The 102,855-nt window shown below is 43.1% G+C and overlaps 8 protein-coding genes across 13 annotated transcripts; 3 read left to right on the forward strand and 5 right to left on the reverse strand.

Moving 5' to 3' along the window:
• The first annotated feature begins 948 nt into the window (after positions 1-948).
• LOC121597735 (cullin-associated NEDD8-dissociated protein 1) lies at positions 949-7,413 on the forward strand. Its single transcript, XM_041923752.1, has 9 exons — positions 949-1,197; positions 1,448-1,549; positions 2,094-2,263; positions 2,490-3,156; positions 3,230-3,488; positions 3,563-4,964; positions 5,059-5,948; positions 6,040-6,186; positions 6,307-7,413. Exons 2-9 carry the CDS (start codon positions 1,514-1,516, stop codon positions 6,450-6,452), a joined length of 3,717 nt encoding a protein of 1,238 aa, XP_041779686.1. The 5' UTR covers positions 949-1,197; positions 1,448-1,513; the 3' UTR covers positions 6,453-7,413.
• An 883-nt stretch (positions 7,414-8,296) lies between these two features.
• LOC121597737 lies at positions 8,297-10,068 on the reverse strand. The gene is made up of 3 exons (XM_041923754.1): positions 9,876-10,068; positions 9,379-9,449; positions 8,297-9,311 (listed from the first exon to the last, which is right to left on the reverse strand). Exon 3 carries the CDS (start codon positions 9,281-9,283, stop codon positions 8,498-8,500), a length of 786 nt encoding a protein of 261 aa, XP_041779688.1. The 5' UTR covers positions 9,284-9,311; positions 9,379-9,449; positions 9,876-10,068; the 3' UTR covers positions 8,297-8,497.
• Positions 10,069-10,376: 308 nt separating this feature from the next.
• LOC121597736 (translation factor GUF1 homolog, mitochondrial) lies at positions 10,377-13,017 on the forward strand. The gene is made up of 3 exons (XM_041923753.1): positions 10,377-10,590; positions 10,659-12,432; positions 12,503-13,017. The coding sequence occupies exons 1-3, from the start codon at positions 10,538-10,540 to the stop codon at positions 12,626-12,628; spliced, it is 1,953 nt and encodes a 650-aa protein (XP_041779687.1). The 5' UTR covers positions 10,377-10,537; the 3' UTR covers positions 12,629-13,017.
• A 293-nt stretch (positions 13,018-13,310) lies between these two features.
• On the reverse strand, positions 13,311-35,777 carry LOC121597734 (protein MON2 homolog). Its single transcript, XM_041923750.1, has 8 exons — positions 34,752-35,777; positions 18,321-21,185; positions 17,109-17,534; positions 16,262-17,019; positions 15,769-16,188; positions 15,102-15,593; positions 14,941-15,023; positions 13,311-14,872 (listed from the first exon to the last, which is right to left on the reverse strand). The coding sequence occupies exons 1-8, from the start codon at positions 34,869-34,871 to the stop codon at positions 14,625-14,627; spliced, it is 5,412 nt and encodes a 1,803-aa protein (XP_041779684.1). The 5' UTR covers positions 34,872-35,777; the 3' UTR covers positions 13,311-14,624.
• Positions 35,778-40,780: 5,003 nt separating this feature from the next.
• Positions 40,781-44,786, forward strand: LOC121596767 (ATP-dependent zinc metalloprotease YME1L). Of its 2 annotated transcripts, none has more exons than XM_041921981.1 (8): positions 40,781-41,059; positions 41,192-41,765; positions 41,849-42,158; positions 42,250-42,566; positions 42,666-43,056; positions 43,127-43,292; positions 43,492-43,675; positions 43,751-44,786. In XM_041921981.1, the coding sequence occupies exons 1-8, from the start codon at positions 41,033-41,035 to the stop codon at positions 44,077-44,079; spliced, it is 2,298 nt and encodes a 765-aa protein (XP_041777915.1). In that variant the 5' UTR covers positions 40,781-41,032; the 3' UTR covers positions 44,080-44,786. The 2 variants fall into 2 exon arrangements, with proteins under 2 accessions (XP_041777915.1, XP_041777916.1); XM_041921982.1 differs by having other exon boundaries at positions 42,253-42,566.
• An 86-nt stretch (positions 44,787-44,872) lies between these two features.
• LOC121595752 (30 kDa salivary gland allergen Aed a 3-like) lies at positions 44,873-46,770 on the reverse strand. The gene is made up of 5 exons (XM_041919952.1): positions 46,315-46,770; positions 45,798-46,263; positions 45,457-45,735; positions 45,216-45,388; positions 44,873-45,145 (listed from the first exon to the last, which is right to left on the reverse strand). The coding sequence occupies exons 2-5, from the start codon at positions 45,904-45,906 to the stop codon at positions 44,948-44,950; spliced, it is 759 nt and encodes a 252-aa protein (XP_041775886.1). The 5' UTR covers positions 45,907-46,263; positions 46,315-46,770; the 3' UTR covers positions 44,873-44,947.
• Positions 46,771-46,826: 56 nt separating this feature from the next.
• On the reverse strand, positions 46,827-65,023 carry LOC121595751 (tyrosine-protein phosphatase non-receptor type 21). Of its 2 annotated transcripts, none has more exons than XM_041919949.1 (7): positions 63,056-65,023; positions 48,935-52,404; positions 48,630-48,848; positions 48,360-48,536; positions 48,112-48,271; positions 47,876-48,039; positions 46,827-47,798 (listed from the first exon to the last, which is right to left on the reverse strand). In XM_041919949.1, exons 1-7 carry the CDS (start codon positions 63,138-63,140, stop codon positions 47,670-47,672), a joined length of 4,404 nt encoding a protein of 1,467 aa, XP_041775883.1. In that variant the 5' UTR covers positions 63,141-65,023; the 3' UTR covers positions 46,827-47,669. The 2 variants fall into 2 exon arrangements, with proteins under 2 accessions (XP_041775883.1, XP_041775884.1); XM_041919950.1 differs by lacking the exon at positions 63,056-65,023 and adding an exon at positions 57,137-58,125.
• A 6,078-nt stretch (positions 65,024-71,101) lies between these two features.
• Positions 71,102-93,801, reverse strand: LOC121596752 (dual oxidase maturation factor 1). Of its 4 annotated transcripts, none has more exons than XM_041921952.1 (10): positions 93,694-93,801; positions 91,691-92,452; positions 77,646-77,850; positions 74,403-74,460; positions 72,928-73,282; positions 72,642-72,853; positions 72,458-72,537; positions 72,267-72,388; positions 71,967-72,197; positions 71,102-71,873 (listed from the first exon to the last, which is right to left on the reverse strand). In XM_041921952.1, exons 3-10 carry the CDS (start codon positions 77,808-77,810, stop codon positions 71,831-71,833), a joined length of 1,266 nt encoding a protein of 421 aa, XP_041777886.1. In that variant the 5' UTR covers positions 77,811-77,850; positions 91,691-92,452; positions 93,694-93,801; the 3' UTR covers positions 71,102-71,830. The 4 variants fall into 4 exon arrangements, with proteins under 4 accessions (XP_041777886.1, XP_041777890.1, XP_041777887.1 ...); XM_041921956.1 differs by having other exon boundaries at positions 91,691-92,088; positions 93,694-93,797; XM_041921953.1 differs by having other exon boundaries at positions 91,691-92,449; positions 93,694-93,796.
• Between the last annotated feature and the right edge of the window lie 9,054 nt (positions 93,802-102,855).

The following is a 102,855-nucleotide window of genomic DNA, read 5'->3' on the forward strand; positions in this document are numbered from 1 at the left end:
AGTTACGACCCCCTCGACTTACGACGATTCGCAGATACGACGATTTTAATTTTGACGTTTAAAAGTTGTCATTGACAAGAAATTAATGTATTTTTTTGAATTTCTGCGTTGATAACCGTTATACACAGATTTCCAAAGATTCCACAACTACCCTATCTTGAATATCTGTATTGTGAACGGCTTTTAAAATATAATTCTTAGGCCGCAAATACACGACGCGCGTTTCCGCGGGCGCGTTCAAACGCGTATAACAGTTCCGCAGAGATATCCAGCATGAGCATCTCTGCGTTTCCGCGGTAGCGCGTTCGAATGACATTTCATTTATATGGCTGGATTGTTATACGCGTTTCCGCGGGCGCGTTCAAACGCGTATAACAGTTCCGCAGAGATATTCAGCTGAGCATCTCTGCGTTTCCGCGGTAGCGCGTTCGGATGACATTTAATTTCTATGGCTGGATTGTTATACGCCTTTCCGCGGGCGCGGAAACGCGCGTCGTGTATTTGCGGCCTTATACGCCTTTCCGCGGGCGCGGAAACGCGCGTCGTGTATTTGCGGCCTTACATTATCGAACATTAATTTAAATAAAATACACGATATCATAGATTCCAACTCTTCAACTTCGATTATAAATTTTATTTTTATAGATATTCCACATACGACTTTTTCAACTTACGCCTTGCTTTCGGACATTTTTTTGGTCCCAAATACAGTCGTATCTCGGCGGACACCTGTAGTTTTTTATTTTTAGTTAGTTTAAACTGTCGTCAACAGAATTGCTACCGTTCCGCATTGGGCGTTGGCAAAAAGGTTAATCTTTTGCTACTGTCAAATGAATCGTGATGCATCAACCTGTAAATAAACCAACTGTCATGATACATGAGTATGTGTGTGTATGTGTATAGTTTGTATGCCTACATATATACACATCTGTATGCGTGTTCTGTCATTTGAAACCGTACATGTGTGTGTGTTGTTGAGAGAATCAGCAAGATCAGCAAGTGTAGAAAAAAATCTTGAGCAAAACGCTGTCCTGTTTCTCAATTTCCATTGTCCATCAGAAGAAAATTTTGCAATCGCGAATAGACCTAACTTGCATTCGCAAACTGTACAATTTTGAGTTGCCGTCACAGGTCACGACTAGCCGAAGCAGCGAGTGCCGTGTGCTTCGTGCCGTTCTCCGCTGCTCCCGTTTCGGTGTATGTGCAAATGTCAAATTGATTTCGGGAATCAGCAGCAAAACTTTTCTTCGTGGTCCAACAAATCGACCTCTGCTCGTGGTGCAAATCACGCGTATTTGTCGCCAAAGAAAAGAATTAGCTGTAGCGTACCGATACATCATTGCGACGTCCTTAAGGACACGGCAACAAAATATCGCACCTTTTCGTACCAGTTTCTCATCAAAGTGTCATCGTGTTTTACGTTGCGTGTGTGTGTTTTTTTCGGCAGCCACAACAACAATTTCCTGTTGGATTATTAGAACCAGTGTAGCACTAGCGGCAGCAACTCATCAGAATGGCGTCGTATCAGATAGCGAATTTGCTGGAGAAGGTGAATATATTCATATTTTGAATAAGCTACTGACATTATTGCCCGAAGAGTCCCAAAACCCCGGAACATCCGGCCCCCGTTCTCCTTCCACCGTCTGCCGCATACAGAAAAAAACAATCAGCAGGCCTCAATTCGTGTCGTGTGTCTCCGTCAAGAATCGTTGGCTCGCAGTAGTAAAATGTGCGCGTATCAAGAAGTGTTCGATCTGTATCGACGAAAGCGGAAAGTCCTTCAGACGAGAAGAAACATTCGCAGCTATCCTTCCGCGTGTGTGTATGTGTGCGCTATTTTCTTTTGTTGGCAAAAGCATTGACAGCTTACAGAGCCGCAATGAGATTACAAAATCCTACTAGCAACCCCCTCCAAATCTATTGATCCCATGGAGATGATGCTTCATCATGTAGCAAACATCAACAAACATTGCTCTCCGAAATGCTAAAAATCATCCCAGCAGGCTATGTGCGATCTTTTTGGATTGTTTGCATCTTACTAATTATTTTTGACTATGATTTCCCCGCCCCCGTGCCGGCTCCTGCGCCACCAGATGACGTCCAATGATAAGGACTTTCGCTTTATGGCGACCAACGATCTGATGACGGAGCTACAAAAGGACAGCATCAAGCTCGACGATGAATCGGAGAAGAAAGTCGTCCGTATGGTGCTTCGCTTGTTGGAGGACAAGAACGGCGAGGTGCAGAATCTTGCGGTTAAATGGTACGTGTGCATTTATCGCGTCGTTTGCCAACTGTTGAGGTTATGTTGTTGCTTGCGACCCTGTATGTGTATTTGCAAATCATCAAAACAATCCCTTCCGCGATTGGCAAACATACCGACATTGGCAACGGGGAAACAGAATGAAATGCGAAACGCATTTCATAATTCCCTAATGCTTGCATGCTGCTAGGTCAAAATGAAAGATTATTTTTTATTATTGTTGCAGCCTGGGACCGTTGGTAAACAAAGTGAAGGAAAATCAGGTGGAAACGATTGTGGATCTGCTGTGCGCCAACATGGTGTCGAACAACGAACAGCTGCGTGACATCTCGAGCATCGGTCTGAAGACGGTCATATCGGAGCTGCCACAGTCGTCCAACTCGCTCGTGCCGAACGTTTGCCAGCGCATCACCGGCAAGCTGAGCGTGGCGATCGAGAAGGAGGACGTTTCTGTGCAGCTCGAAGCGTTGGACATACTGTCGGATCTGCTGTCGCGCTTCGGCGATCTGCTGGTACCGTTCCACGAGCTCATCCTGAAGGCGCTCGTGCCGCAGCTCGGTTCCGCCCGGCAGGCCGTCCGGAAGCGCACGATTGTTGCGCTGTCCCACCTGTTGACCACCTGTAACAACAACGCGTACAACAAGGTGATCGAACATTTGCTCGACGGGCTGGAGAAGCCGCAAAATCCCGGCACGATTCGGACCTACATCCAGTGTTTGGCTGCGATCTGCCGGCAGGCCGGCCATCGGCTGTGCAACCACATCGAGCGCGTCATGTTTCTGCTCAATCAGTACAGCTTGCGGGATGACGACGAGTTGCGCGAGTTCTGTCTGCAGGCGTGTGAAGCGTTTGTGCAGCGCTGTCCGGAAGCGATCATGCCGCATATTCCGACGGTAGGTGACCTCAAACGCGCTGCTTTAGCATAAGCAAACTGTGCTAATTTGTGCTCATTGTATACCCAAACAGATCGTTGATCTTTGCCTAAAGTACATCACGTACGATCCAAACTACAACTACGAGGCAGATGATGGCGAGGGTGGCAACTCAATGGAGATGGAAGACGACGATGAAATTGATAGCGAGGAGTACAGCGATGACGACGATATGAGCTGGAAGGTGCGTCGATCGGCCGCCAAATGCTTGGAGTCGGTCATCTCCACCCGTCACGAGCTGTTGGAGGAATTCTACAAAACCCTTTCGCCGGCACTTATCGCACGCTTCAAAGGTAACGTAAACTGAACTATCATCACCATTTTGTTTTCGATTTAACTTTTCGCTGCTGTTTTTTAAACTCTCCAGAGCGCGAAGAAAACGTCAAGTCCGACATATTCCACGCGTACATCGCGCTGCTTAAATCGACCCGCCCCATGGGCGATGATATCGGGCACGATCCCGACTCGATGGAGCAAATTCCTGGCCCGATCAGCATGCTGACCGATCAGGTACCGACGATCGTGAAAGCGGTTCAGCCGCTCATGCGCGAAAAGTCGGTGAAAACGCGCCAGGATTGCTTCCTGCTATTGCGCGAACTGTTGAACGCACTGCCCGGGGCACTTTCGAACCATATCGATCAGCTAATGAGTGGTATCCACTACTCGCTGAATGACAAAAACTCAACCTCCAACATGAAAATCGACGCCCTCGGGTTCGTTTACTGTATGCTGGTTGGGCACAATCCGCAGGTGTTCCATGCGCACATACAGCTGCTCGTTCCGCTCGTCGTGAATGCGGTTTTCGATCCGTTCTACAAGATCGCCACCGAAGCACTGCTCGTGCTGCAGCAGCTGGTGAAGGTGATCCGGCCTGTCGACGTGCAGACAACGTTTGATTTTACGCCGTACGTGAGTCAGCTGTACACCAGCACGCTGCAGAAACTTCGCTCGCCCGAGGTTGACCAGGAGGTGAAGGAACGGGCGATCGCCTGTATGGGCCAGATCATTGCCAATATGGGCGATGTGCTGCAGACGGAGCTGGTCACCTGTTTGCCACTGTTCATGGAGCGTTTGCGGAACGAGGTGACGCGATTAAGCTCGGTCAAAGCACTGACCATGATCGCGGCGTCACCGCTGCGCGTCAATCTAAGCCCGATCATCGGCGAGGTTATACCGGTGCTGGGGTCGTTCCTGCGCAAAAATCAACGTGCGCTGAAGCTCAACTCGCTCACCCTGCTGGATACGCTCGTGACGCACTACAGTCAATTCCTGGACCCGAAGCTGCTGCGCGGTGCCGTGGGAGAAGTGCCCCCGCTGCTGAGCGAATCGGACTTGCACGTGGCACAGCTTTCGCTCGTGCTGCTTACTTCCGTGGCCCGCCAGCAACCGGAGGCACTGGTTGGGGTGCACGAGCAGATTTTGCAGGAAGTGATGACGCTGGTGCGCTCACCGCTGCTGCAAGGTACGGCACTGAACTGTACGCTGAAGCTGTTCCAGGCGCTTGTGCAAGCGCAACTGCCGGGGCTGAGCTACCGCCATCTGCTAGGGATGCTGATGAATCCCGTATACAATCAGCAGCAGCACGGTGGCAGCCCACTGCACAAGCAGGCGTACCATTCGCTGGCAAAGTGCATTGCCGCACTGACTCTGCAGGTGCCAAACGAGGCACTGACGGTGGCAGGAGAGTTTTTGCGCGAAATCCAGAACCGTCGCAATGATTCGCACCTTATGTTCTACTTGCTGACGATTGGAGAAATTGGCCGTCACTTGTAAGTTGCGGGAAGCACTCGAACAGCACTTTAAATGTTTTTTTTTTTTTGTTATTGAGTAATTAATGAATTATTTTTCCACTCCCACTTCCAGCAATTTGCACACGATCGACACACTAGCACAAACGATCCTGAACTGTTTCTCGGCGTCGTCCGAGGACGTGAAGGGTGCCGCAAGCCATGCGCTCGGTGCAATCGCCGTCGGCAATCTCAATCACTATCTGCCCTTCATACTGAACGAGATCGAGGCACAGCCGAAACGTCAATATCTGCTCCTGCATTCATTGAAGGAGTTAATTTCGTCGCTGTCCACCAGTAAGGCCGGCCTGGAGCAGCTGCTCCCGTCCGTACCGTCGATCTGGACGCAGCTCTTCAAACACTGCGAATGCTCGGAAGAAGGCTCCCGCAACGTGGTTGCCGAATGTCTCGGTAAGCTGGTGCTGGTGAACCCCGAGGAGCTGCTCCCGCGGCTCCAAATGGCGCTGCAAAGCGAGAGCGCCCTGATGCGCACCGCCGTCGTATCGGCGATCAAGTTCACCATCTCCGATCAGCCACAGCCGATCGATCCGCTGCTGAGGCAATGTATTGGCCAGTTCCTGTTCGCGCTGCAGGATCCGGAACCGTCGGTGCGGCGTGTGGCACTTGTTGCGTTCAACTCGGCCGTGCACAACAAGCCCAGCTTGGTGCGCGATCTGCTGCCCGAGCTACTGCCCCAGCTGTACTCGGAGACGAAGGTGAAGAAGGAGCTGATCCGGGAGGTGGAAATGGGCCCGTTCAAACACACCGTGGACGATGGGCTCGACATCCGGAAAGCGGCGTTCGAGTGTATGTACACGCTGCTGGAGCAGGGTCTCGATCGCGTAGACATTATGCAGTTTCTCGAGCACGTGCAGGCGGGATTGCGCGATCACTACGATATTAAGATGCTCACTTATCTTATGACGGCTCGGCTGGCGGCACTCTGTCCGAATGCGGTCCTGCAAAGTACGTATTGTGGGGTGACGGATAAGCGTTCCCTCGTCGTCAAACAGCTGTATTTCAGGTGTAACGTATTTTCTTTTTTACTTTCTATCAGAACTCGATCAGTTCGTAGAGCCGCTGCGTGCTACCTGTACACTGAAGGTGAAGGCCAACTCGGTGAAGCAGGAGTACGAAAAGCAGGATGAATTGAAAAGATCTGCACTACGCGCCGTCGCCGCACTGCTGCAAATTCCCAAGGCTGGTGAGTAGTAGGACTTTCTGGTGCAACCACTTTGTCTGATCTTATTATTAATTATTAATCCTTCTTTATTCATCTCATTACACGTCTCTTCTTTACCCTTTCCGCACATCGCACGAGCAGATAAAAACATATACTTGGCGGAGTTTTTGATTCTGATCCGCAGTTCATCCGAGCTACAGCCGCTGCTCGAATCGGTACAGAAGGACTCATCCGGACAATCGAACAACAGTATCGATGGACGAGATACGTCTATGGATCAAAGCTAGGTGGAAAGGACAAAGAAGCGCAAGGTGGATGATGATGGTGGTGAACACAAGTAGTCAGAACGCAAGCATAACCCATCTCGCTGTTGATCGTTGAAACGTCGATCGATAACCGTTTCATGCCATGATTGCTGCCCCTGCATCCCTACTCGCCTACCATCTCCATCCTTCCCTTGTAGTGTGCAGTTGCATGCACAGTCGTCCCGCGTAGTATGTAGCCGGAGTGGAATTAGACGAAGATGCCGTGGACTCCCCCGGGATGATCCTCTATGTAATGTCCAACACAACGTACGAGCGATCTAACAAATGCAAACAAAAACATTGATGTAGGACGGTAAGAAACATACACACAGTAAGCAGAATTTCCACCAGCGAAGGAGTAAATAGGGATTCGGCAAGGAAAGCACACGACCAGGCTTCGGTAAAATGCGTTCTGTTTTTCATTTCCGGCGTTATACATTGTTTCAAAAGTGAGGCTTATAATGTGAACGATTGAAACTCCGAACGTATGTGGAGGGTTTGTAAGGATGAGAAGATACTAACAAATTCCAATGTGAGATCGATACCCCTTCCCGTTAATAGTTGGTTCTTGTTTTGTATCACTTTTTAAGTCTTTTTTTTATTTTTCTCCTGCGTTACACATTTTGTTTTTACGTAAACAACGGCAAACAATATACGTACGTCTGCACTTTGTCGGATGCGGATTTATATACTCATGGTCGGAACTGAGCAAATTCCGAAACGACATCCACAACAACATCATCTCCATCCGAAGTAGCGATCACCAATGGCGGCACGAGATCCCGTACGAACGGTACGAACAGAACCGATTCTGATTGACGGCTCGAGCACGAGTCCGACTATTTGAAAGGAGAATGAAATTGAGGAAAATTATGGAAGGAGAATGAGAATGAACATGATAATGTAAACACTATGAATAAATGAACAAATTTAATTGACAGCATATTTGTTTTAAATTGTTGTTCATTCTATTCCGAATAACAGGTTGTAGGTGAGTAACATTCAGCTAGAGAAAAGTTATTCGGGATGTAACATAAAGTGCATAAGATTTTGTCAGAGGAGAAGTAGATTCGTTTGGAAAGAGATAAATGATAGTGATTAGTGGTGGGTCATACGATTCACTTCACGACCCGACCCGGAGTCGGGTGCCAGCCAGTCGAAATCGATTCCGACCCGTGGGTGCAGCGGGTGCGTAAGGTCGGAGTCGGAATCAAATCCGACCCGGGGGTGCAACGAGTTGGGGCGACCCGAGTGATGAGTAGGTGCGAGAAACCATAAGCGACTCCGACCCGTTGGTGCAGCGAGTTTGGGTCGGGTCGGTCCAAGGTGGGTTCATTCCGAGTTCGGGCCGGGTGCAGTCGGATTAAACCTATCTTGACTCGACCCGACTCGAACTCTACACCAACGGGTCGGAGTCACTTATGCTTTCTCGCACCTACTCATCAGTCGGGTCGACCCGAACTTGCTGCACCCGCGGTTCGGAAGGAACCCACCATGTCCGACCCGACCGAAACTCGTTACAAAAAAGGGTCGGAGTCGCTTATGCTTTCTTGCACCTACCGGAGTGCTGCACCTCCAAAAAGAGGGAGCCATTATCCGGCACAGTGAGTGAATGAGTTGAAACTAAAAAATGTGACTAATTTAGAGATTCTAACATGGGAGGCCCTGTCCATGCAGAGCTTGTTTCCAAGATGAGCTATAAGAAAACCTAAAGCATTCAATTTACTGTTAGGTTGCTGTATTTAAAAACTCAAACAATATAAATGTGAAATCACATAGGGTAACTGTACCAGTTTTCGGCAGGATAACTTAAAACTCAAACCATACAAATGTGACTTCAGATATCATGTATTTCATTATATAATTCAGATAGTAGATCTTCAATTAATAACAAAAAACAACGGAAAAGTAAATATGTTTAACATTCTAATTCATATTCGTCAGATTCAAATTCAAATTCTCAGAAAAACCTCTATTATCAAACTTAATACAGTTAATTCTTAACAGATTTCGGTCCGGTCAGAAATTCACTCGATCATAGCAAGAAAACAACGATATTCATCATCAAACCAATCCTTCCCAAAATTGACATTATTCATTCGTTTCGGAAATCCTTCCGGCGAATGGTCTAATTTACTCTTAATTAGTATATCGACTACTGCCAGCATGTCACACTGCAGCACACCGATCAGGTCTAATGCGTTCAGGACGTCTTCCAGTCGTACTCTGATCTGCTTTATCTCCCTATCTAGAGAATGCATGATCGTTTTGGTAATCACTAGCAGTTTTATAGAAAACAAATCGTTGGGAGGTGAATCAGGTAAATAGGAATCGACGGTTTTCACATATTCTACAAACTTTGTATTAAGATACTTCATGCTTTTGCCCAAAGCCCGCAGGTCAACATTGTGACATACCAAATCGCAAGTAAAAAGCGCTAATCTAATGCTGTTCAAGTACGTCAATGTGAAAGGTTTGGCGGCATTACCTTGCATCAGCATAGCATCGTGCAAAAATGAAAGGTTAGCGAACGCCTCACCATATTTTGTCAATATCCAATCTAGCTTCCTGATAACGCAATGCAATGGTTCTTCAAGATCAGCTAACTTCTCAAACAACATGGCCAGGTTTTTGTGCAGCGGTACTAACGCCGGTTGCTGCGATTCCTCGCACGAATGTGCCGGTGGAAGCTGAGCGGATGGCTTTGCATTGATCTTAGTAACCAAGCTCGTTGATGCAACTGGGTCGTGCACGTCGCCGTACACCATGTCCACCTGGACACATTTATCGACAAACCTTACCGGTGATGCCATTGCACTGAGGCCAGACAAACAAGCAGCACTAAAAGACGGAAATGCGAAAAAAAAAGTTAGATCTGTGCCTGAGGAATATAACGATATGCCTTTACCTTGCAAACGAAATCGTAAAAGTTGAGTTTTAAAATTCACTAAAATCTGCAAAACTCATATAACACTAAAGCTGAAACAAAGAAAGAACATTGCATGTCATTACACAAAATAACGATGTCGTCAACGACGTTCTAACGATTGTTAAAAAGTTCCTTAAAACGACCGCTCCAAAAATCGACGATAGCGAGAAGAGTTCCTCACCTCGTGTAGGAAGGACACTAATACTAAGACATGCTCGCAAAGGACGGTCGAAAATGAATCGGTTCTGAGAAACTACAGTGGACTCAACATGATTTCAGCAAGAATTAAGATAATGGATCATCCACGTAACTCATCAATTCTGTTCTAAGAGCAAGGTGCGGATTTGACCATATTATTCTGTAATTATCATACTTGAATGATTTCTTAAGATCAACGATGAGTAGTTGTGCACTATGAAATCATTTCTAAAGGACAGAGCGACAGATACGTTGCGGTAAATTTGGGAAACACATACCTACAGTAGTTGATTGGCCTTTTCCAGGCATGGGGAACTTTAATGATCATACACCACACCACATTCACAGTAGTGTGAAGTTTATTCGAGTTCTCTGCTATTCTTTCTTGAATCTCCTTGTGTATGAACGCACGTAGTCCTGCGAACCGGCAATACAGAATGAGCGCACAGTTCCACAAATATTTTCACAATACCGGCGACTAACGATATTTACAGCTTCAAAAGAATCCTCCCAGGTCACACAATCATGTCTCAGCAGCCATATTGCACTGTCAGCTTGACAGTCGATGAACAAAATGGCACATGATTTGATAGTAAAATAAATGTGGCTAAACAATATAAATAAAATAAGTTACTTCAACGCCAACAAACAATCGGTTCATCAATTACACTTTTTAATTAAAGGTAACTCCTATTTCTTATTTGTTTCGAGGCAAAATGTGTTCTCTTCGTTTCCTGTCTAATGTTTGCTTTGCAACGTTCTGTCATCGTTTGTTGCTCCAACAAAGTTGTTGTTATTATTGCCATGTGATTTTGACACTACATTGCTTGAACAAAATCGTATTGTTGTCGCCGGTGGTTGTGTAATTTCGGGTTGTAAATATTGTATTTTTTGGTTCTTAGTTTTGCTCCTATTCCCATAAAGCTAGCATGTACAAACAATGGGTTTAACAAAGTTTCGCACACTCTACACGCTGTACAGTGCACATTATCGGTAAGGCTGCAGCCATGCACATTGCGCAAACAAGGTAAACAAGCCCGGATTTATTCATCTAACCGCAGGAGAAGGGTCTTGGACAGTGTTCAGCATAGCAGCTTCCACACCACACCCGCCCGACTGTCGGATGATATCGAATACGATGAGATACCGGTGTCGCGGATACGCAACTTCAGCATCATAGCCCACGTTGACCATGGGAAGAGTACGCTTGCCGACCGGTTGCTCGAAATGACCGGCACGATAGCGAAACATTCGGGCAATAAGCAAGTGCTGGACAGTTTGCAGGTTGAGAAGGAGCGCGGCATCACCGTAAAGGCACAGACGGCCTCACTGATCTATCAGCATGCGGGTCAGCCCTACCTTTTGAATCTGATCGACACACCGGGTCATGTGGATTTCTCGAACGAGGTGTCCCGATCGTTGGCCGCCTGTAATGGCGTTATATTGCTAGTGGATGCGAATCAAGGTGTGCAGGCACAAACCGTGGCCAACTACCATCTCGCCCGCTCGAAGCAGCTCGTCATCGTGCCAGTGCTGAACAAGATCGATCTGAAGAACGCCCGCCCTGAAGCGGTATGCAACGAGCTGCTGACGCTGTTCGACATCGATCCCGACGACGTGCTGAAAGTTTCGGCCAAGGTGGGCACGGGTTGCGATGAGGTACTGGCTAGCATCGTGAACCGACTGCCTGCTCCGGGAGCGAATCGGGACACGGACTTCCGGGGGCTAATATTTGACAGCTGGTTCGACAAGTATCGGGGTGCACTGAACCTTATCTACGTGAGTGATGGTGAAATCCGCACCGGCCAGGAGATCGCATCATGCCACACGGGTAAAGCGTACGAGGTGAAAAGTTTAGCACTGCTGCGACCGGACGAATGTAAAGTGGACCGGCTGGTGGCGGGGCAGGTGGGTCTGCTCGGGTGCAACATGCGAACCAGCAAAGAGTCACACATCGGGGATACGTTGTACCTGAGGAAAAACAAAACGTGTGTCCCGTTGCCAGGCTTCAAGCCCCAGCAGCCGATGGTATTTGCGGGCGTTTATCCACCGGACCAAACACAGCATCCTGTCCTGAAGAGTGCAATCGAAAAGCTGGTGCTGAATGATTCTGCCGTTACCGTTGCGCCGGACTCTAGCCCAGCGCTTGGGCAAGGCTGGCGGCTCGGTTTTCTGGGCCTATTGCATCTGGATGTGTTCAGTCAGCGGTTGCAACAGGAGTACGACGCCGAACCAGTACTGACGGCACCATCGGTGACGTACAAAATCAAGCTAAAAGGCACCAAAGCGGTCGCGGCGCACGGTGGCAACGAAACGGTGTACATCAGCAATCCGGCCCTGCTTCCCGATCGGACGATGGTGGAAGAGTACTACGAACCGTACGTGCTGGGGACAATTATTGCACCGACCGAGTGCGTCGGAGCCATTATCGGGCTGTGTGTCGAGCGTCGGGCAGTTCAGAAAACGTCGCTCAATATCGATAACGAGCGCATCATGACTACGTACCTGATGCCGCTAAACGAGATCGTGCTGGATTTTCACGATCAGCTAAAATCGGTCAGCTCCGGATACGCAAGCTTCGATTACGAAGATCACGGATACGTCGAGACAAGCATCGTCCGGATGGATGTACTGCTGAATGGGCAGCTGGTAGAGGAACTGTGCACCATCACGCACACCAGCAAGGCCCAAAACCATGCGAGGGACTTGGTGGTGAAGCTGAAGGAGCTGATCCCGCGACAGATGGTGCAGATCGCTATACAGGCGGTGGTGGGGGGAAAGGTTTTGGCGCGCGAGACTATAAAAGCCTATCGAAAGGATGTGACCGCTAAATTGGTAAGCCTTGCCCGAGGATTGACTGTTTTGACGATTAATAATTTGAGTTGTTATTTTATTCCATTGACAGTATGGAGGAGATGTTACCAGACGGATGAAACTACTCAAGCAGCAATCTGAAGGAAAGAAGAAAATGAGATCGATTGCTAACATCAATGTTCCACGCGATACATTCATAAATGTACTGAAACGATAAGTAATGATAATGAGTGTTGGGTCGAGTTGAAGAACATCCGAAACAAATAGATAGCAAATAGATCTTATTGTTAATTAGGTATTGAGGTAGAACACCTGCTACATTTGGTACATTTTAATCGTTTTCATTCATTGTTGGTACATTTTGATCGCTCATTATGGGTGTCCGTGGCTTGTAAAACCAAAACCTATGTCATCGTAAGAATGTTTTTAGAAGGAACCATTATCCCATTTGGTCGCTAATAAACCTTTATTTTGTATCCTGAATGCTTTTTCAATGTAAATTCGTTAAAACTCCTCAATGCAAGTTGCAGCGATTTTCAACTTCATACATTCCCGTTTTTCACTTTTTTGTTATTGTTGCTAAAACTGAGTACAGCATATGCCTGTATTGTATTGTTGTGCATGGTTTATTTGATCACTGATCAATCATCTTGCACCTGTATTCTGTTCGCTCTACAGAGTTCGCTTTAAAGCTTCGTGGAGGGTATTTAAAACACTACGAGAAGCTAATGCGGACGAGCACAAAGGGAGGAGGCCTTAGGGGTGATGTGCTGTGATCCTCAGAAAACAATGGTATCACCACCATTGCGCTGCATGACCGGTGAAGAACAATCATTTACTGTAGCTATGTTACGTTATGTTACTCGGGATGTACATTTTTGTTGTAGTCGTAGGGGAAATTCTATTTTAAACCTTTATTCACTTCATATAACACAACCATTTAAGATTTGTTTGCTTTATTTTTGTGTTTGTTTCGTTATGAACTACTTAAGTGCGGGTCAAATCATAGGAATTAGGTCAAGGCAAGGATTTCAGATTTTGCAACCCCCTACCGTATCCTTTTCTTTAGTTTCCCTCTTGAGTTTTGCACAGTTTGCGTAAGTTCGTACAATGTTTCTTATTAGTTAAATGTTGTGTTGAAAAAAATCTGATTAAAACAAAAAAATATATAGCAAACGAATTCAACTCACATTGTAATCCAATAGCAAACGTTGACCAACCATGCCGTGGGTAAGATGATGTTTTAATCTATTTCACTTTAACTCGTACTACGCAGCTGGAATAAACGTATAAATGCTGCTAACATGCTAATAGTGCTAACTGGAACACGGAACAAGGAACGTTGGAAAAATGCGATTGGAAATTGCATTTGCGAAAAAGGTTGTGGTTCATGCTATTTTTTATGACGTATTATGAATATTGTTTTCGTAGAAGAGAAACGTGCAACATGTGAGCGCTAACGGGCGAAGGAATTAATCAGAAACACTACGAGGAACCATTGCTACGCTACTTGAAGAAAAGTATATTCTGCATTGGTATTAAGGTAGGGAAAAATACTTGTATAGCAACTGCTGCCTGTAATGGGTAAAGGGATAGTGGTATCGTGAATCGAGTGACACTGTTGCCAAAGCTAAACCTTTTCTCCTAATTTCACGATAGAACGCTGGCGTAACGACTTTTCATGGGTTAATTCTAATACAATAACGAGCAACTTAGTACAATTTAAACCATGATGAAACGGGCAGAGTAAGGAACTTGCTTCAAATGCATTTCACGCATTAGCAGAGAAACCCTTTGTAGCAGCTCTTCACTATATAAACAAAATGTATGGAAATTTGCACATAAATTGTATGAACGGATTGCGCTAATGCTAACAAAGATAGATAACTGCTTTATAGGTGCATTCCTTTCCCACTATATCGTTCTGCTTCTTTGAAACATATTATACTTAATTTTTTGTGTGAACTTCTTTTTTTTTTGCTCTAAAGCTCTCGCTGCATCGTTTGACAAAGGTTTCACTCGCTTAGTAATTTTTGGCGATTCCACTTTTGATAATAAAGCAAATACCATCATTCATTTGCTAATTTCCTGTCTAGCGATAGTCAGTCGTTGTACGATGCAAAGAACATGTCGACCTAGACCAGTAACTTCATCAACAAACCAGAATCGTACCATACGAGGAAGAAGAAACTGGACGAGGTGTTGGACATCAGCTAACAGTGGCTGATACCGTTTGTGTTCACTATGTCATTATTATTAGTAGCAAGGGCATTGCCTTGTTGGCCTGCGCGGGGATGCCCGTTTGCATCGGCACCGGTTGCCGTGCACGGAGGTCGTAACAAATCACAGTACTGCAACAGTGCCTCACGCAGCGAACGAGATACCTCCGCCGAACTCGTGGTCGTGCAGTCCACCAGGTAGGGGTACAGGCTGATCAATTGCTCCCAGGCGGTAGTACCCACTAAAGAGTGGAATAAATAGGTTATAATTTTCTACAGAAATGTCACAGATATCAACCACAAGACGTACCTTTGGCGGGTGGTGCTTTCTTCATCGATATCACAAGAGTAGCGACGGCTTTTAGTACGAACGATATTTCCGACAAGCGATACCTTCGAGTAAAACAAGATTATGTATTATTTGATATCTATTTATACAACACACGCATTCCTGGCCCATTTGCTGCATACCTTGGTAAAGGAAACTTGCCACTCAATCGTTCGTCTTCGTTAAACTTTCTGAGCACCTCCTCGAACCGATGCAACAGGGCCGTTATTGCTAACTGTCCCGCAATACCACCCTCGGTCGCTTTACCGCCCTGGCCATCGCACAGTGTGGCGTTATTGTTTGCCAGATTGGTTTCCTTTTCGTCGACCGCACCGGCGGCTGCCGTGCCGACACGATCGTCCAGCAGCGAAAACTGAAGCAACGTTTCGAAGCACGTCTTTGCAAACTCTTCACGCAGCTTCAGTTCTGTCTCGCAGCCAGCGAACGGTGTGCTGCCGGTGGTTGCCGAATGGATGGATCCTTTATTCAGGATCACCACCGCGTCCAGGATGAATTGTTGCGGAATCTCTTGGCTGTATGGGAGAATTTCGTCACGTATCAGCTCGATCACCTGGCAGTCGATCGTTTCGTCCAGGATCAGCTCATCGAGACCGCGATCCTCAACGATGCAAATGCTGCAAATGAATAGGGATGAGTAACATTATTGACCAAAGGACCCAAATTACATACTTATATACTTCATATACTTTATATTATACATGAATTATACACGAATTATAACAAAATGGTATATAATTTGCAACAAGGAAAATTTCTTATTGGATTGGTTATTATGCAATGTTCACATACCTCTTTGTAAACAAAAACTGATCCAGTGTGTCGGCCAAATCTTTCCACATCGAGGCAAAATGCTTCGGGTGTTTACGCGCAACCGGCAGCCCTGTATGCAGCACGCTGATCAAGCTAGAGATAGCCAGCTTCCAAGTGCTCGACGACATGCACTTGTACTTTAGCGACAGTGGAAGATGCAGTGCTTTGATAATTTCGTGCAGTATCTGTCCCTCTATTACGGCCATATCGTTGGCCGTCTGTTGGTAAAGCTTCACCGCCACGGTGAGTGCTTTCTCGCCGAACGGAATGTAGTTCATGCTGACCCACTCCACACCGTTTGCGTTCGATGTGGACGAAACGGGGTGGATAAGCCCGCCGGAGCTATTGCTACCCGTGTTTGTGCCCGCACCGCTCCCACTTCGCGATGATTTCAGTGGTCTAAAAGGGGGGAGGAATGTTCAGGTTAGGGGAAGGTTGATTAGGTTGCCACAAAAAAACAGTTCAGTTTCACCTTGTTTCGATGCGGTCGAAGCTCGGGGGAGCACAGGCAAACTTGCTGAAACTTAACAATTGCTTAAAAATGGCCGATATCATATTTTTTATTCCGCTGCCCCCACTTCCGCTCCCAGCCTGGATCGCTTCCTTCTGCAGCAATTCCATACAGTCGAGCACGCCGTCGTGTAATGGCGTCAGCAGGGAATCCGATATAGTGGACATAATGTAAGGCGTCGAATCACTGTGCACTGGCACGGCGACAGCATTCATTAGCACCGCGCACAGTTGCGTCAGATCCTTGCTATTGAAACGTGCCCGTATGTGCTGGAACAGTGCGGGAAAGATGTGTACGAGCGCAGTCAAAAATGCCTGACTGGGGATGTACAGGTCCTCAGTGCCGGGCCCGGCGGTACTGGCACCGGCGTTACCCTTATCCGACAGGTCACCGAGCGTAGGGGGTTTCGTACTTTCGGCACCGATATTCAACCACACGCGCCATGCAACGTTCCAAATGTCGGCTTCGGCGGCGGCCGCAGGCGTTGTTCGCACCGCATTCGTTTCATCTGCACCGCCCGACGGGGCAGCTGGGCCCGTTGCAGAGGATGGAGCCGCTGTGGGACGGTTGTAGAGAATTTCCTGGAATGATTTCAAAGCCGCTAGCGACACTTCGTTGCTTTTGCTGAGGGCCGAATTTTCGATAAACTCCAGCAGAAGCGCCCAAGCGCGGGGAAAATCGCCCAACATCTGCAGCAGCGTCCGTTTGGTGTTAAAGACCTGCATGGGGGAGGACAAAAAGTATAAAAAAGTGATAAAAATCAAACCTATCCCATCCCTTCTCCGAATCACACTGCTCTGCGGCTTACCCTTGACACGCCGGACAGCGTGAGGACTTGAGTTTCGGCCCACTGCTTTTGAGCCGTGTTACGCGAATGGTGAATCAGAATGTTACCACTCGTGTCCACCTTCTCGTTGCTAGCACAGCTAGAGAGGGCCCGCACCTTATCCAGCAGCGGGAACAACACCTGCCACAGCACCGCCTGCCAGGTAGGCGGATTTAACAGAGCGCCGTGGGCGGAAATGGTGGAAAAAAGTGTTTGGCCAGCGGATTTTCTAACCGCCGGACGTGGATCCACACACAGATCTCCTAGCCGCGCGTACAAGCACATCCACAAACGGTCGAAGTGGGGCATGTTCAACGTTCCCGGAAAGTCTGGCAGCACCGACATATCGTCGCAAACGGTTTGTGATAGTTTTTCCTGATTCTGGTTGAAGTAATCTGAAATATTCCACTACACGAAAAGGCACGAAACATGCAAGGCGAAGAAAAGGAAAGGCGTGATGAAACAAAGCTCAACGATGTTGGCGTACGGAGATACGGGTACAAAGTAGTGATGGGAAAAATGAAGATTTCGTCGGAATCGATTCTGTCTAGCTCCGAAGTTTTCTGGAATCGATTCCGGATAGTAGGTCCGTAATCAGTTTCCGCAATTGGCTCCGGAATTGGTTCCAGAATCAGAATTGGTTACGGAATCGGAATCGGGTCCGGAATCTAAATCGTCTCCGGTATTAGAATTGGCTCCGAAATCAGAATCAGCTTCGAAATCGGAGTCAGTTTCGGCATCTCCATAATAATAGACGTTTGAGTCCAATGATGCTATATATTGAGAGCCACAAAGAATCCAAATTTACTCGTAAACGATCCATTCTCATGGAGATTCCCAGATTGATTTCGTTTCTGTAACTTCTTATTTTAATTCAAGAACTGATTCTTATTCCGGAGCTAATTCCAATTCTCGAGACAATTCTGATTACGTTTCTAGAGAAAATTACGATTCCCTGGTCGATTCCGATCCTGAAACCGATTCTGATTTTGGAGCCAATTCCGACTCCGGGACAGATTCCGGTTTCGAAGTCGACTCTGGAATCGGTTCCGGAATCGGAATTGGCATCGCAATCAGAATCGGCTCCAGTAACCAAATCGGCTCCGGAATTGATACCAAACGCAGAATCGGAATCGGATAGATCCGATTCCGAGGTCCCATCACTAGTACAAAGCACAACCGCCGTCTTCTTACCATCAACCCGACCGCAGTCAGCGAAATATTGAGTTCCTGCGTTTGTGAACCAAACTTGGCCGCTGTATTGACGCACAGCGGCAAGCAACGCCAGGGCATGACGGGGAGGAAATCGGTTACAACTAGCTGCAGGCACTGGAACGCGATCCGGATCAAAGACTCGCCGTGATGGTCGCTGACAGCGCCGATAATACCGAGCACAAGCGGCCAACCATGCGACAGCGTCTCGCCTGCCCCGTTCAGGACGAGCAGCACACAATCCAGTTGACGCTGCCGCACGTCACCGTGCGGCACCGAGGACAGCTCGGACAACGGCCCTAGCAGCAGAGTTTGTAGCTTTAAGTTTTCCTTCAACGGTCGCTCGTACTTGTATTGCAGGGCAGCCTTCACCAGATACGTTATCGCTTCGACGCCCCACTCGCGCATGCGAATGTGCGGGTGGTGGCAGATTTCCAGCAGGTGGTTGGTCAGCGGGCGCCACAGCACCTCAATACGTGACAAATTCACAAGCCCGGTTTCAAGCAGCTTCGCCACCGCGAACAGCGACGGTTCGCGATTGTTGTACGCCAGCTCCATTGCTTCGTGCGAAAGTTTGCACAGTGCGTCGATGAGATGGTGCAGTGCGACGTCGTCCAGGTACTGGCTCGACTCGAACAGCTGGCTCAGCATCGTCGACAGAACCGGCAGGTCCGTCATGACCTGGGTGATGGAGTTCGCGTCGGTCGGAGGCTTCTGGACGGCCTGCAGACTTCCGCCGGTGGATGGCTTCAGTCCCAGGATCCACGCTAGATGCTGCAGCGTGGTCAGCACGATGTGCCACGAGCTGCCGAGAATGCTACCGTGGCAGTGCGCCAGATGCAGCACGGACCGCATGCACTGCAGGTTTTTGGCGGTCAGCAGTACCGGCCCCTGGTGGGCACCGACGGGTAGTGAGGACGTTGGGAGCGGCGTGCCAACGGCCACCACTGGGTGCCGTTGCTGCTGCTGCTGATCGATGTCCGCGTACGTACCTCCTCCGTGAAAGGCCATGCCCGCTGCCGTCATGTCCTGGCTACCGAGACGCATGTGGGATTTGAACGCGTTGCCCTGATAGTTCACGTTCAGCACCGACAGCGCATAGTGCGGTGGTAGCGAGGCACGACACAGCGCCGTAATGAAGGCGTCCCGCGGCGTGTGCAGCTCCAGCAGCCCGCACAGTGCCGCATAGTTCTGGATCGCCTTCAGCACGCTCTCGGTCGAGGATTCGTCCGTCGCGGCATCAATCAGCGGACCCAGCGCCGTCAGTAATCCCAGCCAGCTCGAGTGTATCAGCTGAATGTGGAGTGCCTTGTCCGCCTCGCTGACGCGCTGCATATAGGGGGCCGGATTTTCCTCCCCAATCTGGGACGGTCCCTGTATGGACAGGGAAATCGAGCGCACAATGTCGAGCAGACAGGCGTACGCCACCGATATCCCGTACCCGTCCGGGATGGGCGGCGGTTCCATCTTGTCCAACATCTCCAGGAACGTGGACTTGGACTGTCCGCTCGGGAATGTCACTACCAGCGGTAGGAACACGCCACGAAAAATGAACCCCGGCTGCGGCGAGATCCCCGGGCCCACCGGCATTCCGCCCATCAGCTGCGACTGCTGTCCAGATGATCCTCCGACCCCGCTGCCACTTCCACCACCCCCACCACCAGCATTGCCACCTGCTCCGACACCGCCAGTTCCAATCGACGCGCTGAGCAGCTGCGGATTGATGAACAAACTCTGCACGTACGTTCCGAGCGAATTGATGATGTCCTGGAAGATGTTCGTTGCATGATCCTTCAGATCGTAGCACCGGCAGAACGAAATGAGCAGCTCCGGCTGGATGGTCATCTTGTGCAGTACTTCCAGCGCTAGCGATCGCTGCCAGGCCGGCTTGTCCGGGTCCAGGAACTTCACGATGAGCGACAGGAAGATTTCACACTCCGTCACCAGCAGACTGTGATACTTTTGGATCAGGATGGAAACGACCCGCAGCAGCCGCATGCTGATTGGGAAGTACGGCTTATCATGCGGGGCACCTCCGCCCGGTTGCACTCCCGCCCCGCCGACCCCGGCCTGCGGAGCGATCGTGCGATACTTGATGTTGGGTGAAAACAGTTTTATTACCAGCGCACAGACGCGCTCCTTCAGCAGAAAACTAAACTCCGGGTTTCGGTAAAACACCGACGTGTACTGCGTAAGCACGGACTCCAACAGCTCCAGCCCGAACGTTCGGGTCATCTCCGTCATGCCCAGCAACCAGTACGGTTGGTCCGCGTTGACGAGCTGCACCAAATCCTGGAACAGCAGAAACGCATCTGCCGCACACGGCAGCAACCCCTTCGGAGCGACGCCCGTTGCCAGCTTCAACTCTTCCAGGTTCACCTCCCGCCGCTCGTCTTGATTCGCATCCGCTTCCGCCTCCTCGGCGACCACACGCTCAAACACGAGCGAAACGAGCTGCCGTACGGTCGCCCCGGCCGTGTTGATCGTTGTCGAGTCCTTGGTGAAGTGAAGACGAAAACACAGGACCAGCGTTTTTGCGAGCGTCTCACCATGCACGACCGTGTTGGTGGTGAGTAGCAGTGTGACACTCTGCAGCACCTTCACCTCTTCGGTGCCGTTCTCCATCAGCATCCACAGCGTGTCGGTGATGTAGCGAGCCCCTTTCTGATCCACCACCTGTTGTGTGATGAGGCGCTGCATCATCCCGAGACAGAATTTGATTATCTTAAGATCCTTGGACTCGCAGCCCTGCACCAGTGGATAGAGTATCTGGTTCACCACATAGTACACCGGTGTTTGTGGATTCGCTCCGGCGGATTTCAGCTTCAGGATTGCTTCCTCGCATGACTACGGTCAAATGAGAATGGGGAGGAAAATAAAAAGAGAAAAAAAGAGAATGAAAAATGAGACATAGACCACGCACGTGGATGAATGGTGTCTATTAAATAAAAATCCATCACTGAGCGGAAGAAAAACAGCGCAATAACAACGAACAGCACAAACAAGTGATAAAAATCGCGCACACCCACACGGCGTCGACGGCAGTGGTATCAACAATAGCGAAGATTAACGCGAGCACAACCGGCGCATAATTAGCATACAACACGAATTTCCTGTCAGTGAAAAGCTGTACGAATAGATGAAGATTCAGCACAGCAAAACCAGAACAGCACAACAAAAGGTAAGCATACTACCGAAGTGTGAATTGCTGAATAACTAAGCTATTTGTGTGCAGCGGCAGCATAATGTGGCATCATCAAGCTGTCGCTGCCGCTTGTCTGTTTTATGGTGCTTTGTAGAAGAAATAGCTAAACAAAACATTAAAACAAGTCCCATTTTTCAAAACAAATATAAAAACAAGACTGAAACAGTACCGTTAACAGACAAACAAAGGTATTCTATCCGACGACAATCCGACGTGCTGCGATCGTTGCGTTTCATCCAATTCTGTGTATTGCGGAGGGGTTGGTTGGTTGCATTTACACGTTTAAACTGTGCTATGCTACTTTTCAAATAGGGGAGAAAAAAACTTTCAACATTGTGCCACTCGACGCAGTGATTTGAAATTTGTGAAGCTACTGTTAGCATAAGAACAAAGCCGAAGGGCTCAAAACGGCCTGCAATTTTCGTCGTTCACTTTAACCGTTATTGAAGTAAAGTGACAAAAGATTACTGAAACGGAAGATTTACCGTTAAAACAAAACAATACAACTCACTTTTTAATAGATACCACCGGATTATAAAATGTAAAACACGTTAGAATATTTGAGGAATGGTATGTTAGGCGGAGATTGCAAATAAACGAGACAACACCGGCCTTACTAGCACATCCAGACCAGCTAAGGGGTGATGTATGAATAGGTAAATGCACTTTCGAAGTCGTCCGAGATTTCAACTAGCTCGGGTCAAAGGTCAGCATCGACAACAGAATCCTCCTGGTGTAAGAACAATTCGCTTTCTTTATGCAGATAAATATAATATTATCTCGTTCACACGCTCCCGTTCATCTCTTATGTATTCGTACGCTCTTGATGGGGTCCAGGTAAACCTCGTCTCGTGTTTGGCTCGATAGTGGCCTCAACTTCAGATACCACTACGACTCTATAGTCAGCAGGGAGTGGAAAACAGCGGGTTTGGTCAAGCATATGGCCTGCAAATTCTTCAATCCACACTGTCTGAAGGCTCTTTTCTGTTCGCTGGTGCGTCCTGTGCTGGAGTACTGCTCAGTGATGTAGACAGCACACCCCTGTAGCACGTGTGCACATTTACCGTATCGAGCAGGTGCAGATGGCATTCACCAGATTTACTACCAGCAGATTACTTGGTGGGCATTATGCATCCTTGCCCGATTATGAGTCTAGGTGTTAATAATAATAATAATAATAATAATAATAATAATAATAATAATAACAGCAGCTGCAGAGTCGTGCAGCGTATCAAGCTTACAATACTCCAGTGGGCTGGATATGTAATACGCATGGTATCAGACGATCCAGCCCGTAAAGTCCTTTTAGGCCGTCCACAAGGCCATAGAGGCGTCCTCCATTAAGGCCAAGAAAACGAATTGACAAACAAGGCGCAAGACCGTGTTTTAGGATTTTGGACACTCCTGTAATAGGCCAACGCCGGAAAACAAATGTAGTGCCAGATGTGCAACTGGGTAAGTGTATTGGGTCAAGTCGCACATCCTAAGAACATCCTCTTCAGGGATGGTATTTCGATTTCATTTCTGCATAATTCGATCATCCTATGTTGTGAATATCCTACTACATAAATTATATTCAGTCATCAATATAGTAATATTGATCAGAGAAGAAACAGACTCGTCTAGACTCGACCAAAATTTATCGGACTCAAATCGGATTTCGTCCGGCTTTCACGACTCCGGGATTCACAACTCCACTCCGGATTATCCACAGCTAATGTCTACATCGATCGGAAGCTGCATCCTGGGATCCAGCGTGATGTCCTGAATTATTTATATCGCAACGCTAACGCTCAATCGTGAGATGGCCAACAAAAGACAGCGTGAGTGATAGAGAGATCGAAAGTGAATATATGAGAGTGAGAGATAAATAAAGAGAGAGGGGGAGAGAGGGAGAGAGAGGGAGAGAGAGAGAGATGAGATTTACAATAGTAGAACTTAAAATACTATAAAGAGAACTTTTAATGCATGTTCTTGAAAGTAATCCGGAATCCAGAGTAATCAGAATCGAAATTACTGTTGTCCAGACATGTCAAATAGTCCGCGAAGGCTTTAAATCCAGCTAGCGAAGAACTTTAGTAGTTTAGCGAAGAACAACACAAAACGAGTTTGAAATCACTGCTTTAACATATGAAACCTTCATTAAATTATTCATTTAGAAAATTTTACCTCATGCTAAATTATATACAAAGTAACAATACCATCTTTCAAGTTTCCTTTACTTCAAAAGTTTACCGACCTCTGGCCGTATTCCGTTTACTAATTCCATTAAAAGATTTCAAAGCTTCCCAGAATACTTACAATATTCCACTTATCCGATTTGAAACATTCCACTATGTGATCGAACTTCTAGAAATGTACATATGATTCGAACGCTTACATAAAGTTCCTAACAAATACAGCAAAACAAACCATACAAATGTTATATAAATATTCACAACTTTACTAAACCATTTGCTAATGTTCACAAATTATTAAAGAACCCTTTGCTTATCGCAGGAGATTGTCCCTCAAATGGCAGGGTTTAGTACCAATCCCAGAGCTGTAAGGATTATTTAGAGCGGAATGAATGTGGCCATACACATTGGGCGGTATATATGATTAATTCGCCGCTCGCTTAATGCACGATCACGTTCCACCATCTCAGCCAAGTTGACGTGACTCAAGACGGGCCCGTGTTGTCACCAATTTCAAATCAGTAATCTTAAGCACAACTCATTAGGCTCCTTTTCCGGATCATTTCCCTCCAAGCTCATGGTGTAGATGATAGCATTTAATTGCTGCAACCTTCGTACCTAGAGCGAGCTTCCATGTTGGTCTTTGGGGTTGGAATGCGCTCAAAAAGACACACAATACAACAAATGGCACATGTTTTCCGGTCGAAATTATCAAAACAAAGCATCACCAATTTTATTTCCCACCCAAACACTCACACACACACACACACACACACACACACACACACACACACACACACACACACACACACACGTTTACTATCACACTCACATGTAAAAGAACTCATTTACTCAATGTATTTTGTACCCTGTGCTCCTACCGTGTGGCATGTTGTAATCGATTGTCCCGGAACATAAGGTCCTTTTTGAACCGTTGAATGCCGAAGCATATGCTTAAAGCGTAGAACGGCAGCGATATGCGTGATGATTATGATTTTTCCTCAACCATTATCGTGCACCTGTGAATCGGTGATAAACAATGTGGTGTTTCAGGGCTCGCATTAGAATCACACCGTACGTACACAACCGTACGGGTTGAGCCATAGAGCCACCCTAATTTATTGCTTCCATTTGACGACAAGGAGAAAGGTTTGTGGCAGTAAAGCATTTAACAATCTTCGTACGATTTCATCATCTCGTTGCACTACGTACAATAATGTACGTCGTCGCCAGTACATAGTACAAATATCCACCAGGAACGAAAAATGAAGCTTGTTGTAATTAAGAGTGCCGGTATATATGTACGTTACTCTAATGGATGGTTCAGCAAAGCCCCTGTTCTGTGCTTTAATACACATTCTATCAAACCGTACACCAGAAACGTTTGTAAGCATACTCCCAAAACGATTTCAATGCTCGTTGTTTCAGCGCAACCAAATATAATTAAACATTCCTTAGGTACTTGATTTACGGATATGGATTTTCTAGCAAAAAAGAAAAGTACGGTTGGGATTCAAAATGATTTATTCCATTCGAAGCTTGGGATTGTAATGAATTAAATATTAAGAAGAAAGTTAGCCTGGATGGATGGAGGTTTAGGCGCCAACAAGGATGGTGGGATGGAGGGTTTCGTTAACACTAACTAACAACCTGATTATTTGCGCCTAAATGTATGCATTTCGCAATGTCAAACTGAACTAGAGCGCTTCCTGGGTGAACAAGTAAGATATATAATTAGGTTAAGGAAAAGCATTAAAGAACAATTTGTAAACATTGTAAAATTATAAGAGAAGTTAAGCTGTGTGGACGTATACCTAAATTAAGTGCTTGAAGCATCCAACAACTGCTGTAGGCCATTATAATATGTATGAGCAATTTTTATTATTGGATAGCGACGACCAATTCTACGGCCAATATAGTTTATCACATACATATACGCAGTGCGGCGGTCTGGTGGTTTATTCAATAGATGTTTCGGCTTCTACAATCTATTCTACAATAGATACAACCGGTTCCTAGATAGGGTCGGATAGAATCGATTCCCAACCAGAACATCCCCCTCCTTCTAGCAAGAACTGAATAACCGGATAGTACTAATGAGTTTCGAAAGCCTACCTAGCATAGGTCACGTAGGTTGTTACGCCAAAGGTAAAGGAAATTATACGTAATGCCTATAACATTTTTTACTACACGTCTCCATGTCTGAAATCAATGTTACAAAATTATGTCTCTTCTGGCTCACAAACAAGGATAAATCGCATCCGCTAAATACGGTTTTTGAATAGATGGTTTTAAAAACTTTTTCAATTCAATCCCAAAACTGCCATAATCCAGTTAAAACACAACTCCCTCCTATTGTTATCGCGTTTTGGGCCGTGTTTGTTTCAAAGCACATTAAACCCTCCGGAAGGATTTATTTCGACGCAAAGAGTTCCGGTGCCGAGGTGCTGTTGTGTGGTAAGGGGTAAGATATCATCGTCGTCGTCATGGCGAACAAAAGGCTATCATCATGATCTACGACTTACCACAACCACCTCACCCACTTGCCCAGACTCAACTATCATTAATGCTAAAGGATAACAACCGTCCAACCAATACTAACGTAAATTTTATGTGCTGAGGCAAAAAAAAACATATTACCACGCACCAACCAGCTCCTGTGGTTTTTGCGGTACCACTGGTTTGTATTTTCCCCGAAAACGGAAACACGAGGTGGCTGTGTTTGAATTAGCTTGAGCACATTATTGGTGCTATCTAATTAAATGCTCACACCTCAACGGGGCGGAAGCTATTACCTAAACAAGTAGCACAAACCCCGTACTAGTCCCCGTGGTGAATGGGTACAAACGTACAAGCTGTTTGAGTCATTGCATCCCATCGGCATTATGTGTGTGGTTTCGCGACCCTCCGCTACATGCGGAAAATGCACGAATAGATCGGAACATTGCATGGTGGAAATCTCGAAAGACCATGTAAGCTTATTTTATAACGATTGGAAACCCCTCCTCCCCAGTGTTTCGATCGATGTGCGCTAGGTACGGAAAATTTGCAGCTTTTCCTGAGCGTTCGCCAGTCCGGATGGCGGATGATGATGGTACAGGGAATACCGATAAACCCCCCGTTGAGACTTATACAAATGTCGAATGGGCGATAGGTTGGAATTATCGAGAGATGTAGCGATGGCCGCATACATGTGGTTATTTTGGCAATCGGGAACAATTAGCACATCAACATGATTCAACCACCGGTGTCGCTTTGAAGTAATTTAATCGACAGTTTAATTGGTGGACGGAGTCTAAAAAAATATGAAAATACTGTCGTAATTCATGCTAACTACTACGGAGCATTGTAATGCATGTAAGCGTACAATTTACACACAGACTCTGGAAAGTATACACTGGTTATGCGTTTTAAAAGAATCGCTTAACAATATATTTGAAAATTGTGCTACCTAACACCATTTATTGAAAGAATGATATTAGAACAACTTATATATATGATCTGATCTTTTATGAGCTCAGATCCCTCGGCAGCCTTACTAAGCGCCTGAAGGTACGCAATACGATAATACACATTTTTCAAAAAGAATTTTGGTAGAATTTAATTAAACATGAAATAATTGCCAGTGCCAGTTATTAGTTATCAAATTCGAAAAGTGCTAAATTACACAAGTAATCTTGTTACGGATTATTACGTTTAGCTTAGACCGGACATATGAACCATCCATCGTGAATGAAATATTCAACGAATAAGCACACGTGCTAATGGGTCGTTTATTATCTCGTTCGCACGATGCTCCCTTTCGTTGCAAATTTTAATCAACATTTGCATGATTTAACATTATCCGGTGGGATTGTCACACATAAAAAAGCCGCTCTAATTTATAGATTAATATACATTGGGTCCAACAGGGCTTACACATTCACCTCATATATCATGCAAAACTTTCCATGCGGTAGAATATTGTTGACACGAAGGAAGGAAAATTGTATTCCATTCATCCATTCAGCCAAAAAGCTAAAGCATGTAAATGAGCTCCACCGTAAACTCGTTTACATACAAAACGATATGGAAAAAATCATATCATATCATAGAGCGAAAGAATAAAAACTCCGAAACATGGATTTCTAAACAAACAGGACGACGATAAACCACCATTCGAAGACTGTTGCTAGGTCGGATGGGGGGAAGCGTTTGTAATCTTCATCAGCCAAAAGCTACCATCTTTTCGATCGAGATGGAATGGAGATGGAAACCATGCTCCGGCCGACCAACAACTACTGGCAGATATTTCATGACAAATCCTAACCAAACCAGAGTACACAGACGAAATGGTCTGCTTCAGCAGCTTCGTCGTTCACCCAAGAGGGGATTTGTGGACTACTCTATATGAGGCATAAAATCACGCCCTGTTCACCCGCCAACCCAAAACACCTCCCAAAAAACTGACCTGAAGCTCTGTAAGGGAGGCACGTCAAAACAGAGGGCATATTTTTCTAAATCTGCTTCTTCTTTACAAAACACAAAAAAAAAACAAACACAAGTTTGTCGTGAAAAGGGCATGGAAAGGATTTTCCGACTTTTGCTGCCACTCTCCAGAATAAAATGACCAAGGCGGACAGTGACGGCAAGGAGGAAAGAAGATAAGGGTAAGATTTGCAGCTGCAAAAGAAATAATCATACCGGCGGTGGCAGTGAGGCATAAGATCTGATTAAATAAAAGCCAATGCCGTTTCGTTTGCCCGACTTTTGTGGCTTTCCATCGATGTCCGTTGCGGGAGGGACGAATAAAATCTATTTATACTGCGGTTGGTAAACATTCGTCTCGGTCACTAACAGGCAGGCAGCAAAGTATATAAGTTGGGCACGTAGCACTTGCTGGGTTGTGTTGAAGTTTTTGGTAAAGCTTTTAAAAATTATAAGATTCAGGATCATTCAGCGGGAGGAAAACTGCGCAAGTTGTATAGCGCCTCAACGATTACAAGTGCAATTTCTCTCACTTCATGTGCTTTTCGCATCGACAGTCGCGGACCAAAAACAATCATAGCTATTGGATTGTTTTCATTAATTTTATTTACTAAATAGAATTACTTTACTAGAACAACATGTTAATTGTCAGTTAATAATAAGATTAATAATAAGAAACAAAATTAAGATGCCAAAAACAGCAAAACACAACTTAGAGTAATCTAATGAGCTCAGAATAGTGCTCTCTATCACTTTTAATTATTATTTGGTAAATGTTTATAAGAAACTGATGCATTTAAAATAAATATTGCAATTACAACAAAATCACTACAAACTACTGCAACACAGCATTTAACTGTTACCCTAAATGATAATCTAGCATGGAATTCGCTGTAGTCGAAGTATGTAAACATAGATGTAACACTCTTTTTGCAGCTCACTGTTTGTTGGTAAAATCGCCATTTTTATACGGCAATGTACATTGCAATGCAACCGCCAAAAAGACTACGATGCAAACCAACTATATACAACTAGCATTAAATGTGCATCCTGGGCTAATGGGAAGCTTTCTTGTGCATTTGGGAATAAGAACGTAAACTTTGAAGGCTTTTACAGAAACACCACTTAGAGGTGGCTGTTAGTTCCGCACATAGAGTTGAATGTTTTTCATTTATGGTTTTTTTGAAGCAAGGAGTAAATTCGTTTTGCTTTCTGTTTGGAACAACTTAAACCATGATATTAAAGTTAATTCATCTGTTTAAAAAGCGAATGTAGTAAAAATGGTTTAAACACCTTTTAATTTTGGCTGTAGCCAGGCTCTAACTTTCAAACTCTTGAAATAATTATAAGCAATTACAGCATACACCGTTAGGAAAAGCATATATTATTCCGTAGTGCATCGCTTCCCGCCAGTTATGTTGGCTTTCTAGCTAGACGTCCCTTTCCCACTGCTATGAAGTTTACACAGAAAACACTTAGCTTTCTGGCGTTGGACCATACACTGATCAATTAAGTGCTGATCTCGTTTGTCATGAACTTGGTTCCATGGCGTCTCGAAGGAATTTAACACTTGCAAAATGTGTTTCTACCAACGGGCCAGTACACATCTCGAACTAGGCTGACTGTTGAACGAACGAATTTTGAGTAGCCTACGGGTGTGTGCACCATCTTCCGCGTGCTGAAGCAAGCTTGTGCCAATTTAAAGTTTTCGGACCAACATTCCCAACCGCTGCAATCCTTTTACTGCTGTTGAGTGGATTTTTCAAGAACCAATTTGTGATGCTTCTGCAAATGTTTGCCCATACCGTCGTTATTGTACGGTGGAAGACAGCTTCGTCAACCCGCTGTGCGACGGATAAATATTGAATTAGATTACCTTGTTTGTAGTGGACACGGTCTAACTGTCTCGCAGGCCGGCTAGCATCCAACGACCGTCCCTGGTGCTATCTACACTATTGCTGGAGTGTCCGTTCCTTCGGTCGTTTTGAACACAGTAACACGTTTACCATCGAAGGAAACGACTGCATATTTCCTATTATCTGCAGCAAATGGCAACCGACAACCACGCTCTGTGGAAGGTGGACTAATTTGCTAAACTGTTTTAAAAAGGATGCTTTCGTTCGACAGTACGCTGGACGTAGCAAACGGATCCCGAGATGAGCGGGAGGTTGTTAACGCGTCAGGGAGAAGAGGAAAGGGGCGGCTCGTTTTAGGGCTAAATCTAATTTATAATGCCCAACAATGTTGCTATTATTTTGAAACCCCTTGTTGCTCGTCTCACACCACACCACGACCCGCATTACACCTCGGCAGACATCCGGAATGGAAGGTGGAATTTTGCTGACCGGCAGAAAAGACACACACGCACAAATTCACATACCAAATGGTTTCTCCTGCCCGGACATACACACAAAAAAGGACACCGCAATGGGCGCAATGCTAAATATTTTAACTGAAATAATCATTTTAATTAGCCGCACATGCCGTTTGCCACGAGTGAACTGTAACGGAAAAATGGATAAACTCTGTGGTCACTTCATTTATATATCTCATACCACCCACATCCCCGCTGCTAGATGAGTTTCCCGTCTTTTATCGCAACCCCTCTTCTGCATTGATTATTCTACGGAGTGTTGTTTTATAATTCGATTAAAGTTCATACCGTCGGCCACCGCAGCGCGTTTTACAGAGCGCGCTTACTGCGCCGTGGCGTTTGGTGGTAAAATTATCCGTTGAAAAATCGACAGTCGCATAGCGGAAGGCGAAAAATAAGGAAGTTTTAAGAAAATAAACCATCATCCAGAGCGATCGTCATCAGCAAAAACCACAATAAGAAAAATAGAGGAATCAAACAACGAGGCGAGAGAGATAGAGAGAGTTAGTGAAATCATCATATATCGAGGAGAAAGCAAATTTACACAAATCATTTGAGATACGCTGTGGACAAGACGCCTTTGCTCCAATTGCACATACATATGGTTGCGAAAGTAAATATAACACTAAATTCGAATGCAGCGATTTAGTTTTTACATTTCCCATATAAGCTAGGAAATTCCCTAATTTAAATTCTATAAAACGATACATTCGATTAACTGCAACTGAGATTCTTTTTTTTTTTTGGTTTTATCATAACAATTACATGTTTACCGAATATGATACTTAGTAAGATTTGTGCGAGGTATAATCCACATGTTTTAGAGATGCTTTTTACAAAATAAATATAACAAAATATTACTTTTCTATTTAATAATATTTTCTCACGAACTCAAAAGCTGTTCATCTGAAAGTATAATGTATGAAAAATTACACAAATATTAGTTTATCTAACTAAAAACCAATTATAATTACAGGATTTCCCACGATGTATTGGTTGGTTCTCAATTATTTTTTTTTTTTGAGCTTGTCTTACGATTTATACATCGGATCCCAAACATTTTTAGTTCGTTCCCACTATTTATTAGTTTCGACCAATTGGAAATCAATACAACCGAATCAACATATTCTGGTAAAAGACCAAAAAATCGACCAAAAAGTTTACTCCAAATTTTATCCAAAACATCTTACGTTACCAGGAATGATTAATATGCCTTCTTGTTCTGGGCGTAACGACCAACGCTCGATTGTGATGCTAAAATGGGTTATGCTTTTATACTTTACTATGTTTATTTGTACCACGACTAGAAAATAGAAAAATTCATTGCTAGGAGGAACCACGATGGGACGGTCTAGATGGGTATCAAACAACGGCCGACCTATACGTGAGCTGGCGCTTCTACTGTTGGGGCAAACAGATGCTTTTTTAATCAGAAGTATTTACTGAATTTATTGAAAAAAAAAATAGTAAACCCTCCCTCCCTGCTAATAAAGTTGAATAATATAACAAAAAGTGAGTTAACAAGAATACCAATTGGATTACAAATAATACTTTGTTTACTCAACTGACGTTTTCACAAGTACAGAAGTTTACAGAAGATGCAAGCTGCCTTTCCTAAATGCGTCATGGTATACGAAAAATAGATAAACCCATACCCCAATTAGTTTAGCTAAAAAAGTTTAAAACATTACAAACTTCATCTTAAATCCAAAGTAAAGCAATGCTCATGGTTGAATATAAAAAAGACCCTACTGCTTCTATCGAGGGTTTATTGTGATGGCCCATATTTTTAATTAAGAAAAAATATGGCATAATTGTACATTAAAGTGTAAAAGGTTAGCTGTAAACCTAAAGCTGAATGAAAGCTACTTGGCATTTAAAAATGTTCCAATGAGAAACAAATTTAGGGAAAGTCCACAAAACGAAAATGTTATCATAATTTACTTACAAATCAGCACTGACTAATGAAATGACTAATGACTGAAAAATCGCATGTTAATTGGATTCTAGAAACTATGGATATCGGGTAATGTTTCAATTATGATGTTAAGAGAACTTGCGTTAAAATATATAAGACTGAATTGAGGTATGTATACCTGTGATTATGCGGAAAGTTTTTTCCCATATATAATTTGTACGATAAGTAAATTAGTTGGTTCCAACGCGATGAACACTGCTAGAACAAAGTTAGAAAACATTTTTCGTTACCAATTAACCGTAATTAACCTTAACACTCCTATTAAATATTTTAACAAATCTTTCGTTCGTTAATGAGAATATACTCTAGTACTTTGAGTGCATTATGACATGTCTCGTACTAGCAGCAACTAAATATTAATCCATTCTCAATATAAAACTGTTGATTTTATGAGCGATTAACAAATAAAAATACAAAAAAAAAGGTTCCGTCAAAGATGCTATTTTTTGTATTTTCTCTTCAACGTATCAATATTGCAAAGGGAATATATTACGCAAATTAAGTTACTTGTTTTGCTAGAGGTTGTTCCTTAACCGGGCTTATAGTGATGCATTTAGACATTTAGACAGAGAGGGATCTACTGGGAAGATCTACTGTATGTTTTACCAAATTTTGAGATAAAACTCTAAAAATAAATCTAAATATGTATCTAAAAGAAGTTAGATCAGAACGAGATGATTCCAAAATATGCATGTTTAGAAAGGTAAGTGTATATCTGTTTAATACATTTCAGGGATGGTAAGCAACATATTAAAGAAAAACGGGGCAATATGGGTATGTGTTATCAATACTTCTTTGAATTCATGACTAAGAACATTCATTATTATATTATTTTTTTTTACCTATGACTTGAATCTAAACGTCTTGCAATATATACGTCTAAAACCACATTAATATAAAAAAGAATTACAAAAAGTAGATGTTTCGACACGAAACATGTAACGTCACAACATTGGGTCAATATGGGCCACAAAAACAGCGCTGTACACATAGTTTTTCAGAGGTTCTCATAATTTTGGGACACTTTACTGACCTCTTCTAAAGCCCTTTTTATACGATACAAGCATCCAAAACGGATGGTTTTGCGCTGTGCCCGTCTGTTATTTTTAGTGGACAAATACAACAACACCATAGCCTCATTAAGCGTCATTTGTCAAAACCTTCAAAATATCTTTCGGTAAGCACTGCAACCTTTTAAGGAACACGGAACACATAGCTTTAAAACACATTTGCCCAAATATATTGAGCGCATATATTTTGTAGAAATTGTTCTAAGCTTTTTCATCTTATATATTGAAATCTTATCCTAGATATGCCTGTTGCAAATTTAATCTAGATTGTGAGGCGAAACAATGCACAAAATTTATTGTAAATAGGTTTTTATTAAAAAAAACTTTGGCAGACCACGGTTACGTCTTTCAACTCCCCGGTACACAGGTTGGAGTTAAGACCACTTGTCCAAAGGAGCTGTAGCTGTCCTTTATTCGTATTCGTCTTTAATTTTCTTCAAGAATTGGTTGCACACGCCCCCTACCGTCCCCTACGCGGACACAAGCCGGCCTTCGAGAATTATTCAGTACCAGTCCAACTGGATAATCACAAGTCCTTGCTTCGGGGGGACGGTCCATTATAGATATGAACCCACGACGGGCATGTTTTTAGTCTTGCGTGTTGATGACTGTACCACGGGACCGCCTCGTAGTAATGGGTGATATAAAATAACCAGGTCTGATGGAATACTCCAATAAATTCGTTTCGAGCCTGGAAGTTTATCTCACCTGTGTGATAATATTTAAATAAAGGGTGCCCATTTTGCCCCGTATGTCCATCTTACTCCCTTCTGTTCTCTAACACCTACCAACACAATCGTCCGACAGCTGTACGCGCGTTATCATTTTATCTGGCCGCTCAAGTGTCGTGGTACGATGATTAATAATGGATAGAAAGAAAAATAACTGTCGATTTCGGGCCCAATCGCCAGGCCAGGCACGAAAGATAACCACAGCAATTTGAGTTTGTGTGGCGGCGCTATTCGTGGACTACAAAGCATGCCTAAAACCATTTGTACATCTCACCCACCCCAGGCACCATATTGCGCTGGGTGGCTGAATATTGCTTCTTGTTGCGGCACGTTTTCTTTTATTGCCATGCATATTGCCGGAACCGAACGCAGCATGCCATACGTGCGTACATAAAACAGCCCATAACCTACCTCTTTGATCTGGGGAAACTTCTTCTTCGTCTCCAGCGAAAGATTGCGAAAATCGTTCTGCAGCACCTCGAGAAACTTTTGTGCCGCCTCGGTGTCGGTCGTACCGCTGACGAACGACATTCTGAGGCGTGTGAACTGGGAGCCGCGCGGCCACGAATGAATCACCCCCTTCCGCGGCTAGTGCAGCTAATCCCTTCCCCGCGAACCGCGAACGTTGACGAAATGGGGCGATTCTCCAGCGGATGATACTATTGGTTGCTGCTATCCAATATTGCACTTTTTCCACTGCACTATTGACTTACTACACACCCTTACGTAAGGTAGGTTTCCCAACACTTCACTTTTGCTTGACTATAGTGCACTTACTCCACCCTCCTCTCTCTCTCTCTCTCTATCTCTACTTCGATTTCACTCTTGATTGGGGGAGGGGATCAAAATTTGTGATTATTATTGCGCTGGTTATTATTATCCAACCTTGGAACTGTGCGGGTTAACCTTCTTCACATGGCAGCATCTTTCAACTTCCACACAAACCCTCGATCACGCCACCACACGAAACACATGAAAGTTTTTCATTCATTCATTCTTTCCATGGGCCACGTCGGACGGCCGCTTACTTTCTTAGTAGGCTCCTTTTGCACCAAACGTAAAGCACATCCGGAAACACACTATTGCACAAGCAAATTGTTGTTCCAGCAATTTAACACCCTGGAGATCGACACTGTATCGGGCCTATTGTAGTATTACTTCCGACGAAGGACACGGATGTGGATGCACCGATACGTTTACGTTGCACACAGAGATGGTGATTCCCCGCAGTTTCACTGTGTTTAGCGTAGGTGCATGTAACCTGTAAACAGCGTTATTCAAATCAGCCACACAGGCACACAAACACGGAAATTCTGCTATCAACACGGCATCGGGTGCGGAGCTAGAATATTTTCACTGCGCGCAGCGCCGATGGTGAATCGTCTGTGTACACATCATTTTGGTTTGCAAAGTATTTTTTTCTTCTCAGTCTCCAATATTTTGCTGTGCTGTCACGTTTGATGTCATTCGCGGGCATCAACAGAGTGACCAGAAATACCGATTTATCTGTATTCCTACCGATTTTTTATATGCCTACCAATTCACAGATGACCGCCCTAAAACTACCGATTTTCCATTTATCCTACCGAAAATCAGAAATATTTGATTTTTCAGTCGTTTAAACTTAATCTGTGGCGCTTGGGATGCTGTTTTAAGGATCGCTATCCTCATTTGTTACTTATCGCGCTGATGCACGTTTGTTTGCCTGGCACTTGAAAAATGCTATATGCGTTTTGAATTCAAAATTTTATCCGTTAAAATTTAATGTTGATAATAAATAGAAAATGTCAGTTGTGGGGATTCCGAGAATTGCTCGTCAAAGAAAATCATTTAAATTTGAATTTGAATCTCGCTGTCGGCGTTTAAAGCTTACCCGACAGACAACCCAAATAGCCAGCTCGTACTTTAAAGCTGATTTAGGGCTGTTTAACGAAAAATCGTTCCGATGTCGTACTTTCCCAAGCGCCACAGATTAAGCTTAAACGACTGGAAAATTGAATATCCATAGGAAAAAAATGAAAGCTTCACAGCTTCATTGGTTTGATCAATAGATGGCGTATTACAACTCATCATTATATTGCTATCCTTTTCTTGCAATGTGTTTCGACAAGTTTCATCTTATAATGACCTATATAGCCTTCTAACTTTCTGAGCAAAAATCTATCCCTACCCGCAAATTTCCGTTAAATGCCTTCTAATCGCCTTGTAATCGCCGGCGAATTGAAGGCGATCAGCAGTGCATTTAGCAGTAATTAAATGCCTTTGAAATATGTCAATGAAAAATTTCGCTTTTAATTTGAAATTTGAAATTGCAACTGTCAAAAGAAATCCTTACAAGCGTCTTCAGCACTGCACTGTTGTAGTGTTCCCAGATATGAGCGTGAGATTCGATAGCATGATTTACGTGTTATGATCTCTTGCGTTAAGCTCTGAGCTATTTCACTTTATTAAAGATGGTCTACATTATTCGGTTGTTAAAGACCAACTCATTGAAAGGTGATAATATACCAAACTCATTTCGATAACTAAAATAAAAGGAAAAATGAGATACATATTTCTCCCATCCTGATAATGAACGGTGAACATAGTGTAATTCTTATGTTTTTTTAAAAAGGTATTATTTTAATTTCGCTTCACATAAATTTTGTTTAAAGTAATTATAGTAAGAAAAAAATAATTTAAAAAGAAATAAACGCAGAAAAAAGATCATAAAAATCTGGATTTGAACACACGCTTTCTCGGTTCGGAACCAAAAGCGTTGTCACTGCTCTATTTGGCAGTTACATTGGTACAGGTGCAAATTCAGTATATAAACAAGCTAAGATGGCGGTAAGCTATCTGTTCTCCTTGAATCAAAAAGTTGAAAGATTTCGAAGAGAACCCGTTACAGCCGTGAAAGTTTCGGTTGAAATCTTTATTCGCCTTCTAAGGCGACTAAGGCCTTAAATGCCTTCTGAATGCCTTCAAAGCCGTTTAATGCTGGTAGGGATACGAATGGTCGTGTGGTCAGATACGTGGGTATCAACACCAACGACCATTACTCAAATCTCACTTGCTTCAGTACTGGTGGTTTCCGTTGGAGTTTAGTATTTAAACAATCGTATCGCCGTTCTAGTTCTAGCGATGCATAACTTCAATGCGAAACCATACAACAGTACAGAGGAAATGAGAAAGCTCTCCTCCAAGCGAGGAAGCTCCACAGGTTGGGTATCCCACAAACAGATGGCGCCACCAGCTTTTTTGCTATTTTTAGAATGCATGAGTCGTTTGCCGTCTGCTAAACGAAGTCTTTCTATATTCCGTTTAGGTAGAGAATTTGAGGCGTTTAGAAGCCGTTTAGTGGTCGTTTAGTGGATTTGTGGCACTTGGGTTGTGGCTGATTAAGAGATAGACGGTACTTTGCGGAACTATGGAGCTTTTTAACAGGCACATGGTACTCTTTGAAACTTTGCGGCTGATTAGCACTATGTGTAGGATTCATGGTGGAACTTGAAGGCTTGTTAAGAAAGCGTACCGAACTTGGTGGAACTTTATAGCTTTTTAATGCATGACATCGGTTCAAGGTGGCTCTTGTCAAAGTGTCAAAGACGGACGCCGGCAATAATCTCATTGCTGCTGCACAAGTTAGATTCGTTAATTGAAGAATGAATATTGAGTGAAGTGATTGTGAATTATCAGTAAATTGTGTAATATTTTGTGTAATTCATCAATACAAAAGATTTAAAAATATACATATGTGTTTAAACGAAACAAATCTTGTTGTTTATTTCATCGATGATGCTTGCTTGAAAATAAAACACAAAGAAAAATAATCCCCGGCACCGTAGCATAAGGAAGCTGCTTAAGCGCTGTTTGAAAGACCCACCTAGAACTTTGGTGCTGTTTAACTACTGCAAAAGGCGAATTCGAGCAGCGATCTTTAGCGTGCCAAAATGAGCTGATTAAGCAATTCTGGATATTTGGGCGGTTTGCAGTACATGCGACGTCGGTTTTGACGTTTTGCGACGGTTTTGCGACGGTGGCCGCCAAAAAGATCGCCTTGACCTGTGGGCAAAGTGACCAAAAATACCGATGTATACCGATGTATCTGGGGTTTGAAGGAACAAATCTCAATTTTTTAAATCATTTTTTACTATAAAACTCAGCTAAACAATCAAATCAATCTAAATAATCCAGCGAAAATCAAATGAAAGCACGTACGTTAAAATCGTATCCAATGGAGTAATGCTGCGACCGTAGGTGGTCGCGTGGAGCCCCGAGAAAAAGAACTTGCCACCACTGAGAAAAAAATGTACATCTTAGTTCTTCTTTGGCTTACAATTCCTAGTGCAATTTTTAGATCGACACTTCAGAAAAACCTTCATTTGTGTAACCGCTGAACCAAATCTAATCCATATCCTAGATAAAGGATGCATATTCTCGTGAGATGGAACATTCATTTTGCGCATTAGCACCCCCCCCCCCCCCTTCCCGCTTAACACTTCTTTCGCTTTTACTTCTTCTAACTCTGTTAAGTTTCGAGTTTTAACCGTCATGTGTACAACCGCCTACCCGGGTAAGTCTTGCATCTTTATTCCAAAATTACTTTGAATTAAAAAATCGTATCGATTTCAAATTTTAAAAATGCCTCAGAAAAGATGTTTTCTACCCATGTGCAAAATATAAAAAATATCAAATATGTTCAAATATTTTTTTAAGTTATTTAAGTTTATATACCCTTCACATGTACAACCGCCTACCCGGGTAGGCCATACATTTTGTATGGAAGAATTATGTTTTTCATAGTTAAAAGCGTATATCTTTTGAATTACTTGTCAAATTTGAATAAAAATTGTCTCATAAGGTCACAATAATGTTTTATAACATATCGTTGTAAAATAAGAATTTTGAAAATCCTATCAATATTTGTTTCAATCAAAAATGTTACCTCTTTTCCAATGTAAATTGGGAGGTATATTCCGTGGTAGCGCCGCTACTGATTTCGTTAAGCGTTGTCGAGAAGGCAATCGTATTCGCCCAAAGCTTCACCCGGGAGAATCTTAACACCAAACAGAGAAACGCACTCATCAAATGCTGGTGTAAGACTGATTTATTATAATTATTTCCTCCTTTTATAATCTAAATTACAAGCTATCATAGCCTACTAAGAACAAAATATAAATTATTTAATTATAAATTCAAACAGCCACCTTCGATGTGGTCGCTGCGCAACACATTCATACTTTTGGCATAATGTTACTGCCGAATAGGGATGGGTGTTTTGAAGCGCACCACAGTTCCGGAGCTGGCTCCGTACAAACAGCCCCGGAGCCGGCGACGAATCAAAGGCTCCGGATCAACGGCTCTGGACTAACGTTCATTGTATGATAGCCTAAAAAACGAATCTATCTTCTCGCAAGTGTAGAAGCTAACACCCGATGTGATTGTGTGATTGTTGAACAATGTTCAACACTTATCAATTTTTTTATAGATTCCTTTCAACATTATTTACTCACCTATTTATGGATCTTCCCGATTGATACTTTATTCAAAATGATTTTTTTGGTGCAATCTGTAAAAACCGGCTTCAGAGCCATGAGTGCGGAGTCGTTGGTGCGGAGCCGGTTCCAAAGCAGCTGGAGTGGAGTCAGCTTCCGAGCCGTACGGTACGGAGCCGACTCCATTGGATTGGAGTGGAGGAGGTTCCGAAGTTGTCTGAAGCCGGTCGGAGCCGGTTTTTAATAAACATAATGAGCATATTTTAACTTTTGAACTGAACTTTTGAACTTTTTCTGAGAACTTTTGAAAGAAACGTAAGTAAAACTTAGAAAAGACTAATCATCCACATAAAACATGCGGCCTGGCCAGTATGGTGGTGGAGTTAGAACATATTTTTGATAGAAAAAAATTTCGATAGGATTTTCAAAATTCTAATTTTACTACGATGTGTTATAAAACATTATTATGAACCTTTAAGACAGTTTTCATTCAAATCTTACTAGAAATTCAAAAGATATACTCTTTTAACCACAAAAAACATCATTGTTTCATACAAAATGTATGGCCTACCCGGGTAGGCGGTTGTCCGATTACGTAAAGTTTTTTGGTCGTACACAAGACGGTTAATCTACCGAAAACTACCGATAAAATTTTGATGCGCCTACCGAAAACCGCCAAAATAATCTGGCCACACTGGGCATCAAGTTGGTCTGACAGCGCGCTGCCCAGGTAACAGTATGAAATGTGTTCGTTAACAGCAATTAAATTCGATCTTGTAATTTTTCTTTGTTTTACAAATGTTTGCAAAAATTTAGATGTACATCGGATTGATGTATTTTTCTGAAGCATTACAAAATTGCGAAGAATTTTGCCGACACTCTGTTCATGTCTTTGAAGTTGGTACAGGGATTGTGAAATACAGTCGGTGGCCGTTTCTGAAGGGCTCGCAGTCGTTGACGTTTATCGAATGTAGTAGAAACGTCAAATTATACAACAGCCAAAAAAGTTCAATCGGGAGCTGCAATCATTGCGTTTATTATTGCGTGAATAAAGTTATAAAATATCACCGTTCCATTGCAGCATCGCTCGCACGGATAGTGGCAAACGCTTTGCACCATTCCTGACCGTTGGCATCCAGTCGCTCGACATTTTGATTGTGAGAGCATCGATTTCAGCGGGCAGCATCCATCTTGATAACACAACCTTGCGCTAGCATGTTTACAGTAAACACACATCAGCACGTAAGTATGCGAGCTGGGCGGCCGGATGTTGGCTCTCCTCCTTCCCATTTGGGAATTACGCAAATCCGCGCAAGATGTACCAGTGACCAGTTTCGCATGCCAACTGATTGGGTGTTATGTTTCTCCCTGCAGCAAATACTGTTTCACCTGTCTCAGATTACGCCACGACATAGCAGCATTGCCTTCAAGAAGCACCATAGACACCATCAACACCATCAGCAGCAGCAGCAGCCTCAGCAGGGAAGGGAAGCAGTATCTCAGCTAGCGCAGCAGGATTTTGTGCCACGCTTGAAACAATCGCTCGTCACGTTTTACACCGATGCGTTCCGCAGCTCAGTCGAGCCGTCTCCGGCGGGAGCAGCGCCCGCGCAAGTGCCGTCGGAGGAGCTGTACCGGCTGAAGTTACCCCGCCGGTTGGAGCGTAATTTGCTAAAGCACTTCAGCCAGGTGGAGCTGCTGGGTAGCATCAAGGAAAGCACGCCCTGGAGTTTGAACGTTACGCCCAAGGTAAAGCATGGAAAGCGTGATGCAATCGCTGAGACTGTGTCGTTCAGTGGTGAATCGGTGCAGAAAATTGTCCGCAGTCTACTGGCGCAGCCCACCAGCTGGAACACTGTCCAGCAGCGTGGCTTTAAGACGGTTCGTTCGATAAGCGCCGAACTCAAGCGCAATCCGGCTCTGTACACACGCATGAAGGATGCATTGGGTAAGGGTGCACACACTTAAGTGAAGAAATCGGTCGTGAGAAAAATTGTCAGTTAAATGCATACCTTGTTTGTCCGTTTGCAGGTAATCCAGCACCGCCAATCTCGCACAAGTACGACCCGGTGGCGTACTCAGCACAAACCATTGCCCCGTCGGCACATGGCGAGCCACTGAATAAGCTTTTGGCCGACGATCCGATGCTGTCGGACGAGCAGCGACAGCGGTTGAAGATTGCTTTCGCCGAAGGCTACCTCACCGCATCCCATCCGGATCAGCAGAACCGCTCTGGCAAGGCGATGAAGTATTTGAAATTCTTCCAGCAGCTGCTAATCATCGTCGTGTTTATCGGCATCTTCATCAGCATGTTCGCATCGCCGAATGGATCCGTGTTCAGGTGAGTGTCGGTGTGAACTAGCTGAAACCGTCTATTCGGGTGTCGTCGTCGTCAGCTTGACTGACCAGCGTGTGACATTTGCTTTCTTTAGTAGAATACAAATCGGCAATCAGGTGGAAGTCGATCCCGAGGACATTACCGTGACGTTTGAGGATGTGAAGGGCTGCGACGAAGCAAAGCAGGAGCTGAAGGAGGTGGTTGAGTTCCTGAAAAACCCGGGCAAATTTAGCAATCTAGGTGGCAAGCTGCCCAAGGGTGTGCTGTTGGTAGGACCGCCCGGGACGGGAAAGACGCTGCTTGCCCGTGCCGTCGCCGGAGAGGCTGGTGTGCCATTCTTCCACGCTGCTGGGCCAGAGTTCGATGAGGTTCTAGTTGGACAGGGAGCACGCCGCGTTCGTGATCTTTTCAGTAAGCCTTGACGTGAATTTCCCCGTCCTGTTATACCGCCCATTCATTTGGCATTCATTCGTTTGTTTTTCCATCTTATTATTTGGGTGTGAATTTCAGAGGCCGCCAAGGAGCGTGCGCCATGCGTAATCTTTATCGATGAAATCGATTCCGTCGGTGCGAAGCGTACCAACTCGGTGTTACATCCGTACGCGAACCAAACGATCAATCAGCTGCTGTCGGAAATGGACGGCTTCCAACAGAACGAGGGCGTGATCGTGCTGGGTGCAACGAACCGACGCGATGATCTTGACCAAGCGCTGCTGCGACCGGGCCGTTTCGATGTGGAGGTGGTGGTGCCGACGCCCGACTTTACCGGACGGAAGGAAATTCTCAATTACTATTTGGGCAAAATTCTTAGCCGGGAGATCAACATCGATCAGCTTGCCCGAGGGACGACTGGATTCACGGGAGCGGACATTGAGAATATGGTCAATCAGGCGGCTTTGCGGTAAGAATAGATCACTGGCCAATAGTACAATCACAGCGATGCTAATGTTGGTTTGGTTCCGGTTCTTTAGCGCGGCAATCGACGGAGCTGAAACGGTGTCGATGAAACATTTGGAAAATGCACGCGACAAGGTACTTATGGGACCGGAGCGAAAGTCGCGTCTGCCGGACGAGGAAGCCAACAAAATTACTGCATACCACGAAGGTGGACATGCCATAGTTGCTTACTATACAAAGGTAAGTCATCGTCTGTATGATTAACATTGCTCTGTGTGTGTGTGTGTGTGTGTGTGTGTGTGTGTTGTGTGTGTGTGTGTGGTGTGTGTGTGTGTTGTGTGGTGTGTGTGTGTGTGTGTGTGTGTGTGTGTGTGTGTGTGTGTGTGTGTGTGTGAGTGTGTGTGTTAAACAGGTTTTACTTTCCATCTGCGTCTTGTAGGAATCCCATCCACTACATAAGGTTACAATAATGCCGCGTGGCCCATCGCTCGGCCATACCGCTTACATACCGGAGAAGGAACGCTATCATGTAACCAAGCAGCAGCTGCTCGCCATGATGGACACGATGATGGGCGGTCGTGCGGCGGAGGAATTGATTTTCGGAGCGGACAAGATTACATCCGGTAAAATTTGATTCAATCGTCAAAAGGTTGTTCACTCTGTGTTAACAGCGTTTGCTTGTTTCACTTCTGCCACAGGTGCCAGCAGTGACCTGAAACAAGCCACCTCGATTGCGGCCCACATGGTCAAGGAGTGGGGCATGTCCGAGAGGGTTGGCCTTCGCACGATCGAAGGTCCGAAAGGGTTCGGACAGAATGAGGTACTCTCACCATCGACGATCGAAAGCGTCGATAACGAGATCAAGAAGCTGCTGAACGAAAGCTACGAACGAGCAAAGGCGATCCTGAAGCAACACGCCAAGGAGCATAAGGCACTGGCGGAAGCGCTGCTAAAGTACGAAACACTGGACGCGGAGGATATAAAAGCGATCATGGGAGGTGAAAAGCTGGCAGCTGAAGAGAATTAGGGCAGCGGGCAGATCGCGCGAATCAATGCGAGATCGGAAGGTGCACAGGGTAGATGAAGGCCGTCGCACCAGGACGACATGCAAAAGGCAAATTTCTTACCGATTGGGATGAAGTGTGTGTGTGTGCGTGTGTGCTGGATATCAGCCCAATGCAAACGGGTTGCAGACAACATCCAAACTCACATATAAAACCCACATCCTTCTGCACGCTTCTAAACGATCTTGCAAAGTAAACTAAAGCGGTAAGCAGCCAGTCTTTAAGGCAAATAACAGTGCCCGCTTCTTCTTTTTTAACGCCTTTTAGTGAAGGTGTAGTGTTACAAAACCGCTTGATGATAGTGTAATGTCGATTGGATCGAGGACTAATATTGCTAGTAAGTGATTCAAATTGAAAATAAAAAAGGGAAATCTAAATCGACACCCAGCGTGAGAACACATGTTAGCGATCCAATGTGAAGTTATGAACTATTACATTAAAAAACAAAAACAAAATACAAAAAAACGATATATGCAAGCGTGTATATATACATATTATTTCTTAGGTGGCACGCTTCGTCAAAAATATTCAAAGGCCCACAAATGTCTGGTAGTACATGGAAGCCGAACGAACGTTACAATGAACATTCAGCGCTGTCCCGAACAAGAACGCGCTTTGCATTGCTTTAGGTATGAAAATAAAGTACTGTTATCAAGAATTGAGTTGGAAACACCTTTTGTGAACCTTTTGTGATGTTCTTGAACGTGTGATGGCTTCAGTGTGTAAAGGAAAACAGGCAACGGTAACAGATTTCATTTTATATGATGCATTTATTTGTTGCAAGATTCCAAGGGACAACGCCGCGCGTTTGTGTCGTTAACGGTGTGTTTCCTACTCTGCATCGCGCTTATCAACGATACAGTCGGACAGTTCCTGCTCCCGCTCGATGAGTCCATCGTCCAGCTCCCGGGTGCCTTCCGTGCCGCAGCTAGTGTTGGTCTTATCCTTGCTACACTCTTCGTACGACTTTTCGGACTCCTTTACCATGGCTGATACGTCCTTGTCCAGTGAGCTGAAGCACTCCTTAATCTAATCAAATTAAAAAAAAAGATTGTTCCTGTAACATCGTCCGATGTAGTAGAAGCGCTGCTGCACCTACCTTGGAATACTTTTCGATAGTGCTGACCAGATCGATGGTAGGGTTCATCAACCGTTCTTGCAGACGGCCCACAACGAACGACTTCAGGTACTTGTCCTTGGTGTCAACCTTCATGATCTTTTTCAGCAGCTTGTGCACCTGACGGTACGTGTTACGGGGGGACTCTTTTTCACCTGCAGCGGACGATCATTATTATTTTTAAAAAACTCCAAAGGCATTACGAAATTCTCTCCCAAATTACCTCCTTCACCACCACTCTCGCCATCGCCACCCTCTTCGCCACCTTCTTCGCTGCCCTCTTCTGTGTCATCCTTTGACTCGTCGGTTTCATCGTCGGCTCCACTCACTGCATCATCGCTACCTGCACCTTCTTCGCCTTCTTTCATAGCGGAGTCCATTTCACTATCATCACCCTCCGCCCCTGACTCTGTGTCCGTTGCTCCTTCTTCACCGTCAGCTGCACCGGCATCGGTTTCCGCATCCGACCCAGCATCCTCTGCACCCTCCTCTGCCCCAGCGTCTATATCGAACGTGTATTAATGAGCGCCTCAATGTTTACAACACTCAAAGAAAGTTCCTTACCTTCGCTTAGCTCAGTAGATGATTCTTGATCGGAAGTGTCGTCAGCCGGACGGGCGGATACGATTAGCGCAAGGCATAATACACTGGTCACAAGCAGTAGAAACTTCATCGTTTATGTTTGTGGTGTTATTTCACTGACTCCGTGGAGAATAAAACAAATGTAAGTGATGATCTTTATTGCTGTTCAGCGCCGTTTTTATACCACACAGAGATCGTGGAATCATACAATCGATCGGTATTGATACAGCTTGCAGCACGTGTTAAATACAATGCACAGGCGATCAGGCTTTACTGTGGGCAAATATCCGCTGCAAACAAGCGACGTGTTGCAATAGGACAGATTTTTATTTGCTTACCATACAGCGACATAATTGCATGCAAAGTTTACATTTAGTAATTTTATCCCGACGAGGAAAAGCGCACACCCGCGTGAGAGGAGGTTGAAGCTGGAAAATAATGAAAATCGCTAAACCGTCACAGTGAAGATCGATAGGAAAACTAACTAATATGCACTTACCTTTGCAGTAGAACTGTGCTACGGATCGTGTGAAACAGTGCTTGATCTGTGCTTTTAGTTCGAATGCTGGATCAGGTCAGGTAGATCGGGAGCTTACAAGGATGAGGAGTTGCAACCATAAATTGCGCTTGGAGATCTGTCTAGCCCTCCTCCTCCTAAAGAAGTATTGAAATTCAAATCCATTGAGATTACAGCGATGATCAGTGCGCCAAAGTTCGACATGGAAGACAGTGTAGCGCAACAATCCTGATCTAGAGCATGTATAAGAGTTTTGTATATAACATTAAGTCTCGAGCTAATCAGCATATCGTATGCGAGATTTGATCCTTGCTGGACTTGACCCGATAACAGACATCCTTCAGTAGACGTAAAAATAACGATCAATGGACTGCCAAAAAAGGTGTTATCTTGATTAAGTTCCGGAAAAGCACATAAACTGTCATCTTCTGTCGGATTTAGAGAAATGTAGCGAAAAAGAAAAATACTTAGTCTCTAAGCTAACAGATCGTACATTCAAATGTTTGTCCAATTTTATTACAATACATAGCGCGTCATTTACCTACAGATATAAAATACAGCCAACACTAGCGGGTCACATAAAGACGTACATAAATAATAGCCTATTACTACAGCGAAGGAAATACTTTTGCGTTATCCTGTTTTCTCCATTTGCACATTTAAAATAAAATTAATCTACGCACCTGCAAACATTCCACCATTAACGGGTAAACGAGTTAGTTAAAAAAAAAAACATTACTAATTTAGCACAATTCCATATCATTTGCCGAAAAGCAGCTCTTTATACTGGTGGTTGCACTTACAACTTAACTGTTTCGCCTCAACAACGCACGATGCAGCACGATGGCTGTGTTGAGCAGTGTGTTTAATTAATTCCATTTTGTAACCTCACACTGTAATTGTTGCATTAATAGGTTTTTGAATACTAGCTAGGCTAAAACGCATCATCATTCCACGTATTAACACGCAGGTCTTTCGTTATTAGCGTGTTACAAAGGGTAAAAGAAAAGATCAAATAATACATTATTTTCGTCTAAATTAATACTAAATCTCACGTTGATCGTATGGTTTTTTTTCATGTAAATCCGTTATTCCTTCTTGTACGATCAGGCACGTTCATTGGTAGTTAACCGATCATCAGTCGTTGCTTTAACGAACAATTTCACTGTATCACCAATTCTTGCTCTTGCTTACAAAGGCACGTTTTGTTTCTTGGATTTAGTGTCGCATGATGATCGTGACTCCTTCCATACAAAGATCATGCATGTGGCCAGAAGAAGTAAAAAATTCGCCTACAGCATTTAGCACCCAACAGTGTGTTCCGCGCCCGATTAGCCTTAAATCAGTCTGTTTTGTTTCAAGTAGTGTATGAGCAGTGCATGGATGAATTTGTACTGCGCTAATGATGGTATGATGTTGTCCCGCTGTTGACGAATCTGACCTATCAATCGTGGTATATCTATATCCTGTGGAAAGGAGACAACACGGAGGGCAAATTAGTGGGCATCTTAACAACATCCTAACAATAGTTTCATTACCGTACCTGATTATGATCCAGTGTGTAAAGTAGCAAATCTGCCACTAAGGTCACGCCCGTACGACCGCCCCCTTCGTTACAGTGTATGAGAACTGGTGGATTGGTATTGTGCGATGGTGGCACTTCCGCAATAGACGCCAGCCGTACTGAATTCAACTCTTCCAGGAATCCTGCAGGGAAAAGGTGCAAATGGAAAATTAAAAGCGACAATCCCCCCACAGCTGCATCATTATGGTGCTCACCCAAAAAATGTCCCACATCTCCCGGACAGTTCTGATCGGCCCACTCCGTGTAGGATATATGCCAAACTGAACGATATCGCCGGCTTTGCGTGTGGTATACGCGCAATTTGCTCGTTGTACACCGATCGGTTTCTTGCGAGAACTCGCGCCACACTTGGTACTGTAATCAAACAGCAACGGGGAGCAAAGAAAATATGAAATTAATAAAAGATTTAAAGAAGCAAGCAGCCCCTACATCGAACCCTTACCTGTCCATACTCCAAACACCGTTCGCTGGTTTGTGGGATGTAGTTAAGCTCTTTGGATAGTTGCACCAACAGATAGACGTCCGCTTCCCAGACACACTGCCAGAAAATGTTTGTCGTCAGCGTGTCGTTCGGGCTTTCGGCAACAATGTAAAATCTTTGCTTGTTGCCAACAGTGCTCTAAAATGAATTGCAAAATGATATTAATAAGTTTGCTGCCAACAAGCACTAAAACAAGCTTTTAGGTCTTCTCCAAATAGACAAAACACTTACAGTTATGTGGGACGCATTTACATATCCCATGCGATTGTCCCGTGTCGGTGTTAGCCGTACGCGATTATTATCGTATGGTAGAAACGTTGAATCAAAGTTCTTGTTTTTATTGTCTTCCGCTAAGGCACAGTTATAGCTGGCACTGTCGCTACGTTTCGGTATACGCTCAAACTCGCAGTACAGCTGAGGATCTGCCAGTTTGGACTCAAGCAAAGAGCACTAAAGAGAAAGTAGAAGAAGATTAACATTCGACAAAGATCGACAAAGATCGACAAAGATTCATGACGAGTTCCTCTACAACCTACCAACTTCTCCTTGCTGATATTCGCCGGCAGTGGCTGCAGTCGTGGCAAGCCCGTGGACCAACGGTGTCGCAGCTGTCCTGCGTTTGCGCCCTCGTTCATGGAAGAGTTGGCACTTCCACCGCTCCCGCCACCCTCCGTGCCGGGGTCGACCGAGCCCTTCTTTTTGCGATCCTTCTCCCGACCAAGCGTGGCACTTTTCTGCTTGTCGGCCGAGTTTTTCGACCGACCGCCAAGAATTTCCCATATGCGCTTTCGTTTTGTTTCCTTCACGGAAGAGGACGATGTGGACGTGTTGTTGTTATTGTTGTTGGTTGAGCTGCTGTTTTGGGTGGTATTGCGGCTAGTAGTGCTGCCCCCAATACCACCGAGATGTGTCGATCCCGTGATCGAGCTGATACCGGAATCATTGTGACCACCATTGCGCGCGCTACCACTCTGGACGGTTTCATTCAGCGTGTAGTTGGAGTATTGGGAAGCATCGAGGACATTGTTTGACGAATGTGATCGATTCATGGCCACCGGTGGTTCCTTGTTCGTGGCGATTGTTACAGTCGATGGCGCAGCTGTTATTGCGGTGGAGGAACTGTTCAGCTTCGGGTTTGCAGTTGCCGGATCGTTGGAGGTTTGGTGTTTTGGCACTTCAGCGTTGGATGGAGCAGGTGGACCCACTGCTGTGTTTGAACTACCCACTTCAGAAGCCCGTTGCTGTAACAGTGGTTGTCGTCCTGTCGACTGTTCCTGTTGCAGTTGGTGTTGCTGTTGCTGTTTGGTCTGGTTATGTTGTAGCTGTTGCTGCTGTTGTTGCGATGTCTGTGCTTGAAAATTAAACGATCCACCATCCAAAACGTTCACCGGAGCGCTAGTGCCGGTTGGCGTTTGGGGTTGCGGTGGCGTTGGAGGCATCGGTCGCATCGTAGGCTGATGCTGTACACTTGGTGCCGACTGCACGCTTGCTGTTCGGTTGCGTATCTCCCCAAGCGATTCATTGTCATCCTTCCACGGCAGTGGCACATTTTCGTAAATCGGTTCGATCGAACCGTTAATGTGTTGAGATGAGCGGTTCAGGTGAGCTTTGGCCGTTAAGCCGATGTGACCGTTGGCAGTAGCATGGTAGGACGGACTGTTGCTATCGCTAGCCGGTGTGTTGCCACCCGCAAGCAACAGATGCTCCATTCCACCCGGCACGTAGTAGTACACATTGCCCGGGGCGGCTTGATTCGCCGCCGATATTAGGCCAGCTTTCGTTGATGTTAGATTCTCCATGAAGTTCAGATTTTCGTACGTGCCGTGTGGCAGCATCGTCTGTGAATGGTGCAACTGTGCGTGAGGATTGCCGGCAGCTGTCAGCCCGGGATAGCAAACCTGTCCACCGCTTTGTGAAAGATGCGCAATCTGCAGCTGATGCTGTGGAAGATGCGCCGCATGATGGTGGTGGTTCATCAGCGGGCGGGTTGAGACCAGATCCGGACTAGAGCCAGACACCTGTGCACTTCGCAAACCGAGCAGTGCCCGATGGGACGCCAAATCGGGGGTCGATGTTGAGCTGAGTCGATTTGCAGGATAGGGGGGAGGTGGTTTCACTAGTCGCATCATTTTAAATCGATGTGTTAACCCGTAATCGGACGCATCGGAGTAATGCGGACCGATGATATGGGTCGTTGTGTGGTGCGTTACGTCCGGATAGGGTTGCTGATGCACCTGCTGGGCGGCAGATTGTTGTTGCTGCTGCTGCTGCTGCTGCTGCTGCTGCTGCTGCTGTTGCTGCAAATGCTGCCCATAGAAGGACACGTCTGGCTGGCTGCCCGTAATCCCGTACTCGAGATGATGTCCGGCCGATGCAACTTGCTGCTGATGTTGTTGCTCCTGTGCTAGAAGCATCTGGGAGGCGGACAGATGCAGCAGACTCCCATTGACAAGCCGCACATCGTTACTGCTCGAACGGTACTTTTGCTGGATGGCCGTCTCGTAGTCTGGCGCTGGTCGATAGGTTGGCAGAAGTGCTTTTAGCCGGTCCCGGTCTGGGGTCAAGTTGTTGTTGCTTAGATCCAAACAGGACGAACTTTGTGCCCGGTTGATGAGTGACGCATTCGAGCCGACAGGATTCAGACCCCAGCTGGAACCCATTTGGTTCGAATACTCCAATGGCACCGCGGTGGTGGAAGTCGAGTTTAGATTAATATCGAGCCCTGAGGAGCGGGACGATTGCATCATGTTTGCCGGGTTGAGGTTGTTGAGATTAGTAATGCTTCCGCCGGCACCAGTCGCAATCGCAATATTGCTGGAGGATAGATGCACACCAGGCCCGCTCGGTCCTCCTCCTCCACCTGGCTGTGTATCTACTATAGCATGATGTTGGTGTGCTCCACTGCTCCACATGTTCGACGAATGCGATGCAAGCTCGTGCGTGCTGGGCCAACTCGTCGTTCCCATCGGGCCCTGGTACGGAGGTTGTGATCCTCCCGGCGATGGACTAGGCTGATGCTGCTGTTGTTGTTGCTGCTGTTGTTGTTGCTGTTGCTGCTGCGCGTGTATATATTGCTGTTCGCTTAACAGATCGTCTCGACTGTCGTTTAAATTGTCGCCCATGTTTTGGAACAGATTCAAGTTCATTTGGCTCGCCTGCGTTAGGTTCTGCTCGTACGTAACATAGAACCGATGCTGCAACGCACAGAGCTTCCAGATGTACCGACCCGTTGCCACATCCGTCACCGTGAACCCAGCACTTTCTCGTGGCACCGTACACTCGATGTTGAACGCACGCTTGTGGTTGACCACGTTCGTAATGTCGCGCCAGGGGTAGAACTTGTTTGTGTCACTAGCCACAATGATGCCTGACACTGAGATTCCTAGCATTACCTCCAGTCCGGTGTCGTTCTTTGCCGTGAACGTTTCCTGCCCGTACCCATCGAGCTGCTGGCAGGCGGATATGTACAGACTTTCCGCCTCACCTTGCGTCACGTTGTGCAGCTCGTGGGCCTGCTGAATTACCTGCTCGGTGAGCGCCTCGAGCAGGTTGGCATGGACCATTTCCTGCGGGAAGGAGAGTAACGTCTTCAGGTACTCGACCGTATGGCGATCCTGATGATTGCCGTACTCGGCTTGCCGGCTATAGTTGGCCAGTATGACCGCTTGTCGCGGATCACAGCTGATGCGCCCTTCCACCACGTCGTGCTTCAGCTGCAGGAAGTAGTAGTTCCGTGTGCCCTCGTCCTGTATCAAACTGACGCCCGATAGTACGTAGTACATCACGCGCAGATGTAGCACCTTCGAGTTGGCGGAATATTTCTCCAGCTGGCGGCTGAGCGGACGCTCTAGGTCGACCCATCGCATCTCGTCGGTCGTACCTTTGACCACATAGCGAAGGCCAAAGAACTCTGGCTGCTGGATCGAGATTCTTTGGCACACATTATCCAAACACTCCTGGCCAGTGCTTTCCGAGCTGAGCGTACAATCGATTTTGGTTGACGAATCTAAAAAAAGAAAAGGACAACCAATTGATTAATCAACAAGTTTTTAAGTTCTAGGGAGGATTTTTAGCATTGGAAATGCAAGTATTTTTGTATACGTCAAACAAACTGCTCGATGATTACAGTAGATGATCGCTAACTGAGAAGTGAACAAGCTTCAGTTAACGAACAATGGGGTCCTTTCCGTTTTAAGTTGGTAGGCTGAAATTTCAGTCTGTCAGCTGTTTGAATTGTATAGCAGTTTTCGAGCAACTAGCTAAGTGGGTATAATATACAAGAGGGCTTATTCCAAGGGGTATGAATTTAGAAGGCTGATTTTTATCACTTCTGTTTCTGAATGAAGATTTTAAGAGTGTTTTGAGTATTCGTCAAGTCTCAAGAAAGCTTGTTTGAGCAAAAGTTTTCACCCATCCTGTCAAAAAGTGATATTCAAATTTGGTTTAAAAAAACATGCTATGAGACCACCTGGACTACATACACTATGATTATGGATTCCATCACCAGATCTCTTTAACCGTAGAGTTGGCAACCAGAATTACACACGTAAGTTGGCAACCGGCATACCCGGGTATTCCACACGTTTTGATGCAAAAAATTAACGATTTTCATAGATAAACAATGCTTTCTATATTTTAATCCTGTAAGCAAGTAATGCCGACCATAGATCCTCTTCTATTTCATTTATTCAATAAGTTTTTTTCATTTTATTATAAAAATAATGGTCAAATTGAAATTTGGAATCGCTTGAATTTAACTCGAACATAAGCATAATACGAAAAGAGGAAGAAGAGAAACGTCATTCTCCATAAAAAATGTATGGAATACCCGGGTATGCTGGTTGCCAACTTACGTGGTAAAGTCAAAGAGAAATCAAAATAAAATACATACAGGCTGTTTAAAATTACAATTTATGCACCAAAAAATCAGAAATTAAAAGTTGGGAGGCTACGGAAAATTTCAGGTGAATAAAAGCAATGAATCAAAAGTTATTGCAGTTCGAAGTTGAAAAAAATACCCGGGTATCCGGTTGCCAACTTAAAGGTTAATGCACCTTGGGATAAATGTTAACACCACCTTGTTTTGCCATTTTTCGAGCAAGTACTCGAATCTTATTCTAGCTTTGAGGCTAGAATAATCTAGACTGAAAATTGTAGGTTAGTTTTTTGCGTGGTTTTGTATGAAGTGTTTACATGATTTCAGCCTCCAACTGTCAAACTCCATACAAAAAACTGACTAGAATCGTGAAGGGCCCCAATGTTCGCTAACTGGAGTGACGATTCTATGGATTGATTGTTTTGATTGGCGTTGACTGGAATAAACACACCAAACTTTATTTTCATTTATGTTGATATAAAGTATGCACATTTGCGACAAATTTCTCTTCATGAGATTCCGGATGTTTCGTTTTTTGACGTTTAAGTGTTCGTTAACTGAGAATCACTCCAGTAAGCGAACCTCCAGTTGAAAAGCACTCCAGTTAAAACACATCCAGTTAGCGGTCACCTACTGTATTAGGTAAAATCTAATCTGAATCGACAGCTTTACTCCATGGAACTGTTTGCGTGTGTGATACGCATATTCGAATCGATATGTAATGGTCAATTATCAATAATCTCATTTTTAGAAAAAGAAGGAAAACATTGTTGGGCAAATACGAATAATTAGTACCATATCTCATAACTTTCCTCAATAAACAATGCTAACTTGGACACGCTAGAAAATGATTTTTGTTGAATTAAAAATGCTTTGATCATATTCGAAATATGTATACGTTTTAAGTGAACTATCTTAATAGGAAGATGTTATGGTCAAGTTTAAGGCATAAAGGATGAACATTAACTCTAATTAGCCCAGATACGTACAGGGAAACCTTAGATGGTCCTTCGCTTATGGCTCAAGCAAATCCCAGCTGGTACATGACTTAAGCTAAGCTATTTAATATAATGCTATAATCAACCAGTCACAATACTACAGTTAAGATACATTGAAGATCTTTTTGTAATGCGATTGAAGTGCTCGATATTGTGTAGCCACTATTTACAGGGTTTTCCAAGTCAGTTTCGAATGTTCGAAACATTGTTTTTCATTGATGTTTCATTTCCATCATCATAATTTTTTATTTCTTCAGTATGATTTTCAGCACTTTAACGGTCTGTTGCCCTCGTTTTTTGACCGGGATTTGAAGCCGGATCTCATCACCCGTACATCACCACTCATCACGATCGTTTAAGTGTTGAAAATCATGCTGAAGAAATTGAAAATTAGTATGATGAAAAGGATTTCATTTAAAATGATCTAAGCAATACGGCAAATCCGTTCCTCCTGAATATATATTAAAAAAAAGAAATATCAGAAAGATGGGCAATAATAATCCAATAGATCTGCTGCTTTGGATAAAACTGGAATATTTTTATTTACTTTTTATTTGAATAAACATTATTACAATTTCGGCCGTATTTTCAATACATCATGTATCGACAGATTTTGTTCTTACGACATTTGCTTTCTGTATATTTAGCCTCATCCCGGGTACACTCGGTTCAACGTAATAACGATAAGTTAAGGTTTGTTGTCCGGTTCTATGGATGTATGGTGCGTGGGAAAAACTTGACGAATTTATTAACAATTCGTTTGGTATAACTTCATGGAGGTAATCGAGTTACAATAACATTGTAAAACATCGTTTTACTGTAAAACTTGTTTAGTAAATAATTAGTATTTTACCTCAAACAAATCCAAATGTGGACGAGCTAACATTTTTGTTCCATAAAAGTTCCATCTAACTAGAATCGTAGAGACTCCCAATATTTGTATAACTAGCAAGAATCCGAAACTAAAAAAACAATTTTTAGGCACTTGTTCTATTCCAACAGATTACTCGTGACGAATTTTGAAGTTGAAGATGAAAGATTTTAAGTTCTCTTTCTTGCATAGTCAATGTATCTCGGATTGAATCATCTTAAGATGAAATTGATTAAAAGCAAGTGCTATAAACGCCAGTACACAAAGAGTCTCATTTCTAGTTCTAGCCATTTATTCCCCAAACATACAAACAATATCTCAGAACAAAAAGCACATAAAATATCGTATGAGCACAATTCAAGATGAAATACTAAGTACAAAACAGCACCATTGTGTGTTGATTTTCGTGCATCGGCGTAAGGTCGCACCGTCCGCAGTTGCTCACTAAACCAAACACATGTCACTAAAAGAAGACACAGCGATTCTTCATCTAGTATGTATCAACAAAGCATTAGCTCCGTTAAGCAATGACAATTTTGGTGACTCAACGCACAAAATAATAAAACCCCCGCTAGTAATCCCTTCATCTCATAGCCACCGGTCTCTACTAGTATGGTGGTTGCTTCCTTGTTCAAGGGCAACCTTGCCGCCAGACGCCCGACGATCGGTTGCGCCTGATGAGTCGCAATAACAACAATTAAGCGGACATGATGATGATTATTGTTTTTCCTGGGCCTCACTCAAGTACGTGCGTAGCGTCAGATTGATGGACATTGTTTTGTTTTTGTTTTACCTTTGTTTTGTTTTTCACGATTACGAGGGGCCTGGGCTTATCCAGCCATTCAGTTAGGCCGTCAGCAATTGTACCGTTGTCGTAAATGGAATGTGTGATCAAAACGGTGTTCCCTTATCGACGGAAGTATTCGGCATAGGCACGGGGCTGTACCACACCACTTCCTATTAGACACGAACGGGGGAAGGGTCTGTTTCTTGTTTGGCAACAACGTTTGTGTAGTTTCCGAACCCGATTACAGGCTCCGACACCGGAAAAGCTGTAGCCCTTGTGGTACATGTTTGGGGAGTTGACCACACCTGGCTACACCAACCGACACGTTGTAGTAGTTTTACAGACTGGTGGTGTTACCGTTGCTTTTTATTTACCGATGGCTTTAACCGGCACACAAATAGGCCGCTTTAACCGGTGAGGAAGAAAGAGCGAGAGAGAGAGAGAGAGAGAGAGAGAGAGAGAGAGAGAAAACACCAGCCAACGAGCATATAGGAAAACTCATTTTCCACCCCCAAAAACACCTATTTTTCACGCCGCATTTACTAAAATACCATCAGCCACGAAGAAACTGTGCTAGTGATGTTCGGGATTGGTTCGCTTTAAAGCCTTGATTATATTTTTTAGGGCGCACACAGGCGCTTACTCATGCGGCCGCTACAATCACTTATCGCGCATTTTACCAAAAGCTTCCCCGCGGGGAGCGCGACTCAGCGAGTGCTTATGGGAAATTAGCGGCTGTGGTGACCACATTTTCTTATCACTGCATTCCAGACCTAAGACACACACACACACATATAGACGCACATTGGTTTGTAAATTTGAATAATCTCCCACCGGCAAAGGTGTACACAGGGGTTCGGCCGCCTAGCCCCAAGACCCTTAGGTAGAAGACAGACGATATCTTATTTGTTTTCCACCCACTTGATATGGCGGTCGAGTCGAGTTGTAAATGAGCAATCTGTTGAAAGGTACATTAAATCTGTTCTTGTTTTTTTATGATTACGATGTGTACGGCTCGGTCCGCAGGATGAATGTTGAAAGGAATGCCACAAGCAAACAACTCCGGCCTCGGCCAGCACCGGGAGAGCTTAACGGAGCTTAACATCTCAAGGGCACCGGCGAGAGAGTAAGCAGCAACATGAAAAGATCACTTCACATAATTTGGGGGCTTAAGCTATGCATTGGGCGCAAAAAACAGGCACTTACTTAAGATAGTAACGACTAACTGGAGCATGGCTGAGAGGTGCGGGAATTTGTACGTCAACGTACGTAGAGGACAGTTGAAGTCGGGTGGTTAAAATTCAAACCCTTTCGAGAAGCACTGTTTCCTATGCGCGGATCCACCCACTCACTAAGCACTGCGCCGGCCACTAGCCGGATGACGTTGAACGATCTTATAGTATAGTACGCAAATTAAGCACTCGCGATCAAGTTTCGATCGCTCAATGTCGCGGCCCCGTCCGGGAGGTATAGAATATTAACGTTCCTTCGTTCGCAATGACATCATCGGTTGAATGTGTTTTTTTTTCTTTTCAAGTATAGCACACGAAGGCGATCATTAAAATCCTGCGCATATACGGTATGGACGATCCCGTCCAGTATAACCACAAGCGTTTGGCGCGGATTCCGGTCCGTCAGAGCACACACCACACGTCGTCGTTCCTCCACGTGCGAATTATTATTCACCACTTTGTAGGGGGAGGATGTGTAGCCGCACAACACTGCCAACTAACGACACGAAACGAGCACTGGGCACTGAAACTACACCTCGTCGTGTGCGTTGTTGTTGTCGGCCCGACTTGCCAATCGCTCACCAGGCTCGCCGAACAGAATCGCCGAAGAAGATACGTGCGCAATGCCTTAGGGATGGGTAGTAGTAGCAGCAAATCAAAAAAATCCGCCCACCCATCCACCCAGTTGGGCGTTGTAATGTAGCAGCGTTGCAGCTGTATTGGTGATGGTTGTGAGTGGTTAGATGGGGCTGCGCTGCGATGGAAAGAGGAAAGTTGAAAAAAACAGAGCGACCAACACTGCGCGGGAACCTGTAGTCGGCCGATCTTTCCAGCAGTGGGAACGGTCCAGCAGGTATATCACGCACATTCACGAAGCTTACGGTGCCGCGCGACACACTCAATCACGGCGACGACGATGGCGAACCGGTGAGCGTTAGACATTTGTTTTATTCGCCCTCTAATCGTGAACTGATAAGTGTTTGGATCGCGAAATAATGAATTGTCGATGAATTGTTCGATAAAATTAGTTCCGTGTGATGTGAGTGATTTTTGAAAAGATTAAATTGGCTTTAATGAAGAGTCATTCATTTTGCGAATGAATTTGAATTTATGAAGATTGCTGAACCATTCGAGACCCTTGTTTCGTTCTTGAATCTCAAAGTTATGAATCTTTATGAATTTCAAAATATTTTTTTGTTTAAAAAAATAATTTTAGAGCACGGTTTAGTTTGTGTGTTGTGTGATTCACATGGTCCATGTCCAAAAAAGCCAGCCATGTTGGAAGACATGTTGGATACCTACATTAAACATATTTTTGATTATTTTTGAGGTTTAGGGCCGGAATTACATAATTTACAAGTAGCTTTTGAATGCAAATATAATTATTCACCACCTCCATGATATTTTTCAACAGCTCTAAATGGTGTAATTGCTTCATAGTACAGGGTTTTTCGAGTCAATTTCCAATGCCAACAACCTTTTCCATTGCTTGCGAGATGTTTTCAACAGCTGTCAAATGTTGTATGTACATCACAATAATGTTTCAGTTCTTCCACATGATTTTCAACACATCTCAAGCTGAATTGAGTTTGAAAGTTCTCTGTGGTGTGTTGAAAATCATGTATAAGAACTGAAATTTTATTATGATGTAAATACACCATTAGACAGCTGTTGAAAAAGGAGGAAGGTGGAGGTGGTGAATAATGATGCGCATATTCGAAAGTAACTTAGAAAACCCTGTAAAATTTCAGTTTTTGCACATGATTTTCACACATCACAAATAACTTTTCAACTCAATCCAGCTTGAGACGTGTTGAAAATCATCCTGAAGAAATTAAAAGTCATGATGATGGAAATTAAATATTAGATTAATGTGAATTAACATCTTGCACTAAACCGATCACAACATAAACCAATCTGGACACAAAAAAGAGTCGTACGTCTCCGAGACTTCCCAAAAGGGAGTATAGGAGGATGTAGCCCATCAACCTAGAAGAAGAAGAAGAAGAAGTACGCCTCAGATTGTTTTTCTTCTTCTTTGTTTTGGCTCAACAACCGTTGTCGGTCAAGGCCTGCCTGTACCACTTGTGGGCTCTTGTGGCTTTCAGTGACTTATTGATTTCCCCGATAGCAGGATAGTCACAGTCCTACGTATGGCGGCACGGTCCATTGGGGATTTGAACCCATGACGGGCATGTTGCTAAGTCGTACGAGTTTACGACTGTACCACTAGACCGGCTCGCGTATAATCACGCCTCTGATTAGACCTCCCTAAAAGAGAATATAGGAGGATGTAACCCATCAACCTTATAGAGGAAGAAGAAGAACATCTTGCTCGCGGTGAATAACAACGTTTACATTAGAAACTGACCTGGAAACCCTGCAAAGCTCCTTGGTAGAAATGCGAGCGATTCCATGGAACAGTCGTCAACTCATACTACTTAATAACATGCCCGCCACGGGTTGAAGTCTCATATGGACAGGGATGTATAAAAATACTCCCAACTTTACATTTTCATTTATCTCACACAATTTCACACTGATGACAATTCTACAAACGTATCAATCATCTCCGCAAACGCACCCCTCTATTGCCTCGACAATTTGCAGGTGATTCCTTAACGCGCTTTCAATTTCGTATGAAATAGTAATGACTCAGATCCTCGCTATGGTCGCTTGAAGCTGCACATTTATCGATGACAGAGACCGTAAAACTACGGCACAACGCGATGATAGTGTACAATTCTGTTTGACGCATCAACGTTAATCTGCCCATTGAATGCATATTTGTCGTCACGCATTCCACAAACCATTCAACTGCGGTGGCGCGCGCAAAATATGCCACTGTGAATTTACAGCTTTCTTATCAACTCTACCTCACCATTTGATACAGTCACCCACCACCTGACAGAGACAAAACGCGTCGACAATATCGCAGTACCACGGAAAGACTTTGAAGCGTCTTAAGGTTTCTTCCGCCTGTATCGTGGAGGGTGTGTAACTATCTTTCGCATGCTCGGGGAGAGGAAGTTGTCGTTGCCTTATTTTTACCAAGTGTGGGTGTCAATGGCATTGGGCTATCATTTATTAAGGTGACGCAGGGGTAGAGCGGTACAGTGGGCCGTTGTATCGCCACTTGGCGGTTGGAAGTTGTCGTCAAGAAAGTTTGCCTTTTTCTATCTATTGAACTGGTGGCGATAAAATTGATTGAATAAGCCATGGACAGATTGATTGAAGGCTGCTGCAATATCTAACGAGTCACATGTGTGGCCTGGACAATCTTCAGTAATAAGAAAGCACAAAAGTTTAACTTACCTGTCAATTAATGCTTACTATTCAATGATCATTATTTTGGCATAGAAACAAATAGAGATTTCTGCAACACTTGCCACATTTTTAATTTGTTTAACAATCACATTTAAGATCAAGCTCGTAGGATCCGTTGTTCGCTAAATATTGTATCGCTCATCCCTATCTAACCGTAATTGTGACGCAGAGCCATTATTAAATGTGTGCAATCAAACATACGACAGACGGGGGGTTTCGAGGGCGGCAGCGAAGCAATATTTTTGATAAGAGAGCAACTGAATTCCACCGTAGAAGCAAGAAAGGTGGCCGAGTTTCTTATGATATCGGTCATTGTGAGTAAGTGTGTGTGTTTTTACGTCTTTGTGCCATATATGTGGATTTGTTGAGGGACACACTATGTTTCGCTCTGCATTCTTTGTCGCTTACCGCATGTGTCCCATAAAAAAGATTGTTTATCAGGTGAATCTTGATATCTTGGTGTGCATAGATAACTCGTTTAAATTATATGCCCGTTGTTTACGATCAGCGTTATAATTCTGTTCCTTTTTTGTTTCATTAAATGTAGCGAAATTAAGTACAAAAGTTATATTCAATTCATTCGTTTAACAGGCAAATGCTACAAATACAAAACCCTATTTGAACTTACAAAATAGTTTGTGTAGATATTAGTAATTATTTATAATAATATACTTTTCCATACTACTTATAAACACATTAATCAATTATTAGTTATCAATCCTTTAGTTTCCTTCCAACGCTTACGAATATTTGGTTGTAAATTCGTACAGGTCGATCATACGGTTGGTATTATCTTGTGTTGTGTGTTCGTATTGTATCGGTCTATTGTATCGACCCAAAATACAATCCTTTTCGATTCGTTGCCTTTTAGTTAAGAAATAATGTCTCTTTAACACCTTTTGCCACCACCTAGTAGGTATGATATGATTTCTTCAAAATGATCCTCCTCAAATTCAGAACGCGTATATGTAAGTGAAATTTATTTGCTTTTATCGATCAATTTTTAACCAACCTACCAACATTTTGATACCATTTGATAGATAATCTAGCAGAGCCTGTACAATTTATACATTTTTCAATTAACGAAATAGATCAAAAAGTGGTCAAAAGGTTAAACCAATTCGAGAAATTCGGAAACTGTTGATGGCATGCATTTTAACGAATGTAACCGTTTTGACATACTTATTGAACTATTATACTATTACTATTATAATGAATATCAACAAAAAAAACATATAAATTATACAAAAACATATAACTGAAAATTTATGTTGAAACCTATTCACTTTAACGAAACGTTACATGAATGACACGATATTTGACCTACAAATGGTCCACATCAGATTTAAGATACTTTTCTTTTATTGTATTGTCTTTAGACGTTGAAAGGACAAGGATGTTAGTAATTAAATAAACAATCGAGCATCTTCAAGCGCTATTCTAATGGAGCTATAACGCCAATTTGAGTTTTAGTTACTTTTTATTCAAATGTAAAGCTTATTTTTGTGAAGCATTTTTTTACTTTAATAAATCAATTTGTTGGGTTCAAAAGATCATTCCATAGACACCACTAAACAACATCTTCTTTTGACAACTTCGCAATAAGTAATTTGCCGTTTGTAGTTCTCTCGCTTTACGTAATGTAGAATTAAATTTGCCACAATTTATGGCTTTAGAATAAATTTAGGTGATAAATATCACTGCTTCACCGCACGCCTGTTCTTTCTACTAATTAATTCCCCGTTAATCATTTATAAGACCTAGACCGGAAAGCAAAATAGAGAAATTTATCTTCCGAGATGCATTATTTGTATACACTGTATACAGCAGGCATTGGCCAGGGTTATGGGCATTGCGACCGAAAATATGTATTATTGCTAGCAAACGCTAACGACCCTATCAGACAGAAAATTCCGGCAGGTTGATTTGCACACACCGGCCGCAGCACGGTTTACTTTGTCTGTGTTTGTTTTCGTCTGTCTCTTTCTCATTCTCTCTCTCTCTCTCTCTCTCTCTCTCTCTCTCTCTCTCTCTCTCTCATCCCCCCACGGTACAATGCGACCTTTTCTCCGTCAAAATCACTGAACGATGACGATGATTGCAAACATTACTAACGCAGGCAGCATAGCCGAAAGAATAGGTAATACGCGCCCGGCTCACCCGCGGCCAGGTCCACCAATATTATACACTGACGACTATTTGTTATTCAGCGTCGTGGAATGTCATCCCCTTTTTGCCGGGTGACCAAGCAGCTTTGGTCTCAATGCGTTTCCCCCCTTCCCACGGAAAGAGAAATGTGTGTGTGTTAGGCGTGCGCTGGACACACAATTCCCCTCACGATCGTACAGTGTAGTAAGCCGGACCACCGGATGTTTTAGCCGTTCGGCAATTGTGAATGAAAATATTATGAAACCGTTGGACTAATAACAAATTCTCTATTCCACCTGCGCTCGCAAGTAGCTTTATTGGTTTGAATTACCGTTTCTGTGTTCTTTCACTTTGAAAAGAAAATGAAAAATGAGCCCTGCTTGACCGTGAGGTAACAAAAAAACGCAGTTTTACTCACCTAGATGATCGACGGATATGACGAACAGGCTCTTGGACATGACATTGTAGTGGCGGGATTTTTTCAGCTTCAGTCCGAAAGGCATCTTGAATGGTCGATTGTCGCCCGGTTGCTATGTTACTGTACTTACTTTGCAGTAGATATTTTGTCACCACTTTGCGGCGTTTGTTTGTTAACCCTTGTGCTAAACACTGCGTGCACGATCACTGGATTGCTCACTCAGTCGCAGTCAGAACTTTGCTTCCCGTTCCTAGTCTGGCGGACTGGTTGAACGTAAGCTTCGGCCTGCTCCTGCACACCCACGGCGACAGTTGACGCAGAAAGTGATCGGACGGTCGGGCCGTAATAAAAACGATGACGATGATGGGACGGTTATGCGCGCACGCGCGTACTTTTACAACCTTCCACAACTAAATTCACTGCAAATGGCTGCGTGTTGGCGTTGCAGGCTTAGAATGCTTCTATTCCGTTGCAATAAGTTGCACCACTATCGTCGTAAATTTTGGCTTGACGAATCACCCTAAATTCGTAACTAATTAAAACTAATCGCACCTCTGCAGCGGGGACCGCTTGAACTAACGGATTGGTATTCTACTGGTGCAGCAACTCACACTAACACAAAACAGAATCCGCTGACCGATGTGCTGTGTGTGCATGTGCAGCGCGCGTAGGAAGTACGGAAATAAATGAACCACAGAGCATTGGTCGGTCGCTACCGCACGCACCACCTATGCGCTTTCTTTGAGCTGCCTATACCGGCGCGCAGGGTTGATGATGATGATGATGATGATGATGACGACGACAACGAAGCTATTTGGATGGGTTTGCCCACTTTTGACACGACAGCGATTGCAGCGGTATTGCATTTACACTTCATTTTTGCTTCACTTTCAACATCGACAGCATTTGAGCGCGACCGCTATGGCTCCCCGACTGCGACGACGACGACGACGACGACTACAGCACCAACGGACTATGTTGGCGATAGGAATAATTTCACAATGCCGAAAATGCCACAAACGCCACCTTCGATCGGAGTGACACGCAGACAGGCTCGAACTGGCTGGCTGGTTGCTGGCCGCCGATGTGGATGCACTGTGCTTCTTTTTTCTATTAAAGCTTTACGGCCGATTGCAAAAGGGACACACACTCGGACGTCAGAGAAAGAGGCACCACACTTTACACTTTAGCTTCTTTTTCCGCTTGAGTGCGAACTGTATTTTCGTTCCCTTCAAACTGCTTGATCATCAGAACTGCTGGACGCACACGGAAGCACTTTGGTGCGCCTGCCTCTCTGCTTTCGGCCACCTTTCGCTTGGGTCCACTTTAAGGACAAAAACTTACTGCCGGTGCCGCGATCGATTTCTCTAAATTTATCAAACAAACAGACACAGGCGGACAAAGTATCACGACGTAACTTTCTTCTCGATCGTGTAGTAAAGCGCACGATCACCATTCATCCGCGGCAGTGACGATGGCCGCGCTCCTCTGACAGCACAACACTGACCACCATCTCGATGGATTCAGCTTCACAAACCAAAACTCGGCTCGGACGGACGCACTCGAACTGGTCAAACGGGTGAAAAACACAACATTAAACGATGCGTGCTAGCCGATGAACACTTGATTCGGACGACCGAAGACGACGGCAGTGCGCTGCTCACACGCGCGTACGCAGTAATGTTATGCAAACGGGGACGGGAACAGCGACGCGGCACACGCAGGTCACTTACTGCAGATCAAAACCGACCGTCTTCTTCGTTGTCTTCTTCTGGCAGTATCACTGAAACAAAACCGTGCAACTGTCGAGCTTAGAAGACTCGTTCCAGTGCTAGAGAAGGCGGCTGCCGTAGATTAGGACTTGCACGACACATCATGGAGAAACGTTTCACAAAGTTTCACTGCATTCCGTTTCACCTGCGTACATTAATTGTGAGTTTCAAACTGTGCTGCTTTTTGTTTTGCTGCTGTAGTGCACTGTGGAAAGTGTGGTCGGTCAAACGCAATGACGCGTGCTTGTCCAGGTAACAATATGGAAAACACGTTTTAGATCAATTCCCAATTAACAATTTAGCTTTGAACGTTTTGAAAAAATCGTTGAATAGTTGAATTACTTTTTTAATGATTCTAAAACATATTTTTCAATGCTCATTGAGGTTAACAACATCATCAATCTTTTTTTTATTTTTTATCAAACAGTAAGATTCCCAAATGCTTGTCTTGTGCAGCAGCAATGAGATGATTGACGGCGTCAGTCTTATACACTTTGACAAGAGCCATCTTGTATCGAAAAACATCCCAGTTAGCGAATATTAGCTGTAGTTGGCAGATAATAGAAGCACCGACAAACCGACATGACACTGGCGTTACAAAAGTGTCCCACACGAAAGTACTGTCATTTACCAGTGAGGCGAACACTTCTGTCAAAGTAAGCTCTGTTCACTGCTGCTTCGATGTAAACAACTTTTCTAAACACAAATGGCGAAGGAAGTGTGAGGCAAGATTTTGTGAGAATTATTCGACAAAACACCCAGGAAAATCATTTTATAAGTTTCCAAATCAATGCAAAAGATGTGAGAAGTACATAAAACAATACTCATTGGAATTTGCGAAGAAAAACAAAAAGGGGGTTTAGCAGTTTCTTCTCTGTGTCAGTGTAGTAAGCGAATCATTATAGAGATGGCGCTAGTGTTTAACGTATTTTCATTTGAAATAAGGAGACAACTTTTGAAGCTCATTTTGTTCGAAGTGTCACGTCGGTTTGTCGGTGATAGAAGTTCAACCAGTGAGTTCAGACTGTATTTTCCTTATTAGGGCCAGCAATAACATCGCTATTTCGTCGTGTCAAAAAATGTGGCACACAACCCAAGTGCCACAAATCCACTAAACGACCACTAAACTGGTTCTAAACGACTCTAGCTCTCTATCTAAACGGAATGTAGCAAGACTTCGTTTAGTAGACGGTTAACGACTGATATATACTAAGACAAGAAAAAAATCTTGGGCGCCATCTGTTAGTGGGATACTAACCAGTGGAGCTTCTTCGCTTGGAGAGCTTTCTCATTCCCTCTGCACTGTTGTATGGTTTCACATTGAAGTTATGCATCGCTAGAACTAGAACAGCAAAACGATTGTTTTAATACTAAATCCCAATGTAAACCTGCAGCACTGAAGCATGTAGTGTAGATTTGAGTAATGGTCGTTGGTGTTGATATCCGTGTATCTGACCACACGACCATTCATATAGATTTTTGCTCGGAAAGTTAGAAGGCAATATATGTCATGATCAGATAAAGCTTGTCGAAACACACTGCAAGAAAAAGACAGCAATGAAATGATGAGTTATAATACGCCATCTATTGAACAAACCGGTGAAGTCATCGAGCTTTCATTTTTTTATATCGATATTTGATTTTCCAGTCGTGTAAGCATAATCTGTGGCGCTTGGGATCAAGCATCAATCAGGGAACATCGAGTCATTCTCTACGCTGAATTAAACACATCCACAAACGGTTGGACTCTAGAAAATACCAAAAAATATTGTCTAGACTGCGGATAGGCCACGCACTCTTCACACACAGCTATCTGATGGAAAAGAGCAGTCCCCTACTATGCTATTATTGCGGTATATTCATTACTATCAAACACCTTTTTGATTGAATGCCGTGGTTACGATCATAAACGCATAGAACACAACATCTCAAATAGCATTGATGATACTCTATCCTATAACAAACCCAATCAAAAAAACATCCTCAAATTTCTGAAAAATACGGACCTATACAACAAAATATAATCAAGTCAACACAACTTTAATCCACCAGTTTACCTGCAAAGAGATGAATGTACATAGTCGCAAGACTCAAAATCTCTACAAAACAAAACCTACTACTACTCAGACTGTCTTTTATTTGTGTTTTTTTTTCATTGCAGATTGTCTTTGTGTTACGACGGCGAACGGATCTGTGGGCCACGCGAAGGATGCGGCCTTGTAAATCAAACCCGCTCGGGTAACAGCGATCTTCTCAACCGTTCGACACCAATAATCAACCTTCCCGCTAGTTGCTCTCTCAAGTAATTTGAGGAGCCTATGCCGCAGAAGGGGGTGAAGAGGAATGAGAGATTTCTTTCTGATCCGAATATGCAAAATTAAAAAAGGCGAAGTTTCTTAGAGTTGCAAAATCCGAATGGTTTGTTTATTAAAAGTTCGGTCCCTTTTATACCCCCGGAAGCCCATACATTTTTAGGGTGTTAGTGTATCCTTTCCGAGGATAATTAGTACATAAGTGTACGTACGCGTGAGTGCCGTTTGTTAGTGTTTGTGACGCATATTTATTCTGCTTTTACACGTAGCGTACCCTGTTTCTAGTTTAAGGTGATTGCGCACCACGCGAATTTACAATTTGACACGTCCGTTACGAATTTAATAATCGCGAACGTAACACTTTGAGAAACGCTATCAAAGCGGTCTGATAAGACCGTATCTCGTATCTCGAATTTTCGTGTAAGACGATTCTCGTGATTTCCACCCAAATTTATCTATTTTTGGTTTATTTTACATGGAGAAGGTGGTTTTAGTCACTAAATTAATAATATTAATAATATAATATATGCCACAAATCCACAAAACGAACCCTAAACGGGATCTAAACGACTCAGGCCCTCAGCCTAAAAGGAATCTAAAAATACTTCATTTAGCAGACGGTAAACGACTGATGCATTTTAAAAATAGCAATAAGGCTGGTGGCGCCATCTGTTGGTGGGGTAGCTAGCTAGTGGAGATTACCCCGCTTTCAGAGCTTTCTCATACCCTCTGTATTTTATGTTTATGGGGCCCTTTCCGATGTAAGTTCGTAGGTTGAAATTTCAGCCTGTCAGATGTGTGCTTTGTATAGCAGTTTTCGAGCAGCTATCTAAGTGAGTATAATATACAGGTGGGCTTATCCCAAGGTGTATGAATTTAGAAGGCTGATTTTTATCGCTTCTGCTACTGAATGAAGATTTTAAGAGTGTTTTGAGTAATCGTCAAGCCTCCAGAAATCGTCAAGCCTGAGTAATCGTCAGCCAAAAATGTTTTGCCATTTTTCGAGCAGGTACTCGAATCTAATTCTAGCTTTGAGGCTAGAATAATCTAGACTGAAAATTGCAGGCTAGTTTTTTGTGTGGTTTTGTTTGGAGAATTTACATGATTTCAGCCTCCAACTGTCAAACTCCATACAAAAAACTGACTAGAATCGTGAAGGGCCCCTATGTTAGATTTGTTCGCCATATGGCTTAACAAAATTAAGTTCTTAAGTACTATTGCTACACCTCAAACCAAGATCTCAAGGAGAAGAGATGCCGAAGAGGGAGTATAACCGAGAACGGAAGGAGAAGGGGGTGAGGTGGAAGTCGAATAGGAGGGACGAGGAATTGAAAGTGCGTATTGCACGCAGCAGCGAATTATTACTAGAGGTGGGCATTTCGGGCTAGAACAAGAAAAGCAATACGATTGTTTTTTACAAGTAATCTTCAATGCGTTTTCTATCAACACCAAAGCAATTGAAAATTGAATGACGGTTGATGGTGCTGATACTCGTGAACCACATAACTATTCTTATTAATTTTTGGTCGGAATATTAGAAAGCTTTTAAAGTTATGTTCGCTTGAAAAGGATAGCAATATAACGATGAGTAAAAGGCGGCATCGATTAAGCAATTTTCAGTGAGAACCTTTTCAAGCCTTTGTTTTTTTGTATGTAAATTCTATTTTCCAGTCGTTTAAGCTTAATCTGTGATGCTTGAGTTCTGACTGAACGTAACAATTTTTTACTTTTTGAATGATTTTTACAATTCGATCGAAAAGGATATCATTTATTTGCATATGACAATTGATGAATCATTCAAACAAAAATAGTAAAATTTTGAAAACCTCGTATCTTTGAATCCGCGTGTAAGAGGAACCGCGTATCTCGGGTACTGCCTGAAATTCATTTTCAAAAATCTGTCGAAATAAGGTTTTTTTTAGTTTAGATTGTTTTAGTATAAACTATCGATTTTAAATGCGGACAGTGAGAATATTTTGAAAATTATTTAAAGCATTGCAAATAAAAAAATCTATGCTTACAATTTGTCTAAGTGTATTAAGTTTTCCAGGGAAGAACAATAATGTTGTCTCTATATTTTTCGAAACTAATATTTATGTACCCATACTATCTAACAGAGCAACCGAGACTTTAAGAAAAATTAAATCAAATGCAAACTCAGAACCGTCCCAAGTCGCCGGAGCCGTCCAGAACCATTCGGAACCGTTAGATTCGTCGGTTGTCGCACGGAGCTGCAAGTCTGTAGTCGGAACTAGCTCCGATCGGTTCCACCGATTTTGACGATCTCAACGTCTCCGACTGCGGAGTAGAGGCTTCAGCCAGCTCCGGACTGATCCGAACGACTCTGCACGACTCTGACTTTAGAATATTACATCTTTGATGCCGTTTGGAGTCACTGATGAGTTTGTCATAATCATACCACCATAAAAATCAATTAATATCCAATATGTAAGACTCATTGAAAGTGCTTGTAGCCAAGTTGAAATTATTTGAATCTCACATTCTACAAGAGATGAAAGAACGACATTTAAGATAAAAGGATTTTGATTACGGATTATAATAATCGAAATGTCAAAGCCCTGCAATGCATAGTTTCTTAATAGGCTAGCTCGCACAGCCTTATCTTATCACGAGGGGAATGCCCCTTCCACCAGAAACAACTGCCAAACAACGATTCGCCAATCTTTGTGAATTCACACACCACGAATCTTTGTCAAATACAAATATCGTAATTGAACCAAATTAATCAAAACATCACAAGTTTCAGATGTAAGAAATGCACAGTATACCACGATAAGACATCAATTTGTTGCATGTAATAAAATTTGCATGTAATCGAAAACTAATTTTCAAACAACACGAAAAAACGGCATTTCTCTCAGCCTGTAAAAAGATTGCAAATACGCGTACACAGCTTATTTCTTTTGTTGTCCAATCATTCCCCTTCTATCAGAAACAATTGCAAAAAAGAAAAAAAATTGCCATTATTTTTGCGCTCACGCACCACAAATCTTCGTCGGGTAAAATCGTTAACGAAAATGATCGTTATTTAACAAAATATTCCCTAAAGTACAGATTCTTGTTGTAAAAAATGCACAAAATATCACCAGAACACTTTAGACTTGGAAACCAGTAAAAAATAATATTTAAAAAGATTAAATGTGATTTTTCTCTTGATCTGTAGGAAGTAAATATGTGGCAAGCGATGGATAGCTTGGGTTTCTCGAAAAAGATTCGCCAAAGGTCGCTAGACTTCCACTACATGAGTGAAAAGTCGTGTTTGACGGATACTTTCTTGCAAAATAAGCGATGTGAAAACGAACGGCTTATGAAACATACCCTATTTTGATAATAAGTTTAGTAGAGATTATTTGATGCTTTGTAAGTACATTAATCATTGTCTGACAGGAAAAAAAGTACAAATAGAAAAATAACATCGCAAATTTGTAAATAACAAACGTTTAAGGATTTGTAGCATGGAGTGCAAAAAGTCATATTGTTTAAAAATGCAGAGCTCAAGGAGTATTTAATATAAATTTTGGGGTATATTTTTATTCTCTACTTCTCTGATCTCTGAAAATCAATACTTGCAGCTCACTGGTGAAATAAGTGTGATACAGCTGTACTATACTGTAGGACTGACTATATTGTATTATTCTCACTTTATTATTTTATTTTTATAATACGTAGACGGATACCCCAAACTAGCTTTTAAATTAATCCTTCAAAGATAGGACTTTTATTATTCAGATAATTTCTCAATTATTTCTATGCTTAAAATGATTGAAATTTACTTTCAAATGACTTCAAGCTTATAGTCAGTGGCTTATAACAATTTACGAAATTACTTTCTTTTGGTGTACATTTAACCTTCCGAAAAGCATAATAAACAAGGCAACCGAGAAAACAGTTGACATCACAAAAAATATCCATGTAAAAAACGCATACACACTTCAGAAACCTGCAGTTCAAATCTGACTTTTATTCCATTTCGTCCATTTGCGCTGATTTTTTTTGTCGCAGATTTATCGTCAAGAAATAGTTTACAATCTTCCTTACGTTACTAACAAACCATACGGTCTTACAATGCAATGATTAACATAGATCCGCGCTATAAGCGCATTCGTTTCGCTTTGTGCCACGCATTACTGAAACTGCTACATCGCTAACACTGGTAGAGGAACAATAAATAACTTAACATTGATCAGCCCTCGGTTCGGATTCGGAATATTTCTGCTTTGCGTTTTATCTGTGTCAATCACATCGCGAGTAGCAAAATCTAGATAACACGAGGTGTCCTTACAAATGAATGCATCAAGTCGAGTTTAGGCGGCTCCGTATCAACCGTCTCCTCTTCTACATTAAAACTTTCACGACTAAGAATAAAACTTATGTGTCAAACTCCATCCAGAATACGATCCCCGTTCACTAAGCATTTGTCAATTTTCTTAATTATTCACGTCACAGATGGACGGACGTTAGTAGGGCACAGAGTTACAGATGAAGGATGTGTTTGTTTGTTAAAAGTGCGTCGATAAAATACATCAGTGTCATCATTGACCATGTGGGAGGTTTGTGTACACTCTTATAAATATCACAAAAGATCATCACGCATAAAGACGGTACTCTGCTCTATCGTCTCTCTCTATGCGATCACTATCCAAGACACTAGATGGCGTACCTTCTGGGCTCTACCAGTTGGAAATTTCTCGTGTACGTTCTAGCGGAGGTTTCCTAGAAAGTGGTTAGAAACAAAACACGAGTGAAATAAACGATAAAGATCGTTTCAAATGCGGTTAATGTGTGTGTGTGTGTGTGTGTTCTTACGGTAGCATTCGCGAGAGGGCAACTTTGTGGAGCGATTGAGACATGGCAGCAGCAGATGCAATGCTGGATGTGGAGTCCTGCGAAATCGTACGCTGGATACCTTGAGGAGGCGTTTGCTGAGCCCGCCGGAACGGATAACGCCACGGAGACTTGGGAACATCGTGCTGGAATCCACGGTTTTCAATGCCCATCTTATCCGTGTGTTGATCACGAGTCTTTGAGGATAGACGTCTACATGCAAGGGAAATGAAATTTCCGTTTAGTTCATTTTTGAATAGCAAAATTTACTCGAACACTTACCTCAGGATGCGAGATCCCAGACCGGGAGGCTCTTCAAGGCCCTTGCTGTTGCGTTTACGATATCTAACGTCATGAGACTCCTCCAGAATCACGTGCCGATCGTATGGCGTGTCATAGTATACCTTAAAATGTACGCAAAGAGAGCTTAGTATGACTAACATTCATTAAAAGTAAACGACGTTTTGCCTTACCTCCAATATGGTGGAAAAGCGATGAGGCCACACAAGATCAATGATGGAAATGACTAATCCGATCGCGAAGCATAACACTCCTGGAAAATAAGAAAACGAAACACACACATACACATACATGAGTCTGATGAAACGGAGCTAGCCAGGGTCGGTCAAGCAGGCGTTGAAAAAGGGTAGAACTTACCAGCGGTGAGTACGAGATAGAAGCACCAGCCGAGATGGAAATCGATTCGTGCCCCTTCGATAACGATCGTCAGCGGACGCTTCGGAAGCATGGAGCTGTAGCCGATGCTGGCCCCTATCAGCAGTGCACCGGTCAGGGTCATCGTGTAGGCACCGTAGCGAGGTACCGCGACCAGCAGCAGATTCATCAGGAGCCACGCGGCAAACGATGCCCTAGAAAGTGGAAGCAGTACAAATTGAATGTCACACCGAATTGAATGTTTCGCACATCGCGCACACTACAGTACCATAGCAGAATGCTGGCATAGTAACCGGCGGCCCGGTACTGGCCGCCCCAGGCGAACCCTTCCTGGCCGAGGCTGAAGTACTCTGCCACCGTCAGTATCGGGTAGGGTAGTCCACGCTGCAGTGCATCGCGGTAGGAGTTGCCCATATCGTTCGCCTGATTCCAGCTGAATCGCTCGTTGAAATCAATGTCCGGCGGTGTCCAGTTGCCGAGCGGTAGCGCCGTCAGGGAGATGTTGATGTGCATCAGCCCGATGTGCGCACCGATGCGGGCGGGCAGCTTCTCCCGCGAGAATGCACGGTACGGTGCAACGATCGTCGATTGGGCCACATGCCAGCCGGAGCCAAGGCGACTTACTGCGCGGTTGGAGGTTGGAAGTCGTCGGGGTCACGAGGTGCACAGCAGTCGAAACGGCAACAAACAAACACACAAACGCACAAGGAAGGAGAGCCGAGAAGTTAAGATCTTGGTTAGTTTCGTTTAGTGTTTTAGTGCCCGGGGCCCGCGTGACCTTGGTGCGGAAATGGTCACATTCTGCGGTAGCGATTGTAAGCTGATTGTTCCGGTCCGGTCGAAACCTAACTCCTACTACTGCTGCTACGTGTGGAAGAAGCTATAGACTGTTTAAGCTGCTGATGAGCCGCTTTTGCGAAAAGTTTTTCTTCTTCTTGTGGGTTGTTTTTACGAATCCCATTCAACCGTTTCCTCTTCCACCCGCTCGATGTGTTTTTTTAGCTCATTAATAACGGCAACAACTTTTAGAGTGCTGGTTTTGGGGGAAAAAAGCAATACGCACAAAAACTGGCGACTCATTTAAGTCGACAAAAAATACTTCAAATCCCTACACAGCTTCAGAGCAAATAACACGGACCAGCGAAAAGGCGCACATCCGGGCATAGAATAAAGTTGCTGTGGAAATGAGATTTAAGCATTGTAAGCGATGGTATCTTTGATCGTTGTGGCAAATGTTGAGCACCGAGGGAAGCCCGCCTAGATCACCATGAAGGAAGAAGTGACGATCGTTTTATGCTTGATGCTTAACCATGACTAGAGCAAGACAAAGTTGCAACCCGAACATGATGGTTCATTGTGCTGTTCGCAACAACGGTTTCAATGAAATATTAATTAATGAGTGGAGTCTGCCTGCGTGAGAGTATTAGCAGCTGGGAGGGAAATGGTATGAAGGCTGTGCAGCACACAGGATATGGCTGATAAGCTTGAATCAGCTTGATAGCACTGCCATCCGCATTTTTGCGGTGAAAAATAGTTCTAAAATATTTAGACAGAATTGTTTAACCATCTCAAAATACTTATCTAGCAAAGCACTAATATCATTAGATATTTAAGATATTGCATGGAAGATGACAAAAGAGCGACTTTAGAGACTAAATATCAATATCATGTTTTTGTTTCCTAAAACAACTGCTCCTACATCATTAGTTTACATATACACTATTTATACTATTTTTTGCTTACCTAATATGACTAGTCCAACGAACAGACTTAAAGTAACGGTAGTGAAAGTTGTAAATTTCTGTAGAAAGAAAAAAAGAAACGTAAATAAAACACCACGAATTAAATACATTTGTTTCTAAGCCAAAATCACCCAAGGATATATCAATTAAAAGAGTATGCTTGCACCGATGTTATTAATTGAATGCGTTAGGTGCATTTGTGTAAGGTACAAATTATAAATCTCTTGCCCACACACGCCTCGATATAACCATACACAGTCGGTACAAATAAATCACTTAACCCGTATGTTTCTCGATTGCAGCTTCTAATCGTGCAATAAATCAACCAAAGCGATCAATTTAGCGCAACCCTAGTAAGCAGCATTTAACCTGCCTCTGCTACTGTTTGCGCCCATTTAAAATTCCGCCCAAACCGGGCGAAAACAGAGACAGCGAGAGAGAGACCGTAGACCAAAAAAAAAAAGGAAAGAAAATCTGTAAAACACAAACCCACGGAGGAATGCGTTTCAGCTTTCTATGTTAACAAATGTTTGCAAACATCAATTTATTGGCCATCAATCAAACACCGAATCGCGCTGGGTGCAAATCACTGACCGATGGAGACGAATTGAGCGACGTGATCGGCTCTGCTGGTCAGTGCGTGACCAATCGCGCTAGCGCTTGGGACCAAGCTGTGGGAGGTTTGATCATAACGTGCCGAAATTCACGCGCTTACCGCATGCCCTGGCTGGATGGTTGGTTTGCTGCAACCGGGACGAGATCGATCGGTTACCCCTTGTAATCCTAAATGAACTGGCAGGAACAGCCGTGAGCGCAACGTGCAACATGGCCAACACGGCGCACGGTAATAATAATTTCTCGACATGAATTTATGCCGCATCCATCTCATTAAACTCATTAAAATATCTTCCAAAAACGGGCGCCCTTTGCGGACCACCGTGAAGCGGTGTGGGTTATTTGGCTGGTACTAACAAACGTTGGTACAATAATATCGAGCATTGCGTTAGTTTGCACTTGCGGGACTGTACACTACCAGCGGAAAAGTAGCGTGCAAAAACCTGGCAAGGTTGAGGTGATCGTGCAATAGCTTGTAGTTGACGATCGAATTGTTTACCTTTGGCATGGGGCTTTTTACGACGCCAAATATTGATCCACGATAAAACACTCTGCTTGAAGTGGTTAAACGTACGGTGTAATCTAGTGTGTGCAGTTGTTTGAAGAGATCAGGAATCGGTTACCCACAAGAATATTTTACAATTTTTCATGTATGAGTGATTAAAAAAATGTGATATTATTTTATTTTATTTAACCTTTTAAAATTTGAACCTTAATGCAATGAATGTTGTATATGACAAATTAACAATATTGAGTGTTTGGTAATGAACTACACAGTTGTTTATTATCTAAATTCAAATTTAAAAGATTTTACAGTTGTCTACTGCACGAGCAATAGAAATTGAATAATAGAAACCCTTCTGGAAAAAAATTAAACGTCTTTCATCTCGCAAGCTAAAAATAAAGAACGCAGCAAATTACAGGCTGTTCCAAGTCAAATTCGAATGTAAACATTGTTACAGGGTTTTCCAAGTCACTTTGTAATCGGCACATAATTATTCACCGCATTGAAGATGCTTTTCAACAGCTGTCAAATGGTTTATTTACTTCAAAATGAAATTTCAGTTTTAAATCATGATTTTCAACACATGAAAAGGAACTTTCAAACTCAATCCAGCTTGAGTCTTGTTGAAAATCATGCTGAAGAAATTAAAAACTATAATTATTGAGATTGAAATGGAGCCGGTGGTGGTACAGTCGTTAACTCTTGCGACTTAACAACATGTCCGTCATGGATTCGAGTCCCGAGCAGATCGTGCCCCCTAACGTACGACTGACTATCCTACTATGATAACAATAAGTCACTGAAAGCCAAGCTCACTTCACTAGTGGATACTGGCAGGCTTTGATCGACAGCGGTTGTTATGCCAAAGAAGAAGATTATTGAAATGAAATATCAGATTAATGTAGATTAACATCTTGCACGCGGTGAATAACAATGTTTACATTCGGAAGACACTTGGAAAACCCTCAATTCACCGCCTATACGATGATTTTAAACAGCTGGCATACATTGTATTTGCATCACAATACAGGGTTTTCCTAGTCAGTTTGTAACGTAAACATTGTTATTCACCGTGTGCAAAATGTTATTTCACATTGATCTGTCATTTTATTTTCACCATGATAATTTTAAATTTCTTCATCAACAGCAACCCGTTGAAGTGTTTGAAATCATCCTAATGAAGATAAAAATTGTTATGATGAAAATTAAATGTCAGATCGATGTGGAATAACATTTTGCACTTGGTGAATACAGGGTTTTCCAAGACACTTTCGAATGTAAACACTGTTATTTACCGCGTGCAAGATGTTAATCCACATCAATCTGATATTTCATTTCCATCGTAATAATTTTTAATTTCTTCAGCATGATTTTCAACACGACTCAAGCTGGATTGAGTTTGACAGTTCTTTGTTATGTATTGATAATCATGTGTTAAAACTGAAATTTCATTTTGAAGTAAATAACCCATTTGACAGCTGTCGAAAACATCTGTAACAATGTTTACATTCGAAATTGACTTGGAAAACCCTGTAAAGCTTCAGTGCATAAACATGATTTTCGACATATCACATAGAACTGTCAAACTCGATCCCGCTCGAGACGTATTGAAAATCATGTAGAAGTACTGATAAATTATTGTGATGCAAAGACAACATCTGCAGCTGTTAAAAAACATCTCACAAGCAATGAAATTTTGTTAACATTCTAAATTGACTCGGAAACCCCTTTAAATGCATTTTGACCAAAGAAAGAGGTTTAAAAATTAGTAAGAAATGAAAGGATTATTTAGAAAAATACAGTCACTTCTGTGTAGTTAATCATGTACAACCAATCCTTGTTTGGGTTTATGTTTTTTTTTTCAAAAACGCTCAAGAGCACCCAATGTTTAACCCCAAGTATTCATAAAGAGTTATTAGTAGAGTAGATTGGCAATTCAGTAGATCTAGCATGATTCAAAGGATAATTTTCGCTCATAATATTTCTTATAAAATTTTCCTTGCATTTTAAGAATTTTACATGAAAAATTAAGTTTTTAAACTACTAGTTTTAAGTTTACAGTGTTTAGCAAACATTTCAACACATCGATTCAATATCTGCGTTACAGTATCTCCACCTACATACCTGCTTCCTTACACCCGGGAAAATGACCAGAAACGCCAAATACACGGTGGCGAACATCACACAAACCGCCACGATGGAGACATCGCCCGTGACGGGGGTACGATTAGAGAACGAGTAAAGCGTTGGCGCTCCGTCATCGCGGAACGCGTCAAACCAGCCCTTCATTGTTTAAAGGGTTCCTATTTTGAATAACGTCTGTGGAGACCTGCGGAACGAGAAGAGGGAAAAAGAGAGAATGTTACTGAAAAATATGCAAAAACGAAACATGGATGAAGGCATTTGAGAGGCAAAGGCAAAATTGCACCAAGAGTCGGTGTATTAGATAACGGGTTTAGGGTTTAGCGGTGGTACCATACATTATGACACCCATTGCGAAGAAACAATACCCCGGAAGAACACTAACATAGCTTGCGGAGCTCTTAGCGATTCGCACCTGTAGAAAACGGTGTAGATAAAAGTGTTCAACCCATGTTGGCAGCAGGTGAGGACAGTTAAACAGGTGGTAAATATAATTAGTCGTTTTAAATAATTGGACTTTTGGTTGAGTTTCCTTATTCGGGGACGACTTGACGTATCGTTAACGTGAACGTACTTTCTCGAGTTAAAACGGATTGCTAGTGCACAGTAATTGTACGTAATGGGAAGTAAGAAATAATTTCAAAAAAGTGTTACAATAAGAGTTTTCTTATTTACGAAGAGCAAAAAAAACTATTTCAAATTAAAAGCAACATCATCGAATCAACACAAAGAAGCAATAGAAGCCAAGAAGAAGCATGACATATAGTGATGACATGTATCTCATTTATCAGATGCTCACTTATCTCATCTAACGTCGCTCAGCACTTGCGGAGGTAAAACGGGCTGTGTCGTTTTTTTACACGGAATTTCAAAATATCATTACTCATGCCCACAATCTACTGCAACCACCCACGTAACTGTTAATAATGCGGGGAGTGCTGGTTTGTATGCGAGTGAAACATATATTAAACGATCACCGATCATGCATAATTTTAAGATGTGCTTAGAGCACAAGAAGGTACGTCGCAAAGTGAAATATTCGATTTTTTTTATGATATTCTTTTTTAAACATTTATTAAAAGCACTGCTAAGTTATTTACAACTTTACACCTCCTTCTTCTAATGTACCACCATGAATACATAGAACTGCAGCATTCAAAACGAAGTGAGCTTGGATTCAAAAACTCACCTCACTATACAGCTGTGACCAAATTGTGCACAATTGAATCCGTTACAATTGCAACGTTTACTTGCACCAGCCACATGTGTGCCCGTGCACAATGTCGGTGACGCATATGTTGCCAGTGGGGTAATTGGTAATTGTGTGAGTGTGTAGTTTGCAAAACTATTCCGTAACCGAGCAGGGCCACTGATTTCCGCCAAGAAGTTAGGATGTTGTTTTTGTTGTTGTGGGCACGTGTATGTTATGGTGTGATAGTGACTGGATTCTCGATCTTATATCTTACATGGTTGTCGGCTATTGCAAAATCATTTTTAGGCTAGCTTTAGGGAGGTTGAATGGGGAGTTGTAAATATTTTGCTCGTATTATTTGCCAACTTGAGAGGGATTGTGTCTCGCTGTTCTAACTGTTTCGTTGTACAATGGTGATAATTTATGATCTACTAAGAGGTATAAGAAATGAAGTAAACTGAAAAAATAATACAATACTAGTAATGATCATTAAATTATTAGAAATATTCAGGTCAATCATACGCTTTTAGTTCATCATGAATAGTGTTTATACTTGAGATATTTCATTTAGGTTGTAACTATGAACACATATTTTTAACACGTTTAATGGTTATCGTCACAAAAATATCAAGTGAAAATTTCGTTTAGCTCATTGCTAAACACTTAACGACATAATGAATTGTATAACAGGCAGCAATAACGTTGGCTTGTTATATCGTTTACGATTGGCCAACAAGTTTGAAACGCTACCAAATCATCTCAATCATATAATTTTTCTCCTATAGTGAACGTTTGAAATTAATGCAATCCATCTGCAATAGCATTGCATTTTTGTTTCAATCTCAAGGAAAAACTCCTCATTGATCTTCGTTTGCCAAAATGGCTTTTGCATCATTGCTGCCAAGCGCTGCACTGATTGATAGTTATTTGACTATGGTTGATTCAATTTCGAACGGCTACCGGCAATATTTATGCCGTTGCTGTTATGGTTAAGTATTTAATTTTTTTTTCTAGTAAATTTCCATTATAGTTGTATCTTTAAAAAATCAGTTTTATGTATGTTTCTTTAAACATTATCCACATATTTTCTAAAACAAACCATCGTTCCGTTGAACAAAAAAGACATCGCAACAGCAAAAAGGAGGCCAGCGCTTTATAATCTCATAAAACAATGAATATCATTTGTTACGATGCTATTAATCACCTTCCCTCACATGGCTTGTACAGTGGCCCTTACAAAATATAACAACGATATAGATGGACATAACTTTTCTAACCCAATTCATTACATCGTATTGAACTTTCGGCTAAAGGTTACGCTTCAAAAGTTGCGGCAAAGCGTCCGATCCCTCGCCGTCCGAAGCTTCATGTGCAGCAGCTTGGGAAGACATTTACTGGATCAATGACTTGATCTTTGGCGTTGGAGCGTTAGACGCCGCGAAGAAAATGAGATTTCTGATGGGACCATCTGCTGATGTGCAACAGTTTGAAAATTTTTGATATGGTTTAGTGGGGTGCAGTAGACGGAGTACGGAGGGTTCAACAAAGTGAGCAATAAGAGACTGGCATTAGACAGGTCTGGTTGTAAGTAGCAATCTTCTAGCAGTGATTGCTACCGGCGCTTGCATTGCAAAAAGGAAACTTAATTAATTCCCACCTCACAGGAAATGTTTATAAATGCGTTAAGTTAACAGAACTGCAGAAGGTGTGAAGCTATTTTGAGGTAAGAGTCGATCGTTCGGTTGTATGATTACACACTTGGAAGTAAATGAACCGTGTGATTTCCGTTGGTGAGTAATCTCGAGGATGTATTGTGCATTTTGTTCGAGTAATATTAAGTTCGGTACAGTATGTGGGTAGATATGTGAGTCTCTAAAGTGTCGCTTGTGGTTCCATTTTGATTGGAATCCTGCTTTGGGTACTAATAAGATTACGGAATAACAACGCTTAGATGTTAATAAATTGGTCTAAATGAAGTTCGGCAAACCTGGACACGCATAAATTGTTGAATAAAAATAGAAATGTGATTTTTTTAAAGATAGTCGTACTTTACCAAGGCTTATCTAAGATACTTATGAGCTTGACTATCTGTGATTAATTGGGTTACTGACTATAGGATAGTCAGTTTTGGGTATGAAGTGCTTGGTCAATAAAATAATTTAATACATGGCAGCCATGTTAGTTAGTCCTTTTTGTCTATGACATTTAAATAGACTCTTGAATTCTTATAAACAATTATATTAAGTATAATGTGCGTATTGTACATTATGTTTGAATTGTATGATATTTGAAAATAAAGGTGAGATAAACCTGTATTTCAGATATACTTTCAGCTTTACGTCAATTGCTGATTGTTTTCATGAACTATATAATAGATAATTTTTGGTTAACTGTTTATTAAAAAATCAATTAAAGTTAATTATTGCATGATACATGTAACAATTTTACATAAGTTATTTTTATTCATCTATGCTAATAAATATAACCAACGCAAAATCGATGGTTCCATGATACTTCATTCGATTGTTTATTTGAAAGACATGCAAAGCATAACAAAATAAGCAAGTAATTATCAGGCCCGCTGTCTACAGATTATGCTGAGTCAATGGCCCTGCACTAAGCTACCTGATCCATCGCCTATAAGCGCATCAAGATGATTCGCAGCTTCTTGACATGTTGCCTATTCACTGATACGTCAATTTTAAATATCGTGATGGTACCATAAAAAAAATAATAATAAAAAAACATTATCAAGGTCATCCGCCACTTATCGGCAGAACGAAGGTCGAAGAGCTGGAATGATCGACTATTCTTGATGGAGTTTGATGCTTGTTTGGTCCGGTAATTTGCTATGCTTACAACATTCAGCAGACGTCCCACAACGTTTTGAATTTGATGGAGGATGCTAGATCAGTTTTCATACTTTGTTTTTGTCTTCCTATACTACAAAGTACATTGAATTCGTAAAATATATACTCAAGGATAAGGATTCGTCAGTTCGAAGTAGTTGAGTGTGCACTATTAAGTGGCCAGTAACCTGTACAGGCATATAAAATTAACCCTACTGCCATTGACCCTTGCGAGCGATCGATACGTTTCTGCTTTCGCAGATGCAGCCACTGAATATCTGAAGTCCGCTATGCTGATGGCCCTGATGTGGCGTATGCGTCACCACTGCGTACGGTCAAACGGATTTATGAATATTTACACGTGCGTTGTCTCGAGACGGATTCGGGTTGTTTTGTTGAGTCGTGTGTGTACAAAAAAACACAGCTCACCATGTGTCACAGCATTGCAGCGACTGTGACGGGGCTCGCACTATTCAGCGTACGAATGGTGTCCGGTTTTACTAATCGCTTGACGATCGGTTCCTTTTACGGACAGAAAGGACACAAATTGCATCCGTAGTGGGGCTCTTGTGCAGGTTGGGTGAGGGAGAATGGCCAAGAAAAATGTGACTACCGGCGCCGTTGACATTCGCCGAGGATAACCACATACCGGTGGAAGCGTGTTGAGGTGATAGCAGGAAATAACGCACGAAAGCTTGAATAGGGTTGGGAATTTCACGTTTCATGCGAAATATCCAACCATTTACAAAAGATATCTAGACGTGTGAATTGTGTTTTTGTTTCCAATCATTTAAATTGGGGAAAAACATGCAGATTGTCACGTGTTAAAAAGGGAATAATTATGATACAATGTAATCATAAAATTACAACAATTAATTAGCATATAGTTTTAATGCTGTTGCATGATCAGACTGAAATCAATTATTTCACAAAAACCTACTTCAATCAACAAATTATCACTGTCTGAGCGTTAAAACAAACTGTGACATTATTCACTGAAGTGCAAAACCTTGAACTCTAGCAGCTAGCCTTCGACTGGGCCACGATCGTCATCCATATTATCAATGCGAAGTAAACATAAACACACTTGCACAAACGCGCATACACACACAGAAACATGCATTCTGACTGCAAGTATCTATGCTTGCTGCATTACGGTAGCAGTAGCAGCTTAACGACAGCAATCAACGAAGGACAGTCACGTAATATTAAATCACAAATCGATTCGACACGATGATACTGCTGAACGTAGCCGAAGCAACCAGCGTGCGACCCACTCAGTACAGGTTCATAATTATCCCTAACTGATGAACGGAAAAGCCCTGCGAAGGGCAGGTGACTTAAAACGCTAAGTGCACAACCAGTACTACCGGTGGCTCTTGCGAACCCCTGTCCGGCCCTGCCTTTGAACGAGAGATAAGTGTATTAGTAAGCGTAGGACGGTTACCATTGCCACTGAACCTAATCCCTACTGCTCGGGAGGGTAAAACTGGCAACACTTCTACCTTTTAGAAGCAGTAGACAAAGGGTTATAATTGACATTTTCCTTCGCAGGTGTACGCAATGCCTCAAGTTTACTTCGGACGCACTACGATGTACACTGGCCCTAAGCGGAGTGGCGATGTACATGATACATTAGGTCGTTTGATTAAATACATGTTATGTGCGCGCTCGTTTACTTGCTCTTGCTAATTACTTCCTACCACCGTAGATCTGGAGGAATTTTAAGAGTGTAAGATAGATGATATATGGACGCTATTTGAGAGCGAGCATCCACAGTTATCGCCTACACGTGAGTAGTAGAACGTGAAGAACGCATGTTGCTGTTTGTAACGTACTTAGCAACTTGTACAATGTAAAATGTAATTATAAAAGGGTAGATAGATGTAGGCTTGTACAATAAAGCGGGTTTAGTTATACGGGGTAAGAAAATTACTTCTACATATGAAGAACCTGGTTTGAATGAACTTCTTCTTCTTCTATTTGGCGTAACGTCCTACGCGGACATGCCGGCCTGTACAGGCTTTCGAGACTTAATTCATTACCACGTAGCCGAATAGTCAATCCCTGCTACGGGGGGACGGTCCATTCTTTGATTGAACCCATGACGGGCATGTCATTGAGTCGTTCGAGTTGACGACTGTACCACGGGACCGCCCCCACGGGAATATGAACCTGCCTTGTTTTGAAGAGGCTATTTGTATAAGCCACGGCATTGAGAAACAACGATTTTTCAAATATCATTCCTATGTCATAATTTTGATTACAACAACGTAACTGTTTTGGTGTGTTCCTGTGTTTGGCACATGAATAAACAGCACCAGTTTAACGTGTGTACCTTGGAGGACCATCGAGAACTTCATTTTACGATACGCCTTGCAGCGACAACAACACTTCAACGTTCGCGATCGTGTAGTTCTTGTTTGGTATGTAGCGGGCACGTAGCGGGAGAACGTGCTGGTCATATTTCCGCATACGCAGTACCATCGTACCAGGCTCAGCTGGTCAACTTTACCGATCGGAAACCCTAACAACAAAAAGTTAAACGTCCCTCTCAATGGCAAGCGGACAAGCGGACGTACACACTCGCCGTAACCTTCAAACACTGTTCGAGGGGCGCAGCTAGTGTTGCCGTTCTCGAGCACCGACAGTTCACTGGACGTTGGTTATTTTCTTGGGGTTCGATTATGATTTATGACTCGAACGGAGTTCGAATGGGGCAATGGAATTCGAGCAGTGATTGAAATTATTAATTCCGGTTGTGTGCGCAGATAGAGAGAGAGAGTGTTAGCTATAGCCATCACGCCTCACGGTATTACATCTCATAATTATTCGCCTCCCAAAGTACATATCTGCGCTAACACGTGCAAGATGCTTGGAGCTGGTAGCATTTTTCCTACCAAAGGAGGAAAATATACCTCCCCCTACACAGCATCTGTCCTTCAGCGGGAATCAGAACACAGGCAACATACGACCATGGACGGGAAATGTCAGATCGCAATTCGTAACGGCAATCTTTACGACCGAGATTTCCCCGTGACGGAATAGTTTCACAATGGTCCACACTACTAGCTTGTTCGGAGTGTTCGGGCTTGTATTTCTCAATGGGAAGTGTATAAATTATTTGGCTAGCAAATTGGTGAACGTTGTGGCCCGATCAATCCCCAGTCGTCGGCGCTCATATCCATTTCATGGCGGTGGTGGTTCCTTTCGGTGGCGCAGGCTGAAATAACCGTGGCTTCAAGCTTAAACACTACCCATGCACGACAATCGGCCGAGTTTGATTGAATTGCAAAAGATTAAATGGAATATGGCGAAAATATCTGCTCACAGCGTTGCAATGATACACCCAGTACCTACCGAAGGAAGTTCAAAGCGGGATAGAGCTTAATTTACGGTTTTCGTAGTGCGGGGGTACCCTCTTCTCTACTTCTTCCAGTTTGCGAGAAAAAGACACGACGACGAAAACGGTGGCACTGTCAGGTTATGAGTTATGGATCAATTCCGGCAAAAGTAGAACGGTGTTGGAAGTGTTCGAGTCTGGTGGATGTATCCTTTCATTTTGAATGGCGAAGAGCAGTGTGAGTTGGATTGAAGCATAAACTAACGATTCAGCTTGAAGCTTTTCTAACGATTCAAACGATTTTCAAACAATAAAGATTAAGTACAGCAAACTACAGCTGTTGATGTCAGCCTGCTCACACAACGCCTGTATTTTGCTGTAGAAGAAGTTTCAAAACACAGTCACAACGAATTTGGCTGTCTTTCTGGAGCGAGACATTGACAGTTGATAATTTCATTTGCGGTTAGATGTCAGCCTGCTCACACAACGCCTGTATTTTGCTGTAGAAGAAGTTTCAAAACACAGTCACAACGAATTTGGCTGTCTTTCTGGAGCGAGACATTGACAGTTGATAATTTCATTTGCGGTTAGATCGATTGAGATACAGCACGTCTTCAGGCTCACAACCCAACCACGCTCAATGGTGAAAAATTGCCACAAAAAACCGTTTGTACAAAGCGATCTTGTGCACAATCATTCCACCGTGGGTTATTTATTCACCGTTTATTCTTGAGCCTCCGGAGCATCTAGACAACACGAAAGGCTAAGCTTCAGCTACTGCTTCTTCGTCTTCTTTGGGTCCGATTTCTTCGACGTTAATCGCCCATCGGCACGTCCCGCTGAGAAGGACCAACAATTTGACCTAACCTCCTCCATAGGTTTTAACCGGTCGATTATCGTTTTGCGATGATATATCGTGTTTTCGAGCGGTTCGGCAGCCTCCCCGCGGACTGATCGCTTCAAATTAGGGCTCCATTTGTTCGCTCTACGACCGATGGGAGGCAAAACAAACAAAAGTAATTAATTATCGATTCATTTTTCTAGCCCTGCGGGGTTACCTTTCCCTCAGTCTGGTTCGGTTGCCTTCCCCGTTCAAACCAACCAAGCTGGTGGGCAAGATTTGGTCCCAAAATGTATGATGTAAGCTGTATCTCGCAGCTACGACAATCGATGGCGCCACGTTTGTGGCAAGCATTTGCGTTTCAAGCGATAGGAGTGAAACCTGCAGTTACACAATGCTTTCGATTTGGAGCCCAGTTGCACTTACTTTTAAAGAGAGAGAGAGAGAGAGAGAAAAAAAATCGAGCGATGCACTCGCTTTTTATCGGTTACTTCACACCAAACTTTCCCTGCGTAGGAATGCCGGGATCGCGGTTAGAAGAACTGCTCCTAGTCGCGACGAGCCGAAACGTTTCACACCGCGTCGTTGCCATTGGCCGTTTCGAGACGATCTTCAAGACGCATCGAACCGAGTCGTATAGTCTCGCACTGTCGCAATCCATCGATCGTGACCAATCATCCTTATTTTTCGTACCGATCGTGACAGCGATTTAATTTATGTGCCTGTTGTGCCAGCTTGTTATTTTTTCTCACTTCTGACGAAAATGATTCGTGTCCTGAAACGTTCACCGTCAAGTATTAGGGCCGCTTTTTTACCATACTACAAATATGCTCTCCTTCATTTTACCGTCCTGCGACTCGATTGAGACGAGTTGAGCCGCTGGTATGGCATCTAGGGTGACCGATTTTACGGTAACGCTTCTTGGAGAGACAACCGTTTTGCTGCTGCGGCTGATGGTGATAAATAAAGTTACATTCGGTGACAAAATAGTGCTCCATAATGAGGTATCAGATTTTATTGCTGCAAAGCTACCGATTGCAGGCCATTAAGAGGGGGGAGGTTGAAAGGTTGGTAAATGTATTTAATACTGTTAACAAGAGTAAGTTAGCATGACATTTTTAAGTGTATGATAATTAATTTAAAAAAAAATACAGTACAGTTCAGATCGAAACACAACGTCCAGATTTGGGATGGAGTGTAATAATGATGTTGTTACCGTAAAATTCCAACACGAAAAACTGATAATGTAATAACAACCAAATACTGTCAACAGAGTGCCCGCACAGCACCAATCCAAAGCAGAAAAGTAAAAGAGTTTGCCACAGGGTAGCATTTTACAACTTTCTTATTTAAAATAGCCACCGAATATGGTCAGGCACCATATAAAGACAATCGCTGGAAAACTTAAGATACCTGTGAATAAAGGTGTAGCAAGCTAACTGCGCACAAACCAACGCGTAATGAGGTGTCAATTGTAACGGCACGTAATCGGTACAATAAATGATCCAATTAGATTCCAATTTCATGTTCTATCTCAACGAGGAAGCCATACCACACAAAACCTTGCAAAGTGTATTGCTCTTGGTTGTTTTCATTCATGCAGCATTTTGATTACCCCTTTACGCATGCATGTACCCGTCTCAATTACATGCCTCCCCGCCGTTACTACCGGTTGATGATGCTGGTACAGTTGGCGCCAACTGAATGGAGAATTTGTATGCCATTCGGCACGCAAATTTCATTTCGGACAGATTTCGATTCGCGGTGGTTCAGTAAATTTGGCAAGTTAACCTTCATGGCCGCGTGCAGTTGAATGTACAATGCGTACCGTGTAGGAAAACAGTTACTCCGGTTTGGTTGGTAACAGGATTCTCACCTTTGTAGTTTATTGAACTGATTTTAATGATTATTGGAATATATTGCTTTTCGGGAACGCTAATTCAAAGTGTTCAAAATTAAATACGATTTAAATCAAATATCATGTTTATGGTGGATGTGATCATATCATTTAGATAGCGTTAATAGTGAAACTCAATTAATGTTCAAAATCATCATCCTTAATTGGACAAAACCCCACATATATATATATACACATACTGAAAAGCATGAATGTATCGATGTACGGTATCATGGTTAATGCGAGATTAGCTTTATGTCAATTTATAGGAGCATTAATCTCGACTCTACGCCTGGTCACGGTACTCCAACGAACGCCTAAGGGTGTTGTGCTTGGGAAGGTTTTGATGCTCGCGGAGGAACTCCGATTTGATTGGTGTTTAAAGACATGAATCTGCATAAATATGTATTCATGACACTGGCCAGCACTATAATCGAAAAAAACAACATCGAATGAAGCCCTCCTTCCCCCGGGGGACCGGCACTTATGATGAAACCCCATTGCACTCGTGGATGCATATACGGTTCATGTTTTATTGATGAGCTGCCCGTACGGAGCTGCTCTAAAGTGTGCCGAGAACATGATGAGTAGTCACCGCTGTACCCTTTTCGGTTTAGTGTTTGAACAGTGATTTTGCCATCTTTTATTTGTTTGAATGTGCATCAAAAGGTTGTAAATTGCGCTGCGTTTGTGCTTATCCCTTAGAACATTAGGATGAGCGGTGTAGTGCAGCGTAGGAACTATAAGTTAGCGAATGGTTGCGTATTTTTCAATGAGCATTCCAATACCTAAGGTCACTGGATGGTTGGTGGTGATGGCGGTGGAAGCCTTGGTCAAGAAGATACTATTGAAAACCCTACCATAGGCTACGATTTAGCTTTATTGTAGTCGCCATCATCGGATGAATCTAACATTTGATTTTCATGATTTGAAATGGTAATACATAACTAAATGTCTGATATGAAACACGTTTTTTTAGAAGAATATTTTGTGTAATTACATAAAATTAAAAGATTAAGAAAAAAGAACAATATATTGTTTAAAAGAAATAAAAAGAAAAAAGAACAATATATTTCCGCAAAATACAACAACAAAATCTATTTAAAACCGACTACACAAAGGACGCTGAGCTTTTAGCATTTAAATGGCTGATCATAAATCCAAAAAGATGAAACGTCTATGCAGACTAGCGGCAAGAACGCGTCTCGAAAACGCTACCCGTAAACCAATTTCGGTCGAGCTTTTGTGCGCAAAAAATGGTGCTAATGCGCAGTCGAAGCCATTGAATGTGTGCCGGGGTCTTTTAAGCAGAAGATTCCCACCATTTGCCACCGTCCGAAACTGTGGCTTTGATGGTGAGCTGCGATGATTTGTGGTTACGAACGAACGACAACCGGCAATACGCTGAATAGGTGATGTTCTTGTCATCTATTGTTAAACACGTCGCTGAACAGCAGCTTAGCATTGGGCTAGTGCGTGTAAGACACAAACAAACAAACCAACACACACACATACACCAAACCGCAAAAGCGTCCAACCATGCCGATTGTTGAGTTAAAATTCAGCTGTAAGCAAAACAAATCGCCTTATAACTGACAAACTTGTACTGACTCTCTCGTCTTCGTAAGACCGTCGTCAGTGGAAATGATGAAGAATTTTTCTTCACCGTGTCTTCCTCACATGTGGTTGAGTAGGGGTTTGGGAGAATGGGCATAATTCAATTAAATCCCCCCGACAATCACAGCTCAGGAGATGGAGACGCAACATCAACCGTCACGCTACTGGTGGTAGTTGGTTGATTACCATTTTCCAGCAACTCCTGGTTACTGGCCACTGGTGTGGTGCTTATTAAGCCACCACTAGACGTCTCATTTGAAATTTTAATGAAACACTCCAGCGCGAACAATCTTCGCTTCGACCGTTTGTCCAACGGCTTAGCCCTGGGCTGAATAATACTGCACTACGGGAAGAGAACGAACGAACGTACGTACGAACAAAAGCGTCTCTTGCAGCTGGCCAGGGTCAGAAAAATTAATCATGAACTTAGGGTAACACGGCTTATGAGCGAAGTTAGGTTGGCTGGTGCTACTGGCTTTACAACTTTACAATTGGATGCGGAAAGGACCTAAAGTGTGCCACTGGTCCATGATGAACTCGGTAAGCTACTACCTATCGAAATGCATTGAATAACGGTCATGGCAGTTTGTATTTTGTGGCAATAAGTTCTAAAGGATTGAGTTCAAGGGTTTTCCATCATTAATGACATTTTCCCTTATTTTGTTTTGATAAATCTGAAATAATGTTTGCATGTGTGTAAGCGCATGTAATTGTAATGTATAGATTTGATCTATATCTTTATCACTGGTACATTTTAAACAATTTGTTATTAATACTTTTTAGAAAAAAATTAAGCCAAAAGTTGTATGTAAAAGTGCTGGAAATTCAATTTTTTTAAGTGTACAAATTCACTCTTCGTTCCATCGATGTCAAGAAGCAAAACTGTGTTTTAATAATATTTTACAGTATATTCCCAAGATTTGCCGAGAATATTACAATAAAATATATTCTTCTTGTTATTATTTCATAAATACATCGACCACCATCGTCATATGTATTATTTTGAACATTCTGTCAATACGATATTTGTATTGATATTCAATAATAATATCGCTCAATTTTGTCTCCTTCAATATCTCAACTTTGTGTTTAAAACATTTTAAACAAAACGTCACATTACGTGTTCTCTGCATCAATTATCAGGAAAATCGAGTGCAAAGATCATGCAAATGTTTCAAGTTCTTTAAGCATGTTGTTTCACGAATTTTAAAAACTTAACATGCGCCCTATTTTAATTATCTGGTTTCATAATGTTCTACCTCATTCCAACTACACACTGTTCCTGCAGCGCGATGATGAATACACCATTTCCGTGCATCGAAATACCCGCATCCGAGCGTGTTTCACCACAGGAAAGTTTCTTAACGCCTCTGTACGTGCGATTCAGTGCCGCCACCTTCGCCTGGCGGCTGGCATTGCGAGCGCAGCGTGCGCTACCGGTCAGGCAGGAAGCTCGAAGTACGGCGCAACCTTTAGCTGATGTAAATGTGGCGTGAACAAATCTGCTTTACACATCTCATCTCCCTCCACTCCCTCCGGCAGCTCTCTGGCGCCGTGAAGTGAGCGCACGTGTATATATGTGTGTGCGTGTATGCAAGCGAGTGTGGAAACGGTGATGGAGTAGCAAACGTAAGAAAAAAACGCTTTCAATCTTTGTTAAATCCAAGGGCTGCTACTACTAAAAACGAGGAAGCGTCTTAGTGGGCACTATTTCGCTGAGTGCCTTTGTGAGCGTTTAACAGGAACGCTAGGAATCTATTACTTTACACTCAATACATAAACTTTCATAACATAATTCTGTCATCCAAAGGGAAGCACTGCTTGTGCTTTTGCTTTTCGGTTCACGGCACATCGGGCAACTCGAACAACCGCGCCACAAGCATGTAGGACAACTTTGGACGAGCTATTAAGAAAAACACTCATAAACCGCTGTTGAGGTTACGTCAACAGCCCACGCAAACGTCGGCGCCACCATCGTCGAACGCTTTTGTTCGACGTTTCGATGCCTTTGAAGTTCATTTATTGCTCGTTAGATAAACAGAGCCCTCGATCGCATAATTAATATCAATCCTTCTCAGCGGGAGAAGACCAAAACAAAACAAAAAAACGATCACCTCGACAAATAATCGCGTGCATCATCTTTCAGTGATTCCCTGGCGCCCTGCACGTGCGCTAGCCAACAAAACAGCAACACTTCAGCACGAAAAAGCAACTACACAATGGCTTACAGACTCTCTAGCGCCCCAGCAATGGCGCGTTAGAGGCGAAAAAAGCGAACATTTACTTACCACACGCCACAGTTAGGAGATGTTTCCACGGTGTGCTTTACAGCCGGCAGAAAAGCTGCGTCTTTCGCGGGGGAACTTGACAGCGTGACTGTTGTGCCGCCTGCTGTGATCGTGGTGGAACGTCGTTGTCTTCGCGGTGGAATTATTCAACCATCGGTGGCTCGTCCCGTTCGGCAGATCCGTTCCCGGGAGCGTACTCTTCTGCTATAATTGACCGTTTGATGCCGCTTGGCTAGGTCGTCGAGCAAATAATATGGCGCACTTGGAAGGAATTCTGCCACAAAATCAGTTCACTCACGTGCACTAGCAGACTCTTCTTCTTCTTCTGTCGTTTTGCAAAGAGCCGTGCCGTCGAGTATGTTTTGTGTTAGGATGGAAAATAGCAGAACTGCTCCGAACTGTGTGTGCACACCGCAGAGGATCGATGGATGAAAATGATAATACTGCCACTGAAACGGCGAGCGCAAATGCACTACGCGAAACTACAACACATCCACCGTCAAACGGACACCTTTCGAGAAGACACACACGGGTACAACCACGAACGGTACACTAAACACGGCTTGGCACTCACAAATCAGCCTCCTGAGATCGCGGTTGCAGTGGTCGAATCACGTTTACATAATCACAAACACACTGCGCGTTTGGTGCTTAGAGAAGCGCTTTCTCTGGTCGCTCTCTATCTGCTCAATTTATCTCTCGCCTTATCTCACACCCGTTCACTGCCTAACAGCTATTTCACACTTTTGTACGTGCATACTACTAAAAGAATAAAAGTATAGATGCTTTAGTACTATAAATATTCACTCACTTTCGTTGCGGATGGTGGATGGTGTAGTATGTACACGAATAAATGCAAAGTGCAAACGACACAGAGTACCTTATCAAGCTCCTCCTTTGTAGCTTAATTACACTACAAAGGATAAAGTGTTATACGGAGGGCTCTATTATCCTTTTTTGAAATACGTAGCACGATAAGTAATTTAAATTTCGATGAAATGACTTTCATTACAAAATTTCTTTACTCATAAATATTAAACTAAAACATCACCAGTAGCATCACCATTTACGACGTACACACACAGCCCACAAATGGCTCTCCTTAAGCATTGCACCATCCCACTTGGTTCGCGTTTATTTTCACTTTCTATGAACACGTTTCTTCGGTTTCGATTTCGTGCGGACTGCAACACCACAAACCCCGGTGCATACATTTCTTTCTCGTATGTGCGTATTCGCTTTCAACCGTTCGAGTTCGCAGAACGGACCAAAACATAGACAAAGCTCCACCACGCTTGCCCGTACCCCGGGTTGTGTGCCTGTTTTTATTTTCATTTTTTACATTAACGGAAAACGGAGAAAGGAAGCGGCCAGAAAATCCAAAACAGACAAATTGTGTCCGAACCGCATCGAGTGTTGAGTAATATAACGGGTTCGCGATACAAACAGAGTACTGGGCGCGGGTTGGCTTTGCCTGTTTGGCACGCAATGTTACATCGTTTGGTGAAATTATTTAATCGCTAACGAATCGGGACGGCTGGAGTGTGTGCTCCTACCCCGCCGTATTCTCCGGTAAACCGGATAAAAGAAAGTGAACGCTCAGAGATGATAACTATCGCAGCAACGTCGCGTTACAGTGGCCGCGATGCGCCGCGTGGTAATGTTAGCCCGGAAGAGGTGCACCAGAGCGGAAATATGTGTGTCAGTGGAATGGTGTGCAGTGAAAAGGGAACTTCAATTTCGTTTGGTGAACGAAATTTTATGTAATATTTTGTTGAGCACTGAAAGTAGTTTGTTGATGTAACGCAAATACTCGGTATGATGAACAGAGAGGTAATGATATCACAAAGAATTTTCACATTAAAGTCGACGAGTAATTTTACAATTTTATCACAATTCAATCATTATTGTTACACCACAAACTCGAAAGTAAGCAAACAATATATCAACCATCCCATCAACCAAACAATCACAACAACATCAAAAATCGTCTGTAAACTAACCGTAACTACACACAGGTTGCTTCCGACGCAAGCGAATGTTCTGTTCAAACTGAAATATGCTCCCTCTCGGACGAAATGTTTTGTGTGCGGAATATTACTTCACGCTCAGCGGCCCGATCCACCACCTATAATAACAACCGACAACGAAGCAACACACACACATAAGCACCGTCATCTGGCAGCTACGCGTAGATCGTTCATCCGTTGTTGTTGTTGTTGGGAAGGTACCACCGGGCGGTTGGTGGCGATCGTCAACGTAACCGAACGCTGGCGCGGTAACGGCAATCCCAACGGCAGCGGTGTGTTGTTAGCGTTGTTGCTTTTTTGCGGAAAAAGATCACGTCCGCAGTACAGAGTATGCTAGTGTTAGTGACGGCGACCCGTCTGTGGGCAGAAAGGGCGGCCGAGTACGTCGCTCGTCCAGTGTCGATGGCGGTGGCAACGGGCATTAAGCGTCACCTCACAACCACCACTAAGCGACTGGTGTCGGGCCAGCTGCGTCGTACGTGGTGTGCGTCCTGGGAATTTTGCGGAACTACCCTATAAGTGAACGTGCAAAGATCGCCGCCAACACTGCCGGTGATCACGATGACGACGGCGACGGCTACATCCGTGTTCGGTCACGATCGGTCACGAACGCGCTCATGTTGATGGTGGTAGTGTGGACGCTGTACGATCACACGAATGGAGGCGCCCATGGAGAGTTTTTCCGCGTGCCCGGTTGCTGTGTTTTGAGCTTTGCGCGTGCGGAATGTGCGGTGCAGGTTTTTTTTCTCTTTCTCTGTATTTTGCTGTTCGAAGAGCTCGCTCACTGACGTCACAAGCTGGTATTTGGAACCCTTTTGATGATGTTTGGGTGGGTGGAAGGGACAGAGGGGCGGTTCAGCGAATGGAGATTGTAGTTGTGATCTTGTGTTGAGAGAGCAAGTGGCCGTGCATGAGTATTTGATGGTGTTTATGTATGTTTTTGGACTTATATGGTATGTGATGAGATGAGCAAATGCTTTCGGAAACTGAGAGTGTGAATAGGATGGCTTGTTTGGAGCAATCGGGAATGTGGCTAAAGAGATGAGTTGTGCGTTTCAGTTTGCTTACATTTTTACAGCGAAAGTTTATCAAAACAGATTTTAAAATGTTCCACAACGTGTAAACATTACTAAATTAGATTAAAGGATTTTTTGAAAAGATATTAAATAAATTACGAAAAGTTGCACAACATCGATGTGTAATGGTAATATACCTTAAACAAGCGTTAATTATCACGTAATGTTAAGGCAATTTGAATTTTAATGATCACTCGTACGCGGCACAGCAATTTACGGCCCAAAATGTATGTAATGTACTTAATCGGCTTGAACTCATTGGCAGTCAAGTTGAGGTTGTTATTGACTTTGAATTTTCATGACATCTTTACTACTATAACTACTACTACTACTTCCAATAATATGAGCGGTGGTTGTTGTTTGCCACTCCTACCGCATTTACGCTGGTATCTACTTGACCTTCATCAAAAGAAGACTCTTTAAAGGATATCATTTGGAGAGCACACCTTCAATTTTGTCCTTGTCGGTCTGTCGCCGGTTTTCCGCGATACTCTACTTTCGAAAGAAGGAAACAAAATGGGTGTATCACATTACTGTACCGGTGGGCCAATAAAGTCCTGGCGTCCTTCAACTTGGTTTTTGAACTCTGCGTCACGTTTCACTGGTCACCGCAATGACCCGGCACAATGACCAATCGGGAACTTTGCTCGAGCGCGATCACCACGCACAAATCACATTTCTTGTCGATGGTCTGGTCTTTCATAGTGTGTGTGTGTGAACTGGGTTGTACGGTGTACAGATTGCTCGATAAAACAAAAAATGCAGGATGAAGACTAAACACCAAATGGAATGTTCAAGGTCAGGCGGGTAAAAAAATACTAAACGTTTAATTGTAGACTGAACACGGATTTTGTTTCTTTTTAACTTCTATATTTAGCATTTCGTTTAAGACTAAAATTATTGAAGCTTAAACGGCTCCAAAAAACGTAGTATGGGATGGAACTCATATAACATTGCAGGAACACAACGCTATGAACGCTAGAGGTTCGTCGCTTTTTACACCTTGCGCAGCATAGAAGTCTTTTGTTCTACTCATAAGAGCAGTGCTCTTTGCACGTGATTAACGTGTTGTTTTATCATCACGTTCATGCACTGATCGCATGTGTAAGATGATCGACGCCCGTGGCTGATTGTGAAGTGAATGGGAAACTCGTGTCGATCGCGAATCACGAGTAGCGAACGGTTGCAGTTTCTGATTTGAACTGGTCGAGCGGAGTTAAGCGAGCAACTGTAGATTGTGTTCCAATTCAAGGAGATCCACTGGAACCTTGTCTAGGGCCAGACGCACTTATGAACGGCTTTGAACTTCGATTGCAAATCCTTGATATATCTGTACCGTGTGGAGAAAGGTTCACTACAGTGCACTGTACCGTAATCGTTCTGTTCTGAGCGGAAACGAGTACCTGCTACTAACCGCCAGCTGTGCGTGGTAATGGATTTAGGTTCCAATAGTTATGTTAGCTTTACTGTTTAATAAGAATCACAATTTCACAGCATAAATGTAAGAAATCGCAACTGCATATCAATTGACCGGTAATTAAAACATTGTGGCTATCATTGTTCGCATCTTCGCAAGGTTGAATGTTGGAACAGGTTTAGAGTAAAGCTATTATTTCCATCTCATTTAAAGAACACTTTTCACTGCTCAAACAGTTACCCTTCGACACAAACAACGTGAATGTTTTTATGGCCATTTAAAAATAAACACTAGAACAAGACACGCGTTTTGCGCTTGAACATGAATCAAACTGGCATCGAAACGAACAAAAAAACGTGACGATGATGTTGATGATGATGAAGATGATTTTATAGCTGTTCCATGAGAGATATTGATAGATGCTAGATGGAACCTCCTACAGCAATATGTTTTCATTAAAAGTAATACGAAATGGAGGTTCGTTCGCTGGTGAGATCCGCCGCAATATTAATCGTATTCGGTTGCTGAAATTTGTCACGTTGCCGATGGCCGTAGATCAACGTGAGAAACTGTCGGGATTGCTGCAAACATGATCTGGTTGAGGCATGGGAATATATTGCGCACTTTTTTTGTGTCGTTCTCTCTCTATCCCCCTCTCTGGCTAGCAAACGTTGAAGGTGATATTTATGAATTGGAACAAAAAGTAAATTGGATATGATTTTGCAAAATATAGACCGATGGAAATAGGGAAAATCTCAACGTTTATTTATGAAAGGGCTGTAAAAACAAATTATTTTGAGATTTCATGGTCACATTTACTGTTTTATAGTCTAAAGATCTTTTTAGTAGAGTAAAGCAACATGTTTGGATAGTGAGTTAATGAGCACATAACCACCGTTGATGTATATGTGCAATACACTTTAAAACTATCGAGTAGTGCGGTGACCCGAGCAACAGCAGTGGTTATTTTTTATCTATCATCAGTATCTTTGTAGCTATATTTAGCACTTTACACTATCTCCACCACTCAACTGGTGGCTTTAGAAACATATTTACGATCATGTCCAGAATTGCTGACTGAACGAACGATAGTGTTTCTTTTCCGCGGAGTAATTTCATCTAAACGACCACACTGCCAACGTCAATTCAGCTATCGATGATTTGTGCGACCCCACAGAGTATATTTGTTTGTTAAGCAAAGTGAAAGTAGATTGTGGAAAGAAAATCGAACGTAAATCTTAGCAAAGCACTGTCCTTTTTTTTGTCTTTTTGAATAACAGCTTGAAGCCGGCATCATGTTATCATAATATACCACCCAGCTCCAAAGAGACACGCATGACTCCATCGAAAAGAAGAAGCTCGTAAATTTCGCTGATGCAACTGCGCTTGTACCTTTGGGCTGGGTAAATGCACGAAAATATGGCGCACTCTTCAAATTTAGCACACTCGCACAGCCTAACCTGAACCGATGACGACCTGGGAAACAGCAGCAACAACAGCAGCAGCAGCGGCAGCAGCAACAACAGCAGCAGCGGCAGCAGCAGCAACCCACCAAGCCCCGAAACTAGTCAAACCGGGCTGTGAAAAGATCCCGTGGTGCGTTGCCGAACGTTTCTTCATCTTCAGTTCTTTGAGCGCATTGGGGCGCACGGCGCACAATCTATTGCGCAAGTTGAAGAAAACGTGTATAAAAATCTCCACGCCGTGACATCTCGAGCCAACAGTCTGGTTGAATTTGTTTGGCGTCTGGGCCGCGTTGTTCGCGGATGGTTGGGGTTTTCTTCCACTTTTTTCCAAACTGCATTTTTAAAATCACTCACCCTTTCTCCCTCTTTCTCTCGCTTTCTGTAGCGCTGGAGACCAACCGGTAGATGTAGCTCCCTGCTGAAGAGCCCTTTATGGATGTGGTAGAGACATCACTGGAGGACGATGCGACCATTTTCGCACTACGTACGGGTTATGTTTACTTTTGTTTACAAAGATGGTGAGAGATTCCCTTCTCCCTCATGCTCCATCGGTGCTAAGTCAAGCGGGGCAAAATGACCGCCACTGTCACCCGTGTCGTGATGATGCTCATGCGGTAATTAAAATTTTTAATGAAATCCCGCAATATTGTACTTACTGTGGGAGAAATTTACACACCTGCTGTGTGAGACAGCATTGCCGACCGACGCTATGTACGTAATCATGACCTGTTTTTTATGGTAGCGGGACTGTCTTATACATGGCGATTAAATAATTACTTTTGAGTTTAAGTGTTTTAAAATAAGCAGAAAGTAATGGCTGAATGTAATGGGTTGGGTAGTGAATGGGAAACTCTTGTCGATCGCGAATCACGAGTAGCAAACGGTTGCACTAATGGGTAAATTGGTTTATTCACCCAAATCTGTGTCTTACATGGTTTGTGTTTTAAGTTTGTTCCTGCAGATATAATAAAGCAGAGAAATAAGATGCATATGCACTATGTTCAACTAAACTAGAATGCATACGAAATGATTGACAGTGATAATAGTAAGAAATAGTACATATTGTATGAATATTTCTTAAAATTGTTGTTGCGATTAATTAAAACATTAAAATACATTTCAAGTAATACAATACGCCCATAAAAAACTATTTAATAAACTATTTTTTGGTAGAAATATTTAAAAAATCTGATCGCCTGTTGCTATTGCTCAAACAAATCGATTATAAATACTGTACTGGGTGAATAATTGTAAACATTTTTATTATTAACGGAAGAACGGCCAGGTCGCATATTCCATAAAACATGCTGTCAAAACAATTTTACGTTTGTATGTATACCACAGACGTTGCCGTAAATAAGAATGCCACAACCTCTACTAGGCATTATTTACTTAATAATAGATTCCATAAGTTTCAAACGACGTTCAATGGGATTTAAAAATTATACAACGACCTAACCAGCAAACAGTTGACATACTGGAAGCAGTAGCTATTTACGCTTCAATAGTTGTAAGCTGACATATATGCTAATGTCACTTCCTACTCACGTGTTACCATTAGAATGACGGAAGTGGATCACAATTGCGCGAGTGGAACAGACACAGAAGTCCATTTCACGATCCGTCATGGTGGAATTTGATTTTATCGGCAGACATGAAACGATCGCAGGTTCCGTTCCATTTCGAAGGGCAGGTAAGATTCGTTATTCTCAATTCTACTACTGATGACTCATGCTGCCGTTCTGATAGGTAACCGAGTTACACGTTGAAAGACGATTGAGCAAACGTAAGGTTAAATGGTTTTGCATAGAATACTTTGCAAATCGGCAATTGAAATAGTCTCTATGTATGTGAGTAACATTCTTTAATTGTGTTTTTATGCAATGAATTCGTTTGAATGTTAAAACTATTGTCCAGATTGTTTTGTGAACATTAATACAAAATAAGCGTTAATGACTATGAAAAACTGTCGAGTAAAGAGATGCTTTTTATCCCCAAAAACCTCAAACACAAACACCACCCCACATGGTATTAATATTTCAAGCCGAAGTAGCAAGACGTTGTAGCAATAATGAGTTGAAACAAGCATTGCAATTATAACCCTTCGTACTGAAACGTTGTTTCACCTTCTGTCCCTTTACTATCCGCACAGGTGGAAGCATATTCATACTCTCGAATGGTCTTTGAATTTATTACGCCTCGGTAAACGGGCAACAGTCGCACTGGTAGCGTAGAGGATAAATTGTCCTTGAACCTAAGAAATTCCTTCGCGTCGATCTACCGACGTGGATCTGCGTGTTCGCATGACTGCTGTCGGTTCTCCATTCTGACCGGCATTGAACCAAACGAGCGATTTCCTGGATAGCGGCGACATGCCACGGTTTATCATCGCGGTCGATTCTTACGTTAGGAAGGGTTGGTCTACATTCACCCACGAAAACTGGTAAAAAATTAGGCTGAACTACTTCAGTACGCCGTCAGCCGGATCTTTAGAATTTAATCAAACGCTCTACTGAATTGCCGAAGGAAGCCTTTTGTAAAGAACGTACGTACACACAAACCGCAAAGTGAAAGGCTTCCTTGAGGGTGGCGATTAAAGGTGGAAGCATGGCATGTTCCATTCGTTCGTTTGAAGTGTTGCGTGGGCAATTGACATGTCATTGGGTAGACACTTAGGTTATTGCATACCGTTACCGTTTGGGACAATAATGCCACAGACTCAGAACGGTTCAGCTAAGCCGAATCGACTCTTGTCGCTTGTAATCCCGCGAAGAGAAAACAATCTATTTCTTTTTTTGCTTTGGGCTCGAATGATTTATGGTGGATGGTGGTTTATGCAAAGATCCACAACCCAAACGGTTATAAGTCATGTATGAAATTTAGGGAAAAAAACCTTCACACAACACACAAACCGGATTTCGTGCGACCATTGAACTCGCCAAATAATTTTATCTCAACCAATCCATCCAACAGCAACGCTTCGCTCCGCTAAAACGATTCCGCTTCAAGAGTGGCACGCACGTACGCTGGGCGTAGGATGAGCCGAACGATGAATAAGGTCTTGATTCTTGAAGTCGTTCCAATCAACATGAAACCGAAGACGTAACGCCTCAACTCAAGATGGGAGGTGGCGATCAATTCAGGTTCATCAACAGGCGGGTGTTTTCGATCGTGGCGAATGATTGTATCGAAAGGACCACAGTTCACACACAGTAAGCTCGGTTCGATTTCGGACCTCTTGAAAAGCCATAAGCTGACGGATGCCTACAACCATCCATAGTATATGAAAGCATATGTAGCTCGGCGTACAAATCAACTGTGCCTGATGAGCTTGGGACGGAGATGATCAGTACCGATCAATACGAGGTACGTTTATGGGATGAGTTCGCTTGCGCAATAAGCGTTGGAACCATTTAACCAAACGGTTACGGCCGTACCACGTCTGCAAGCAGCACCTGTTGCAGAAGTCTTAAGGTTCCTTTGGATGTATCGGATTAATTCCCGAGAGGCAGCGCACGGGTGTCCTAATGTCTAGGTATCTGTCAATCTCTTGAGGTTCGTTAGTGCATTAAGTCGTTCATGGGCAATCGAGGATTTGTGTCATTTGTATATGGAATGTGTTTAGAGTTGGTTTGTGTTTGTAAGGAAATTGCATCGAAATCAATTATTGAAAATGAAGCATTTAATATCATTTTTTGCTATACATTTAATTCATCCTTAAATTTGAAAAAAACAATTTGTTCAAGTTGTTAAGGTGAAGTACATCTACAGCGCACAATTCTTATGTTAATATATTTCTAAGTAGAAGTATGATGAGTGTATGAGATTACGCTAATAAAGCTATAAAAAGTAAGTAAGACAGCATCTTGAGTAGTATAAGTTTTAGTCGTACAATAACATGGTATAAATGGAGATCCGATGAATGGGATCTAAAGAAAAAAATTACTTCTATCTTGAAAGCTACAGTATGCGATTATAGTTACAAGCTCTAAGAAAATACATAAACTGTATAAAAGTGAAATAAAGAGGCTTATGAAAATATGGTGATGATATTAGCGTATTCACATAAAATCAAAATGTATAATTTATTTGTAGATAAATGGTTCTGACAGATATTTGCTCATAATCTGACAGGTAATCATCATACGCTAATTTGCTTCAAAAAATCAGAATAAAGATCCTCAATGTGACAAATCAAAGCAACGCCAAACCGGTTTCAACGAATAATATTTGCACAATTGCTAACGCATCTGGACAGCAGCTGGTTCTAAACGACTCTAGTTTTGATGCTAATCTCGAGGGGTCAAGTAGCCACAGATAGATGTTCATCATAAGGTGGTACAACTGTAAGTGTCGCGTCGGATAGTCAAGGGGTCAGGGCTGCTATGAACCGTGCCCAGGTATATAGTTCGAAACTTAATGGTATTGAAGCCAGTTGACATGTGGATCCTCTGCCTACGGGCAGACATGCTTACATTGGGCCGTCTAATGGCGTCTTCACTCTAACTGCAGCTGAGAACACTCGAATGGAGGGGTTGGAAGCCTCAGTATCAAATATTAATTACATTTATTTACTTCAAGATGTCCGTTAGCAACGGCAATCCACGGGTCATCTTCTTCTACCTAAAAGGCAAAGGCACTGTTGGATGATGTTTGCCGGGGTGTAATGTTTTAGTGGTGTTATTGTGCAAGCATTGCTTATGATGGAGAGGATGCTGCTACCTCATACGTGCTTGCGTGTGATAAAGCTCCATTCAACTGCTGTCCTCAATATGCTATAGCTGTGTGATGCAATACAGAATTTCTTCAAGATAGTTTGATGATCGATATGACGCTTGTAGCCCCCTATTGAATTAAAGCAATTAAAAGTAAGATTAAAATCAAGATGCACAATGAATAATGGAGGTTTTGGTCAATTGAAATAGACAATGTTCTTGTGGTGATTTTTGTGTTATCAAAATGTAGATGTATTCACCAACGAAGGTAGATGGTCGTTGTGTTTGTGGCATGAAAATTCATTATCGGCCTGTTGCAGTGTCAGCTTGCTTTGCTTTGCAGCGATCATGCAAATTTCACGATTCGTATTGATCATACATACTTGAAGATGGTCCTGAAATGATAACCCAACTAACAAAATCGATATGCTTTCTCATTCTACTCAATTGATCAGTCAACC

This window comes from Anopheles merus, chromosome 3R (assembly GCF_017562075.2).
Source record: "Anopheles merus strain MAF chromosome 3R, AmerM5.1, whole genome shotgun sequence".
NCBI classification, from domain to species: Eukaryota; Metazoa; Arthropoda; class Insecta; order Diptera; family Culicidae; genus Anopheles; species Anopheles merus.

Bases quoted from the DNA above. Each gene is read 5' to 3' on its own strand.
- LOC121597735 (XM_041923752.1), top strand. From the start codon at position 1,514: ATGGCGTCGTATCAGATAGCGAATTTGCTGGAGAAG. The intron at 2,264-2,489 runs GTACGTGTGCAT...TTATTGTTGCAG, and splicing joins CAGAATCTTGCGGTTAAATG to CCTGGGACCGTTGGTAAACA. The intron at 4,965-5,058 runs GTAAGTTGCGGG...TCCCACTTCCAG, and splicing joins GGAGAAATTGGCCGTCACTT to CAATTTGCACACGATCGACA.
- LOC121597737 (XM_041923754.1), bottom strand. From the start codon at position 9,283: ATGGCATCACCGGTAAGGTTTGTCGATAAATGTGTCCAGGTGGACATG.
- LOC121597736 (XM_041923753.1), top strand. From the start codon at position 10,538: ATGGGTTTAACAAAGTTTCGCACACTCTACACGCTGTACAGTGCACAT. The intron at 10,591-10,658 runs GTAAGGCTGCAG...ATCTAACCGCAG, and splicing joins CTGTACAGTGCACATTATCG to GAGAAGGGTCTTGGACAGTG. The intron at 12,433-12,502 runs GTAAGCCTTGCC...TTCCATTGACAG, and splicing joins AGGATGTGACCGCTAAATTG to TATGGAGGAGATGTTACCAG.
- LOC121597734 (XM_041923750.1), bottom strand. From the start codon at position 34,871: ATGTCGTTCGTCAGCGGTACGACCGACACCGAGGCGGCACAAAAGTTT. The intron at 16,189-16,261 runs GTGAAACTGAAC...CCCCCCTTTTAG, and splicing joins TTCGACCGCATCGAAACAAG to ACCACTGAAATCATCGCGAA. The intron at 15,024-15,101 runs GTATGCAGCAAA...TTTTACTCGAAG, and splicing joins GGCAAGTTTCCTTTACCAAG to GTATCGCTTGTCGGAAATAT.
- LOC121596767 (XM_041921981.1), top strand. From the start codon at position 41,033: ATGTTTACAGTAAACACACATCAGCAC. The intron at 43,293-43,491 runs GTAAGTCATCGT...TGCGTCTTGTAG, and splicing joins TAGTTGCTTACTATACAAAG to GAATCCCATCCACTACATAA. The intron at 43,676-43,750 runs GTAAAATTTGAT...CTTCTGCCACAG, and splicing joins AGCGGACAAGATTACATCCG to GTGCCAGCAGTGACCTGAAA.
- LOC121595752 (XM_041919952.1), bottom strand. From the start codon at position 45,906: ATGAAGTTTCTACTGCTTGTGACCAGTGTATTATGCCTTGCGCTAATC. The intron at 45,736-45,797 runs GTAAGGAACTTT...CGTTCGATATAG, and splicing joins ATCTACTGAGCTAAGCGAAG to ACGCTGGGGCAGAGGAGGGT. The intron at 45,389-45,456 runs GTAATTTGGGAG...CGTCCGCTGCAG, and splicing joins CGAGAGTGGTGGTGAAGGAG to GTGAAAAAGAGTCCCCCCGT.
- LOC121595751 (XM_041919949.1), bottom strand. From the start codon at position 63,140: ATGCCTTTCGGACTGAAGCTGAAAAAATCCCGCCACTACAATGTCATG. The intron at 52,405-63,055 runs GTGAGTAAAACT...TTCTTTTTTTAG, and splicing joins CATATCCGTCGATCATCTAG to ATTCGTCAACCAAAATCGAT. The intron at 48,537-48,629 runs GTAAGTGTTTTG...AATTCATTTTAG, and splicing joins TAAATGCGTCCCACATAACT to AGCACTGTTGGCAACAAGCA.
- LOC121596752 (XM_041921952.1), bottom strand. From the start codon at position 77,810: ATGAAGGGCTGGTTTGACGCGTTCCGCGATGACGGAGCGCCAACGCTT. The intron at 72,389-72,457 runs GTAAGGCAAAAC...GTACATTTTAAG, and splicing joins GCTTTTCCACCATATTGGAG to GTATACTATGACACGCCATA. The intron at 71,874-71,966 runs GTAAGAACACAC...ACCACTTTCTAG, and splicing joins GCCCTCTCGCGAATGCTACC to GAAACCTCCGCTAGAACGTA.